Raw genomic sequence first — 144,179 nt, 5'->3', positions numbered from 1 at the left:
CAGTCCTACCAATGTCCCAACAGCCTCACCCCTTGCCAGGCCCACATACGGTGCCAGCTGCTGAACCCCGCTGCTTTGTGCCAGGAGCTCTGCAAATGCATCTCCTGCTGCCGGAGCTCTTGACACCCCCATCCCCCTCCCTCCAGCTCAGGGGCCTCTGGAGCTTTCTCCTTCCTCGCCAAACAGCTGTCGGTCCTCTCCTGCCACCTTCGACCAGCTGCATCCCATCGCACAGAGCTCCAGGGTCACTCCTGCCTCCCTGCCACCCGAGGAGGTCCTCCAGGGAGGACCCAGGCCTTGTCTTCTCTGGATGCCCAGAGCCTACCAGAGCATGGCATGGATTGATGCTCCAGGAATAGGAGTAAAATGGGTGATGTGTTGAGCCACTGTTCTTCTCCATACCCAGGTGGGTCATCCTTGCACTGGAAAGAAACAAAGCAGAAAAATCTATATCCAAGTGGAAAAGGAAAACAAGTCCTGCAGAGTTGTATAAGATGTAATCATGTCCTCACTTCACCTTCCAGTGAAGTGCTTGCCTTGCCTCATGCATCTCCCCTGCCCCCGTGCCTGCACCCCAGAGACTCTGATGCTCAGAGGTGCTACAGTGAGGTGTACCCAGGGTCTGTCCTGATGGATCACTCCCTAAAAGAAATCTAATGGCAGAAAAACTCAGAGGGAGAAATTCTCCATCAACTTTCTCAGTGCTTCAAAATTGAATATAAAAATGTGATTCCTAAGTTTCCAGTTTCAGGAAAAAAAAGAACAAAATAGAGTCAAATAATAGCTTCCAAGCAGGTGCCTTCTCATCTGCATGTGTGCCTTGTAATAGTGCAGGGGGTGGGGGTGGGGGCAAGCCGCACCACAGCCTGCAGAGCTCATCCCACCAGCCCTGCAGTGGCCATGCCCTGAGCCATGACCACGCCAGCCCTGGAGCTCCACTTGAGGGGCAGGGATCTAAGTGCATGCATGCAGCAAGGTCAGTGCTAACCAGGTCACAGGGTAGGACAAATGCCGCTGGCTCTTAACATCCTGGCAGTGATGATGGGTTTATTTTCTTTTTTCAGAACAAAAAGCCCTGAGCAGAAATTCAAAATCTTGTTTCTAGAACACACAATTTATTTTTACTATACCCAAAAGATAATAGAAATTCTCTCTTTTGAACAATTGCCACTGCTGCTTCTGAAGACCACCCCTGGAGACATGCTTATCCGAGAACCTACTCTTCCACTGCTGAGGGTGTGATTCATCCTGTCCAGGTGGTGGGTGGGCCTGGAGGGGAGCAGGAGGAGGCGCTGTGGGAGGGCCAGGTGCATCCCCTGCAGCAGCACCCTCCCGCCAGCTGAGCCTCCCTGTCTACCTGCTGATCAGCAACGAGCCTGGACTCAACTGTCCATGAGAACCATCCAGAGGCCACGCCACAAGGGTGCCACACAGAGCCCATGCCCCAAGAATGGGCTGATGGTACCTTGGCAAAAACCTATTTCAGATGTCAATGACAGGGGTAAGAGGGTAGCTCAGTGCTAGAATCTCTCCTGCCATGTGGAAGACATGTATTCAATTCCTGGTCCATGCACTCCCCTCCCCCCAAAAAACAAAGCAAGCAAGTAAAGCAAACAAAAAATGAAAAAACTTTCAACAAATGGTGTTGCAATAGGGGGATACTCACATGGAAAATAAATGAAATGTAACCCTGCCATCAGCATTAAAAAAAAAGTCAATAAATGTCTACTGTCCAGAATGGACTGTCCTCCCACAGTGGAGGAAGACTGTGGGTCTTCCCTGATTGGTCCCAGCAGCAGCACCCCAGCCCCAGGAGAGAACTAAACAGGTGAGTGAGCAGCAAACCAGCTTGGAGTGGTCAGGAGACCCTGCCCAGGCGCCCATCACAGCCCCATGCTGGGGCCGCTGCTGGTAAAGGGGAAAAGGGATCTTGGGTAGTGTCAGTGGTACCCCCAGCTCTATAGGCCCCCACCTCTTTCCCTCTTTCTCTGCCCCCCAAAACACTCAAGATAGGATGTGTGTGGCCCTCCTCAGGGCACCTCAGGCCAGGCTGGGGACCCAAACCCACTCAGGCACCATAGAGGGGAGCCAAGGGCAGAGCCCTGAGTGCACCCCACATATGCCCAAGTACTTGGAGAACAAACATTGTGCATGTGCAAGTCAGTGTGTGTATGTGTGCACAAGTGTGTGTGCAAGGGGTTATGAGTGTTCAGACATGGGAGTGTGTAGGCATTCATGAATGTGCAAGCATTGCAGTGCATATGAGTGTATGCATGCGTGCGCAAGTGTGTGTGTGTGCATGTGTGTGAGGGAGGTGGGGTGTGGCTGTCACCTTTCCTGCAGGCACCATCTCAGGCACATCTGGGCACCAGGCAGATCAGATTGAGATATGCGACTCGGCGGACGGCGTGGCCGCAGAACTCTCCAAACTGCGGGTGCTCCACTGAGTGGGAGGACAGCTCCTTGGCATTCCTTTAAGAGCAGAGGGGACAATGGGGACAGGGCCTGGGTAGCCGTGGCTGGGAGGCCCTTCCATGTCCTGGGAAACAGGGAACATCCAGGGTGGGGTTCATGGCTCTGTAATGGGCTCTCTGTGGACCTTATGCAAGGTCAGGGTTCTGTCTGCCCTCTCCCTCAGCCCAGGGGCAGTGGAGTCAGTCTCTGAGAGCCTGGGGGGGGCTCTTGTCATTCCCTAGTGCCCAGTGCAGGCACCACCAGCCACCCTGAGCATGGGGAGCCTACACGTCATGATGAGACCCCACCAGATGGCAGAGACCAAGCCCCCAGAGCTGCCCCGAACTGGGAGAGTGAGAGGCAAGAGGAGAGGCTGGGGCGCCAGGCCTGGGTTGTCCTGGGACAGATGAGGCACCACCCTTGGCAGACCCAGGTGGAAAAACGTCATGCAGGCCCCACCCCTGCACACCAGGCCTCCGCCCACCAGGGGGTCCGGGACTCAAGGGGTTGCCGGCAGGTGGCAGGTGAGGCGCGCTCAAGACCTGCACCAGGGCTGGCAGCAGGGCTGGTCAAGGTCATGTGATGGAGGCAACAGGCCCAGAAGGGCCTGTGGGGGACACCAGCCTTTGGGGTTGTGCTCAATAGCCTCCAGGTCCCTGTCTGGCCTGTGCTCAGGTGAGGCCCTCTGGGCACCATGGCTGGGACACACGTGTGCCTACCTGCTACACTCCCTGGGCCAAAGCAGTCCAGGAAGCAGCCACTGGCCAGCACCCACCTGCTCTTCCCTGCACCCCACTCGGCTCCACATGGCAGGACTTGAATGTCCCAGCCTCTGCTCTGTTGGTTTCTAGGATGGGCTTGGCAAACTGGGGCACTGGGCAGGGGGAGGGTGGGGCTGGGGGGAGAGGAAGGGAGGGTCTGGGTGCAGCCCCACTCTCTGCTAATCCTGGGTAGCAACTAAGGCCACTCTACTGTTCTCTGGGGCCCAGCAGATCTCTGGGAAATCACACCTCACCTCCCCATCCTTCAAGCTGCCCCAATCTAGCCCTGGGGGCTTCTGATGGAACCAGAGACCACCACACCCCAAGCCTGGCCCAGTCTCAGCCCCCATCCTGGGGTCCCTGGCAAGGCAGAAGCCACCAAATGGGCCCTTCATTCATCCCACTGTTTTCATTGTAAAGTGGCCAGATGAGAGGTGTTCCAGAGGAGGGCAGGTGAGAGGAGCCTGGGGGTCAGGCAGAGCACAGGTGTGCAGAACAGAAGTTGGGGCTCAGCGGGCAGGGGCAGCTGTGGAAAGCCAAGGTGATACTGAAGGAGGCTCTCTGGGGCTCCTTATTTTAGAAGACAGCACCCAGGAAAGGAAAGTTGGTGAACAAAATGAATTTAATTTTGTCCTAGCCTCTTTGCCACTAAGTCCCTAAAGCAATCCAAGAACCTGATATCAACATTGGTTAGTAAATGCTTGGCTTCCTTATTGCTAATAGGGTGCCATTTTAAGGTAAGGCATAAAGCCACAGGTCTAAAGTATGGTGATTATTAAAAGTTCTGCAGCTCCCTGGCATGTTAAGCTAACTTCATTTCAGGTAATTGCATCCATTCACATGAAAATATCCCTCCTGGATGCTTGTGCAGTGTCTCGAGTGTCTGAAGTGCTCTCCCACTTTACTGCAACACCCATGGCAGCAACATGCTAAGGAATTTGAAACACAGAGGTTAAGCAATGAAGCCACTGCCACCCAGCAAATGGCACATGGTAAACTTAGCCCCAATTGCCTTGTCCCCAGCCAGGTCAAGACGGTGAAGTCACATCCAGCTTCTCCTCCCACAGCCAGTCTCAGGGAGATATGAATTGCTCTGGATATGGAAGAGGCAATAAGTACTGCTCCTGCTTTTGAAACATCCATAACCTCATGGGTGAGACACATGCACATGTGGATATCTAAACACCATCAAGGGAGAGCCAAGATGGCAGTTTAGCAAGGAGTGGGATTTAGTTCGTCCTCCAGAGCAGCTACTAAATAATAAGGAACAGTACAGAAAAACTACTGGGTCCTCGTCAGTGACTGGACACCCAGCATACCCCAGTCTGGACCAGCTGGGCTGACTGCAAGACCCCCAGAGCCATGAGTACCCCAAGCCTTGGGAGCCAGTGCCCCTCCCTCACAGGCTGCTTCCCAGAGGGGAAAGCAAAAAGACTTTACCAGCAGCAGGGTCTGAGCACAACTCAGCTTCAAGTGCGGCATTAACTCCCAAATTCTGACTACTAAAAGTAGGCCCCCAGCTCAGCTGAACCTCAGTAAAAGTGGAGGTCACTGGTTTTTGCCCCAGCACAGAGGGGGCAGGGCTAACAGAAAAAGAAAAAAGAAAAAAGTTTTTTTGGATCTGAAAAGGTCTGGGCCCTGAAGGAAAAGAGCAGGTGCATAGGACCTGGAGATACACAGAGCAACCAACTTAAGCTCTTGATTGGCAAACCCTAGGAACAGCATCCTGCTCTGAAAAGGATTTTTCTTTTTCTCTTTTGTGGCTGTGCTTCTATGGATTGATGACTGTTTGGATACAGCTACAGGGCTTCTTGGGCTCCACTGCCCCAGGCATAGGCAGAAACAAGCTTGTTTGAGAGCTTGTCTGGAGCCTGTGCCTTCCCCAGGAGAGGGGTGAGGCCCATCTAAGGTGGAATCCCTCCTTCAAGGAATTCAGACCCCAGGGTCTAGAAAAGGGAAGCAATTAAAGCCAGACTACAACCTCTCCTCTGTCTCCACCACACCCCCAGCAGGAAGAGTCTGCTGAAGTTAAAGGTACCACATTACCTTGTGCTGCTGGGACCTGCAGCCAGCCAAGCACCACATACTGGGCAAGATAGGGAAAACACTGAATCCAGAGACTTCATAGTAAAGCCTTTTAATCTGCTGGGTCCCACCCTCAGGGAAAACTGACACAGGTGACTCTTTCCTCCTGAGAGGAGAACAGTTTTGTCTGGGAAAATATGACTGGGGTCTATAATACCTAAGTAGACCCTCCTAACGGCTGGGGGAAAGGCATCATACAGGCAGGGCAAGAAACAATAAAACAAGAACTGAAAAATTCTGATCTATTAAACAAAATGTAAGCTAGAGGACTAGAATAAGCTGAACTGAATGTCAAAGAACAGACAGACAACAAAATCATCAAGCAAGAAAATCCTAGGGAAAAAAAATTGAAACTCTCCAGAATAAACAAATTAAGATAATTAAATGCCTAGATGGCAGCAAAAAATAATGAATCATATTAGGATAATTGAAGAAATGGCCCAGTAAAAGGAGCCAACCAACAATTCAAATGAGATACAGGGGTTGAAACAATTAATTCAGAATGTTCAAACAGACATGGAAAACCACATCAAAAATCAAATCTATGAATTGAGGGAGGATATAAAGTAGGCAAGGAATGAACAAAAAGAAGTAATTGAAAGTCTGAGAAAACAAATCACAGAACTTATAGGAATGAAAGGCACAGTGGAAGAGATGAAAAAAACAATGGAAACCTACAATGTCAGATTTCAAGAGGCAGAAGATAGGATTAGTGAACTGGAGGATGGAACATCTGAAATCCAGCAAGCAAAACAGAATATGTGGAAAGGAATGGGAAAATATAAGCAGGGACTCAGGGAATTGCATGACAACATGAAGTGCATGAATATACATGCTGTGGGTGTCCCAGAAGGAGAAGAGAACATAAAAGGAGAGGAAAAACTAATGGAGGAAATGATCACTGAGAATTTCCCAACTCTTATGAAAGACTTAAAATTACAGATCCAAGAAGTGCAGCATACCCCAAAGAGAATAGGTCCAAACAGATGTAGTTAAAGACACCTACTAATCAAAATGTCAGAGGTCAGAAAGAAAGAGAGAATCTTGAAAGCAGCAAGAGAAAAACAATCCATCACATACAAGGGAAGCCCAATAAGCCTATGCATAGATTTCTCAGCAGAGAAATGGAGGCGAGAAGACACTGAGATGATATATTTAAGATACTAAAAGAGAAAAACTGCCAACCAAGAACTCTATATCCAGCAAAACTGTTCTTCAAAAAATGAGGGGGAAATTAAAATATTTGCAGACAAAAATTCACTGAGAGAATTTGTGACTAAGAGACTGGCTCTGCAAGAAATACTAAAGGGAGCACTAGAGACAGATAAGAAAAGACAGGAGAGACACATGTAGAAAAGAGTATGGAAATTAAGACTATCAGTAAAGGTAAAAAGAAGATAAATTAGGACTTCCAGAGAAGATGGCGGCTTAGTAAGACGCGCGGGTCTTAGTTCCTCCTCCAGAAAAGCAACTAAAGAAACAGAAACAATACAAAACAGCTCCCGGAGTCATGACAGAGACCAAAAAGACAGCGTACCCCATTCTGGAACAGCTGAACGGGCAGGGAGAATCTGCTGCGGTGAGATACCCGAGGGGCGCGCGTTTTCCTGGCCAGGGCGGCTGGCGACTGGGGTCCCCTCCACGCACGTGGCTCCCCGGTCTGACTGGGAACATTGGATAGCAGGGCCCTCCCATCACGCTTGGCGTTTCGGGCAAGCTGGGCAATTAAGACTGGCACTCTCCCAAGCCGCGGCGGCCAGCGACCCCCCTCCATGCGCGGTTTCCCGGGCCGACTGCCGTGCAGACAGACGAGCGCCACAAGCGCCACCTACTGGGCAGGAAAAGAAAAACAGAGCCCAGAGATTTCACAGAAAAAGCTTTCAACCAGCTGGGTCCCACACCCAGGGAAATCTGATCAAATGCCCAGACACCAGCAGAAAATAATGGATGACGCTCAGAAAACTGAAGATATGGCCCAGTCAAAGGAACAAACCAATAGTTCAAATGAGATACAGGAGCTGAGACAACTAATGCTGAATATACAAACAGAAATGGAAAAACTCTTCAAAAACCAAATCAATAAATTGAGGGAGGACATGAAGAAGACATGGGCTGAACAAAAAGAAGAAATAGAAAATCTGAAAAAACAAATCACAGAACTTATGGGAGTGAAGGACAAAGAAGAAAAAATGGAAAAAACAATGGATACCTACAATGGTAGATCTAAAGAGACAGAAGCTACAATTAGTGAACTGGAGGATGGAACATCTGAATTCCAAAAAGAAACAGAAACTATAGGGAAAAGAATGGAAAAACTTGAGCAGGGAATCAGGGAACTGAATGACAATATGAAGCGCACAAATATACGTGTTGTGGGTGTCCCAGAAGGAGAAGAGAAGGGAAAAGGAGGAGAAAAACTAATGGAAGAAATTATCATTGAAAATTTCCCAACTCTTATGAAAGACCTAAATATACAGATCCAAGAAGTGCAGCACACCCCAAAGAGAATAGACCCAAATAGGCCTTCTCCAAGACACTTACTAGTTAGAATGTCAGAGGTCAAAGAGAAAGAGAGGATCTTGAAAGCAGCAAGAGAAAAACAATCTGTCACATACAAGGGAAACCCAATAAGACTATGTGTAGATTTCTCAGCAGAAACCATGGAAGCTAGAAGACAGTGGGATGATATATTTAAATTACTAAAAGAGAAAAACTGCCAACCAAGACTTCTATATCCAGCAAAATTGTCCTTCAAAAATGAAGGAGAAATTAAAACATTTATAGACAAAAAGTCACTGAGAGAATTTGTGACCAAGAGACCAGCTCTGCAAGAAATACTAAAGGGAGCACTAGAGTCAGATACGAAAAGACAGAAGAGAGAGGTATGGAGTAAAGTGTAGAAAGAAGGAAAATCAGATATGATATATATAATACAAAGCCAAAATGGTAGAGGAAAATATTATCCAAACAGTAATAATACTAAAAGTTAATGGACTGAATTTCCCAATCAAAAGACATAGAATGGCAGAATGGATTACGACCCAGCAATACCACTGCTAGGTATCTACTCAAAGGGCTTAAGGGCAAAGACACAGACAGACATTTGCACACCAGTGTTTATAGCAGCATTATCTACAATTGCAAAGAGATGGAAACAGCCAAAATGTTCATCAACAGACGAGTGGCTAAACAAACTGTGGCATATACCTACGATGGAATATTATGCAGCTTTAAGACAGACTAAACTTATGAAGCATGTAGTAACATGGATGGACCTAGAGAACATTATGCTGAGTGAGTCTAGCCCAAAACTAAAGGACAAATACTGTATGGTCCCACTGATGTGAACCGACATTCGAGAATCAGCTTGGAATATATCATTGGTAACAGAGACCAGCAGGAGTTAGAAACAGGGTAAGATAATGGGTAATTGGAGCTGAAGGGATACAGACTGTGCAACAGGACTAGATACAAAAACTCAAAAATGGACAGCACAATAATACCTAAGTGTAATGTAACTAGGTTGGAACACTGAATGAAGCTGCACCTGAAATATGGTTTTTTGTTCATTTGTTTGTTTGTGTGTTTGTATCTTTTGTTTTTGTTTTTTTTCTTTTTCCTTTATATATATATATATATTTTTATTAGTATTATTATTTTAATTCTCTTCTCTATATTAGCATTCTATATCTTTTTCTGCTGTTTTGCTAGTTCTTTTCCTAAATCGATGCAAATGTACTAAGAAATGATGATCTTACATCTATGTGATGCTACTAAGAATTACTGAGTGCATTTGTAGAATGGAATGATTTCTAAATGTTGTGTTAATTTCTTTTCTTTTTTTTGATTAATAAAAAAAATTAAAAAAAAGAAGACCAGTTAGGAATCTATTTCAGGAATCCAGGAGAGAGATGTTGGTGACTTGATCTAAAGCCATGGCAGTGGAGTTAGGAAGAAGTGGATGTGTTGGGGAATATGCGGTTGTAAGATGGACAGGAGTTGGATGTGAGTGCTGAGGTAAAGAGTGTTGTCGAGGATGACTCCACTGATTCTGGCTTAGACAACAGGATGTGTGCTGCTCCTTCCCTTGGTTGGCATTGGGTGGGGCTGGCCTGTGTGGAGGTGTAAAGATCATGGGATAGGTTCCAGAGACACTGAGTTAAAAGTGCCATAGAACATTCAAGATGTTAAACTTCAGAAGAGAAGTTTGAACTGCAAATATAAATAAATTAGAACAAGATAAAACTGTTCTGTCAACTAACATGAATATTGATAGAATTAAAACTTTCCTCTCTACAGTTGTTTTTTATGTATTAACTATTCAACAAATATTAATTTATCAAATATTCTATCAAATACAATACTGGGTACTTTGAGGATCTTATTTTTTAAATGTAACAAGAAATGTGTAAAGTTATATGTGTGATAAATATGTACTTAATATTTAAATTTTTATTATAAAATATGATAATGAAAATTGCATAAGACACATGCACATGTATGCTTTTGATTAACAAGAACCTAGCAGTCACCAAGGTCTCCCCATGACCTGGTACATTTCTACCCCACATCCTACTGAAATCCACTCCTCCCTTCTCAGCTACACCCCTCTCTTCTTCATTTCTCTGATCTCATAGAAATCACTTCCTTGGTTCAAATTTTTTTAATTCCAGGTATACATAATGAAACTGTATAGTTTTGCTTGTTATGGGACTTTAAATAAATAAAATCATCTTGCACACATTATTCTGTTGCTAGCATATTTCAGTTGATATTTATAAAACATCTATTTTGTTGTATGCATCAGCAATTTATTCACTTTCATTGCTGAATAGAATTTGACCCTGTAAATCCACCATAATATAACAAATCACCTCTTTTTTAGAACAGTTTTATTTATACACCATATATTCTATGGCCTTGAGGGTCCCTCTGATGAGGCTGCTGTAGGCTCCAGGCCTGTTGCCTGCACATCTGTCCCCACCCCCTCTGCACACCTGCACTCTGCCCCTACCTATGTTTCTCCTGAGCCCCTCACATACCTGGAGGGTTCCTTCCCATTGCCCAGAGACTGCAGACAGCTCTGGCTTGTGCAATCCTGAGAACTTCCCTGCCATTCAGGGAATTGAAACTACACCTTCTCCAGTCTTGGGGAGGGACCCCCACATCTCTGTGCTTCTCTCAAGGACGCATCCTCAGCCTAGGGTGCCGTGTGAAGTTTTCTTACACCTTCTTCAATACTTTAATAATTCTTAACACTAAACTTCCATTTTTCCCATCTGTTGACTCTCTTCCAGAATCTATCAGGTTTTGTTCAGGATCCAGTACTTCCAGTATTTTGAAATTTGTGGTGAGTTTATTGTTATCTGTGGAACATTCTGCCTGGTAGGAGCTTACTTGTGCCTTTCAGAAGTGGAACATAGACAAGAAATTGCTATTTTAAAAATATATGGGTATTTTAAAACTATGTTTTATTATTAATCTCTAGCTTAATTGTGTGAAAGTCAGAAAATTTTTTTGCGGGTTTTCGGTGTTCTGAAATGTGCTCATGTGTGTTTGCTCTCTCTACCTATGGGCATTTTTTAAATGTGGTTCCATGTGTAGCTTAAAGTGAAAGTGTAAATCTGTTAATGTTTCCTTATTTTTTTCTGCTGGTTCTTCAGATTTTCTTATTTTTATCAAATTTTCTTTGTTGTTTTATAAAGCTGAATCTAGGGATTAATGATACCACCTTTACCATTGTAGATTTATGCTTTTTTATTTATAATTACTCATTTTTTGCTCTATGTATTTTGAGGTTTGGTTATTAGATGGGTAAAATTCAGTATTGTTATATCTTCAGGGTGAGTTGAAACAGCTGTCATCATGAAGTGTTTCACCTAGTAACAATTTTTGCTTTAAGGCATATGCATTTTGGATATTATTATAACTACTTTACACAGCTGTATTATTTTTGTTAATGTTGTAGTTTTATAAATATATGTATTTCATTTTCCATTCTTTTACTTTCAACCTTTTTATAGTTTTAGGATGCTTTCAATATTACTCCTTTTAAGGACTGTGATTCTGGGTGAGTGTGATTCATAAAATGTGAAGAACTTTATATTTTAATTGGAGAATATGATACATAAGATCCTATTATGCTTTTGTGTTGATGGGTAATTTTTATTATCCCTTCTTCTTCTTTCTTAGTGCCTTATATATAATGTGCTTTTAATTCTTTAAGTGGTTATTCAAGAAATTATAACACACATAACAATATTAATGTCTAAAATTAATTAAAATTTTTGTGGTTGTTTGAAAAAAAAAGAAGATAAATTAGATATGACATATAAACACCATCAAGAGTTTAATAACAGCTCAGCCACATGCTGGATGAAGCAGCTCAGCCCTGAATCATCACCTAGTGAGTGGCCCAGGCACTGATTTCTGCAGATGTGCCAGGTGCGGGAAGGTCGGGGCTCCTGTGGGGACCTGGGCTTTGGGAGGCTGAGTGAGCACGGGGAGCTGTGTGAGGCCCATAGGAAAGTTGAGGGCATGGGAAGGGACTGTGGGGACCATTTCATCACAGAAGGGGCTTTCTTGTCACTTTACATCCCTTCAGGTGTGACAGTAGGCCCCAGGACCTGGCCCAGCAGTGTCTGAAGGGAACAGGTGGGGCCTCACATGGCAGGGAGGCTGAGGGTGGGGTGGCAGCTGTGCAAGGGGAGGGGAGTCAGGGGAGATGCCCTGAGGAGAGCTGCAGCCTCCCTGGGTGATCACCCACCATCCCTGGGGCAGGGCACAGGTGGGTGGGTGACACCAGAGGGGATATCAAGGCCCCAGACAGAGACTCTGGGCACATCAAACAGAAATAGTCAAGGCTGATCCAGTCCCAGAGAGATTACAGAGAAGGGATGTGGATGGACAGTGCAGATATGGGATGGACAAGTGCAGTTCATGGAAGTCCAGGCATGAGGGAAAGGACAGGAATAGCCCCAGAAGAGAGAACAGAAGAGCTTTAAGGTGCTGAGAGGGGAGGGGTGGGAGCCCCAGGGAGGAGGGGTCCCCTAGGAGCAGCTGTGTTGAGGGTCAGGGAAAGAGCACGGGTGGCTAAAAGCAGCTGCTGAGGAGGGACAAGGCCATCCAGGAAGACTCAGAGCAGGACCAGCACTGCCCAAGGGATGTGTTCAACTCAGTGACTGAGCTAAGTTGTCCTCTCAGGCAGGGAGCAGGCGAGACATCCTCTCATCCATCACAGGCCAGGGGTCCCCCAGCTTGGGGAAGCACTACCCTGGATAACAGGTGCCCGAGTGCAGGGTGAGCACAGGTCACTCTGCAGGGATGCAGCTCAGCTGCTAAGTGGCACTGGGGAGAGCAGGCCCCTGGCCCTGGCCCTGCTCCCATCAGGCAGCAGAAGAAACAAAGCTGACCATGGAGTCCAGGGATGGGCAGTGTCCAGAACCAGCCCACCTGATGTGTCACATCTGTACTCTGTGAACAGGGACAGGTGGCTCAATCCCTGCTTCAGTTTCCCCAGATATAACCACACCTCATAGCCATAGGCTGGGCAATGCACCACACGGGACAACCATGGAACACACAACCAGTTCTGGTCCATAATTAGCATGCAGTTAGTATTTCTTCATGGTATGATTTTTAGGAGAAATGAGCTGCTGGTGCAACTGGGCAGGGAAGCTTTGGGAGTTGATCTGTAATCAGAAGAGATGACACCAAATCAACCCCACAAAGTCTGAACCCAAGGAGATACCCTCCTGAGCTGCCCAGACCTGCTGTCCTTGCAGAAGGGAAGAGCCAAAGGTGCTCAGAGCCTGAAAGAGAGACAATTGCCAGAGTCCAGGGAGCAGGAGACCTGCTTCTAAATATTAGTCTCAGATTATAAACTAAGCCATGCTACCTCCTATCCCTGCTAGACCACAGTATTGTCCAGCAGTGTATTCACTAAATCTAAATCCTGGCCCAAAGGGTATTCTGTCCTCAGAAAATATAGAAAACAAAAAGCATTATAACCAAAAGGCAAAGGAAAAGTATACGACTTCCCTAGAGGAATCTGCTAGAAGTATGAAAGTATTTAAATATTAAAACAACCTCCTTGCAAGAACCAAAGGAGACATAAAGAATGACATAAAATTAAAAAAAAAGAAAAAAGAACCTGGGAGAGCCCAAAGAAATGGAAGAGAAATGTTAGAATAGTACAGGAATAAAAGCCACAACAGAAGTACAGAAAAGAAGAGTAGACCTTGCTTTAAAAAAGAGTTAGAACTATGAAAAGTAGAGCTAAATGTAACAGAACAGAACATTTGAAATCATTAGAAAAACAGTAGACATGGAAAACAGATAGAGAGAAAGGCATAGCACACTCATAATGCATGCTCCTGAGGAGGGCACAGGACAAATAGAATTGAAAAATTTAAAATGCAAAGATATAATCAAAGAAAATGGAAAGACCTGAATCTGCTAAGCAAAGAGTCATACTATAACCCAAGAAAAATTTCTGTATAACAAGCACATTCAGATAAAACTACTGGATTTCAAGAATGAGTAAAGAATCCTATGAACATGCAGGAAATAAAATACGAAGATTAAATTGTCACCAGAGCGATAAACCAAACTACTCTCACATTTTTTCCACAGCAATCTTGACACTCAAAACTATCGAGGAATGTCTGCAGAGCTTCTTCCACTCAACTTGGTGTTCATACACAGGCGTTTTTAAATATCCAAGGGCTAGGAAGTGATGGAGTCAAATTAAATACAGAACTGTGGTAAAACTTCCATGTGAGTTTTATTTGCAAAGCAGAACAATTTTATAAATGTTGACAATGGAGAAATAATACCTTAATCACTAAAACTAGTAGTGGAGGGAAAAAGATAATCTAATAGGTAGTAAAATGATGCATGAAGTTATTGGTCTTTAAGTGTTTTGTATAACTCCATAAAGAGTGTCACTAGAAATTAAAAAGATAAGAGAACGTGTTCCACGGGGTCAGAAGAGAATAGATACTGCTTAACAATTTTGATCAAGAAATAGAGGTTTTACTATATTACCAGAAATTTAAGTGACCACTAGACCATAAACAGGCCATAATCACCCCAGCTAATAGAAGTAAAATACACATGCCTGTGCAAGTGCCCAGACACACTCAAGGGACAGATCATACAGCTTACTAGTAACCAAAGAAACATCTACCTCCTGCGTAGGTACAGTGATGGTTTCAGTTCCAGGGCCAGGAACTCTGCTGCTCATGGGGAAAAGCAGAGAAAGCTCTCTTCCTACCAAAGGCCAAAGCTTCTAGGTGTCTGAAGGCAAAGAGGATAATGTCTGCTCTGCCTGGGGGGTCTGCCTGAGAGTAAAGCGCACACCAAAGAGAACAAAAGCGGTGTGCTGGTTTGAACTGTTGTGTACCCCATCAGTCTTCCTTGAGTATCTTTCCTAGATGCCTTAGTTTGGACAGCTTGATGGCCTTAGAACTGTACATTTATGACTAAAATTCCCTTTATAAAGCTATTCCATTTCTGGTATATTGCATTTTGGCAGCTTTAGCAAATCAGTACAAGTGGTACATGGGGGCAGATTCCTGAAGAGCCAGTGAGACCTGGACTCAGTTACAGGAGAAGCTGGAGCTTCACCCAGCAGCTCCTTCCTTCCTTAGCTGGGGTTTGGGCCCGCTGGCCAGTGCCAGAGCACAGCCTCTCTGCTGTACTGTCCTCTCCATGGGAATTGCTAGAGCTGGGAGCTGCCACACCCTCCTCTGACACCTCACTTTAAACATGACTGTGACAAAATGAAGGCAGGCCATTTCACTCTCCATGTCCTGGAGGAAGGCACCAGTTTGGGGAGGTCGGTGGCCAGCTGCTGGGTTACTGACTAGTTTCCAGTCAATGGCCGAGTGATGGCACATGGGTTAGTCCTGATTTCTTCAGCTGTCTGTGACAGAGTTTGACCCACTGGGCTTAAATAGGAAGCGGAATCACTCACACCACACACAGCTCTCACCTAATATTGACCCCTTTCCTGCAAAAGGGGACCACCGCCAGAGGGTGACTGAGTCAGAGAAAGACAATAACACAAATTAACTTCCCTGATTTTTGGAAAGCTGGGAAATATTACTCACAGGTGAGAAAGGATGGACCCTAGCCTGGCACCCCCTAACCAGTGTAGGGTCCCTCCGCATCCCAAGCAGTCTAGGAGAGCAGTTGGTTAACAACCTGAAGAAAAATGCCTCCAAAGATGGTGAGGAGTGTGGGTTTTTTAGACTCTTTTTCCCTCCTCCCTTTCCTTGCCTGCCAGCTTTGCCATTAGAAATCATAAAATGGGAAAATTCATTCTCATCTTCAACTGTCAAGTGCCTTCCTGGGACATTCTGGTAGCTTCATGAAAGACCCACTTCTTTTCTGGATATATTCACTCCAGGGTGAAACATCTCTGTTTCTCAGACTCTAAAACTGTCCATACTCTTCTCTTTTATAAGCCCCAGAGTGCCACAGGGGACTGGAGGCAGGGAGAGACCTTCAAAGCCAAGGCCAGCAGGGCTCAGTGTACCCTGAGCTGGTAGGTGTGGAGTGAGGGACTAAGAAGCACCCAGCAGGGCGGGCCGCGGTGGCTCAGCGGGCAAGAGTGCTTGCCTGCCATGCCGGAGGACCCCGGTTCGATTCCCGGCCCCAGCCCATGTAAAAAACAAACAAACAAACAAAATATAATAAAACAAGAAAATGTTTAAAGATGTTTCCCTTTCTTCCTCCCTTCCTTCCTTCCATCCTTCCTTCCTTCTCTCTGTCTTTCCTTCCCTTCCTCCCTCTCTCTAAAAAAAAAAAAAAGAAGCACCCAGCAGCTCTGAAATGTCTGTGAAGAATGCTTGAAAAAGCAACCACTCCACTCTCTCCTCTTACCTTGGCGCTGAGCTCCTTTAGGCCTTCCCAGGGCTGCCTGGGGCTATTGCTCAAAGCTCAGTGAGGGGGGCAAAGAGCTTCAGATGTAAAGACTGCAAGAACCTGCTGACTGGGCCAGGTTGCTTCTGTTGCATGCTGCGGTGCACAAGGGAAGGCGGGGCCTGGTAGCTCCCCAAGGAAACAAGCCTGCTCTGAGCCCCAAACAGCTGGTTTGGGAGGGGTTTTATAGCAGTGAGAAAAGGACTTCACCAAATCAAGAATGGTTTTCACTTTGAAGTGGTTTCCCAGACAGATGGCAGAATGGAGTGGCTCTTTAAAGTAGCATATTGTACACTTCTTTTGGGCTGTACTTGGGTTTTCATCTACTAGTAGTCAGGTGTGTTGGGGGGAAGGGGCAGGGGTAGAGCTGTTTCCTCTATCGAGACACATGGAGGTGCTGCATATCAAACAACTTGAATCTAATTCTTCAGAGTAGCCTGCCTGGAAGCTGAACAGCACACAGCATCAGATTGTTCCAGGAACGTCTCTTCTAACCTCCCCTTGAGGACAGACCCGTCCCAGCACAGATGGTTGTTTCTTGCACACTGTCAGTGATTGTTGTTTCCTCTGCTGAGCCCAGATGAAGCTCTAGACATGAGTTTAGACTCCGTGTTGTTCAGCAGCTCAGCACACACAAGTGCACACAGACACACACACTGCATCCTGGCCCTGAAGACGGAAAAGATTATGAGGAGGAAAAAGTAATCAAGACCACCCAAGGGGACCAAAGGGTCCCACATCCTCACTGTGGCCACACACAAGGTGGGTGTTGGGCCCAAGCACCAGTGTCCTCTGAGTGGTTTGCTGTCATCCCTCACACTGTCTTTGGGATGCACCTGCATAGCTGACAGTGGAAGTGAAACATGCACTGCGTGGAGAAGTCCTAAGTCAAAATCAGTGACAGGGAGGTGAGCGGAGTTGCAAACATCTCTTTTTCTTGAGCCAAAACATTGTTAGAACGACCCACTTTGTTAGGACCTGATGTGTAAAATGTTCTACTCGTCAGGTGTGTCAAAATAAGATGTGGGACAGAAAGACCAAAACAATAACGATGGCAGTGTAATAATAATGACAATGATGAAGTTGCTGGCTGAGCACTTACGAGGCTCCAGGCTCTCCTGGTGTGCACGTGCTGAACATCTCCTACTTAGGTTAAATCCCCCAAGAACCCACTGCTGGGCTCCATGCCCACCCCCATTTTACAGAGGAAGACAATGAAACAGAGAGGTGAGGCAACCCACCACATGTCACACAGGTGAGCGGGCAGTTTGGCAGGCTCCCACCCAGGCCCTCGGCCTCCACGGAACCCATGTATTTAAGCACTACATTAAAATAAGCATTCTTATCCCCCTGCTCAAAGGAAACACATGCTTATAAGTACCCCAAAGGGGGGCCATAGCAGAGCATGGAATATGCGTGCAGTTGCTTTACACTGCATGCTGGTCTGGGGTCTTGCACGAGAAAACTTTATAAACCTTGCTCCCACATTGGCTGCAGGATTTATGGCTTGGAGATTCTGGCAACTCTATTAGCAGGGGCATCTGAAAAAAGAGGCTTAACATTTTGGAGGTTTTCACACTTTTGAAAATATAATTTATGGACTCTCTCTGGAGAAAACTGCCCATAAGCACATTTTGGAAAGAATTTTCCTGGATAATGGATTCTCTAGAGCTTCTGGGTGAACTGCAAATGTATCAACCCATAGGGCAATTATTTCTGCTCCAGTAAAACCCCTCGAGGAATTTTCCTTTCAGGTCTTGTGGCAGGAACACTTTCATTGCTGCTTTCATAGTGGGTGGGTTTTCTTCTCATCGGCAATGAGAAATGTGATGAATCTTGTCTTTCTTGTCAGGAAACCCTGAGGCAAATTTTTATCTGACTCTGAGTAACTATGAAAGTGATTCTGATCCACATACTGGGTTCTCTGCCTGATGCTCTCAGTGAGCAATTCCTGAGGCTCCAGGTTTCAAAGACAGAAAGAGTTTATTGCCAGGCTTAAATCAGGAGATCAGATGACCTAGCAGCCTAAAATCCAGCTCCCCAAACTGCAGTACCTCCAGTAGTTGATAGTCTCAAAAGATGGGCAGGGTTTAGGATAAGAAGCACAACTGGTCAAGATAAGGAGTTTGGAGAAGACCTAATTATTGATTACAGGCAGTTGGGTCACATGGTTTGCCATGGAACATATGGAAGAAACTGGCAGCCTTAGTGTGGTGATGGACGTGTTTTTTCGTGTTATAGTGCAGTCATTTACAGGCCAAGGTCTAAAGTACTGCACATGGCAGGTGGGCCCATTTTGGTTAGGTCCAGTTCCTTCTGGCCAAGTTAGTTTTGGGATAGGGATAAGTTAATTCTAGGCTCACACAAGGCCCTTCATTCATAAGTATTAGGGACTGTCTTTAGTGATCATAAGACTTTAAAGTTGAGAAAAAGGATAAGGGGGTATCATAAGGTTTTTACATCACAAGATAAAGGCTATATTGTTTTACAATCATTATCAGCAATGAGGTAGCCAGATTACAGATCAGAAATGTCAGGTATTTCCTTCTGGCTATTCTAATATACTAGAAAGTTAAAAGGAAATATCTCTATAATGATTTGGTGATCATAATCATTTGTTAAATCCTATCTGTCTTCTCAGTTACAAAGAGATCCTATGACTAGTCTCTCCTATTCAGAATAATCTCCCGTGGTTTCTATTTTCTGACCTTATTTGACAGTTATCACATGCATTTCTCTGCCTTTTGTGTATGCTATCAGATCTAACTCGGCCCCCACCCAGAGGTTGCCCAGATGTGGGAATTATCAGATAAAGCAAGGACTACAGTCATATGGAATAGCAAATATAAATACAGTACTGAAGAGGTTTTCCCTAAAATCTCTGTGAACAGTTTCTTATGAGGAATCCACTTTTTGCCCATATCTCAACACTTCACACCATTTCATTCCAGGTGTTCCCAGGGACAAATTAGCCAGTTGCCTCAGTTTCCTTAGCCCCAGTCATTCTTGTCATAAATAATTCCTGCTTCCTGAAGGATCCTGCATCTACAGTGCTCTTCAGTTAACTTCAAGTATGGGGAAAGTTATATCAGCAGTGGGAGCAACTAAAGGTCCTGTTCTAAGAAAATGTGAGATGTAAGCATCAAGTCTATGCCTCTAATAACTTAAAAATACACGACTCCTAAATGTTCCAGATGTGCCCACTTCTCACCACCTAAAGCCCGCTTGCCCTTGTCCACATGCCTTAAAGGGATCCGTTGCTGTCCTCTCCACCATGGCCATTAGTCCAAGCATCATCCTGGTAAACCTGACACCTGCCATGGCCCCGGCAACCCTCCTGCTCTTGCTCTCAGCCTCTTCTCACCCAGTCACTCCTTTGGTCAAAGCACCCCAATAGCTTCCAGGTGGGTAAGAATAACTGGCAAAGTCCTGACCATGGGATGTCAAACAGGTTTGGGTGTTTCTTTCCTCTCTTGCATTCATGAGGTCCAGAGGCTGTCGGGCTGGGGATGGCAGGGCACTTCAGTGGTACTGGAAATGGGCTCTTCCTTCAAAACTGGGGTGCTGGCAGGCTGGGGCCCCCAGGGTGGCACCAAGTGGGTGCAAGGGCCTGGGTGCCCCTCATCCTAACCCCAAAGGCCTGCAAGATGTTGGCTGGGGCAGCCATGGGCCCCACCCCTCTGTGGCCCCTTTCTTCACTCCAGAGAGGTTTCAGGGGGGATCAGGCACAGCGGGACCAGAGGTGCCTGAAGGACCTTCCTAATGCAGCAGGGGTGCTGGCTTTGGAACCCATAAGTTAGGATTTCACAGCTGATTATGATTCCTGAGTCATTACATTGATATTTTCTTTTCTGGTGTGTTCAAAACAGACAGGGAAATCCCTCACACCCGTGACTGCAATCTGGCTGCCTGGATCTCTGATCATGATTGTATAACTACGTAGCCATTACCTTGTGATGGTGAAACCCTGTGACTGACCCTCACTTGTCCCCCATTCCCCTGCTTTTCAACTTTAGAGTCACTAAAGACAGCCTGTAGTGTTTATTAATGAAGGGCCTCCAGTGAGCCCAGTAATAGCCATCACAATCCCAAAGCAATGGTGCTATAGCAAGCTGGAGCTTACTGAAACTGCCTGCCATGCACGGTCACTTAGACTTTAACCAATAAGAGAACTTAACTCATTATAACCATCATATTAAGGGTGCCATTCATATACATTCTGTGACTAAGCATACAGTCAGTCTCTGCATGCTCAGTAATGAAACCATCTCTGACTCTGTCATCCCGAGACATTGTGCTCATTACCCTGACCCTGCCTGTCATTTTAGATTATAAACTATCAGTGGTACCACAGTTCCAAGAGACAGATTTTAGCCAACAGGCCATCTGCTCTCCTGCCATGTACCTAGCGATAAACTCTTTCTTTCTTTGGAATGCCATGGTCTCAGGAATTGGTCATTTAAGGGCACTGGGCAGGAAACCCACCTCTTCTGATCAGCATCATCTCTTTCTCTCTCTCCTTCTTTTTCTGTCTCTGTTACAGACCAAAGAAATATTTTTATTCATTGATTTAAATGTTTCTAGCATCCTGAGTTGAGTGGGAAATATAACGGTCAGTTTTTCCTGGCTGAGACATTGGGACCAGTTTCCCTCTTCCCTCCTCCTATATGAGAATATGAGGGCCAAAGCTTATAGCCCTGAGTCCAGAGGTCTCCTGCCCTCCCCATTCTATACAAGTGCATAATTTGCTATCTCCCCAAAATTTATTTTCTTTCCACCCCGGAGTATCACCCCCTCCCAGGAATGGACCCTGGACCTCTGTGAGGAATATAATTAACCCTCCCCCAGCCCCTCTTTTATCAATAGATGGTGGAAGCATAATTTTCTTCTCTCCTCCCTTCATCTACCCCCACCCCAATAAAGAGTTTTTTTTGCCTTATGCTCCATCCAAAAAGAATACAACTACCACCTATTGAGCACTCATCATGGCCTGTTCACTGTTTTATTAACTTGTTTATTTATTTCTAGCCCTCTCCAGAGTCACCCTTCACTCCCCCCAGTGGGAGCTCCATGGATGGTGAACTACGTGAACCACCACTAAATTCCCAGCCCCTCAAGCAGGGCCCAGCACAGCATGTGACTCCTGATCATTTGATCGGTGAGTGAATACCGGGAGATTGTACAATATCAGCCCTGCTCTACCAGCAGAGACACCAAGACTCAGAAATGAAAGTTGTCACCCCTACATGAAAAAACATTTCTGAACACTTGTTTCAAGTCAAATGTTCTTCTAACCCTGAAAGTGTGTGCTCCTATTACATGCAGTTTTGCAGGCAAGGAAATGAATGGCTAAAGAAGTGCTTTGCTTGTTCAGGGTTGCACAGATGATGGTGGTGGAGCTCAGACCCCTGCCCTGGCCCACAGCTCCATTCAGTAGATGCCTGGGGGCTCAGGTGTTTCTAGAAACCTTGCCTTACCTGTACAGCTAAGTGCATTGATGGTCTGTGTTGGTTTTCTTTTGCTAACTCACCCCTCTGTGCCATGTCACTCTCACTAGAATCTTCTACCTCAAACAAAGAAGAATCATTCCCCTGTAACTTCCAGTTAATAGAGCACCCCACAACACACACCTGCCCTGGGGCCAGTGCCGACCATGAAGTCAGGCTCTACAGAGATGGAGCCTGCACAATCGGTACCAGGAGCCCAGCTTTTCCAGGTAAGATGGGTGAATTCTCTCTTGGGAAATCACCCTGTGATAGTTAGATTCAGTTGTCAGCTTGGTCAGGTGAAGTTGCCTAGGTCTATTGCTGTGGACATGAGCTAATGGTGTTTGAACCTCATCTGTTGCTGATTACATCTGCAGTCCTCTAGGGGGCGTGCCTACTGCAATGAATGATTTAATTGGCTGGTGCTTAAATGAGATACTCAGCATAGCACAGCCCAAGCAGCTCAGCATACCTCATCTCAGCACTCACAGTTCAGCTCAGGCATTTGGACATGCAGAAAGGAATCACCCCAGGGAAAGTTGTTGGAACCCAGAGACCTGGAGAGAAGGCCAGCAGAGATTACCCTGAGCCTTCCCACATAAGAAAGAACCTCAGTGGAAAGTTAGCTGCCTTTTCTCAGAAGAACTATACATTAACTAAATAAATTCCCTTTTATTGAAAGCCAGTCTGTCTCTGGTGTGTTGCATTCCAGCAGCTAGCAAACCAGAACACACCCCAACCATCCTGATCCTTCCAAGAAGCCCATACCTTGATACCGAGCATCAATTTGGGTCCATGACCCGTCACACAGTCACATGAGGTTTAAGTGCAGCAGATGGTCCTTCCAGGTTCAGAAATGGCTAAATGGCGGCCACAGGCATTATTCTTATACAGAATTGGCTTCATTAAGATTTATATTTGATTGCAAGTAGAATTAATTTGGGTTAGATTACAAATGGAATTAAGGCATCAAATTGATATTCCTTCACCCAATTTATATACCTACACACTCCCCCATAAAAAAGCTAACATTTCCAAATGATGGACCTTCTTTTAAGTGGTTTTTACATGTGTTAACTCATTTATTTTTCACAATAGCAGTATAAGGTTCCCATTTGCATTACTTCCTTTAAAGATAAGGAAATCGAGAGTCAGAGGAGCTAAAGAACTTAGCCAATATTATGAACATTAGTAAGTAGCAGAAGTGATATTCAAACCCAGGCAATTTGGCTATAGTGTCACATATCAAATCACTTCACTAATCTGCTTTCCCATGTACTTCCCTAATCCTCACTCATCCTGTCCTTCTTGCATCCAATCTGAAATTCTACATACCATAAAACCTTCCCTGTCTCTCAACACAAAGCATAATAACTGCCGTTGGTGTATTCCAATGTTCCTGGGAAGATCAGAAGACTTTACTGACATTGACCTGTTTGTCTTGTGGTCCATCGATGACCTTTCTTGAGCATATATCACATAAAGATCTCCCCAAAATCTTGAGGTAACATGGGGTTCCCATAGGAATGGAACTGTACAACTCCAAGTCACAACACAATGTATGTGCCATCAGGATAGGCTAGGGTGTACCTGGTAACAAACAGCCCCTAAAATGCAGCAGCTAAAACAATAAAGTTTTTTTTTTTCACTCCTGATACTGGGCACTCAGTTCTTGGCTCTATATCATTGCTGTCTTCTCTCTGGATCCCAGGAATCTATTCATTTCCTCATTTTGGGTGACCTGGTGAGATGCAATTATAATAAACTCAAATAAACATCAAACAGGAAGAGATCATTTACTAGTGTTCTCAAAACTGAGAAACTAAAAAATTTACACTTATTTATAATCACTAATCCTGTGTGCCTCTTTGCAGATTCTATCTTCTTAATTCATGACACATACCACTATTTAGTGCTGCACTGGGCACAAGTTACACCGTTTCCAACAACCAAAATCACTATTTATTTTCAAACTTTTTGACAAAATTGGAGATGGAAGCAGGAAAAGGAGAGGAGTCTAATTTGCATCAAATATGGTAATGGATGTGATGGTGTTCTGCAAGTGAGAAATCTAGGCTGCTGCTCAATATAATATGAATTAATGTTAAGCTAAATTTTTAAACTCTTTCATCTGTTAGCAGAGCTTTAGACTGCAAAAAACTGAAGATTCAATCCAAACTTGATTTAAACAAACAAAAAGGGGTTATTGGTCTATAAATAGAAATTTCAAAAGGTGAGGTCAATTTGGGATGTGTCTTTGTCTGCTAGGCTGCTATGACAAAAACCACCCAGTGCATTAGTTAGAACCATAGGAATTCATTGATTTACAGTGTTGAGGCTAGGAGAAGTTCAAAATTGAGGCTTCAAAAAGATGATGTTTCCCCCAAAGTATATACTACCCCAGTGCTGGCTGCCAGCCATCCCTAGGGTTCCTTGACTTGTATCCTGCCTCATGGCACATGCTGATGATCTCCTCTTCTTTCTCCTGTGGGCTCCAAGGACTTCTGGCTTCCAACTCCTTCCTGTGGCTTTGTTTTACCATTTATGAGTTCTAGTAATCCAGATTAAGTCCCAACTTCATTCAAGAGGCCCTGTCTATAATGGATTCACACCTATAAGATTAAAAGCATATCTAAATTAGGGGACATAATTCCATCTATCACAGGATGTGTATTAATTTAGTCACTCCAACTCCATTTCTTTGTGATTCTCTCTGTGTGTCTGAGTATTGGCTTTGTCTTCAGCCTGGAACACTTCTTGGTGACAAAACTGCAGTAAGATTTCTAAACTTCACACTCATGCATCACTCAGATACAGGGAAGAGAGGATCTCTTCAAGTGGCTCTCCTTTAAAAGTGAGGACCAGAGGTCCCCAGAAAAACTCCCCTGATATCTCATTTGTCTGGTGAAGGTAGAAGTGGATAATTAGCTGTCTCATGTTGGTCCTAAATTGGAAGCAAGGATAAAATTCAGGGAAGATGTCAGTTATTGTTCAAGTTCTGGCAATTTTGGGTTGATTGTTTCAGGGATTGTAGCTTGACTTTCTGGGATGTTTGCTGTAAATAATGGCAAGCTTCCTGGACCAGTTGTTGCAAGTTATGGGCCAGAATTTCCTGGTGATCATTCATTTGAAAATTTAGTTTCTTAATTATTGACTGAATATTTAAAATCTATTAGTCATCATAATTTTTTCTCAAAGATCATGAAGACATCCAAAGCCTCTGTACATCACCCCCACACAGTCAGAAGAACTCTGAAGCAGGCAACATTTGTGCATTAGAAATAGTTGCAGACCTTTCCCAAATTCTCCAATACCTCTTCCCCTTTGTTTTGCCCATAGTACTTCATAGAGTTATAACTTGTACTACTATGTCACAGAGTGCCTTAGAAGGATTCTTTATTATAGTAGCTCCAACCCCAGATCCCAACTGTGAAGGACATGAAAACTCGCACAACTAAAGCCACTTATCATGACACAAAGGCAGAGATAATGATGTCTGTAACAAATGGCCCCTGAACAGCCTACCTTAGGGTTAGATTATTTATTTACTTTCTTCTACATGATTTATGTCATTGTCATCACACTTTATCACAGGAGAAAACTTCCACAGCCTGATGGGACTTGAAGTTGACATTTCATGCAACAAAAAAATAAATCTTGCACTGCATATATTTCAACTGTTGATCTGTGATTCTCACCCTGGCTGCACATTTGAATCATCTCAGTTTTAGATGGCTGGGTCTCATTTCAGAAAACCCGAGTCAGGACTTCTGACGGTAGACCCTGAGCATCAATACTTTTTGAAGTACTATGATGATGCAAACAGGGTTAGATAGAATGCCAGTTTGAAAGTAGTATGCACCCCAGAAAAGCCATGTTTTAATCCTGATCCAATCTTGTTGAAGCAGCTGTTTCTTTTAATCTAATTCAATATTATAGGTTGAATATTTTGATAAGATTATATCTTCTGAGATGTTCTACACCCATTTGTGGATGTGACCTTTGAGTAACATCCCATTAATGTAATACTACCCATTCCAGGTGGGTCTTGATTAATTTACTGGAATCCTTTAAAGGAAGATACATTTTGGAGAAACCTTAGAGATGACAGAGCCAAAAGAAACTTCAGAGCAGAGCTGACAGGCAGAGAACAGAGACATGGATGTTTGGAGATGCTTGGAGCCCAGCAGACATCATCACCATGAGATGTTAAACAAGCCAGAACATGTAGAAAGCCAGTGGAAGCCAAAAGATGAAAGCCAGCCCTGGAGAGGCAAAGTGAGGAACTCCCACATGGGCAGAGGCTGATTATTGTTTTTCTTACCTCACATTTATGACAAGTAATGATTACTGTCTATTCATAGGATAATGTACATACATTTGAAAATAAATTAATTTCTATGTATTATTTTAAAAATTAAATTGCTGATAGGACAGATGCTTTCAAATATAGCAAAACTTATACCAGTGATTTGCACAGGTATAGGGTTATAGGCAAAATCATGAATGTAGACCAGGCATAAGTGAAGTTTGCAAAAAATGGAACCAACTTGTTTTCCTAACTCTTTGACACATTTCTCAGAACTATGAAGGTACCTGCCAAAGTTCAGGCTAAGGGTTTGGTAATGGGCAGTGGTAGCAGAAACCTTTGAAGTTTAGAGAATAATTACAAAGCCATGGAAAATGTGAGGGCAGCATTTGAACAGCTTCCAGTATCACTAACAGTCTCATTCTTTAAAACTTTTTAAATTGTATAATATAACATATATATGAAGCAAAAAAAAAAAAAAGTAATAATTTTCAAAGCATTCTTCACCAAAGCAGTTAAAGGGCTGATCCCAGAGTTTGTCAGGGGTTACCATTTCATCATCTCAGATTTTTCCTTCTACCTGTTCTAGAACATAGGAGGCTAGAAGGAATAAATATTTTTTTATCATCACAATTGACTTTTTTTTGGGAAAAATAGCATACATATAAAAAAGCAATAAATTTCAAAACACAGCACAACAATTAGTTGTTGAACAGATTTCAGTGTTTGATATGGGTTATAATTCCATAATTTTAGGTTTTTACTTCTAGCTGTTCTAAGATACTGGAGACTGAAATAAATATCAACTTAATGATTCAACAATCATATTCGTTTGTTAAACCCTATCATCTCTGTATAACTCCACCATCACCTTTGATCTTTCTATCCCACTCTTTAGGGGTATTTGGGCTATGGCTATTCTAACTTTTTCATGTTGGAATGTGCTGTCACTACTTTGGGGTAGGGAGATGGAACAAGCTGATGTTATGGATCAGTTTGGCCCTCTAGGTTTCAGGACTTACCTGATCCAAGGACTCATCTGGAGGTTGTAGGTTTCTGGAAAGTTACCCTAGTGTGTAGAACCTTTGTAGAATCTTATATAACACCCTAGATGTTCTTTAGGACTGGCTGGAATGGTTTTGGTTGAGGTTTGGCAAGTTATAATAGATAGCAATGTCTAACTGAAGCTTGCACAAGAATGACCTCCAGAGTAACCTCTTGACTCTATTGGAACTCTCTCTGCCACTGATAACTTTATTAGTTAACATTTCTTTTCCCTTTTGGTCAGGATGGAATTATTGATTCCATGGTGCCAGAGTCGGATTCATCCCTGGGAGTTATCTCTCATGCTGCCAGGTAGACTTTTACCCCTGGATGTCATGTGTCATACAGAGGGAGAGCAATGATTTCACTCGTGGAGTTGGGCTTAGAGAGAGAGAGAGCAGCCTCATTTTTTTTATCAAGTTGCACCTTAGTAGAATGGCTGTGTAATTTGTGGTTCAGGACAATATACTGTGAACAGAAGGAAGCACAGTCAGGAAAACAGGTAAAAAAAAATGAATCTTTTCCCTAATAAATTGGAATATATGGTTATCCTATGAAGTGATCTCAAATATTCACAGTATTTTTAAGCCATTACTCTTGACTTTCAAGAGTACTTATTCCCAAAAAAGTAAGGAAGACCTGTCACTAGGACAGGATGTTTCATATCTATGCCCATGGCAGTTGCTCTGTGAGGGCCAATTCCCTTTTTCTGGGAATCCCTCTCTCGAAAACTTTAGCCTTTTCCACCTGGAACCAGACACCAGACTGTGACCTGTGTTTGACCTGGGAACTAAGCCTGAAACTCAACACTCATGTCTACACTACCCTGAAGAAGTACAGCAGAAGTTTGAGAAAGCTTTTGCTGAAAATCCCTTCAGTGGACAGCAGTACCTGTTGCAACAGGCCCCATTTGGGAGAACAACCCTTGATCATTGAGTACACATGTCCAATTTCTGTTGCCCTCTTGCTTTGTCCAAAACCAGGACTGTTTCATGATCTGCAAAACAAAACCCAGATATTTTGAGCCTCACATTCCGTGTGCCCCAGTGACACCTGCTTGCCTCCCTTCCCTTCAGTGTCATTTGCAGGACTCGGCCTTACCAACACTAAGACATACTTAAAGAAAGAAAATCAACATAATATTCACAATGGATTAGAGAAAACAGAATTCCTGGTTAAGAGTCCTTTGTGAGTGCTCACTTTGTGTCTTCTCAACAACAGATGTTTGAAGAGGTAAGTTGGTGGTGCATGTGGTCTTCCATGGTGAGATTACAATGATTTAATACTCTGTGGTCACGGCATGGAGCATCCTTTGGGCTTCAGGGGAACTAAATGACAGCAGAGGTGATGCCCTGTGTGCCAATAGGGTTGCCCTCTGACACCTGACAAAATAGCAGTCTGCTTTAGTGCGGTCTGGTGAGGATGGTCTTCTTAAACCCAATCTTATTCCCTGGTGATTCAGGGCAGAAAATCAAGGTGGCAAATCTGTTTTCAAAGACTGCTGGTTTAGTAATTCTTTCAAGGTGCATACTTTCCCTAAATCTTTAACTCCTGAATTATTTTCTGTGGTTTCAAACAAAGGCAATCTCTGCCCCTCATTTGTTATCTTCTAGAAAGAAAGTGAGGTTTTTTTTTTCTTTGGCCCAATTAATTTAGCTTGGGGCTTTTACCTTTTAATTAAATTGGCAGTTTCATAAATATTCATCAACTACAAATAAGTTTCTAGGGTCAGCAGGACATGCACCAAGAAAAAAGAACATAGATATTTTCTCTTTCCTTGAGCAAGCGCCCACATGAATGTATAAGTAGTCCTTCCTGCCCAGGAGTCTAGTGTTCCTCTGCTTTTTCAATAAGAATTTACTGTGGGTTAATAGATTTGAGGCATGTGGATGGAGCCCTCAGGACACAGAAGCAAGCAAGTCATCTCTGTCTACTTATGTATCTTTCTATATATTTATACACCCCACCTGTGGTGCATCTAAACTGGCATTCACATCCACATAGCACAGATTTACAGACAGAGGTTGGATGGGCGGATGGACAGATAGATAGGATAGAAATAGATTTAGGTTGATAAGTAGCTAGATAAAGAGATGAGATAGATAAGATAGTGATAGATTATATATATATGTATACACACACACATATATAGATGGATGGAAAAATGGATTAGATAGATTACATAGAAAGATAGATACAAAATCATAGAAATATATAGGTATAGATATAACATCATAGTGATTGAATGCTCATAGTTGGGGGGGAGAGAGAAGGCTCCAGAAGTATATAAAACAGAATTCTAAAAATGGCAGAAATATGGTTATTTATTCTTCTTTATGTTTATCCTTTGTGTCAGTCAGGATAATATTGGTTATTCTGTGTAACAAATGTTCCCCCAAATCTTAATGGCTCACAACAAAAAAGTTAAATTCTAATTCACATCACATATTCATTGGGAGTCAGCTGTGGCTTCACTTCACAGAGTCCACTCTCTGGAACCTAGTGCAACAGTAGCCACTACCTGGAACATGGCTTATCATACCAGATAGAAAAAAAATTTGGTAAACACACTCTCTCTTAAAGATTCTTTATGGAAGTTACACATGTTACCTGCATCATATTCCACAGGCAAAGGTGATGCAAGAAGTGATACCAGATAAGGGTAAATCTTTGAAATCTGAAATGTCTACATTTTTTAAAAGAAACATTAATTTCTTATGTTTAAGAGAACAGCCAACAAAAGCCAATGTCAGAATGGAAGCACATTACTCAAGCCATGGTTTCTGAGGGAACAAATGTGTGCCAGGTTTATCTCCCTGACCCCATTGCCCAGCAGAGGTCTTGTTATGGAATAGGCATTATCAGGGCTTGTTGAATGAAGGACAGAAACAGGAAGAAAGAAATGACAAGCTCAGGTAGGTATGTACTACTCAAAGGAGTCCTTTTTGGGGGGAGGGGGGCATGGTACATAGTTTGGGAACTGAACCAGGCCTTCTGCATGGAAGGTGAGCATTCTGCATAATTACTTTTGACTAAAATAGTCTACTTCTTGGATGACCAAATTCCAAGTTGATAGCTTCACTTTCTGACCTTCATAGAACAAGGGGGGATTTATTATTTCTCCTTGACTGTCCCATATAATCAGCAGCCAATCCATCCACCTTGAGGGCCTCTGAGGCATCAGAGAGAAAAAAAATTAAAGTGAAATCAGAAAGTCTCTAGGAACTACTCATTTCAGTTCTTCAGCAAGAACAGAGGTGAGTAACAAGGGTCTATCCCTATGTTATTCCTGGATTTTCTAAGATGACTACATTGAAGTCATTCCAAGCTTCTTTCTTGAGCTTCAAAGATATTTCACAGATATCCAGATAATAACTCCATGCAGAATAAACTTGGGACAGCTGATCAAAGGGAACTGTACTTTAGGGGAGAGTTGGCCATCCATTATTAATAATCAAGAGAAGCTGAGTTTTCCTTTAATCCAGACAGAAACTGAAAAAGGAAAATAAATATGAGCAATAATTCAGAGAAAAAACTGAGTTTAACTGATGTCACTAGTTTGAAAGGTGCAGTGAAATGTAATAAAGAGAGAGGGTTTTTGCAGTCTGGATTAAGATTTTTCTCTGGTTGTGAACAACATTGCTTATTAATGAATTGCAGCCATTTAGTTTTACACAACTCGTGAAAAACAACATACAAGAATAGTGTTGGCTCATACTGAACCACTAGACAATTCCTTTAGAAATACCAGGAAAGAAAATAAGATAGTCATTTAAAGGTTAATGAAAATGAATGATTAAGAATTTAACTAAGGATAAAGGAGCAAAAACAGCCTAAATTATTCAATAGTTTTATAGGAAAAGTTATATTAATTTGAATCTATATACTATTATATTAATGGAGGATGCCTACAAGGTGGTTTGCTTTAATAAACAGACAAGGCTATTTGAAAGCCATGTGTTAACACTGTCTGCAATTTCTTCCACATCTGTTAAATATTTCCCTATAATATTGGTAACACTGTTGCTCTGGCCTTCCTTTTACTAGTTCAAACAGAATTATAGCTTCATAATATATTATAATCTCAACCTGTCAAATACTTAGTTATTTCAGCATTTGAATTTTTTGTCAGGGATTCATATTACAAATATGTTCTCCTATTGGTTAAGGAGTGAAAGGAAAGTTATGTAATAGGGACAGCAAGAAGGCAAGGGAGAAAGTTGAAAGAGGAAGAAATGGAGACAGAGAGATGGCTGCAGACTATAATGAATCACTTCTGTCAATCACCAAATTTTCAGTAAAGCTGATTAAAATCATGAAATGCTTTGTATGCATTGGCTGTTGTCATAATAATGCATAACAATCCCAAAATTCACAATAATGTGTAAATTCACAATAATGTGCAACATAATTCACAATAATGTGTAACAATAATTCACAATAATGCAAAACAAACAATCCCAAAATTGTTGTGTAACAAACAATCCCCAAAATGTTTGTGTAACAAATAATCCCAAAATTCAGTGATTGAAAAATACACATTTATTACTGTTCACAAGGCTGTGGGTCAATTTGGAAGTTCTGCTTGTCTTGGCTGGATTTAGATTAATGGTCTTTCCAATATTGTGTGGGGCTCACTCACATTATGACAGGAATTTCATGGTTGGCTTAGTATGATTTCAGCTGGGAAGACTGGTTCTGCTCCACATACTCTCTTATATTGAGCAGGTTAGTCCTGGCTTATTCTTATGTTGAAGGCTGAAGTCCAAGAAGGAAAGCAGAAGCATTCATGGCCTCTTGCATCCAGGGCTAACAAATGGCACACTGTTATGTCCACTACATTCTACAGACAAAAATGAGTCACAAGGACACCCCAGAGTCAAAGAGTCTAGGGCTTGAGAAACAGACTCATTGACTTATAGAGTCATTGATTGAGGGTTACTGGTGCACAGGAGTGTTAATTCTTCTGCCCCAGTAGCCTGCCTTTCAGCTTTGAGTAGCTGGAGAGGAGACAAGAGCTCTCAGGCACAGAGCTGCGGGCACTACCAGTTGGATGTTGCAAAGAGCAAACTGCAAGGTGAAAGGGTATTTGTTTCACAGCTGATAAAACAAACACCATACAATGGGTTGGCTTGAGCCATAAGAATTTACTGTCTCACAGTTTTGAGGCTAGGAGACATTCAAAATCAGGATGTTAGCAAGATGGCACTTCCTCCCCAAAGGCTGTGGTGTTTTGGGGCTGGCTGATTGTGATCTTTGGCCCTTGGTTCCTCTGTCACACAGCAGTGAACATTGTGGCATCTTTTGCTTTCTCCTATAGGTGATATTGACTTCCTACTCCTTCCTATAGTTTTCTCTCCCTATGTCTGCTTATAAATGACTTCTGTCTATTTGGGTTAAAGCTCAAGCTTTATGGAAATATCTTCAAGAGATCTTATTTACAATGGGTCCACATCCACCAGACCATGGACCAAAACTGGGGTACACAGTTCAGCCCACCACAAAAAGATATGGATAGAGAATGGACAGCATCTGCTACATCTACTTTTCTGCCTGAAGATCTATCTTTTCTTCCTTTGCCTGGCCTACTTCTAAATGACCTTAGGTTTTGCTTATAAATATTTCTAAGGAAAATCTTCCCTAACCATTGAGGGTTTGTTCTCCTAATACAAAGACCAAGGGTATCTTGTACCTACCATCATAGCCATGGTCACACTTTCATTTAATTTCCAGTGCTTTTGATAGTCTCACTGAACCAGGCTAGCCTGAAGGAAGGCTGGGATTTTGCCTATGCTGTTATACTGTGTCTGGCATACAGTAGGTACTCAACAAATATTTGATGTATTCCAAATAGTATTTTTTCATATATCTGAACATAGAGTTAAACCAAATTTTATAATATTCTTGAATTACCTTCCTCCCAGAGGCTGAACAAACAGTTGACATTTTCTTAGTGATAAGACATTTGACATATGTAAACTCTGAAAAGAGCATCATCTCTGTCTCATGCTAAAATCACCTTGCAGGACATTCAAATGGAAATCAAAGAGCAGTGGAAATGAAGCTGCAATAAGATATAACTTTTCAGCTAAATAATTTGATTTCTAAACATATATATATATTCTGTCTCTTTGTATTAAATCATGCATGGAGAATATATTACAGTTAGTAATATATAGTAAACGACAATGATCAATTAATACATAATTATGCTTTCTTTTAGACCTGGTTAGGTAAGAAGTTTGCTGTAACATGCTGCCAAAGATGGGTGGTTACTTTTCTTAGGAGAGAAAACATGCATACTAGGATATACTAAACAGCATCTGATGTCCACTACTGCTTTGTAATGGGCTTGGCATAGAATCCATAATTGGAATGAATAATGCAGAACCTGAACTAAAAGATAATTATTGATAGTCTTCACTACTGGTCCACTGTCAATTAATTAATTTATTGATTAAATTTTGCAGAAAAAATTTGATTTGATAGTCTTTTAAAAAAATGTTATAGAATATTTGTTATGAATGGTCAATGTTAAAAAATGCCAATGAAACATATGGAAGTCACCACTTGTGAAGTCATTTTACATAATATAGCTGCAGAGATGCAACATCTTGTTCACTGCTATGTATGGGAACAGATTTCCTTCCTGGGCTGTATTCACTGTTAACTTAGATGGATGGTCAACTGAAAGTTCAGGAGACTATTGTTCAGGGAATCCATTTCCTCCAACTACCTGGCCCAGTATTCTTCCTTATTTTACCTTTCACAACACAAAATACACATGCACTCTTCATTCCCAGTAGCTTACCCAGGCAAAGATGAAATCTTCCTGGACCAGGCAGGTAAACTCAATATGTTGTCTGTTCCTGAGCTCCAGGAAATTTTTACCATACTGGAATGTGGATTAAATGTAGCTAGACTTTCTCATTTTATTGGCGACTCCAGAAATAAAAAAAAGTCTACAATATCTAAATATCTTGACAAGTCTTTGCCCTAGAAAACTTTATTTCTTGTGAATTCTATTTGCCATTCATATAACTGCTCAGTTCTCCACACTTGCTCACATTTCCTCTGGCCATTTCACCCTTTCTCCATCTTCTGAACTATTCCACAGTCCCACAGTGTGAAATCAAACCCAGTTTCCCCGGAACACTTAGAGATAGTTTAACTACATCTGTCCTCTTTAAGAAACTCTTTTGAACATTTAAGCCATCTTTGGCATGACAGGTTATATTTCACAGTTTATGGTGATTTTAAAAATTTATAAAATGGTCTTGTTCAGAGTTTGAGTTAAAAAGAAGAATATTCGAGGAAAGTAATAATTGGAAGCTTATTATATGTTCTTAGTTAAATTTCACACCAGTCCTATGAGGAAGACACTGCTCTTATATCAATCAATTATATAGGGAAAAATTGTGCAATACTTTGAAATAGATTTTTAAAAGTCACTGGATGTCTTCGATAGGAAACTAAATGTTACCTGATTGTCTGATTCTTTCCTCATTTTCTTTTAGCTACTTTATAATTCTGTTAACTATAGAATATTAATAATAGTGAAAATAACACCTGCCCATAAAAACTATAACATGTCTTGTGGAAATTCAATTGATTACTACCCTGTAGATATTGACAAATTTTGCCAGTTTTGCATTTATTAAGCATAGTTATTTCATCATTTCTTACTTATGTGTCTGTTCTTTAGATTCTCTTTTGAAATGATTTAACATCTTACTGGTTCCATCTTTAATTAGTGAGTTAAATGAAATAGTTGATACATGTTTATTTTACAGTTGTATGAGAGTCATGATTATGTCTTCCTCTTTCTATCTCCCTTTTAACTTTTTTTACTTTTGTACTTTTATACATTATCATTTAGCATATAGATAAGGAAAGTCCCAGAGAGACATATCATATGGACACAGATAGTAGAAGAAAAAGCTTGGATTTAAATGTAGGTGTGTCTGTCTCTAATTAAGAAACACTGATATTAAACACTTTATCTTGCACTCTATAAATCTTACCAAGGAACAAGTTAGAGCAAGGATGCTAAAATGCTGCATGGTGAGATTCTTCCTGGTCTACAATGTCAAACCTTGACAGTCCTTTGAAAAAGGAAAGGTAAATTACTTTAAATGATGTTTCCTCTGGTTAATTCAGATTTCATCATATAAAGAATAGAAGAAAGGCATTTCTTAGCTTACTCACTCATTAATTCAATGCCATATGTGAATAATTGCAAATCATATTGTCCCAGGTACTGCACTAAGCTCCTCCCTGTTTGGGGAATGAGAGTCATTGTACAGGATCACCAGGCTGGGGGATCCTAATGCAGATGGGGTTCAGTTGTTTGGAGGAAAGGCACCAGGGTAGTCTTCATGCATTTCTGGGCAAGAAGCCTGTGCTGAAGCAGACACATGAATGGGCACAGAGCTACATGAAGAAGCCAGGGGTGTACCAAGATCAGACCTTTCATCTTTTATGCTTGCCTGCCCTCTTCTCCTGGCAGCATCCTGAATGGTGGGGCACCCAAAGCCCCCACATTCAGTTATCTGGATTCAGACCTCTAGAGAAAGACATAGAGTCAGGCTCAGCCAGTCTACAGTGCTCATCCACTTGATGGCAGGGGCCGTGACTTAGGTGGCATTTGACTCAATTTGCATGGAGAGATGCAAACCTGGGTTTTCATCCAAAACTGAGGAGAAAAAGGGGCTAAATCTCACTCTCTTTCTGTTTCTCTCAGTCTCTCTCTTTCACACACACACACACACACACACACAAGTGCATTTGAAGAAGTCAAATTTGTCTGTGATGAAACTTATTGAAAGCAAGTAAAATTACTTTAAACACCAGAACTTCAAGAAGTTTCATTTTCTCCTTCACTGTTTAATCCACACCGTCTGACACATAGTAGGAGCTCATAAATACTTCACATAAACAGATAAGTGAATGCTCTCCTGGGACACTGAGCCTGTTTCCAGGCTGAAATGATAGAGTGTCCCAAGAGGGTTTCTGGTGCCCCCTCCAGCTGTGCTGGTCTGTAGCACTGTGAGGTTCTAGGTGCACTCTCATGGAACTGCAGTCACTGTGTGTTCACAAGAGACTCACAGAGGAGCCACTTTTCCCCTGACACCGGTTATTTGTTTCTCGGCTTCACAGCCCACAGTGATGCCTCTCACCTCCTCTTCCAAGAGAAGTGAAATACTCAGACTGCTAGTCCTTAAGCATTTTCATTAATTTACCCTCTTGGCCTTTGATCTGTCAACCACACACTCACAATTACCTCAATTTGGCTTTTCCACTTACCAAATAAAGGGGTGGTAAGTGGAAGTAAACTTATGAAGCTAATAAATCCATTATCTAAGGTTTGTTTACTTCTCTTAAGGTTTTGAGAGACAAATTTTCTCTTTTAAAGATTAGCAAGGTGCTAGTTTATAGCCAGAGCACAGAATATGCATCATCCCAGGTCAGTTCTGAGGAGAGAGTTCTGGAATTTGGGGTTTGCTAACTCTTCAACTGTAAAAAAACTTTCTCAAAGCACAGGGATCAAGTGATTCCTGAAGTGAGGTGAACAATGATGTGTATCTCAGATCTGGAATACAATTAACCTCCCAGAAAGACACTGTAGATTACACTTCAAGCCCTTTGATGGGTTTGTCTCCATGATCCAGCAGATGCTTGACTCAGGCTTAACTAATTAATTAATTAACATCTTGGGCCTTAGACTTTTAGTCTATGAAAGGGAGAACAGAATACTACATTCAAGCATTGATGGAGCGGTGAGTACAATCACCAGTGTCTGGCGCCTTGCTGGCACTCAATTAATGTTAGCATATACCAGGATTCTCTGATGCACTCAAATAATGTTAGCACATACCAGGATTCTCTGGTGCACTCAAATAATGTTAGCATATACAGGATTCTCTGGTGCCATCACATCAATAATCTGTCACTGAGCTATTAACAGCTTTTCAGGGATAAAGAAACACTATCAATCAAAGGTTAATATTTTTCATTGTAGTAGTGTATTATTTTATCCCGGAAAAGATGCTACTAGGTTAATATGAAAATTAATATTTTACATCACTGTGGGTCTCTCAGGGATCAGCTTAGGCTGCTCTTTGCTGACATTAAAGAACTCGGGTAGATGGAATAGCCCCCAAGGGAACAATGCTGCTTCAGTGGCAGAAAAAAGATACAGACAAGACAAGCCCTGCTTTTCAAGCTTCCAACCAAAAGGGATGGTATGTCTGTTCTGCTCTGTTAAGCCAGAACCTACACTTGAATATACTATTGCCCCATCTTAGACAACAATGGCCCAGCACTGGCTTCTCTGTGGTAGTTTCATGTTGCAAAAACCAACACTTTTCCCTCTCCTCCTTTCATTTCACCTCCAAATAAATATTTTTCTATAAAAGGAGAACAAAGAACTCTGAGTTGATGTACATTTGGATTTGGTCTTTGAATGTCTGGCTTTCCTACAGCTCAGTTTGAAATAAATACTGGTAATGCTAATTCATAATGTAAAATTCTGTCTGAGCTTAAATGAGTGACAGTGCTTACCCCAGTTAAGATCCATTTTATTACCATATTATAATGATGAATGGAGTACTTTGGCTGCCTTGATGGAAGCAGCATCATAACAATAATAAAAATTCAGTTAAAGTGGCCTCACTGGGCTCTATCTCAGCATGGGTTTAACAAGGGGGTCCTCGGATTGGAACTTAAGTCCATCAACAAGACTCACTGAGTGGTCAACCGGAAGGACAGGAAGAAGACCAGGACCAGAAGAGTGCAGTTCTATGTAGAGCTTCTTTTCTATTTTGTGGAAAGCCACATATTTTATCTCCTGCTAATAACCATGTCTTTGCTTCGGGCACTCATGAAACAGCAACAAATAAGAACTTATATCAGATATTTGAGAAAACTGATATAAATTTTTATCAAAAACACAGTTGCCATTTCATTCCTAATATGGTAGATTTGGATCTCAGTTCACAAAATCAGATTAGGGAGAAATTTCCAAAAGAACAACTTTATTTACTGTTCCACATATCACATTATTTTCTTTTTTGAGCTCCCACCCATCACAGATGGGAGAAACTCCATCTCAGCCAGTTCAGGACCACCATTCTCCTATTAGCTCTGTGTTTAAGGACTGGATGTGTTATGCCAACACATCTGGTCCTTATACCAACAAACCAGCACTCTTTGGATGTCATAGCTGAGACTTAAATCCTGACCTTTCATTCTAAAACTAAATTCATTCCAAACTACTTTCTATTACTATTTTTTGCATATATGGGTGGCAGTTCTGATTTGAGATCAGCATAAGAAGCAAACTTTTACTAAGTAGAAACTGGCTCTGTTGCTTCTCCTGCAATTCAAGCACCAAATCCCTGTTTCTATAGTCTCATGAGCTCCTATATAAACCATTTTACATAGTCTCTGTGCATGTGCCCAACCATAATATAATTTTGCTATCCAACTTCATTTTCTTTCCTAAAAAATGGGCATGTCCATATTTACATTTTTATATTTCTCTGTGTGTATGCATGACCATAATATAATTTTGATATCCAACTTCAATTTTTCCTTAAAAATGGGCACGTCCATATTTCTTATCTTAGGTCCTGCTCTCCTAATAACATTGTGAATACTTTGAAAGGACCCAAACATAGGCAAACTATGAAAGTTACTGAAAGGAAGAAATCTTTGAGAAAGTTTTGACAGAACTACCATCTACCCTGCCCTATTGGGAAGCAATGTTAGGTAATAGTTAAGTGTGTCAGTTCTAGAATAAGGAAGAACTATATTTGAGTCTTACATCTCGTTGACCTTGAAGAATTATTAACCTTATGGTATTTTTATCCCCTCACCATAAAATAGGTAAACTGGAATAGCACATACAAATTGTTATGTGGAGGTTTAAGAAAATAATACTTGTGAAATGTACAAAAATAGTATCCAACATATAGAGACACTAGGAATTAATATCAGCTATTTTATCATCATCATCATTATCATCAACATTATCATCCTTTTGAACAATGGATACTTCTGGCATCAAACATGTCAGGTATGATTCTACATGATTCTTCCCATTTTAGGTAACACTTAAATTCTCATCTCTAGGCTTAAGTGATATTTTCCTACCTACAAGTAGGTCTACTGAAATTTGGCAGAAATGAAAGGCCATGATGTTTGCCTTTGGGATTTAATCTTGGTTCTCTTTTAATAACCAAAAACCTTTATACATTTAGGAAAGTATCTTAACTTTTCTGAAACTCAGTTTCCTTCTTTCTAAAATGAAAAAAAAAGTATTTTCAGAAGGTATGTAGAATAAATTAGACAAGCTATAGGGAAGTGCTAGATCATAAAAGGTCCTCCCAAAATGCCAGTTTCTCTTCTTTCTTTTCTTCACTTGGTGGAAAGTCCTTATGGGCCCAGGTGAATATGTTTCTAATGAATGCTGACAATTTGACTCAATTATTACTCTTTTGATAATTCATGGTTCCACTGAACCTAATAAACAGTTAGAAGGCAAGAGGGACTAGGCATTATAGTCAGAGAGGTCAGCCTCCTGGAGCACAGGGCAGGGTAGAGCCAGTGAGGAGTGGATCCAGAGCTGCAGACAGGTATTAGCCAGCTGACATGTGCAGTGAGGAGAAAGTATCCAGCACTGGGCTTCAAGTTGTAACACACAAGAGAGATGATGCCAGAAACACTGGGGGAAACCCCTCCCAATACATACCCAGATTGCTGTGTATACAATCTGGATATTTACTGAGAATTTAATATGTACTCAGAAGTCAGATAAGCTCCATGATATCCATTTTATCATTACCTGTAATATTATGCATATGATAGACTTATCCCCATTTTATAGATGAGAAATTCATTTCATCAAGACCCAAACACAAACACCTGATATGTAACCATGTAGATAAATTCCCAGAGGATGCCTAAAATAATGACTTACCTACAATTTAGTTCACTATGTCCCTGAAGTTGAATAAATTGAACTGACATAAAATATTAAATGCCATTGGCTCTGAAAGTAGTACTGTTACTTCCTATTCAATTAGATCTTAATTCTTTCATCAAATTATGGCAAAAGTTTCAAACAGTAGCTAATTGCTTTTTTACCAAAGAAAGTGGAGCCATTGGTGAGGATAGTTAGAATTTATAACATCAATGTGGTCATCATATTTTTATATGAACACCTTCCATATTTGGAAAAGGATACAAGTTTTCAAATTATGCTAGTGATAAAGTTTCCTTTCTAAATAAAGATGCTTTAATAAGTAAATTAAACATGACTAATTCAGTTGTTATTCCATTACAGGAAAAACTGGGGAAATTAATAAATCTTGAGAAACATGGATGTACCTAAAACAGCATAGGTGAGGAGTGCGCAACCAAAATTGGTTGAAAAACAGAAGGAAATGGAGTAAAGGAAAGATCTTTCCTCAGATGTCTACATCTCCAGCTTTTTTTTTTAGGTGCATTGTCCTAGAATCAAACCTTGGGGTCTCCCACATGGAAGGCAGGCATTCTATCAGTGAAGTACCCATACACCCTACATCACCAGCTTTTATAGCAATGATTCCTTGAGAATCATAGCTCTCTTCTTCTGCCTGCCTCTACCTATCTGCCTAACTCTATTTGTCTTGCCCTAGCTCTCTAAGTCTACCTGCCTTTACCTATCTCTTTGCTGCTACCTCTTCCTATTTCTCTACCTCTACCTATTTCTATCTTCCTGCATCTCTACCTATACCTATACCTACATCTTTATCTATGCCTATGTCTCTACTGAGTCAGTGTCAAACATGCCTGACAAAAGACTTGAAAGATAGCATTTTTAATGGTTTTTTTATTAATTAAAAAAAGAATTAACAAAACAATTAGAAATCATTCCATTCTACATGTACAATCAGTAATTCTTCATAACATCATATAGTTGCATATTCATCATTTCTTAGTACGTTTGCATCGATTTAGAAAAAGAAATAAAAAGACAACAGAATAAGAATCAAAACAATAATAGAAAGAAAAAAAAAACCTATACCTCACATGCAGCTTCATTCAGTGTTTTAACATAATTGCATTACAATTAGGTAGTATTGTGCTGTCCATTTCTGAGTTTTTATATCCAGTCCCGTTGTACAGTCTGTATCCCTTCAGCTCCAATTACCCCTTCTCTTTTTTTTTTTAATTAATGGAAAAAAAGAAATTAACCCAACATTTAGAAATCATACCATTCTACATATGCAATCAGTAATTCTTAACATCATCACATAGATGCATGATCATTTCTTAGTACATTTGCATCGGTTTAGAAGAACTAGCAACATAGCTGAAAAAGATATAGAATGTTGATATAGAGAAAAAAATAAAAGTAATAATAGTAAAATCAAAACAAAACAAAGCAAAACAAAACAAAACAAGAACCTATAGCTCAGATGCAGCTTCATTCAGTGTTTTAACATGATTACTTTACAATTAGGTATTATTGTGCTGTCCATTTTTGAGTTTTTGTATCTAGTCCTGTTACACCATCTGTATCCCTTCAACTCCAATTGGCCATTATCTTACCCTGTTTCTACCTCCTGCTGGACTCTGTTACCAATGACATATTCCAAATTTATTCTCGAATGTCTGTTCACATCAGTGGGACCATACAGTATTTGTCCTTTAGTTTTTGGCTAGACTCACTCAGCATAATGTTCTCTAGGTCCATCCACGTGATTACATGCTTCATAAGTTTATCCTGTCTTAAAGCTGTATAGTATTCCATCGTATGTATATACCACAGTTTGTTTAGCCACTCTTCTGTTGATGAAGATTTCGGCTGTTTCCATCTCTTTGCAATTGTAAATAACACTGCTATAAACATTGGTGTGCAAATGTCCGTTTGTGTCTTTGCCCTTAAGTCCTTTGAGTAGATTCCCAGCAATGGTATTGCTGGGTCGTATGGCAATTCTATATTCAGCTTTTTGAGGAACTGCCAAACTGCATTCCACAGTGGTTGCACCATTTGACATTCCCACCAACAGTGGATAAGTGTGCCTCTTTCTCCGCATCCTCTCCAGCACTTGTCATTTTCTGTTTTGTTGATAATGGCCATTCTGGTGGGTGTGAGATGATATCTCATTGTGGTTTTGATTTGCATTTCTCTAATGGCCAGGGACATTGAGCATCTCTTCATGTGCCTTTTCGCCATTTGTATTTCCTCTTCTGATAGGTGTCTGTTCAAGTCTTTTTCCCATTTTGTAATTGGGTTGGCTGTCTTTTTGTTGTTGAATTGAACAATCTCTTTATAAATTCTGGATACTAGACCTTTATCTGATATGTCATTTCCAAATATTGTCTCCCATTGTGTAGGCTGTCTTTCTACTTTCTTGATGAAGTTCTTTGATGCACAAAAGTGTTTAATTTTGAGGAGCTCCCATTTACTTATTTCCTTCTTCAGTGTTCTTGCTTTAGGCTTAAGGTCCATAAAACTGCCTCCAGTTGTAAGATCCATAAGATATCTCCCTACATTTTCCTCTAACTGTTTTATGGTCTTAGACCTAATGTTTAGATCTTTGATCCATTTTGAGTTAACTTTTGTATAGGGTGTGAGATATGGGTCTTCTTTCATTCTTTTGCATATGGATATCCAGTTCTCTAGGCACCATTTATTGAGGAGACTGTTCTGTCCCAGGTGAGTTGGCTTGAATGTCTTATCAAAGATCAAATGTCCATAGATGAGAGGGTCTATATCTGAGCACTCTATTCGATTCCATTGGTCGATATATCTATCTTTATGCCAATACCATGCTGTTTTGACCACTGTGGCTTCATAATATGCCTTAAAGTCTGGCAGCACAAGACCTCCAGCTTCGTTTTTTTTCTCAAGAGGTTTTTAGGAATTCGGGGCACCCTGCCCTTCCAGATAAATTTGCTTATTGGTTTTTCTATTTCTGCAAAATAAGTTGTAGGGATTTTGATTGGTATTGCATTGAATCTGTAAATAAATTTAGGTAGGATTGACATCTTAACTATATTTAGTCTTCCAATCCATGAACACGGTATGCCCTTCCATCTATTTAGGTCTTCTGGGATTTCTTTTAACAGTTTTTTGTAGTTTTCTTTATATAGGTTTTTTGTCTCTTTAGTTAAATTTATTCCTAGGTATTTTATTCTTTTAGTTGCAATTGTAAATGGGATTCGTTTCTTGATTTCCCCCTCAGCTTGTTCATTACTAGTGTATAGAAATGCTACAGATTTTTGAATGTTGATCTTGTAACCTGCTACTTTGCTGTACTCATTTATTAGCTCTAGTAGTTTTGTTGTGGATTTTTCTGGGTTTTTGACGTATAGTATCATATCATCTGCAAACAGTGATAGTTTTACTTCTTCCTTTCCAATTTTGATGCCTTGTATTTCTTTTTCTTGTCTAATTGCTCTGGCTAGAACCTCCAACACAATGTTGAATAATAGTGGTGATAGTGGACATCCTTGTCTTGTTCCTGATCTTAGGGGGAAAGTTTTCAATTTTTCCCCATTGAGGATGATATTAGCTGTGGGTTTTTCATGTATTCCCTCTATCATTTTAAGGAAGTTCCCTTGTATTCCTATCCTTTGAAGTGTTTTCAACAGGAAAGGATGTTGAATCTTGTCAAATGCCTTCTCTGCATCAATTGAGATGATCATGTGATTTTTCTGCTTTGATTTGTTGATATGGTGTATTACATTAATTGATTTTCTTATGTTGAACCATCCTTGCATACCTGGGATGAATCCTACTTGGTCATGATGTATAATTCTTTTAATGTGTTGTTGGATACGATTTGCTAGAATTTTATTGAGGATTTTTGCATCTATATTCATTACAGAGATTGGTCTGTAGTTTTCTTTTTTTGTAATATCTTTGCCTGGATTTGGTATGAGGGTGATGTTGGCTTCATAGAATGAATTAGGTAGTTTTCCCTCCACTTCGATTATGTTGAAGAGTTTGAGGAGAGTAGGTACTAATTCTTTCTGGAATGTTTGATAGAATTCACATATGAAGCTGTCTGGTCCTGGACTTTTCTTTTTAGGGAGCTTTTGAATAACTAATTCAATCTCTTTACTTGTGATTGGTTTGTTGAGGTTGTCTATTTCTTCTTGAGTCAAAGTTGGTTGTTCATGTCTTTCCAGGAACCTGTCCATTTCATCTAAATTGTTGTATTTATTAGCGTAAAGTTGTTCATAGTATCCTGTTATTACCTCCTTTATTTCTGTGAGGTCAGTAGTTATGTCTCCTCTTCCATTTCTGATCTTATTTATTTGCATCCTCTCTCTTCTTCTTTTTGTCAATCTTGCTAAGGGCCCATCAATCTTGTTGATTTTCTCATAGAACCAACTTCTGGTCTTATTGATTTTTTCTATTGTTTTCATGTTTTCAATTTCATTTATTTCTGCTCTGATCTTTGTTATTTCTTTCCTTTTGCTTGCTTTGGGATTAGTTTGCTGTTCTCTCTCCAGTTCTTCCAAGTGAACAGTTAATTCCTGCATTTTTGCCTTTTCTTCTTTTCTGATATAGGCATTTAGGGCAATAAATTTCCCTATTAGCACTGCCTTTGCTACATCCCATAAATTTTGATATATTGTATCTTCATTTTCATTTGCCTCGAGGTATTTACTAATTTCTCTTGCAATTTCTTCTTTGACTCACTCGTTGTTTAAGAGTGTGTTGTTGAGCCTCCACGTATTTGTGAATTTTCTGGCATTCCGCCTATTATTGATTTCCAACTTCATTCCTTTATGATCCGAGAAAGTGTTGTGTATGATTTCAATCTTTTTAAATTTGTTAAGACTTGCTTTGTGACCCAGCATATGGTCTATCTTTGAGAATGATCCATGAGCACTTGAGAAAAAGGTGTATCCTGCTGTTGTGGGATGTAATGTCCTATAAATGTCTGTTAAGTCTAGCTCCTTTATAGTAATATTCAGATTCCCTATTTCTTTATTGATCCTCTGTCTAGATGTTCTGTCCATTGATGAGAGTGGGGAATTGAAGTCTCCAACTATTATGGTATTTGTGTCTATTTCCCTTTTCAGTGTTTGCAGTGTATTCCTCACGTATTTTGGGGCATTCTGGTTCGGTGCGTAAATATTTATGATTGTTATGTCTTCTTGTTTAATTGTTCCTTTTATTAGTATATAGTGGCCTTCTTTGTCTCTTTTAACTGTTTTACATTTGAAGTCTAACTTGTTGGATATTAGTATAGCCACTCCTGCTCTTTTCTGGTTGTTATTTGCATGAAATATCTTTTCCCAACCTTTCACTTTCAACCTATGTTTATCTTTGGGTCTAAGATGTGTTTCCTGTAGACAGCATATAGAAGGGTCCTGTTTTTTAATCCATTCTGCCATTCTATGTCTTTTGATTGGGGAATTCAGTCCATTAACATTTAGTGTTATTACTGTTTGGATAATATTTTCCTCTACCATTTTGCCTTTTGTATTATATATATCATATCTGACTTTCCTTCTTTCTACACTCTTCTCCATACCTCTCTCTTCTGTCTTTTCGGTTCTGACTCTAGTGTTCCCTTTAGTATTTCTTGCAGAGCTGGTCTCTTGGTCACAAATTCTCTCAATGGCTTTTTGTCTGAGAATGTTTTAATTTCTCCCTCATTTTTGAAGGACAATTTTGCTGGATATAGGAGTCTTGGTTGGCAGTTTTTCTCTTTTAGTAATTTAAATATATCATCCCACTGTCTTCTAGCTTCCATGGTTTCTGCTGAGAAATCTACACATAGTCTTATTGGGTTTCCCTTGTATGTGATGGATTGTTTTTCTCTTGCTGCTTTCAGGATCCTCTCTTTCTCTTTGACCTCTGACATTCTAACTAGTAAGTGTCTTGGAGAACACCTATTTGTGTCTATTCTCTTTGGGGTGCACTGCACTTCTTGGATCTGTAATTTTAGGTCTTTCATAAGAGTTGGGAAATTTTCAGTGAAAATTTCTTCCATTAGTTTTTCTCCTCCTTTTCCCTTCTCTTCTCATTCTGGGACACCCACAACATTTATATTTGTGCGCTTCATATTGTCCTTGAGTTCCCTGATACCCTGTTCAAATTTTTCCATTCTTTTCCCGATAGTTTCTGTTTGTTTTTGGAATTCAGATGTTCCATCCTCCAAATCACTAATTCTATCTTCTGTCTCTTTGAATCTATCATTGTAGGTATCCATTGTTTTTTCTATCTTTTCTACTTTGTCCTTCACTTCCATAAGTTCCGTGATTTGTTTTTTCAGTTTTTCTATTTCTTCTTTATGTTCAGCCCATGTCTTCTTCATGTCCCCCCTCAATTTATCAATTTCGTTTTTGAAAAGGTTTTCCATTTCTGTTTGTATATTCAGCATTAGTTGTCTCAGCTCCTGTATCTCATTTGAACTATTGGTCTGTTCCTTTGACTGGGCCATATTTTCAATTATTTGAGCATGATCCATTATCTTCTGTTCGCATCTGTGCATTTAGACAGATTTCCCTGGGTATTGGATCCAAAAGTTTGGAAGATTTTTCTGTGAAATCTCTGGGTTCTGTTTTTTTTTATCCTGCCCAGTAGGTGGCGCTTGTGGCACACGTTTGTCTGCGGGTCCCACCAGTAAAAGGTGCTGTGGGACATTTAACTTTGGAAAACTCTCACCATCTGGGAGGTTCGCTAACCAAAGCGGCTTGAGCCGGCCTGGGGTCCTAAGGCGGGGAGGGTCGCTGGCCGCCGCAGCCCGGGAAAGCTCCCGTCCGAATTTCCTAGTCAGCCCGGGATGACAAGTGTGGCGGGAGGGTGCCAGCGGCAGTGGCGCACCCGGGAGAGTGCACATTCCCGGGGAGTCACGGGTTTGGAAGGGGCCTCCCCCACCTGTCACCATTCTCTGCGGCCTGGGGATTTCCGATCCAATTCTCTTCAGTTGCTACGGGGGGCTGCATGTGGTGTGGGTGCCAGCCACCGCGGTTTCAGGGGACTGCCTCTCCAATTCTCCCAGCCGGCCCAGGAAGGGGGAAGGGAGTGACTCCGGCCGCTTGCCACCCCGCCCAGTGAAGCCCGCACGCCTCAGCGATCTCACCCGAGCGGCTTCTCTCAGCCAGCCAGCCATTCCAGGATGGGGTACACTGTCTTTTTTATCTCTGTTGTGGCTTTGGGAGCTGTTCTGTGTCGTTTCCACTCCCCTAGTAGCTGTCCTGGAGAAGAAACTAAGATCCACGTGTCTTACTAAGCCGCCATCTTCTCTGGAAGTCGAAAGATAGCATTTTTAAGGCATGTCAGTTATAGGCTGGGGATGTAGCCCTTGACAAAAAGCCACAGAGTCACTTGGCTGGATGAAAACACAAGGATGGTTCAATCTGGGCTTTGACAGCAAGCATGAAAAGGCCCAAACTAGCAGAGCACTTGGCATCAAGGACACTGGAGCTCAACTCCTGCCTAAGCCACTTCTATGTCTGGGACCTGTGAAAGTCTTGTAAGCTCTCTGAGGTCTAGTTTTCCCATAATCTGTGGTTCACCGATAGGATTAAGTGAGATGACAAATGTAACATGCTGCCATGGGGTTTTGCATACAGTAACTCTCAATAATTGGGGACTATTGTCATCATTTGGATCCCAGCAGCTGCATTTATTGGTTGTCTGACTCTGGGCTCATCACAACACCTCTGACACTCAAGTTTATGTATACTTTGGAGTCAGTCCACATTACTGGAAGCGTTGTGTGGAATAATGTATGCTGTGTCCCCATCACTTTGTAAGTGAACAATAATTAGCAGTTATTATAATTTTCCAAAAGTCAAAAAGAAAAATTAACCATCAAAATACTTGCAATTTCATTTTATGGCATTTTAGGTTGCTAAGAGCTTCCAAATATATCAATTGAATTTCATAAGGATGTTATGAGAACATGTCCAATATTATTGTCTCTAGTGAATGAATGAGAAAACCATACCAGAGAGGTTACATGTTATTCTGAAGGATGCAGAATCCCATGGAAAAAGAGCAGAACTTTTTCTACCATATGCCCAAGAAGAAAATAGGCATTTGAAGTGACTGTCATGTCCCTACATATATGAACCAAATTAACAATTCATGCAACAAACATTTATTGATTGCTCATCATGAACTTGGCATAGTTCCAAGAATTTTACATGACATCTTTCCTTATATACTCCCAACTACTCTATGAATTTGGCACTTTTCTTAGGATTGCCATCTTATAGATGAACAAACAGAAGAGCAAAGATTAAATCATATATCTGATAGGATGGATTTGGGACTTTAAGTCAGGAATCTGATTCCAGAGCTAAGGTTTTTACTTTTTGTGTTATACTGAACCCATCAATTACCCAGATAGAAATATCTCAAATAAGGAAATTTCCCATTTTTCTAAGATGACTACCAAGATGTTTTAAAGAAACTTTAAAAAATAGATCTAGATGTAGGTATAGATATAGATATAGGTGTAGATGTGGATATAGAGACAGAGATGTATATGTAGGCATAGGAACAGATAGAGATAAGGATATACATCTAGATGTAGGACAAGGATGAAGATGTGGATGACAGACATACAGATATGGATATAGGTATGGATGGAGATATAGACATATATGTAAATGATATAGATATTTAGAATGGAGATAGAGTTGAAACATATACATAGCTATAGACGTAGGTTTAGGTATAGGTGCAAATGGTAGAAATACAGGGAGATAGAGATAGGTACAGGTAGAGAAATAGGTAGAGGGAGGTAGAGGTAGAGAGATTGGTAAAGGTAGGAGACACAGAGAGCTGGGCAGAGAAAGGCAGACATAGGCAGAGAAAGAGAGTCACCTCTCCCTCTTAGGATGGGTGGTTCAGGCTACCTTTCAATAAAACCAAAACTGATACGTCTCTCTTAAAACAATCTGGGTTATTTTTCACACATTCATTAAGTAGCTTCTGTTATTCATTTTCCTGAAAAAAACTGTGGTAAAATTGACTTTTGATGAAGAAATTATTGTTTATATCTTTTAAATTTTTAACTTCCTCAATATCACCAACCCCAAAAGAATTGCAGGCAGATGTTCATACTTGCAGCTGACTTAGTAATCATAATTCATTGGTTTTACTAAAAAGGAAGTTACCTAGATGCTACAATCCAGGTCTACAGTTTTAAGTCTAAGTTCAATTCCTCATAAAGAAAAGAGCCATCCATAAGGACACCTAATAATTAAAAAATTGACTATCTAATTTGTGAACATACTTTTGGTGCAAGCCTCACTTTTACAATGCAGAACAGGGTACCTTCACTCCACTTTGACACAGGCCCCACTCCTCCAAATGCTTACATATTTACTCATTCATGTTACCTACAGACATTTCAAATGGAGATAGGTGGAGTTTTTGTAATAGTTCCAGAAATTCTGTCTTTATAAATGCATACAGCTAAAGGCTGGCTATTAATTATAATGGTTCATTTCAATATGGAATAAAATAAATCTCTGAAAAGTGTCAACAAGGTATTAGTATGATTCTAGCATCTTTGTAAAACTAATCTGTTCATAGCTGAGCACACTCTGTGGCTGTATTTTAATAACACTGTCCTATTTATCTTTGAATTTACTGATATCTTTGATTTATGCTATTTTATAATGGTTTCCATATGTAGGTGTGAGGTATCTTCTCCCTTTAATGTAAAAATATCTTTAAAAAGAGAGTCATATTAAATGAAATAAGTAAATAGCAATGGCAGTGGTACATAAGAAAGCAAAAATTATGAAGTTGTTATTCAAATGACAAGTTTGAGATACAGATGATAGGGCATGGCACAAGTCATTGAAAAGTCATTTCTCTCCTTTTCAGCCCCAGTCTTGATATTCTGACTGCTGAGATTTTTCCCAGGCACTTCTCTAGCATCTTTGAGAGCTACTCTCAGCAACTGCCATCAGCTGTGCAACCCTGCCACATAGGCTCTCTCAACTAGAATGACTCTATAGTCTTTTTTCCTACCCTGGAAGGCCATGGAGTTGTGCGCATATCACAAGGGATGACAACCCAGCTGAATCTGGTTAAAACAAAATGATTTTTGTTCTATTTCCTGTTTCAGCTTGCAAAGTCAAAGAGCAGCTATTCATCAAGAAGTATTTGTAAAGAAAGAAACAATTTACTTCACAGGCATCTGAAATGGACCAAGAGGTACACATGCTCCTTTATAGAAGGGTCATGAATGGACATGACAACAGCATGAAATACATGTAAAATATGTATTTAAATAAAAAAAGAATTTCCCATAAATACCCATCTCTTTAGAAGTTACATCACGCTTTAAGCTGTGTTTCTGTGCCCACTGAGAGTTTAAAAGAAGGCTGGTGAGATCCAGCAGCACTGAGGGAAACTGGATGAGGCCCCTGCACTTGGCATGATGTGAGCTCCAGCTGCTCCCATCCCTCAGAGCCACAGTCCACCCTGCTCATTGGAACGGGACCTTTCAGTGCCCCTGGGTGTGTCTTGCCCTGTAGGGCACTCAGCAAAGAGGAATCCACAAAATCATGCTGTCTGTTGTGGGGCATGCAGTTAAAGTTCAATATCAACTGCTGTCTCAACATCTGGGGAAACCAGGAGGGCCTCAAATAGCCTGAGATCTTCTTCCTACTCAGCTCCCATAGACAAGGTCCTCTTGCCACACAAGCCCCTTATTAAGGAGACGAAGCACAGGACTTGTTTATTCTCTGAGTACCAGGCTTTAGTTTCCTGCCAGCCTAAATAATTATTTAAAAAACACCAGTCACATCCTCCCACAGAAACCAGGGGGTAACACATCCATTTCTTCTTAGAGAGTTCAACTCCCTCAGTCCCTGCTTTTTCCCTCCATCCTCAGTGCAGCCCTGGGTGACCTGGAATGGTGAAGGGCATCCTCCTCTTTTGGGCTGTGAGTATAAGGGACCAATAAACTACTGCCCGTTTCATCTGTCCAGTGTCAGATGCCATGTGTTTAGCTATCTCCATATCCTAGAGTAGGAAACATTTCCTTGCCAAGGGGCTAAAGAGAAGGTGATGAAAAAAGCTGCCACCACCCCCACTCCCACCCCTACACATTGCTGTTCTAACTAAAGAAAGGTCTTTCATCTAAACCCTGAATGTAGGGAAGAAAACACAAATAGACTGGAAGATTCAGACTCAAACAAATGGATAAAAATCCATTTTGCAATGCGATGGTAGACAGGTTGGGATGGTCAAGTTCATGTGTTGACTTTGGTTGGCTGTGGTGTTCATCTGCTTAGTCAAGCAAGCACTGCCCTGATGTTACTGTGAGGATATTCTGTGGATTCAAATAACCAGTCAACTAATTGCATCTATGGCTGATTGTATCTACAATCAACAGGAAAGTTTGCCTTCAGCAAAAAGAGAAGTCTCCTCTAATAATCTGAGGGCCATAAAAGGAGAACTGATGATTTCAGCAGACAGAAAGAAACATTTCTATCTCAACTTCAGCCACCCAGCTTCTGGAGAATTAATTGAACACTGAAACTTTTATTAGAATTTCCAGCTTGGGCTTTCCAGTCCCCATGGTCATGTGATCAAATTCCTAAAATAAAACTCAATATTTACATTATATCTGATTCTCTGGAGAACTGTTCTGATATACAGGCATCACTCAGACTAGGTAAAGCCAAAGCTCAGACCCCAGTTTCCAGAATCAGTAATTGTAATTACCCTCTTGGTTTGTGTATTAATTAGGGTTTGCTAGAAAAACAGAATCAACAGGGAACACTCACAAATATAAAATTTATAAAAGCATCTCAAGTGACTGTGGGAACACAGGGCAGGCTGTGAAGCCAACGATTCTGATGGAGGGTCTGGATGAACTTCACAGGAGAGGCTCACCAGCTGAATCAGGAAGAGAGCCTGTCTCTTCTGAATCCTCCTTAAAAGGCTTCCAGTGATTAGATTAAGCATCATTCATTGCAGGTGACACTCCCCTTTGGCTGATTACAAATGGAATGATCATGATTTAGTTCTATGAAATGTCCTCATCAAACAGACAAGCCAGCACTTGCCCAACCAAACAAACAGGTACCACCACTTGGCCAAGTTGACACATGAACCTGACCATGACAGTTGGGTACAGGGGCTAAGAGCAGGTTTGAGAGGTGGTTTAAACAGATTGACTGTGAAATCCAGACAATATCTGCTGCAGAAGTTTTGTTTTTCACTGGCTCCAGAAAATGCATGAGGCTAAATTACACCATTAGTATATTTACCACTGAGAAAATTCAATACATACAACTTTATAGATCTCTCATCTCATGGCCCTGTTGTCACTCTCACTAGATCCAGCTGCTGTGAAGGAATTCTAACATTAGCTCTGACAAATAGCATGAGATCTCAGAAAGGTTACTGACCTTCCCAACAGCTCTGAACAATGAGGTCTGTTTCAAACAAGGGCTTCATTACTGTTGGATTTGAAATATTCACCATTATTTCTGTCAGAATCTCAGGAGGCTGTCTGCCTTCCCTTATCTAGCTTTTATAGTACCAGCTAGGATAATTATAAAGAATGATTATCTGTATGCCAAAAATACCTTATCTGTCAGTGTCCTTGTACATTGTCATGTAATTAGCAGAAAGGAAAAAGAATTGGCCTGCAATGTCAAGGTGGAAATGGTTTTTCCTGTCTTCTGAAGGAAATATGAAGAGCAAGATTGAGAGAAAGCAGGAAGGGAGATCTAAATGTGCTGATACGGAACCATCTTTATGATTTATAATTGAAAAAATAGTGAGGATCAGAAGTAAGGGTATGATGTGCTACCTACTGTATTTTTTATGAGGTCATATATGCTTAGATGTGCATTAGGTAACTGGAAGGACAGCACACACACACACAACTTCATTATGACTATTTCTGGACTTGAGAACTGAGAGGCTGTATGCTGTATGTAAAGTTAAAAAAATCATATTTGACCCCCTGCATGCTCCACTGTGTTGTTTGAATTATTTTAATTGTGAGCATTATATGTTTAAACACATGTAACCATACATTTATTTCACTGCTTCCTGCTTATATAACAACAATAAAAAACACTTGTGCTACTTAACATTTTTTCCTACTATCTCTCAGGCATTATACTATGGATCCTAATTATGTTATTTCATTTATTCTTTATGACCACCCCCCAAGGAAGGTCCTTATTAAATAGTTCCATTTTACAAAGTTGGAAATGGAGACAGAAGTTTTAAATTATCACCCAAAGACATTAACTAGTTACTCTTCAAATATGTTCTATCTGTCCCCAGAGTCTGCCTGCTTATTCACTGCCCTCTATTCTCTTTTAATTTTTGTACAGGTTATAGACTTGAGTCTCATATTCACATTTTTATGACTCATTTGCTTAAACCTAGAGTGTTTTAAAGGTTGTATCAAGAAAAACTGGGTTATGGGTTTAGGATAACTTCCAGGAGTAAGGTTTGATTGGAACTCAAGTACGTTAGGTTCATTTCATATTTTAACTCCTTCTCTATCAACCATCAAAAGAGGGCTATTTATTAATTTTTCCAAACTGCTGACATTATTGTAAAATAGTGATTTATTTTTCACATTAGCCAATATCTGGAATTCTAATATTGCCACTCTGTCTCCAATCTCCCTTCTGAGTTGCCTGATGACAATTTGCATATCATTTAAAATAATTACTTGCAAATTTTTCTAGTAGAGCTCATCTTGGAACTGTAACACTTTCCCCCAAAAAGTGGTAAATGAAGTCAAATTGCATTCACTGATCTAAAGTTATATAAATATTTGTTGAAATCCACTCTATATCAGCTTTTGGGAAACAAAGGAACTCAGTCTTTGGAGCTTGGTGTCAAGCTGCCCAGAGATATTGTGTTTGACTTGCTAATTCTTATTATAAATGGTTAGAGGTCATAGCAATTGGGATTTTTGCCTTGAAAATGTATGATGACATACAAAATCTGTTTGCCCTCTTTCCCCTTCTCTTTTAGGATCATTAACTATGAAAAAGGAAAATGGCAGTCTTTGTAAGTAAAAAGCATATTAAATTAATATAGTATTCTTAGAGAAATACAAAATGTTCTACTTATATCTGGCCTGTGAATCAGAGACAGAGTGGGGAGAATAATGAGCAAAGTAAACACATGAGGAACCTGGGAGTGTACCACATGTGTGGAAAATAACACCCTTTTTTTGACCTTTCACACTGAATTTGCGCAAAGTCTTTTTTTTATTTTCAAATTTTTTGGACTAAGGTCCTTTTCTTTTTAATTCACTTTTTTATTGAGATAATTTTAGATTTACATGTAGTTGTAACCAATAATACAGAGAGATCCCATGAAACACTTATCATCTCCCTGCAGGTAACATTTTGCAGAACTATAATACAATATCACAACAGAGATACCAATCTTAATACACACCATCAATTATACTTAGATATTCCAACTTGTACTCATTTGTGTGTGTGCCAGTGTGTGTGTGTGTGTGTTTAGCTCTAAAGATGTAATCACATGTGTGATTACAAAAAAATTTTGAACATTCATGTATGGGATTTTGTATGAATATTTGTTTCCATTTCTCTGGGATAACTGCCCTGAGAGATGCATATGAGATATCAGAGGCCAACAAGAGACCAGCAATAACAAATGTGTCCTGGGGACTGCCAATGAGAGCTCTGACAACAACACACATTATACAAAAAAGTGAATGCATGAATGACTCTGCATGTGCATGTGACATACACATCAACATACATATCTACAGTTCTGGTACTGTACTGTCAGGAAATGGTGTGCTATAATTAGATCTGAATCACTGGGCACAGTCTTTCTATTTGTGATCATCTATATCCTATATTCTTCTCTCATAACTTTAACATACAGCTATGATTCTAATCAATGCTTACTGTTTATTAATATCTATGACTCAAAACTTTACTTTTTAAATAAATTTTTTCCAGCTTCTAGAGTTGCATTAAATCCCATTAGTCTTTCCTGGCGTTCTGGAAATGTATTATAATTTTATGATTCCCATATTCTAAAGAGTTTGAGAAACACAGTTATAGATAATAATTCATTAGGTGTTAAGATTAGAGAAATAAGGTACCTGCAACAAAATATCATTATAAAATCAGTAAGATAACAAGGGAGATGTCTATGGATTTAAAGAAACATATAAATGTATATTAACATAATCCAATATGCAGACAATTTGTGCTGCAGTTAAACATTAATGATTAAAGTTACAGAATGAAAACTGCATGTTCTCCCACAAAACATTCCTTAATAATAGAGCAAGAGCCCAAAAAAAAGTTTGGTATTTTGATTTTCCCAAGATAGCATTATTGCAATAAGAATAAATGTTTTATAAATTTTATGCAAGTCTGAAGTTGAGTGAGCCCATTTCTATCTGTGTTTGTATTAATACCTCAGTCATTAGTATGAAAAAGTGAACATAATGTGATAAAATATAGCTGTTCCATTTTTCTAAAGATCAGTGGATTTCAAACTGTGCTGCAAGAAGCCCCAAGTCCCACAGTGCAATGGGTATGGAGGAAATTGGGGGACAAGGTGATTTGGTGTATGGTTCAAGAGTTCCAAATGGAGAAGCATGGTTTTTGTTTAGGTCCCACATTAAAGGGAAATACTGTTAGCAACAACAAGAAAAAAATAAAAAGAAAAAAATAACCTGACACAGATGAGAAAAGAAGTCTCTCTGCCAGGTTGTTCAGCAGTGGCTAGCAGGGTAACTTAAAACATAAAGGCACTGGTTTTAACAAGGTATCCTGAGCCATGTAATTAACTTCAGGTTGGGTCAGTGGTTCCATGCGGTTATCAAAAATCTGTCTCTTTTCTTCCTTTCATTCTGCCTTCCACATCAAGTTGCCTTTTCCTAAGACTTTTTATCTCACAGCCCTTAGGTTTGCCTCAGATCCAGGTCACATCCTGATAAACAGCATGTAAACCAGGAAGAAATATGTGATGGACTGAATGTGTTAAGGGAAAATATTTCCTCCCAAGAGTTCCCCAAATAAGCCTGTAGACTTCCTCTTATGTTTTGCTGGTCAGAAATGTGCCCCAGACCCACCCTTAGACCACTCTCTGGAAGCGAGAACAAGGCTTGCCACATCCGCTTCTATGGGCTTGACTTCCCTGGGGCTGAGAGCATGGGCAGCCTCTCAAAAGTAGGGCTCTGTTAGCAGGGCGAAGGTGGAGATAGCAGTCAAGGTAATGATAATCTTAGTAGCATGAAGCTATTCACTTTGATTCCATTTCCTAGCAGCAGAGGAGAAGGTGGGGGGGGTGGGAGGTGGGGGTGAGGATAAAACATCTTGTTGGGAAGTGATAATTGCCTAAATAAATTCATGGTAATGAACATTAGTTTAAGTTCACAAGTAGAAAACACATCATAGGTGGGAATCGTCCTCAAGGAGAAAATGCATTTTGGGCGGTGTTCTAGTTTGCTAGTTGCTGGAATGCAATATACAAGAAACGGGATGGTTTTTTAAAGGGGGAATTTAATAAGTTACAAGTTTACAGTTCTAAGGTCATGAAAATGTCTCAATTAAAGCAAAGTCTATAAAAATGTCCAAATTAAGGCACCAACAAGAGGTTACTTTCACTCAAGAAAGGCCAATGAAATTCAGGTTTTCTCTCTCAACTGGAAAGGCACGTGATGAACACGACGACCTCTGCTAACTTTCTCTCCAGGCCTCTTGTGTCATAAAGCTTCCCTTGGGGATGTATTCCTTCTTTATCTCCAAAGTTCTCTGGCATTGTGGGTTCTCTGCTTCATGGATCTCTCATCTCATGGCCCTGCTGTCATTCTCAAACTTTCTCCAAAATGCTTCTTCTTTTAAAGGATTCCAACAAAGTAATCAAGATCCACCTAGAATGGGTAGAGTTACATCTCCCTCTATTAGAAAGTTAATACCCACAACTGGGTGAGTCACTTCTCTGTGAAGAAAATCTAATCAAGTTTCCAACCTATAGTACTGAATAGGGATTAGAAGAAACGGCTGCTCCCACAAGACTGATTAGGATTAAAACTTGGCTTTTCTAAGGCACATAAATCCTTTCAAACCAGCACAGGTGGTGATAACTTCCTTTTAAATTTAAGCTCTAGTTTTCCTAAATATTGCTCTTCCAAGATATATCATTACTGCAAGAATTGAGCTTTTGGTACCACACATGGTCAATTCATTAGAACAGTGTCAGTAACATGTGGTCTATGGGAAAACCTAATTGGCCGCTTATGTTTATCAAGTTTTATTGGAACACAGCCATGACCATTTGTATGTACACTGTCTATGGCTGCCTTTGTGCTCCAACAGCAGAGCTGAATAGTTGCAGCAGAGACCTTCTGACCTATAATGACTAAAATATTTGATACTTGGTCCTTTGCAAAGAAGGTTTGTTGAAATCTGCATAGGAAAACATAAAAGCAATTCTAGGACTGAAATATTAGAATTGTTTTTTAAAATAATCTTGAGTCAGTAATATAGACTTGCATAATTCTTTCACGGTCACTGGGAAATCTTTACCCTGCAAAATAATTTAAGCAGAGAGAAAATTGCTTTGCTTTACAACTGTGTATTCACTGTCAGCTCTGTGGACCCTTCTGAGCCTTACTAAACCTGGTCATTTCATGAAAGGTCATGTTGCACAGCCATTAGGAGATGTTTGATGTTCATTTCAAGCTGAAAACACAGTTGCAATTATGACTTTGAAAAATAAATTGCTTAGGGTGCAATCAGGAGACAGAAATAATATCATTTCTTTGAACTGGAAAATTCACATTAAAATATTTTAGCTGCTAAAAGGTGGTAAACATCAAAAAGAGGTAGAAGAGAACCCTAGAGGTCCAGAAGTGGCAGATATAAATGGCAGTTACTATCCCTGAACTGAGGATGGGTACGCAGTAAAGAACTAAGGCCTGTGCAGAGACCTTTCTGCCCCAAAGACTGAGATTCAGAACTCTTTGGTGAGGGCACGGCTACCATAGGAATATGCAGAAGGCTACTGGTGGACACAGGCAGGCTCTGCTCTAAAGAAAGTACCCACCATTACTAGGGCACGGTGGGTGGGGTGGCAAAGATGTTCAGAAGAAGCTGCAGGTGGGAGGGCAACCCCAGTGTGCAGGGAGGGTCATATGTACAGCCCCCTGGCATCCCACACTATCTTTCTGCCAGTATCACCATACAATGTTGCTACAGCACCCTTGATTGATGTAATCTAACATTTTCCAAGTTGACAAAGGACAAATGTTAATGCAGTCCAACCCCAATATCATGATATAAGGCAAAGAAGGATGAATTTGGAGTTGAAAAACAATAAATTGATAACTGACAAAAAATTCAAATATAGCCTTTAAAAACCATGTTTGACAAAGCTCATATTTGTGTGGTACTAAGTTTATAGGACCCACATCTATGTGTTTCAGGTGTCTCAGAGAGACAAGCCAAGAGGAAGTTAGGGCTAAACTGAATGCATAGCTGAAGAAGTGACTATGGGTCATGAGAAAGAGGTCATCACATGCCCACCTACATTTCTGTGATGAATATGCCCTCAATTCCAGAGTTGTTCAGAAGTTGCTGCTGTTTTCAAGACTTCTCAGGGTATAAAGAAGTGTGATGCCAAGTGAGTTATGAGTCCCAATTAGAGGAAGATAAACCAACCTGAATCAATCACTGCAGTGGAAGCCATCGTTTTTCTATCAGACCTGATATTCAGAGATAAGAATGAAGCCAAACAGGTTGGGGTTAAAGTAATTCATAACATAGGGGTTAGGAAGATGGTGTCTATACTTTAGAACCACACATACTCTTGTGTGGTTTATTTCATCTGGAACTGAAATTTTCTGTAGTGTATAATCTAATTCAACCTATCTATATAGCCCATTTGAACAACTGAAACACAGAGAGCACAACATGAGAACGAGGTCCTTTAATCCTTAATAGATTATTGTAATACCTGGAAACACCCTAGAGCATATTAAGGAGATAAAAAGTATTGATAAAGTCCCCTGAGGAAGGGGAGGAAGACTATGGAACTATCAAACCATAGCATCAGGGAATCCCTTGACACTGTGTCAAACTTTAGGGACACCCAAATCAATAGGCCATGCCCTCTATCAGGAGGCTTACTCTTGTGAAGATTATGTAGGTAGCAGAGAAGCTTAGTCTACCTATAGGCATGCCTAAGAGTTACTTCTGGAGGACCTCTGTTGTTGCTCAGATGTGGCCTCAGTCTCTCTAAGCCCAACTACAAGTGAAACCATTGCCCTCCCCACTACATGAGACATGACATCCAGGGGTGAAAGTCTCCCTGGTGATGTGGGAGAGGATTCCCAGGGATGAATCCAGACCTGGCCTTGTGGGACCCACAATTCCATCCTGACCAAGTGGGGGAAAAGAAGTGTAATTAATAAAGTATCAATGGCAGAGAGAGTTCAAATACAGCCAAGAGGCTACTCTGGATGTTGCTCTTAAGCAAGTTTCAGGTAGACCTTGCTACAAACCCCCAATCAGGACCATTCCAGCCAATCCTAAAGAATACCTAGGCCAACTTATAAGATTCTATAAGGGGTTCAGGCACTAGAGTAACTTTCCAGAAATGTAAAACCTCCAGATGGGTCCCTGGTCCAGATATGTCCTGAAACTTAGCCCAGCTTCTCTTGAACATCAGATAGTTCCATCTCCCTACCCCATATTAGTGACAAACCCCTCCAATATGAAAATGTTAGAATGGCCATAGCCCAAACACCCCTAAGGAGAGGGATGGAAAGATCAAAGGTGATGGTGGAATTATACATAGAAGACAGGACTTAACAAATGAATATGAATGCTGAATCATCAAATTGATATCTCTTTTAGTCTCTAGTATTTTAGAGCAGCTAGAAGGAAAAACCTAAAATTGTGATATTGTAACCCATGTCAAAGTCTGAAATATGTTCTACAACTAATTGCGGTGCTGTGCTTGAAAATGTATAGTTTTTTCGTGTATATGTTTTTGTTCACCAAAAAGAACGGATAAAAGTCAATTGTGATGATAAAGTATTTAAGCCCACTAGTCTCCTATATTCTGGAACAGCTAGAAGGAAAAATATGAGAAGATCATATGGTCACTCATGACAAACTCTGGGATCTATCCTGTAACCACTTTTTGAAGAGTGCTTTGAAAACTATTGTTTGTTCATTTCTTTGTTTTGTATATATGTTACACTATATGATTTTAAAAGTGGGAAAAAAAAGGTTACCATCAAGCAAACTCCAGAAAGTTTCACTGGAGAATTTTACCAAGTACTTTTAAAAAATAATTTCAATTCTGTGCAAAGTCTATCATAAAATTGAATAGGAAGGAACATTTGACATCTCATTTTATGAGGCCAGCCCTACTCTGACAGCAAAACCAGAAAGATATAAAGGAATTACAAACCACACTAATTGTTGGCGAGGACACAGAAAGACTGGAATGCTCCTACACTGCTGCTGAAAATGTAAAATAGTACAAACACTTAGGAAAAATGCTTGGCAGTTTCTTAAAAACTGAAGACCCACAAAAGGTTTTAAATACTTAGGATGAAAAAAAAAAGAATGTTAAATACCTCACTAATAATTTTTACACTGATTGCAAATTAAAATGTAGATATTTTGTTATATAATATTTTCATATATAATTTATTTTTAAGAGCATCAATTATTAAAATTAAAAAGTAAACTTATGACCCAACAGTTATTATCTAAGAAAAATGAAAATATATATTCATACAGAAATTTGCACATGAAGGTACATGACAGCTTTATTTTTACTATCCCAAAACTGAAGCACCCTTAACACCCGTCATTTGATGAACAAATTGTATAGCCATACAACAAAATAATAATAGCAATACCCACAACATGTGAATGAATTGCAATATAATTATGTTGATTTTTAAAAAGCCAGACCTTTCCAAAAGAGTACATACCATATGATTTCATTCATGTAAAATTGTAGAAAATGGAAACCAATCTGTAGTGAGAGAAAGCATGCCAGCAGTTGTCTGAGATGAGGTTGGGAGGAGCCGAGGATGAAAGCCTACAAACAGGCATGAGAACCTACCCAAGGTACTTGATAGGCTCCTTATATTGGATGGGATGCTGGTTTCCCAGGGCTCTACATACATCAAACTTACCAAATTGCACACTTTAAAAATATGGAGTCTCCCATATGTGAATCATACCTCGATAAAAGTGTAAGAAGAAATCTATATGCTTCCCCCCAGGAAGCTAGGCAGGCATGTAGTGATCTGCCACTTCTCACTTCTCAGCACTGAACAGCATCATGCTGTTTTCAAACATGTCCTATCAAGAACAAGTCATTTGGACACTTAGGGACTATGATGCCCCACCCTGGGGTAATTTATTACCCCCTTCACATTTCTCCCATTTTTATTTTTGCTAAACATGCATTGATGTAGAATTGGAGAACTGCATTTGTTTTCATTTCAGAGTCCTGACTATTGTTATGGAACTGAGAGCAGGAATGAAAGAGTCTCATGGGCTTAAAAGCACAGTCTCTGGAGTGAACATGTTCTAGCTTTATGTGCCATCTCTGTTTGCTGTCTGGGTGAACATAGGCTTGTCATTCAACCTCTCTTTGCCTCAATTTCCTCATCTGTCAAATGAATGTAATAACTGCACCTAGTTTATCATGTGGTTGTGCAAATGATATGAGTTCATGCATTTAAAGCCCTAAAAGCAATGGTGATCAGCCCAAAAACATTGGATATAATTCATATTAACTGGCAAGGTTTCCAAAATATCCCAGTGATGTTTGGCCAGCCTTATGGGCTGTGACTCTGGAAGATGTCCATACAGCCTGCTGTTTGCATTTTAGGAGCAAATCTGGCTTGCGTTTTAGGAGCAAACCTGGCTTGGGTTTTAGGAGCAAAGCCTTTTCAACTAGGAAACCTCACACTCCTTAGAAATGGGTGATGGGCATGGAGACCCTGTGGAGAGGGTATATGTTGTCACTGTCCACAGGAAAGCACCTCATTCCTACTGACCTGCTAAATAGATAGACTCCAACTCATGGTTTAGATCCCTCACAAATAGACTAGAGGTGTTTTCAAGGGGGAGACATTCTCCTCAGCTAGTAAATGTGGGATATTGTCACAAAACCCCAGCTGCAATGACGTCCTTTAGATGGCTGCAGATCTACATTTCTTTCATTGGCAGGATAACAGAAAGCATTATGCAGCTGCAACATTTGATATTCTGCAACTTCTCTGAGCATTTGTCTTTGGTCACCGTATTCACATTTCAGCAGACTGCCATCCCCTAGCCTGTGATGTATCACCAACTGTGACACCATCCACAGACCTATGCCATTTGCCTTTGGGGATAGGAAGAATACATAAGGCTTTCCCTTTCTGGGCAGAACCATAAAACCCCATGTCAGGAATGGCAGTGGGCAGTTTGGGGCACCATCACTGTAGGCTTATAAAGCCTTTCTAAACCAATAAGCATATGCACATTGCTATCAGCAGAGGGAACCATCTTGCATTGCAGAAGCACTCCATTTTCCCCCAAACTGTCTTTCTCCACTTACACAGGGAGCTGGTATTTTTTTAAGACATGGTTTTATTCACACACCATACAATCCATCCAAAGTATAAGATCAGGGCTCTCAGTAAAATCAGTGTTGTATGTTCATCACCACAATCAAATTAAGAACATTCTCATTGTTAAAAAAGAAAAAAAGGTATTGCCTTACACCCCCATGAGAACCCTGGATCCTGTCTACAACTTGACTAGCTCAGTGCTTCCTGCCAGTACAACATGTATTTCCCTTGTAACTGGTTCTTCCTTCACATGATTTCTGTCTTTTTCAGCAAAGTTTATTACTTCAGTCATTTACAAGTTCTAAGTCACCACTGAGTTTAGAAGAAATCTGTACTTTTCAAGAACACAAATATTGCTCAGTATAATATTATTATGCTCTACCATCTGAAGTCCAGAACATAACAAAAGTTCATTACCATTATGTGTGTATTAAAAAAATAGAATAAAATCACTGCAAGACGTAAATGTGTTTGATCCTGGTGGTGGGATAAAGTGCAATTATTAGGGATTTTTTTCCTGTAATTTTTTTTTGTATCTTCCAAAGTTTCTCCAGTGAGCATGTAGTACAGTTGTAGTAAAAAAAGGAATTTATATGGAAGGAAATCTTTTGCTATTGCTATTCATAACTAGTCTCTTAATTAGCTGGGAAATATTACACATTTCACATGAAGCTGCACATGAGCAGAATAGTCAATCTCTGCAGAATTTTCTAGAGGGGGTATGGCAAATCAGGCTCAGCCCCTGTGCAAGCTCTCATCAGAGGTAGCAGTTGCATGAGATGATGTAATGACAGCCTGGCCTCTGAGAATGCATGATTGTTTGGCAATGTCTGCTACAGACACAAGATGGGCAAGCAAGGGTGTACTTACCATGTACCTTATCACACCTCCAATTCCTATACCATGATAAGACAATTAGTGAGCAACCATTTTACTGAAACTGTAACAGTATTCTTAAATCTTTTTTCCCCATAGAAAATTTTCATATTAAATGTAATATACACAAAGCCAATATTCAGCCTCTCCTTCTACCATAAAATTCTCATCATCCTGAGTCTAAAATGCAATGCTTATATCACCAATATCACCAGATACTAGAACTGTTACTGATCAGAGACTGAAGGGTGAATTTTGAAGAAGTGAATAATGCATCTCTTATTATCTCTGTACAAATAACAAGGCAATATTAAAACTGTAATTGCACATTTATTCATATATGCATGTTTCCAAAAAATAAATTGAGAAATTAAACACATCAACTCAACCCTAAACTAAGTATTACATGATTAATCCTTACTGTGTTTTCCTTTAGGGAATATACAAGTTATTGAAAATTTGAATTGGATAACTTATTAAGTGTATTTGATTGAACTAAGCAATTCTTCAATTTTAGATTTTTTTGTCACTTTTGTATGTCAGAATAGCAACTCAGCTAGTTACAAATTCTTTATCATCTCTGAAATTGTCTCTTTATGCATTATTGATGTATAGTTGACAAAGAAAAAACTGTACATGTTTAAAGTGTACAATTTGATAAATTTTGACATACACTGAATGCATGAAATCATTACCACAAGCAGTATAAGGAACATAACACATCACCCCAAAAGTTCCTTTTTGCCCTTGTGTAACCCCTTCATCCTGCACCAGGCAACCACTGATTAGCTTTCTATTGCTATAAATTAATTTACATGCTCCAGGGTTTTACATAAAGGGAATCATATAGTATGTAGTCTTTCCTGACTGTTTTCTTTCACACAGCATGTGTTGGTATATCCATATTGCTGGGTGCATCAATGTTTCATCCTTTTATATCACTGAGTAGTCCCATACTACATGGTTATACCACAGTTCAGCTGTTCACCCAACGATGGACATTTTGCACATTACAGTTTTCTGGCTATTGCAAATAAAACTGCCATGAACATTCACAAAGAAGCTGTTGTGTGGACATATGCTTTCATTGTTCTTGGGTTCTACCTTGGAGTGTAAAAGTTGAGTCATACAGGTCTGTATTTAACTTTTTAAGAAACAGCAAAACTGTTCTTCAAGTTGTTGTACAATTTCACACACCCACAGCAATAATAAGAATTCCAGTTGCTCCACCTCCTTACCAATTTGCATTTCCTTGGAGGAGAAGACATTTAGCATCTTTACAGATGATTATTTTCCATTCGTTTTCTTCTTTGGCAATGTATTTGTGCAAGTGGTTGGTTCATTTTTATTAGGTTGTTTCCTTTCATATTATTGTATTTTGGTGAGCGTACTCTGGACCCAAGTTGTTGACTGGAGTCACAAAGATTTACTTCCATGTGTGCATTGTCTTCATTCTTTTAACAACCTCTTTTGAACAGCAGGTCTTAAATTTTATGAAATCAAATTTATCTTTTCTGGTTCTCTCATGAATCATGATTCTGGTGATGTATTGAAGAAAATCTTGCCTATTCTAAGGCCACAAAATTTTCTCTTAAATTTTCTTCAAGGAAATTTACAGTGTTAAGTTTATTTTTAAGTCTGTGACCCATTTGTCATAATTTTTGTATATGGTAGAGAATATGAATAGAGGTTTCTATTTATGTATCCATTTGGGTGGTTGCTGGCTTGTTTTTGCATATGGGTATTGAACAGTTCAGCCTTCTCTTCTCACCTCCTCTGCCCTTGGAATTTTAGTTGCTTTTGCCATCCTGGACACTCATCTCTGTCTCCTTATCCAAGGAGGATGTTGCTCTACCTGGTCTGGCCTTGTTCTAAGGCCTGGAAACTCTCTCCAGGCAATAGGCTGAAGCAATCGTAGTTCTCCCCTCACTTGCTTTTCCTCTCTCAGTGATCCCTGACTGAACTACCTAATGTCCAACATCTGAAACACTTGTTTCATATATTTTTCCATATGTTCAAGTTGTCAAAACCAGTAAGGGAAATATGGACCCAATTCTTCATCTTGGTCAGAACAGAAGTTCTTTTTAAGTCTAAATCTATTTTTACAATAAATTCCCTAAATCAAGTTCCCCAAATCAAAGAAGATTTAAAAATCACTGGGTCACATGCTATCAAATGGCTAGCAGTACCTAAGGAAAATTACTTAACATTTATATACATAACTAGTGTGATGAATTGCTATCATATATAGTCCTGGTTAACTTTCCTGGTAAAAAATGCATTTCTCGATATCAGTATGCACATGAAAAGTAAAATTATTTTTACTATAGAAGGCATCTGTGGTTCCACTTGAAGTTTAAATTTCCCTGAATGGGCTTCACAAGTGGTTGCATGCATTTTTTTTCTGAGGAGTGATCTCAAATAGGGTGATTATAAACATTTGCAATCACTTTAATATATGCACATGTTAATCCTACTAAGGGTATCTGTAAGCCCATATGCAAAGCATTTGCATAGCACTTTAAGCATATTTATCTTTCAAACATTCTGCTTCTGTGATCCTGTTGTATGTCATGTTATAGTCAGAGACTCTGGCAAAGCTTTTATTATGGGCAGCAGCATGTATCTAATTTGTAGCTACTTTCTTTCTTATAAAAAAAGCCAAGTGTGTTGTTCCAAATGAGCTAGCTATCTTTCCTCCTAAAGCTTTACTCAGTGATCTGGAATTTTTGAAGCTCTAAAATAAGAGTATCAGTTACAGACAGAAATGAGGATATTAAAAAAATACCAATGTGTTGCTATCTTTGGCATTTTTGGTTTTTATTTTTTGTAAAGTTGATTTGAACTAGCTGCTGTATTTAGAGAACAGATACTAATCCTTTTAAGTTTATAAGAAAGAAAAAGCAAGAAAGATCACTCAAGAGTGCTCACATTTTTTTCCTCCTTCTTTCCTGAGTAGTTATGTTTTTATTTGTGTTTTTTTTCTATTAGGAAAATGCACAATCCCAATTCATCCTAAACATCCACATAAAACATTTTGTTTACTGTCGGTACTTTTATTGAGAAAATTCCCCCAAGAATTTGATTGATGAAACTTCTGGAAAGATCACTGCCACACAAAACATGTATTTACAGTTTTTACTTCAATAGTAGAAAATTTCATTTCACTCCCTAAATTCCAACTTATTATATGATATGGGTATCCAAAGAAAGAGAAACAGAAAATAAATGAGGAAAAGGAAAAGGAGTTAGGTAAATAATTAACTTAGGTAAATAATTATCCAAAGAAAGAGAAACAGAAAATAAATGAGGAAAAGGAAAAAGAGTTAGGTAAATAATTAACTTGAATTTGTCATCTAGTGTTCATGTTTGCCAGGCATTACATCATAAGGGGTCTTTACTTCTATTAGCTTTTTAAACACTAATTAGTACCCTATGTAGTACTATTAAACTTACCATTATGTTATACCTATCACTTATTAAACAGTTCTATGCTTCAAGTAGTAAACTATACACTTCAGCATATATTACCTTATCCTCATAAGTAACATGAGGCTGGTGCCTTGTTGTGCTGATTTTCCCATGTCCAGCATCCACCCAGCCAAGGAGGTGGAGGGTTGGGATTGTGTCAGAGCCCTGCCTCTTACCACCTGTATGACAACCAGCTCTGTGCTGAGGAGACAGTCAGAAGCTTAGCAGAGCTCATAACACTCAATGAAAATTAGCTTAAAATATTCTCGTCTTGGAATCCAGACTGAGCAGTGACATCTACTCTGTCAAGCCCAGAAAAGGAAGACAATTATTAAAATGAAAACAAGAAGGGGTGATGTTCTACTAATTAGCAAAACATATTATTTATCTGTAGGAAGTAGGGTTGTAGCATGGGAAAACATACTCAGAGAGACCAATCTAGACATCTGAGTGTTCAGAATCTCACACATCCTTTCTTGGACTTTGATATTTGATAGAGTTGACAATGTCATTTAGTGGGAAAATAATGGCAATGTAATAAATAAGTAGACTTTCTATATGTAAAAATTTCTACATGTAGATCTCTACCTCATTCCACATACAAACTGTAAGTGAAAGTCACTTTGGAGAAATGAATGCTTGGAATTGAGACTTTGAAGGATAATATTAAAGACCTAATGCAGGAGGTGGGGCTAAAATAATAAGGAAAACAGAAGGATGATTCAAGGTCTACTGGGGACTGCTACTAGAAATGGTGGTAGGTGGGCTAAGCTTTCAACACAGAGACAGAGAGACAGAGAAATCACCTACATGCTGGTCCAGACTGAAGGCTTAGAGGCAAAACATGTCTTGAAAGAGTCACAGGCTTAGTAAAGGCAGCACCTATAAGATCCAAACCAATGACTGGATCTTGTTCTCAAGACTACCCTTGATGCCTGCTTTAAAACCTTTATTTTAAACTATTGTCAGTAATCCTGAAATGACTTCCTTTATATTTGGAATAAACCCGACATAGAAATTGGGTTTTGACATGTAACTTGCTTCAGCTAATAAAATGCTAGCATAAGTGAAGGAAGCAGAGACTCCAAACATGTTGCTAGGCTTCACCTGTACACTTGTGCTCCTGACCATGTGGACACTGCCACTTGAGACCACTGATATTTAAAAAGGAGCCATCCTTGGGAAAGAGAGCTTAAAACAAATTCCTCTCACAACCCACAGGCAATTCACCTAGGAACATAAAGACAGAGAGTTTCCCATTTTTACATGGCTAAGGGGATATAACTCATTGCAAACAATCTCTCAAGATATTTTGAAGGCACTTTTACTATTTGGAGCCCTGAACCTCCTGGAAGTTATGCTAATCTCTTTCTAGAAACTGGGACATTGTGGTGCGGAGGTGGGGGACGTGGGGAGAGTAGCTTCCTTGATTACATTTGAAAAGGACAAAGAGAATTTACACTTGCAGGTTTTTTAAAGTAAATACTAATTTATGGGAGGAAGAAGGAAGTCTCTTCACTTCTGTACAACAGGGAGAATTAGCCTTTTATTATTTTTAATATATTTTTTGGTTCTTATGCCTGTCAAATGGTACAATCTCATCCCCAGCCCAATCTGAAATGTCACCTTCTCTATTTTGCCAGGCCCTCTAGCTTAGGGTCACTTCTGCTCCTTTTTACTCTGATTATCTCTTCCATGTGTAAGCCCTGCCTTTGGAACCACCTTTCCTTCCATATCCATTAGTGACCTGCCCTTTCCAGACCATTTTCTAAAGAGCAGATTAAAATACTATCAAGCAGGGCATGGACAGGTGGAAATGCTTCAAGATACTGGAAATATCAGGGATATAGAAAAGGGTCATCGCAGAACCCGATTTCAGCACAAAACCTGTAAGGAGTAGGAAGAGCCATCCAGGAGGATCTTCTGTGGAGTCACTTTCCCACTAACCTCCGGGCTTGCCTCTGCTGTTAGTATCTCTGTTGGTATTGCAAGGGGTATGCAAACCCAAGGCCAGAGCAAAAGGACTCAGAAGGACTAAAGTAAGCCAGAGCCATGTGATCCTTGCTCACTCCTCTTCCCACAGAGCACTCTGACTATCCTTGAGAAAGTGCTGTTCTATTTTTAAATATTGACTTAAAGAATTGACAAATTGCTAGCCAGGTCAGAGCCCCTATTTATCTGGTCATAGATCTTTTGTGGGATACAGAGTTGTCACTTTATTTCCACAAAAATCACCAAATAAAGTTGACATAATATCTAAAGGGTTGGTCCAAAGATAAGGAAATATATTAGAAAACTTTAGAAAATCTGATGGAGTTTATTTTTGGCTTAAGACAGTTTCTCTATAATGAGCACAAGAATAATATTCTCTCCTCTAGTTCTATGTTGAGAGCCCTGTAGAAGCAATGCTTTAATTACCTCTTAAGTTTATTTAACTCCTAGATAGCAGTGCCTCAGAACATTTCTCATATTAAACAGATTAAAAGACACCATGCCAGAATTGAAAACTGGCACTAATGTAAAGGTTTTAATTATGTATAATTTAAAGCAAAAAAGGAAAACTGATTTCCCCCCATTTAGCAATAATTCTTGACATTATACAAAATCTCTCAAATGCAGAAATGTTTTCCAAGTTCCAAGGTATAACTGGGGCACAGATTGCCTGCTCCTTAGAGGATGTCCTATTCCAGTTGCTGAATGTACTCTATGACTCTATAACCTATATTTTCTTTTTCCCCACACCCTCGCTGCCACAGGTGGTTTGATAAAGAGAACTTGCAGGCTGTTCAGAAGCCTGCTTGCTCTCAGATCCATGCCTACTTCCTGCTCTGCCTGCCATCATAGGGAACTGAATTTCCTGGGCTCCCTGACTTCTGGCAAGTTGTGGCCAAAGAGGGACAGCAGGAAGAGACCAGAGGCCAGGAGAAAGGCCAGGGTTCTTCTTTATTTCAGTGATGGCCTTAGGTGGCATCTCTGACAGTAGCAGTCTGTCTTGTGGTCCCATCTCCAAGTGGGCAGCTGCTACAGTTCAGGACTCAACTCTAAGACCCAGGTTGCCAGCTGTGATAAGGTCACCCCTCCCATGTCCCTCCAGTCTAGGATAGTAGCAACCTATGCTGGACTCAAATTTCCACAGAGTCTTGGGGTTCTTCCAGCACCTCTGCAACAATTACCTGAATTAAATTCCCTCTGTTGAAAGATCTGTGCCTTTGGATTTTCTGACTAGTACAACATGAAAAGACAAATTTACCACTATGAATGTTTATTAAGCACCTATTATTTTCCTGAATTGGTCAAGATTCTTCACCAAAACAGAATCAATCACCTATCTATCTGTCTATTTATCTTTCATCTGCCTATCTACTTCCATATCTAGTTACCTACCTACCTACCCACCAACCAGCCTATCTACTGAGAGAGATTTTTATCAAGGAATTGAGTGACATAATTGGGGGGCAAATTTCAAATGAGTAGAGCTTATAGTGCATGCAGGCAGGTTGGAAACTCAGGCAAGGGTTGACATTGCAGTTTTAAGGCAGAATTTCTTCTTCCTGAGAAACCTCAGTTTTGTTCTTAAGGCCTTCAACTGACAGGTGAAGCCCACCCCCATTAAAAAGGTAATCTCATTTACTTAAAGTCAACTGGTTGTAGATGTGTCCCATATCTGCCAAATACTTTCACTGCAACACTCAGATTAGCATTTGCCAAGATCATAGCTGTGCCAATTTAAAACTGTTGTGCACCCCAGAAAGCCATGTTCTTTAATCCTCATTCAATATTGCTGGGTAGGATCTTTTTTATTGTTTCCATGGAGATATGACACACCCAATTGTGGTGGTAACTTTTGATTAGGTGGTTTCCATGGAGATATATCTCCACCCATTCAAGGTGGGATCAGCTTTAGTGCCACCAGAGCCCACACAGTCAGAGATTTTTGGAGATGAATAAAGAAAATGCCCCCAGGGAAAGAATTTTGAAGAAACCAAACTGGTAGAGAAAACTAGCAGATGTCTCCATGTGCCTTCCTAGCTGACAGAAGTGTTCCAGACCTACTGGACTTCCTTGAATCAAGGTATCTTTCTCTGGATGCCTTAGTTTGGACATTTTAATGGACTTAAACTTGCAATGTAATAAATTCCCCTTTCAAAAGCTATTCTGTTTCTGGTATATTGCAGTCCCAAACTTAAAACAATAGCCTAATCTTCCTTTCTCATGTCCCAACTCCTAGATTCAACAACTTCAACCCTAAATCCCCAGTATTCAGAATGATAATTTATTAACTTACTTTGCAGTACAGGATTATTGTTTCTTACCAGTTTGTTGAGGGAGCAAGCATCCCTTTACAACATCCTATTACAGATACACAGAATAAATAGCAATACCCAGTGACTTGATCGAGGTGCCTGTGCAAATGCGCCTCTCAAATTATGCAGGAGTGTGGTTGATGGAAGGCCTTAGCTGCTTGTCCTTGAAATCATCACCATGCTTTTTCAATATATTGAGATATAATTCACATACTATACATTTCACTATTTAAATAAGTCAGTGGTTCTCAGTATAGTCACAGAATTGTGACTATATAACATTTTCCTCACTCCAAAAAGACTTTCTTGTATATTAGCAGTTGCTTCCCATTTCTCCTAATCCCACCAAGCCCAAGAAACAACTAACCTACTTTCAATCTCTATAGATTTCCTTATTCTGGACATTTCACATGAGTGAAATTCTACATTGTGTGATCTTTTGTGATTGAATTTTTTCACTTAGTATAATGTTTTCAAGGTCCATGCATGTTGTAGAATGCATTAACTCAATTAATTTTTAATTATTTTTAATTTTCATTTTGAGACCATGCTTCCCTGGACAGCTGCCTGCCAATGCTGTGTGTGGCAGAGCCTCCAGGGAAGTCCATTCCCAAGGCACAGAGAGTCCTCTGAAGGTGAGCCAAACCATAGAACTGCACAGCAGTCAAAGCCTCTTCCACTCAGCCTTCCTTCTTACTCTTCTTCCCATCAAAAGACAGAACTCTAATATTGTCTAAACATTCTCCCAGCTCTTTCCTCATTCTCATGCACAGGAATTTAGACAAAAGATATCTTAAATGACTGGTCCTATGTGGACATTTGCTTCTTGGAGGACCCAGACTAACATAAGCGGCACCAGGAGGGGGTTGGAGAAAACAGAAAGTAAGATGGTGGGATGACATTGGCTCACCACTTCCCGTGGGTATGCACCTGGCTGATAGAGAGTGGAGAGTCCCTAGGACAGTCTAGTCACTTAAATACAAATAGTTCATTTGGTAACCTGGAAAAATGTCATTGAGGCAGGGAACACTTGGGAGATGTGTTGACCCAAGCATTTGAAAGATATGATGGGAACAGTGCTTCCAAGACATGGACGTTATTTGATTAACACCATATTATATTTATGTCCTGCAGAGGAGTGATGTAAAACTGAAGACCATTAACATATGCAGTCAAGGACTTGAGTATGAGCTTCAAAGGGCCTCTACAGCAGCAGACTTAGCTGAGTGACAGATTAAAGACTGAATTGTCAGAGCAGCAGAGTTCCAGACACATTAGAATGCTCAGCCAAGTCAAGTCTGTTATTCTAAGATTAGGATGCTGCTTAGGAAATCCTAGGACCCAAAAGCATGGGATGGAAACCTCTGCATGGGTGTCCCTGAGAATGCTGACTTTGCAGTACACCCCATACACCTCTAAGAGCTCCACTTTTGGCAATATGCTAGAAAGTGCTTCAGAGACATCTATCAGGTAAGGTAACAGATACACATCAGGATGTGCCCCTACCGCATCTCCTGTCTGACAGACTAAAAACTAGGATTAGATTCCAGCAAAGCCCAGCTGGGGATGTGTTGAGACTGATAAGGAAATACAGAAACTCTATGCTGAAAAAATATTCAATAGTTAGCAGGCATGAATTAGTGTGAGATAGGGGAGAAACCCTTGGATTGGATTTTAAGGATGCTTGATCAAGGGGGATGGAATGTTAAGACTGGATAAGCAAAAATTATTTGCCTTGGGGAGGCTTTTCCTTGTAGGATTTATGCTGGAGAGGTTTTTCTAAGCTTAGAAAAAACTGGCAAAAGTAGAAAAAGGAGGCTTAAGGAGATGAACATGCTGGATGTATCATATAAGTCTAGAAGATGCAGCAGAGAACGATATTTCTCGGGAGGGCCCAGAGGATACAACATTCATCAAGGCCATTAGGAACTTGCTGGTGTGGTGCTACCAGCACAGCTGACCTCAGTGCTTGTTCTCCTTTCCAAACTGAGGCTGTCAATAGAAGTGATCATTAATAACCACAGGGAAGTGGAGACTCTGAAGCAATGTAGGTGGGTGCACTTTACCCCAGCCATGAGAGGCTGTGATTACCATAACCACCAGTGAGGCTGGAGGAATGTCTCAGGGAGTTTGACACACAGGGCCTCATGGGGATGAATGCAGAGCACCATTGAATTCCATGGGCAATCAGCGAGGGTGTTGCTTAGCATCAAGACCCAACAACCGGCAAGAAGAATGGAGTCAGTGTTTCAGGATGGTTGCTGTGATAAAAAAATCATGATCCCTTTCTCAGTTTCCAAACTTGAACCAATTTCCAGATAAGACACCACTGACTGAAGAGTTTGGCAGCTCCCTAGGAGTAAAGAGCTTGCAATACTGTGGCAAGCATACGCTGTGATAATTTCTCCAGTTCTCTCCAGAGGGACCATTTCCACATGTGACTACTACAATGGAGAAATGAGGATAACTATACATTTTAAAAATCACTGGGCACAGGGTCTGAAATGGCACTTATACTCAAAGACCTGAAGTGGAATCATGGTCAAAATTTTAGAGTAGGGGGCTAGGGGTGCCAGGTAATAAATGGAATTGGGGATAAAGTCTGGTTCACAGTGGACCTGTTGTATCCATGGACCCACCCAATGGTCATTTTTTTTGTCCCTGAGTATATAATTAGAATTGATCTAATTGTCATTTGAGTTCCTCCCACGATGGGCCCCTGTCCTGTGTGGCAACAGCTATCATTATGGGGAAGGCCAAATGGAAATCTCTGAAAGTGCTTACAGGCATTATAGCAAATTAAAATATTATCTCACCCTGGCAGAAGGAGAAAGCAAAACTGAATGCCGCATTAAAAGCTTAAAGGACAGACCAGTGGTGGTCTCTTTAGTATTTCCATTTACTTCAACTGTATGGTCCCTGTAGAAGCGAAATGAATCATGGAGAATGAGACTAGATTACCACTGACTTAACCAAACAGTGTTTACAATTATAGCTGCTGTGCTGGACAGTTGTCATTGCCAGAGCAGATGGATGAGACCTCAGATACATAGTGTGTGGCTATCAACATGGCAGATGCATTATTTCCATTCCATCTTTAAAAAGATTATCAGAAACAGTTTTCAACCACATGATATGGACAGAAATACTCACTTGCCCCAGGTCTAGGCTAATGGTCCCATCTTAATCCATAATATAGCTGAAGAGGTTGGGAGTCCTGGGCATCCCACAGAACACTGCACTGATCAATTATATTGATGCTATCATGCTAATTGGACATGGCAAGTACAAGATGGCCTTGAAAAGATACACGTGCTCTAGAAAGTGTGAAAAAACAAAAACTCTGCAAGGATGAAGGGACATGTCTATGGCCAAAGGTATGTGGTCAACTCTTCCAAAGTAAAAGATACATCACTACATCTTGCATCCCAAACATAAAGAAGAAACCGTAGTACCTGGAAAGTCTTTTGGGTTCTGGCAGCAACACAGCCTATGCCTGGCAGTACTGCACAGGCTCATGCACTGGGTAAGTGATGGACTGATAGCCCTGAGTGGGACCTGGAAGGGCCTTGCTGTATATCCAGTCTGGGCAAGCAGTAGTGTACTTCTGTCATGCACTATAGAAGGCTCTCCCTTGTTGGTGATGTCATGATAGGAAAAGAGGCAGCATGGAATTTATGGTAAGCTTTAGTGAGGGAATCGCAACTTAGTTTCCTGAAGTTGATGGGCAAGGTCATGCCTTTCACAGCATGGAGAAGTGGACCTGTGTGGTACAAATGTTTGCAGCATGATGGCCATAGAATGCAACTGGGTCTCCTAACATTGGCCAATCTCTCCCTACCCTGCACTCTGATCTCCATCAATACATTCCTGCTGAGGCCACGCTCCTCAGAGGGGCTCCCTGCCAGTGAGGCTAGGGCAGCTGCTCTTGGAGACTAGGGTTTGTCAGATGAGGACATTGGCTTGGGGCACCCCCACTGGCTTTTCCAAACATTTATCACATTCTAGGGCTCTTCCACTCATCTTCTTTCCTTCTTTACTTCCCACATGATTGGACTTACCATGGTTTGACACCTCTTTCTGTCTCCCTGCCTATTTTCCCTCAAAAGTATCTACCCTAATAAATCTTGTGTGTGGAATTGCACTTCGATTTCTGCTCTCAGGAGACCCACATGAACACAATGATGATGGCTTTAGGTATAGAACATTATAAAACAGTTGAAACCACCTGTTTTATACTGTTTTATACTGCTGCATACTGCAGCATGCAAACTTAAACACACCAGTCACATCTCCAGATGAGACTATCCATAATGATGATAATGCACATCTAGACTGAGTTACCAGATCTAAGTGGATACCATTATTTCATAACACAACCCACTTTAATATTATTGGTCTAATAAATTCTTTGAAACTGACACATGTAAACCAAAATAATATATAATCAGTAAATATTAAATTGTTCATATATTTATTCTAACTTTGGAAACAGGCCTCACAGCTACTTTGATATTGCCTCCTTGCAAATAATCCATCATTTATACTCAGCATTGATTTCAATGTGACAAGGCATTTAATTTTATCAAGAGGCAAGGTTTGCCCAAAGCATACAAATGAGTTTACCTCTAATTACAGATTCTGATAATTCTAACTTCAGTAGCTATTCTCCAGTGGCATTGACAGCAACAACTATAATCTGATGAGCAAACTGAAGGTATTATAAAGAAAAAAAGCAGAATTTAGAGAAAAAAACTAAAACAGATATCAGTCACAGAAAGCTGCAAGAATTTCTGTTGCTTAATTCAGCAATGAGACACAAATTCTTTAATTTCTGGTGACAAGACTCAAACACAACATTTTTAATTTATTTCAGTATGAAAGCAGGTGAATTGGAAACTCTGGGGCCTTATTTTACTCTAACTTGGGGGGTTAAGGACCTATGCCTGCTTCTGGTCCCTCTCTCCACCTGGAGGAGTTGTTCTCCAGCATTCCCTGCAGGCTGCAACACAGGGATACCCTCCACTGGCACAGGCTGCACACCTCCCCCACTAGGGGGCACTGGGCGTCTTTGAAGTTAGGTGAAAGTTGCTGATTTATTTGGCTGTCATGTCAACTCAGAGGAAAATATTCTCTTCCTCCTCAGAGAACATTAGAAGCATTTCCTTTGGAAAATATTTGAATCCAAAGCCTATATACCCCTTTAGCAGGCAGAATGTGAATTGTCAGGATATTTTCTTCAGAGAAACTTTTTCAGTAATTGAAAGCTATACAGTACCAGATAGAAAATGTTATATCTTGGCAATATCTGAATCAAACAACATTAAAGTTTTATAATGCTTTTCAGACGCTATTGGATACTTTACCAGAGTCTTCAGACCTATGGAACAATATCTTTTAAAAAAACATAAAAGCAATACCATTACTTAGCCATTTTTTAAACATTTCTCCCTGCACCACACTAAAAGCTGACTTGGATTCCAGGTTGCCGTGGTCAGTGATAGACTTTAAAATGGTTGTTACCACTACAGAAACAGGCTTCTCTGTCATTAAAATGAGCTCATAATAACTATTAATTTCTGATTGGCAGATAGTATAGGAGTCAATAAAAAATGTAGGTCACAGTCAAGGGTGAGGTATTCAGGAGCTGTGCAGGAACACCTGTGAGGGCAGGTGCCCAGCAGGTGTTCTGACTCTGACAGTCACAAGGACAGGATAGATTTTTCAACTGGCCATTGGAAGGTTCAGGTCCTCAGCTGAGGGCAGCAGGGTCCAAGAGTAAAAGTCAGGTTCACTCTGCCAGCTAGTCCTATGCCACTCAAACCAGGGCAGACTGGTGGGACACCCTCCTGTCCCCCTGCTCTCCCTGACCAAGAAGAGTGAGGCTTCCTATCTCATCTGAAATCAGCCCTGCTCAGGGTGGAGAGAGAAGCACATATTCAAGAGGATGCAGCTGCCTTGGCTCCAGGATCTGTTCCTTGGAGTGTGTTTGTGGTGTTTGGACGGACACATACCAAGCATGGTCAGGTATACTGCTCACACCTGGAGGAACTTCTCTTCTCACTAACATCCCTCATCATTTACACACACAGTTTCCCTGCCATAACAACCACTTATTTATAGGGTAAAGACCTATCAAAATTCTAAAGAGGTCCATCTACTTCCATTTTTGGACATGTATGCATGCATGTGACTGTGTGTGCATATGTGCATGCATACATGTGTGTGCATGAGAAATGCCAGCATAGGTTGTAGAAACTGTATATTTTAAATGTTACATCTTCCAAATAAATGATCATCTTAAAATGCTCTGGTATATAAATTACATAATGTGTTATTATCGTAAGATAATTATAGCATTTGTAAAAATATTTAGTCACAGAACACTACATAATTTTCAGCCCACTAATAGAACCTGGGTTTTGAGTAGTCTTATGGAGACCACTTGATACTGCAAAGTCTAAAACATATGCTATGTGCTCCTTTACAGAAGAAAATCTGCCAACCACTGTGCTACATCATCCATTCAAGACATGTCAACAGAAGTGAGAGGGGAACTGCTGGCATGAGCCATCACATGTATCCAACCCAAAAAAGTAATTTGAGATTGGAAAGAGAACAGCTAAGATGATTCCTTTGGGTAAGTTTGCCACTGGGATCTCAGTTGCCCTGCCTTCAAAGGTAGGTGTGGTGCAACCAAGAAATTAAGAATTAACAAATGATTATGATTACTGAATCATTATATAGATGGTTTTTTTTCTTTATATATTGTAGAATAGACAACTTAATACCTGAAATTGCTGAAACTCAACTAGTCTTGTGTAGACTTACTACTGTAATGGTTATTGTAGCCTGGTCTCACCCCTGTGTAGACTTACTATTGTAATGGTTCTTCTAGCTTGGTTTTAGCCCTGTGTAGACTTACTATTATAATGGTCATGCTAGCCTGATCTCAGCCCTGTGCAGACTTACTGTTGTGATGGTTACTCTAGTCTGGTCTTAGCCATGTGTAGACTTACTATTGGGATGGTAACAACTCCATCCCCTCCTGTATGAATCCATTAAAAACCTGAATTCCATAGACTCTGGAGACAGATTTTTGAGCTGATAGGCCATCTGAGTTCCTGCTTTGCACATAACAACAAACTCTTTCTCTCTTTGAAACACATGATTTCTTTTATTGGAAGAAACAACCAGGGCTGTTAGTGAAAGGTTCACTGCACTCATACTCTTCTGAGCTTGATGGGTGGCTCATGGCCCACTGAGCCATCTCTTCAGAAGCTGAAGTAGTTCCATCCATTCCATGTCCTAGGTTCTTCCTTTTCTAGATGGTGCTTGGCATGGGGCCTCTATTAATGTTCAGTTTCCAGGGCTGTCATGATCTGCCAATGCCTCAGGCCATGGACCCAGCCTCCTTCCAATTCTGTGAACCCCTTGCATCTACCCAATATAACTAACATTCCCAATGAATACTGAAATTTTATCCAATATTTTTATACATCAAAAATGTTTGCATTTTAATTTAATAAACATAATTCTTGGTAACAGTCAGTTGTGTGGAATTTGACTAGGCATTTTTTTTTTTTTTGCATAGGCAGGCACTGGGAATCAAACCTGGGTCTCTGGCATGGAGAAGCAAGAACTCTGCCACTGAGCCACCATTGCCCATCCTTGACTAGGCATTTTTAAGGAAAAATTCCCATCAAAATTTTCAAGAATTTCTCTTTCCATATATGATTCACATTGAAGAATGACTATATCATTTTAATTTTAAAAAGACAGTCATTATAACAAGTATCAAAATGTTACAAATCAGAACACAACTCGTTAATGTGAGTGTTCTGTATATTCAAAGACTGGAGAGCTAGTTATGGATTATGAAAGTTTCAGTGACTAAGAAAAGGAAACATTAGTGATTTTGTACCATAAAAAGGAAACTACTTAGGCTAATTATATGCCTTTAAACTTGGAAAAATAGTGACTTTAATGTATTATATGCATATACATAAATAATAAGTATATTGTATAAATAGTACAGTATCTAAAAAGAATTGAACCTGAACCAAGGCTCATTAAACAGACAGCTGTCTGTCCACCAAATACTGTGCTCAGCCTTCAACTGTAGAGTGCTCTGACTGGAAGGATACACTGGCCTGGGACTGTACTTCCTGGGGCCCTTTTCCTGAGGTGGGAGCCCATGTCCAGTTCTCAGTAACACAATGCAATGACTCAAAGGCCTTTGCCTGGTGGTGTCCCTGGTGCATTTGGTGAAGCTCCACTTGATGGCCAGGAACAATGGTGTTGGGTTTTACAGGAGTGATAAAGAGACTCCTGTCACTTTAGGGACATTGTATAATCCTGGGTTCGCTTGTTACAACAGTTGGCATTCCTTCACCTAATGCATACATGCACATACAAACACACACACACAAACGCAATGGACCCTGCAGTATTCCACACAACTATGTGTCTGATTATACAGGCATGCCTATACATACACATACTTCATTTATTCAACAAATTTTCATTGAACATACTAAGCACGTTGCTAGGAGCTATGCAAGGACAGGCAGCCATGGGAAAAGTCCCTTCCATGGATAACTCACTTAACCATTTACCTCAATTTTACACCCATTAATTCATTGGCATCCCAGAGCATTCCTGTGAAGTTCTCAAGGTCAGGATCATAACTCCCATTCCCAACACCTTGCCTGTGGTCACACAATTCAAACTGGCTAAAGGAGAACAAGTATCCAGAACCTCCATGTTCTTTCTCCCTTATCTGCTGCCTCCCAGAGTTTATCAAGTCCAAGACAGGCACCTATGGGACCAGAGGTGATCTTGGGACCTTTAAAAACCGATGTGTCAGGGAAGACTCAAAACAAAAGGAAATTAATAACAAAACATAGGCTACAAACAGTTATATTATTGTTCTTCTTTTTTCCACTGCCCTAAACAAAAAACATTTCCCTTTCCAATTTGTCACAAGCCTTGTTTGTAGTCCTTGAAATATCTGCTGGTTTCCTGTAGTTGTCCAATATTTCAAGCCAGCCTTTCCTTTCCTACACTCCCAACACCCTTCCTAATCACACCTTTTTCCCTGCTTCTTAGTCCATGGAGTGTGTATATGGCAGTTGAATAATCATCCCCTTCTCATTTTCTGCTTTTCTGAGTTCTTAGAGATGTCAATCTACTGTGAATGAGCTGCAAAGGTGAGATATTTTAAATAATGCTTTCTCATAACTGTCATTTTTCATCTCTGATCTCAAAGAAAAAACAAATCAAACAGGAAGCTTATGCATAATCCAAACTGCAATGTAAAATCATATTTAATGTTTTTAATAGATAGCATTTTTGAAAAGTAGAATTTATAAGGAGGTAATACAAAAAGCTCATTATTGCTATGAAGGGTTTATAATTTAAACATCTCAAGAAAATTTCATATTGGATAAAAAAGTGGCCTTCTTTTGGGAAACTAAATTATCAAAAAATGTATTAATTGAGCTCTTTTTCAAATAATAACTATTAAGATGCTCACTATACATTTCCAAAAGCAATGAATTTGTGCTGGCCATGGGGCCCTTTGGGAATTTTCACTCTAACTTAAAGGAGATTTTTAAAGATGGAAAAAACAAACTGAAGAAAATAGATAATTCAAATTTCATTAGGCAAAAATATTTGAAAAAAGCACCCTTCCTTTCAGCCATGTGAACTGCTGCTCTGCATTGCTATCTCTGCAACTGGGCTGTCAACTACTTGGATCTATTTTCTGTAATAGGATTAATCACAAGAAAGAGGCATTTCCCAGTTAAATGAAAAGGTGGGCAAAACAACCTTTCAATTACCTCTTCATCATGTGAGTCCCTTCCTACTGTAAGAAATAAATGGTGCTCAGGGACAGAACAAAAAGTCCTGCACTTGACCTTCAAATGCACAAGTCTTCATACCTGTGTCAGTCCCTTGTCAGGGAAATAGCCATTAGGAGAGATTGAGCTGAATGAACAGCTGCAAATTCAACTATGCTCACTCAAAGAATTTCAGGAAGAGAGAGATAGCCATGGGCATGTCAAAGGACAAAGTATGTGAAAGGTTATGGTGGTCAAAATGCTTGTGGACACACAGCAAACTCCAAATAACATACTTGACTGGGAATTTCTGGAAGTACACAGATGGAGAGGGCAAGAGAACTTCCCAGAAAAAAATGGACAAGAATTCCCAGGCAAACAAAATAGATGTCCATGGTATACATTAATACACTTACCAATCACAGAATTAATTAGGAAAGGAATGTTTTAAAGCCTCCCTGAAGGCAATTTAAACCCACAGAGGCTATGCATTTATGTTTGTGGTCTTTAGGAAAAGAAGGCTCTTTGGATTCCAGTAACAATTTCCTTTTACTTTACCCTAATATCTCATGCTATCTTTAGTTATTTATGCCATAAACATTCAATGGAGACATGACATGGTCTAGTTGAAGTGCTAGGCATGGACTGACCAAAATTAACAAGCTCCTTTTCCAACTTAAATAAGAAGTTATATGTTTTCCTACATGAGAACTGCAAAAGAAGCAAATACGATAGCATTGGGCCCATGAAAGCATGCCTAGAGGCATGAGAAGTGACAGTACACAGGAGATTGTGAAAAATAACTCCAAAGACCACCATTGCATCAGACACTCTGCACAAAAATATAAAGTAAATAACCAGTGATTCCCATGCTATTTCTCAATCACACAAACACCAAGAGAGAGACACACAGAGGGATATATAGTCACTGTCCTGTTTTGGATGTCAATGATGCTGAACTCACTTTGTGTTTATAAAAGAACTGTTCATTTTCCACAGTGAAGGAGGCATGAACTTTCCTAACATTATCTGACCACTCTTTTGAGTGTTAGTTGTCTTGGCGCTCTACAGATGGCTGTTTGTTGTTCTTTTGTTTTGTTCTCACTCAGATTTGACTTCCTTCTCTATCCGACTTGGTCCATGGTTCTGGTGTGCAAATACAGCTGGACTAACCAGCTCATTTAAAGCTTAGTCAGAAAATTAGAAAGAAGGTACAGCAAGAGAGCTAACACAGAAACACTACTTGGCTCCTAAGGGTGAGGCTGACGAAGAAAGGTCCAAATTTCAGGCCCTCATACAAACCAAATATTACAAGAAGCAAACCGTACATGAAGGGGGGTAGATGGGAATTCTATACTTTCTGCATGACTTTTCTGTAAACCCACAACTTCTCTATAAAATTATAGAAAATCTCTAATAAAAAGTATATATTTTAAAAAATAACAACAAAATAGTGGTTCTAACTGTGAAATTAAGTGGGTCATTCCAAATCCCATCACCCAAGGCCTCAATACCCGTGTCTCCTGCAGCTCTTCTCTCCTGAGACCAGAGGAAGATTTATTTGAAGGGTCCCCTTCCTTGGGTGCAAGTGACATAATATGCAGTATCTTATGGTATTTCAAAGAACTTCTATGATGGGAAACATTTTCCAGGAAAAACTGTTTCTAGGTACACATTTCCAATGGGAAAAAAATTAGAATGCTACTAAAAGAGTATGATATAAAGAGACCCCATCCAGAACTTAAAGGCACTTGCTACATTTCTAAAAATAGAGAAAATTGTACAGCATGGGAACTTAAAAAAAAACTTTTGAACAGAAGTTGAGATTTAGAAGAGAGTTCTGGAATTCTAAGCCACAGGCAGCTGCACTGTAAAAAAAGAAAACAAAAAGACCCACAGGGAGTTTAGGAAATACTGTCTTATTTTCCACATAATTTCTAACCACCAGAAAACTGAGCAGGCCTAGAGACTGTCTCTGTGACACTCTTAAAATTCCATATGAATAGCACAAATGTCATCCAAAGCAGAGGCATATTCAAGCAGAGGGTTGAATATGCCTAAATCCCACATGAGCATGCTTCAAGGCACCCAGAGTTTTGGCCTGGCCAACGTGGCCAGCAGGCGGCTGCTGTATTCCCATGACTGCTCTTGTCCCACTTTGCATCCTCCAGATTGGTGGTGATTAGCCTCTTTGCCTATGATTTCATCAGCTCAGCCTCTTAGTCATCCAGTATTTCTCTTAACTCAGAAGGAGCCAGCACTCTTTTATTAAGAAAAAACCTTGACTTTCCAAATAAAGTACAAAATGTAATTCATATAAAAATAAAGTGAATGTTATGACATTAGAGAAAGCTTAAAGTCGATAGAGTGACACAACCTGTGACTTTAGGAAATTCAAAACTCAAGCAAAATTAAAAATGATGGCTGTTTTATGATCCACAAGGCTGAGTGATCCACAGCTAACAGCAAACTGTCCCTGCTTCTTTGATTCTCTTTGTCTTTTCCTCCTAACCTTTCTCTAAAAAGACACCAACTAATGACCATGTGAAAAAATGAAACAAAGAAACCTTTCCTATAATGCTTTCTTGTGAAGTCCTGTCAATGAAAGGAATATTATTCCTAATGCTAAATTTATTTAGCAATGAACCTTCAAATTACATCAAATATCTACCATCTTGCAGGAAATGTGTCATTTTCTGTCTATTGAGAGACAGCAAAAGGATGATAGTAAGTAACAATAGAAAAAGTAAGAAACAGAAAGAAAGCAAAGGGAATTTCAGTATGAAGTCATTTGAAATACCAAGGTAAAAAGATTATTCTTTTCATTTTCCAAACTATACATGCCAAGCCCTCCCTTATTTTCCTGCTGAGTTGATTCTGTAAAAAAAATGCAAATTTTACCTATTTCCCAGTCAAGGTCATTAATCATCACAAAATGCTAGTATGTTGAAACCCAGGGATAAATTCCATTAGACTGGCCCAGAATCACACCCACTCAATGCAGATTCAGAAGGGAACACAAACATTTCCAATGAGCTCTAACCTGTGGACCACAGGGAGCAAAGTTATGGAGGTGCCATGATTGAGATGGAGTTCATGTGCTTGCAGATTGAAGAACAGAAGGAAAACTACCTGTGGCAAGTCTGGGCAGGGAGAGAAAATAACAGGTCTTTATTTTCTTGCTTGCTCTCCCTTTGTTTTTGGACCATTTAATATGAAAACATTTAACTTTCATTCAAACTGTGGTGAATTAGGTGTGACTTTTTTTTATCATGAATACACACTGCTGACTTTTTATTTCCTTTATTTTATTAAATAGAAGGCACTAAAAATGAGAGAATTTAATACTGGATTAACCCGGGCTTTCAAATAAATTTAGGAGGCTGAAGACAATTCTGAAGTGAATTAATTTATGTGAAAAGTTTATTTTATTTTTGTAAACAATAATGCTGCTTATAGAAATTAAATTGTCCAGACTATTATTTTTTTGAATTCAGTGATCCACGTAAAGAGCAGCATGAAAACCAGCAGTTATTTTCACAATAAGATGGTTTTATTGTTAAGGTAAAAACACTCAAGAATAAAGAGATAAGAGAGAAGGAAAAAGCAACCCAATTTAGGAATCTGTTTTTAAAAAAAGGAGAGATGAAGGAGACAAGACCACATGATCAGAGTATGTCTCCTAAATCCCTCCGTAAAACCTCTCCTAAATCAATGGCACCTCTACAAGTAGAGAGTACAGGTAGCCTGATTTAGGAAGTTTGATTCCCAGGAAAGGAGCTATCTTAAAGATCTGTACAAACATCCCATTTTGATTTTTTCTTTCACTTCGTTAAAAGTCATACCTTGCAGTTAGGATTAAAGAAAACAACTCCACACAGGTTTGTTCAAATGCTTTTTAAGGCCCAAAATCCCAGATGCTGATGTTGAAGGACATTTGCTGGCTCAGTGGTTCTCAAAGTATGGTCCTAGGAACACCAGGAACCACCATGGACCTTATTAGGAAGGCAAAGCCCAGACCAAGTGAATGAGAAACTTCAGGCAGGCAGCCTGCCCAGCAGTGGAGCTTCCAGGGCAGTTCTAATCCTGCTAACATTTGAGAATATCTGCTCTAGATGATTTCTCAGCCTTGTAGAAAGGTGTAGAGCTTTGCCCAGCCAGGTGTTATCAAGAAACACACTGAAATGAATATGAAGGAAGAAAGAAGAGACAGGGGCTTCAGAAAAGAGGAAATGAATGTTGGCTGATCCAGGTGGAAAGGCCTCAACAGTCCTTAATATTTTTAGAGATGAATGTTACCATCCACATCAGTTCATATATTAAATATCACAACCAAATAAAAGAAAAGGAGAAAGAAATTAATCAATATTCATGCACTTAACAAAATCCATATCTATTTTTGGCCTTGCTTTGGGAGACTGTTTAGCCCATTCCTTGGTTTCCACAAAAGTTCATTACAGAAATAATGTGAGGTCAGTAGAGTGTCTTGAAGTTGGAACATGGTTGGCGAGTGGAAGAAAAAGGTGTTGACCTTGGATAATGTAAACAACTTCAGATGGAACATTAGACAAATCTATACCTAAACCTGCTCTAAAATGGGCTTTGTCACTTCAGTAATATGGGGTTTCCTTAGGCCCCCTACCTCCTGGAAAACAAAGGAAATTTCCTTACTTGGAGGAGTTTTGCTGCCAGCTGTTAAGGTGATACAAATTTCACTTTGCTATCTTGCCCATTTGATGCTTATTTTTCTCCCTTCCTATCTTCTTCAAACTTGACTTTTTAAAATCCCACACTCTCCATCCCTTTTATCTGTTTGGAAGTTTTACACTCTTTTTATTTTATTGTTGATATTTCACTGTTAGGTCAAATTATTAATGGATTTCCTGAATATGATTTGTGGATTATCATTATCACAGAAAAGGACTACAGCTTTCTCAAGGAAGCATGGAGAACACACAGAGGCCTTTCACCTGGATCAATGTTTGCTTCCTCTTTTCTCGAAGCCCCTGCCTCTTCTTCTCCCTCCATACTCATTCCAGTATGGGTCTTCATTATACCTGGCTGGGCAAAGCTCTGCACCTTTGTACAACGTTGAGATGTCATCTAGAGCAGACATTCCCAAATGTTAGCAGGATTAGAACTGCCCTGGGGGCTTGTGAAACCTCCGCTGCTGGGCTACCTGCCTGAAATTTCTCCAGAACATCAGCTAGTTCCATCTCCCTACCCATATGATTGACAGCCATTTCCAACATGAAAAAGTATTTCCAAATACCCCTAAAGAGTAGGAGAAAGAACAAAGGTTCTGATGGTTGAGTTATACAGAGAAGAAAGAGTATAACAAATGAGCATGACTGCTGAATCATCATATTGATATTTCTTTTAGTTTTCAGTATCTTAGAGCAGCTAGAAGTAACAATCTAAAATTATAGAATTGTAACCCATACCAAACTCTGAAATCTGTTCTACAACTAATTGTTGCACTGTGCTTCGAAATTTATTGCTTTTTTATATATATGTTATTTTTCACAAAAAAGAAAAAGAAGGTTGATTGTAATGATAAAAATATATATATATTTCTTCTAGCTCCTGATGTTCTTGGGCAGCTAGAAGAAAAAATCTGAGATGATGGAAGGGTAGCTCATGACAAATTCTGGAATCTGTCCTGTAACTACTTTTTGAAGAGTACTTTGAAAATTATTGTTTTTTTCTTTCTTTGCTTGGTACATATATTGTATAATAAAAAAGTTAAAAAAATATTACAGATTATTGATTTTGAACTGAACTACTGATAAACTGTAATTATTAAGGGGATATTTAAAAATATCATGGCAAGAATCTTTTTTGTTTTTGTTTTTCATTCTGTATCATTCTTTTTTTAATTCAATGATTTTTTTACTGAGACATAATCATCTAAAGTGTACAATCAGTGGTTCACAGTATCATTATAAAGCTTTGCATTCATCATTAATGCAAATGATGTATTAATACAAAATTATGTATTACTCCAAAAACAATAAAAATAAAAGTAAAAAAGCATACCCAAAAACATTCCATTCTCCCCTGTCATTTATTTATTTAGTTAATTTTATTTTGTCTTTTTTTTTTTCCTTACTCATCATTTCATATACTGGATAAAGGAAGTATCAATCATAAGGTTTTCTCATTCACACATTCATCCTTAAAAGCTCTATAGTTATTCAATCATCTTTAAGTCTACTGGATTACAGTTCAACAGTTTCAGGTACTTTTTCAATACACCAAAAATTGAGAAGGGATATCTAAATACTGCATAAGAATAACCTCCAAAAAGACTTCTTGACTCTCTTAGGAATCTCTCAGCCACTGAAACTTCATTTTATTTCATTATCTTCCCATTTTGGTCAAGAAGTTGCTCCTTTTCCCACAATGCCAGGGCCAGGCTCTTCTCTAGGAATCATGCCCCACGTTTCCAGGGAGATCTTCACCCCTGGGAGTCATGTCCCAAATAGTGGGTGAGGGCAATGAGTTCACCTGCAGAGTTGGCTTAGAGACAGAGGCCACATTTGAGCAATAAAAAAGGTTCTCAGGGGGTGACTTTCAGGCATAATCATTGATAGGCTTAGTTTCTCCTTTGCAGGAATAATTTTCATGAGGACAAGCCCCAAGATCGAGGGTCCCATCAATTTAGCAGTTTCCAGTGCTTGTGAAAATATCAGGTCTTTCCCAGAGAGGGAAGGTTAATATTTCCATCTTTTTCTCCAGTCCCTTAAGGGGACATTGCAAATACTTTTTAATCTTCTGCCCAACTTACTCTGGAATTTATCAGAGCACCACACTAACCTGAACAACCAACAAGATTTCACTTCCTATTCGCGGTTCCATGAAACTGTGATGTTCAAAAAACCTGACCATACAAGTTAAATTAGACAATGTGCTACCAAAAATATAAATTTCACACAAAATAAATATCCCCTCCTTTGGTTTCACACAGAAGTTGCAGTTTTAAAATGCAGTCAATATCATCCTTTACCCTTTAGTCTGATTTACCTTAGTCCTAATCAGTTCAGCTTTATTCATATCTCTAATTTAAGTTTGATCACTTTTTCAATGCTTTTTAAAAGTTGCTGTATGGGGTAAAGCTGACTTTCATAGCTACAGAACTCTAGGTCTGAGCGTTAGGTGCTACACAAATATCCAAAGTTCCATGGAATGGCCAGGTTTTCATGGCAAGATTCTAATCCCTACTATTGAGAAATCATATTTCTCAATGTGATTTTACTTTTAGTAATTGTTTTGGTTTGCTAAAGCTGCTGGAATGCAACATACCAGAAATGGATTTGCTTTTAACAATGGGGATTTATTAACTTACAATTTACAGTTCTTAGGCCTGTCCTAATTAAAGCATCAGTAGGATGATTTCTGAACTCTGAACATTTAGGACACCTGTGACACATGGGAAGACACATGACTGACATCTGCTTGTCCTTCACTCCCAGGTTTGGTCATTTTCAGCTACTGCCTCCAGTGGCTTTCTCTCTGAGTGTCTGTGGCTTCTCTCTTGGCATCCCCAGGGCTATTCTCCCTCTGTGAGCTCTCTCTCCAGGTGTTTCTCTCTGGGCTCTCTCTCTGTGTTTTATCCTCAGAAAGGACACCAGTGAAGGATTAAGACCCACTGAATTGGGTAGGTCACATCTCAATTGACACAAGCTCTGTACCACAGGAATGGATTAAAAGAACATGGCCTTTTCTGGGTACATAACAGCTTCAAACCAGCACAGAAATCAAAGAATTCAGATTAGAAGATTAGAATAGAAGGATCCTCAATATATAAATCTACATATTTGGGTGTCTGTGGAGACAGGAGGGAAAGATTGCCAGGCAAGTTAGCTAAGTCACTAGAGTTAACACATTTGAAGACAATGTCCATAAAACCAGGGTTAACCAGAAGGTACATCTCAGATACAATCATGGATACATCTGAACTTAAATGTAAAAGTCTCTTTTTCACAAACACATATGTACTCATACACATGGACATATGCACAAGCCAAGTTCAGCACACAGAGCCACGGGCAACTATCTATATTATAGTAACTATCATGTCACCCCCTTAATTTCTCTTTCCTAGAAAATTAAATACATACTCCCCACCTTGACATTTATGACATTCCATAATCAGGCTACCTACTCCCCTGTCTTTCCTTAGGGGCTTCATGCTATACCAAACTGGATTAGCCATCATTCAATAAACAACATGGGTAATTTCCCTACCTCTCTCCTCCCTTATCACCAGCCAAAACTTTGCTATCCTACAAGACTTATCCAATGCCCCTCCTGCATGAACTCTTTCCCACAGAGACAGTGTGTACCCGTTGAGCATCCTGTTATGCTGACCAGGCTTGTGAATTATCCCAGACACCCAGCAGGCTGTCCTTGAGGGGACTCCCAGCTGTCATCAGATCACCTGTGTCTCCCACAGTACACAAGAAGGGCTCAAACATGGCTGGTACCATGTAAATATTTGAATTAATGAAAGGGACTCTTTTCTGACTGAGATTTTATAATAACATTGAGAAGGTCCAGAACAAAAATGAAAACTGCCAAATATAAAACACAGGGAGGACTTTTCCATGGCCTTCCTTCTCTCTCCTTTTGAATTGGGGTGCTCCACACTGTTACCAACCACTGTATTCTTTGTGCGCTGAGCCTGCCTCCCTTTCCCTCTCCTGTTGAGGCCAATGGTGAACAACTGCCTCTGTCCTGGCCAGTGAGATACAAGTATATTTGTGGGCCAGCCTCAGGAAACATTTTCCTACTTGGGATGCATTAGAACTCCCCTCTCCTACTTCTTGTTTGGGGGCACAAGCAGTTCGGGTCTGCAGCAGTGTGACTGTGGGGAGACAAGTCTGATGCTGGGGCCTACACACTGAGGGAGGCAGCAGGAAAAGATTCAAAGAGTTTTGTCCTCATTTACATTGTTTTTTCAATGAACTGTCCTAGAAGTCCTCATACTCACCTTAAACTTACAAGAAAATAGATACCTTGTTTAAGTCATGTATAGCCATGTTTTCTATTACTGTGACCTATTACAAACTCACAGTTAGAATCACCCTTTCTCCCAGATCTTTCTAACCCTCTCTTCCTGCCCATGCCCAGTTGTCAACTCCAGGCTCATTTCAATCACATATCCTCTGAGAATCCCTGGCGCTTCCAGCCAATGCCAGTTGCTTCCACTCTCCTGATCCTTTATTACATTTCTGTTGTTGAATTACAACTGTCTGTTTATTGTTTTATGTTTTGGATACCCAGAATCTACACTTCCTCCTTAAAATCAGAGGCCACTGATTATATTTAGGGAATCCAGACTTGCCCTACTTCTTAGTCCACATGCTTCAGCTGTGGAATTATCCCAGGGTCCAGGGAGCATAACATAACTCTGATGGAGCTGATCAGGACACAGAATCCCCTTGAAGATTTCACATCCTCTGGCCACAGGGATCAACTTAGAATAAACATGAGACTATATAAGCCCCACAGACAAAAGGCTTAGTGGCTTGGAGGAAATAAGCTCTCTAACACATAAACCTTAAAGAATTTACAAGTTTCTGCCTATGTTTTCTAACCCCCCTCATCTACCTATGTACCTAGCTAGCTAGCTATTTATCTCTCTATCATTATCATCATCTGTAGTAGGAGGCACTTCTGGGTGGCTCCTTGACTCTTCCCTTTTCTTAGAGTTGGTGATAACTGCTTTCTGATTAGTTAGAATGAGGTCTCTTGGTACTAAAGAAACTGTGAGTGAGGGGTATAAAGTCATTGATCTCATCATCCATAACACTAAAATTCCAACATAATGATCAGATCCATTTTGCAAAAATTTTTAGCCAGCCTCTTGTACTCACTGCTATGCTTTTCTGGTTCTTATAAAAATTGAGGAGACATAATGGAAGGAAGGAGAGAAGGGAAGGAGGGAGGGAGGAAGGAACTTGAGTTTTAGCTCAATAAACTAGAAAACAGGGAGAATATAAACTGGCAGCCAGGAGATCTTCATAAAATTCTTGTTTTTCTGCCTCATGGGATGCTACCCATGAAATAAAGTAGATTGTCTATGAACCTGATCTTTCTGAAACAACACCCCTACCACCGTTAGTATCTTATAATTATGAAAGAAAATAATTTTAGTTGGATCATGAATTTTACAGATCAGTGGGCTTTGATAAAGAAGTTTGTTCTAAGATGATAGAGTAAGAAAGGTTTCTAAAACAATAATGAATTAGATTTCAGACTTCAAGAGATTTGTGGGTGCTTTATATTGGATTTATGGGAGGGGATATTTATAACCTCAATATAGATAAACTACTTGTAAGACACAGATCACAGAATTTCAGTTCCTTCTGACCACACATGGCAGAAAGAAATGAAAAGATCTGGGTCAATACACTGGTAAACTTTTATAAGAAAAATGCAAAATGTTTAGGCATTCCCTGCTTTTGAAATTACCAATGTGCAGCAATAAAAAGATATAAAAAATAAATCATGTTTCCCAAAGTTAAGAAATATCTGAATGCCTTTTTAAGGGTAAAATGTTATTTTGAAACCCTAAAAACATTCCTCAAGTTGGTAGTTTGGAAAACACTGAATTACTCAGTGTTCACTGTCTGCAAGTCAAAAAGTTCCATGACTGAGTGAGCTTGTCTTGCTGGTGGTAAAGTAGAGGCATCAGATAGTAGAGGGCCTAGCTGCAATCTGACTCATCAAGGCTTGTCAACTGGCAATGTATGGTGAGAGTTGTCTTTTTTTTTTTCCCAAGAGAGAGGAAACAATGTTTTATGTGAAATTTCTATTTTTAAATTTGGTAATTATATATTACATTTTGATTTTGGGTATAGCTGAATATCACCAGATTGAAAAATATCCTCTAAAATATGCTTGGCACCCATGGGGCCCTTAAAGAAAATGCTTCCAAGGCACTGGGGTCACATAGGAATGCTCTGGTGCAGGTGCTACCTTGTCTCACTGGCTTAATACAACAGTTTGGTTTCTTGCTCATGTCATAGCCCAGGGTGGGGTCCAAAGGGGTTTTGCTCCATTCAGTCACTGTGGAACTCAGTCTCCTTATGCTTTGTGCTCCTCTGAAATCATCTGATGAATGGGAAAGAGAATATGGAGTTGGCTCTCAACTCCCTAAGTCCAAAAGTGAAATGCATCAATTCTATTCAAATTCCATGGGTGAGAAAAAGTCACATGGCCTAAATGGGTTGCAGAAAAAATGGACAAATCCTGCACAAAAATGCTTCATCTCAGAGAAAAGAGCAGAATATTGCTAAGTACTATAGATTCTGCTGCAGATGATCAAAAATGTGCCCCTTTTTAAAAATTAAAATCATAACAGAAACATGTATTGTACTGTTGAAAGTGGGTAAAATGGGAAATTTTGAGTTGCATGTATGTTGTTCCAATAAAAAGTTAAGGAAGAAAAACATCATCAAGCCAATGAACTAGATAATATTTCTGTGAGTCTCGGGAACCCAGTTTGAGAAATTTTGAGATATTTAGCCAATGATTCCCATCCATCTAGAGCAGCTTAAAAAACCACCCCACCCCTTCGTGGCTAAAGAAAATAAACAACCATGATTTATTCTGTTGTGAAATCTGGAACTGAGCAATGCCTATGACACTGACTTTAGGACTTAATCTCCTCTCAAGGGACCTCTTGACCCTGAAGCTCTTCCCTTCTCCATCCCTACTGTGTAGTTTCCTAGGATAGCCAAGTTGAGCTGCTGGCCCCCTGCTGGTGACTTGTGCCCTTCAAGATAGTCCTGCCATGAGCTGCCATCCAGAGGTGAACATGGTGGCCCCTCGGGGTCCCATCTCTGCCTCTGCCCAGGACCACCAAAGACAAAGGAAAACTGTTAGGATCCCAAGGGATTGAGTGAAGGGGTGAAGGACAACGCAGTGGTAACAACTAATGGCAGGCCTCTCACAACTCAGAAGTTCAAGAAAACACAATTCACCAAACTGCATGATAAAAGGAAAACCTGTTTCAAAGCAGAAATGCTGAATGTTAACGGAGGTTTGGATGGAGGTTGCAGCGGAGGTGCAGAGTAAGCAAGGATGAAAACTTCAGTTTCACAAAAGAAGGTGATTTGGATCACTTGAAAACCCAGGCAATGTATCCTATGAAGGATAAAGCAACAACTCCTTTGAAAAGCCCTGAAATTCTCTGTAGCCTCAGGACTGTCAGATTTCCTGACCGTCTCTCCTACCACTGTCCTAAATCTACCTCATGTTCTAGCCACACAGGACTCCCTGGACTTTCCCAAAGTGAAAGGCTCAGTTGTGATCCCATGTCTTCTCTTGAGCTTCTCCTTATGCTTATAAAGATCTTTCCTGGATTTTGGAATCCATCAAAATTCTTGGTTGCTTGTAACAAAAATTCAACCCATTTCAGACTAGTTTAAATGAAGTGGAAAATTTATTAACTCACACAACCAAGAAGGCTATTTCAGCAGGATCAGGTACTCAAATGAAGCCCTCAGGTATCAAACTCAGTCCTTCTCTTGGTTATGTTTCATTCTCTAGTAGGCACCAAAGGTGGTCAGCAGCTCCAAATTAATGCTCTAATAGCTTGTTAATTACCACAAAAACATGGCATCTCTTTGGAGGCTATTTCAGAATATTGTGGCTAACTCCATTTGTTAAAACTGATCACTGATTCCTGAATGGTAGCTGTGTGGATGCTAGGCTCTGAGAGCCAGGACTAGGTCATGGGCTGTCTCACGAAGGGAGACTGAGGTCTGCCATAGGAAGTTGTTCTCACATGTCATCTGGTTAGCGGCAAAGTTTGAAGACTAAGTTATATGTATGGTCACCTATGTTTGCCCCATCAGAAGCACATGGGCTAAAAGCTGAGGTGAGCTGATTCCCCAAATAAATTCATTTGATGTTAATAGCAGAAGCATCACTTAAAGATTTTGGCTAGGCAAACAGACTACCTATGGACTACAATACTCATTCATTTGCCTGTGATGAGTTCAAATGGAACAGCCCCTAGGAAGTCTGTTCTCACAATCTGCTGTTTCCCACAGTCATCACATTTCTTTCTTACACCTTTGTACTTTGGACACATATTGATCAACACACACATTATTGAAATTGCCTATGTATTTGTCTCTTTGAGGGGAACAATTACATCTTATTTATGTTTTTATCTCTAGAACTGAGCACAGAATCTGGGTCCTTCATTAACTCATCCATTCCACAAATGTTTGTTGAGCCCCTAATGTCTCTGATGGCACCTGCAAGAATTTCCTTCAGTGACCAGTCATGTTCTGCCCATGCCAAGGTCAATGTTCATCTAATTTCTCTCCTTTTTTGTGCTGTAATAACAGACAGTAATCAAAATATTAAAATGTTGTCTTGTTCATGAGCTAAAAGAAGCTCGTAAGACCTAGGAACACTAATTAGAATTTTGTACATAAAGACTCATTGCAGAAGCACTATAGGAGGGAAGGGAAAGAAGTAAATCATACAATAAAATAAATGGAGAATGCAACAAGAAAGGTTTCTGTTATTTATTATCTTTATAATAGATGCCTTCATTTTAAGAGCTTTAATATAATTATGTGCAATGGCAAATGGTGAGGAAAAGCTGAGGACAATGGCCCTCATGACTGATATTCTACTATAACTTGAGAAAAGGCTATCACATCAAGATTGGCTAATTTATTAGATATTCAGTTTTATCTCAGTGAGCCTCCAAACAGAAATTACTAGAAATATAGAATATTTCAGGGAATTTTATCTTATTAAAGTGAAAAGTTAGTGTCAATTCCAGTAAGTGTGCATTTTGCAAGTCTGAGGCCCTCTCCTGCCTACATGAGGCCCTCTCCTGCCTACATGTCCATCCTGCTCATCCCCTGGACTGTGGGCACACAGGAACTGAGATGGGGTATAACCTATCATTGTGCCCACAGCAAAAAGTACAATGACAGGCATAGGGCAGGTGCTCATCCACTATTATTAAGTAATAATGAATGATATATAACTACCATAGAAAAAAGAATAAGATCATTAAATCCTAAGTGGAAAGAAACTGCCCAGAGGGTGATTCTGTTACTTAATGGCAAGTCCACTGCCATGAGGGAAGCAACATGTCCTGTAATGTTAACTGCAGGGCCAGGTTTCCTGGAGATTGGCAGGTGACCTCAGTGACCCATGTGGCCAACTAGGGAATGTGGTGAACTGGAGGGCATCAGCCACTCAGTTTCAACATGCTGTTAACCTGTGCGGCAGGAGGACACAACCTGTGATGGCAGATTTCCAAGGAAATGGCAATGCTAAGAAAGGTAATTAATTAAAAAGCATAATAAACTGCTGATGCAAATGCCAAACAACTTCTAACTCCACTCAGAGCTAGCTTGGTAAAAAGCTGCATACCTGGAGGCATTCTGTGTATGTGGTGAACACAAGCCAAAGATGCACACACAACATATGCACAATTATAGCTACACAAATGAAAGTGTCCAGTAGGAATAAGGAGTGATTTACCTCAAACCATGATCAGAGGTTCCTCTCCTGCAAAGTCATTGTTGAGGAGAAAATGGAGAGGGATAAGGTTAAGGTTAGGATCTCAAGAAGATTTAGTCATATCTGAAATGTTCTAATTTTACATTAAATCATTCATGTATTTCTGATGTAATTAAACATTCATTTAAACACATGTACATGAATATTCATAGAACTATTTCTCCTGAGGAACAGTGAAATATTTTTAAATGTTTTGCCTGATCATTTTCAGGTGCTAGAGATGACTAATATGTCTCTATGTCAAGCTTCAGGTCAACAATTTTCCCTAATTACTTTGCAACTCTAATAACGGTGAATTAATTTAAGATCAATTACTTATGCAAAACTGGTGATCACAATCTAATTTGGGATCAGCTACACCTCTGCTATGTCTAAAATGAAAGGGTTTTCTGAGTCAGGAAATAAAGAAGATGGTGGATATTTAAAGTTAGTTAAGGCAAAATCATTTTTCTAACCATTTTAATTGTATATAAATTTTTTAACCATATTATTTGTATATAAATAGGGATAATAATCACAATACCAACCTCAAAAGCAACTGTTTCTGCTAAACTTTCTCTCAAAAAAGCATCATAAAGCCTTCTCCATGAAGATCATTTGCTATGTTTTGGTGTAAGCTAAAAGCCCTTGTCCTAGTTTGCCAGGCTGCATGACAAATACCACAAAATGGGTTGGCCTAACTAATGGGAATTTATTGGCTCAGAGTTTCAGAACTCCCAAGTCAAGGTGCCAGCAAAGCTTGCTTTCTCCTGGAATCTTTAGCACTCTGTTGCTGAACTGTACTGGTCCCTGAGGTTCATTCCGTGGCCTCCAGCTCTGCCTCTGACACACGTGATCTCTTATTGTATCTGTTATTCAGCTTCTCCCTGAGGCCTTCTCTGACTTTTGGTTTCTTCTCTTTATAAGGCCTTCAGTAATATGGATTAGACATGCCTTCATTCAGTTGGCCACACAATAACTAAAAAATAACATCTTTAAAGGTCCTCTTCATAAATGGTTCATACCCACATTAATTCAGAATAAGAGTAACGTGGTTTTGCTGGAACATAGAACTAAATCTACTACAGTTCTAAAGTGCATTTAATTGTACAACTCTCCTTAGGCATATTTATCACCCATACAAATTGGTGTTTTGACTCTACTAGTCTAAATTTTCTAGTCAAAGCCCAATCTCTTGGAGGAGGCAGTTTGAGCAGCAGGTGAAGATCATGGAGTTGGCAGCCAGGCAGCCTGGGTTAGATGCTGCACCCCATCTATCTACATATATGTAAGGCACTGAAATCATCCCTGGCACATAAGAAGCAGCTGGCAAAGCTTAGCTTTATTGTTCTTATCCTTCTCCATAAAAAAGGCACTTAATTGCATTACACTTGATCCTTGGCCAGTGAAATGGCTAATACTGAATTTCTGCCCTGACATTCAGGGAACAATGTGCTTAGGACTGTATTCATTTCCTAGTGCTGCTGTAACAAATTGTCTCACTTAAAACCTCACACATTTACAACCTTAGAGCTCAGGAGGTCAAAGGTACTATAAAATCAAAGTGTGGACAGGGCTGTTCCCTTCTGGAGGCTTTAAAGAGGAACCCATGTCTTACCTTTTTCATTGTCTCCATGGCCCCACATTACTCCAAATTCTGGTCCCACTGCCAAACCTCCTTCCCTGACTCCACCATTCCTACCTTCCTCTTATAAGGACCCCTGTCATTACATTGGACCTGCCCACATAGTTCAGGAAAATCTCTGCAACTCAAGATGTTTATTTTAATTCCATCTACAAAGTCCTTTTTACCTGATAAAATGACATATTCACAGGTTCCAGGGATCAGGTGGGCACAGCCATCTTTAAGGGAAAACCATTCAAACTACCACAGGGACCCACCTTTCCAAACCCTGGATTTCACATCCCATTCTGAATTTGCCCTTTCCCCATCTTCCACCTCCCTGTAACTGGCACCTGTTTTATGAAACATATCTCCAATGACCAAAAAAATGGCCAAGATAAATTTCTCAAAGTCATAGCAGTCTTGTGTGGGCATTCTTTTTAACATTTTGCCTATTAAACAAATTTACATTGACAAAAAAGTTAATAATCAGATGTCTCTTATCAGAATAAGATGGGCATTCATCTTTCCCCATCTTTACTTTTACTTTCCTGCTTAATATTTGACAATAAATGCAATAAAAGTTTGAAACAAATCATCTAATCTTGCAAGTTTCCAGATACTGTGAACTCTGCAGAGTTAAGGCAAGGGGTGTATCAGCTGGGCCACACCCTGAACAAGGTAGAGCATGACCATTTTCATTTGTTCTGGGACCATATGAGCTTCCAGCATTTCATTCAAATAGAATTATTTCCAAAAAGGAGACTTCACTGGTTAATCCAGGGTTAGAAGAGCAGCAAATTCAGCAAAGACAGAGCATGACCTTGCCTTGGCCTAGTGACTGCCACAATGTCTGTGCCTGACCCCTGACACCTCTCTGGACTGGAGACTGTATCCAGATTCATTCATTGTTCTTAGAAAACCAGGACCAAGAATCATGAGAGCTGACAGGGGCCAGTCAGGTGATATGAAAGAATGAAGCATGTTGTGGAATTTCCTTAGCACCACCCCATTTTTTTCTAGCTACTTTGTTTTATTTGTGCATCACATTTTGGATTCAAATATTAAACACTGTCCAGAACAAATATGGGCTCTCTCACTTCTCTAGAAATAACTGGACTTCTCAGTCTCTTTCATTTACCACTTTGGAAAAAGTTATGGCTCCCAAAACAGTTTGACTTTTTTCTACTACAAAAAATAATACAGCATAAATGTTGTAGGGAACATAGTTCCCACATCCTCAGCATTAGGGATGAAGCAGTAAGACATGAGAGTTGTGGTCACAGGAGAGCAGGTTCCCCTTGCAAAGGGAACTTGGTTGCTTACCACCTGCTGGCAGTGGCCAGGAAGGAATTACAGTCCTGTGTCACCAGAGCCCCCATCTTATCAAGAGAAGATGGGAAATGTCCATTTTTGCACATAAATTTCCAAGCCTTATATGTTGTCAAAGAATACATTTTCTAAATGCCCTGAAGAGCTTGGGATCTCCAATTATAGATGGGAAGGGGCACTGTGTTAGCTTGGTTCTCTGGGAAGTGCATGCTGAGGTGGAGAGAGTTAAAGGAACACATGGTTTATTGGGGAGATCCCTGGGAAAGATGAAGGAAGGAGGAAGCAGGACTGGCAAGAACAATCTGTGGAATGGACACAACAGAGGTTCAGCCAACAAGGTGGTCAGCTCCAATGCAAATATCACTAGAGAGGAGCTCTGTGTTGGACAGAACTGGACCTGCTGTACTCAGTCACTGACTGGGGCCACCTAGGAGAGTGTGGCCTTGACTTAAGGCCAGGCAGAGTTGAAAGGCATGAACCTCTGGAGGCTGGCAGCCAACCAGCAACACGCAAACCCAGATAGCATGACTGTACTGTAAGCTACCAGAATATAGCTCTGATGGAACTTCCCCAATTCTGAGCATGGCTGGTTGACTTGATGAGTTTGTCTCAGAGAAGCAGTTTCATTCACCTGTGGGTCCACTCTGATTCTGCATTCATTCACTGGATACTTACAAGGCTATGATTCTCACCAGGCCCTGCACCAGGCAGAATACATTATTTAATGAGTGAGACAAACCACCACCTTCCAAAAGCTCATCCCTGCTGGGCACCAAGCAACCAGCTAGGCTCAACACTGTGGGACAGGGGCTATGCAGTAGTCATAGATCACTGGGGGTGCAAAGTGGGGAAGGGGTGCTTGATAGTCTCTTGAGGTCAAGATTGGCCATCCAGGCACTGTCAACACCGATCAGTCCATCTGATGTCCCCATAAACATTTTATCTAAAATGCATGACTGATTACAAAGAGGAATCTCATTTCAGTTTCAGGTTCAGGTTCAGGCACAGTAAGGAGAAGGAAAAGACTGGGTGTGTGTCACAGGCTGACCCACGAAGAGTTTCACATTTAAATCTATTGTGGCCTTTTGAGCAAGTGAAGGAGAAAGACAATTAGAAATCCCCTGCTGAGAGAGAAAAGATAAGCTGTCAGTCTATTCACGATTTATCAGACCACGATGTGAGTCCTACACCTAAGTCTGGCCACGCAAATTCCCTCTCCTTTGGAAATAGGAAAGAATGTCTGGTTTGGGATGCTGGAGGGAGTTAAGGCCCACAATCAGATTTGGGAAGGTCTTGCATCTTGCTCTTGGGAGCAAATGCATGACCACTGTTTTCAAGGCCATGCCCACATATCATCTCCTCTATAAAGAACTTTCCTTACTTTCTTCTTTAACACTCCACTTTCTCTGTTCTCCTAGAATCCTCATTCTAATCGCTATTGTCAAATAACACACTTTATTGATTTGTTATGCTTATTATTGCATTTGCAATTAAAAGGAAAGTGCCTTCAGAACAGGGACAGAGTCTTCCTCATCCTGTCTTCCCAGAGCTGAAAAGAAAGTGAATGATCAAAAAGAGGGCATCCATTAATTGGTACAAAGTTGCTGACTGGGGCAATGGGAAAGTTTAGGTAATGGATGGTGGTGATGATAGCACAACAGTATGAATGGAATTAACACCACTGAATTGCATATTTTAAAATGTCTTAACTGGAAAATTTTAGATTGCTTATATATTAACAGTAATTTAAAAAATAAACTCATACAACACAAAGTGTGAACCCTAATGTAAAATAAAGACAGTCATTAATGTATAATTATACCATTATATCACTTGTAACAAAGGTACCACACTGACATAAATTGTTAACAGGAAAAACTGTGTGTGTAGTGGGGAGTAATATAGGAATTTTGCTTTCTACCTGATTTTTCTGCAAACTTACAAATGCTGTAATAAAAAAGAAAGAAGTATGGAATTTATCAGCAGTGAATTTATTCTGCAAGATGCTGTATTTGATTAATTTCACTTGACAAATGATATTACACATTTGTCAAAACCATTGAAGCCAAACAATACAGAGAAGGAACCTGACTGTAAAGTATGGACTTTAGTTAATATCAGTTCATCATTTACAACAAATGTACCACAGTAATGCAAGATGTTAATAATAGGGGAAACTGCATGTGAGGCAGAGGTGGGGGGGGGAGTGTGAAGGAGAAGGTATATTGGAATTTTCTGTACTCTGCTCAGTGAGAACCTCACACACTAGTTGGTTGGTGTTAACAGTCAGGGTCCCATCAGGAGATCATTAAAGAACATTCTGTATGGGAAATTAGTTACAAGGATGTTAAAAGCCTTGAAAGGAAGAGAAAGGGAGGCAAACTATAGATTAGTAACTGTGGGAAACTGCCAGAATCCTCAGGATGGAAGGGGCAACGTCAAGGAGCCAGGGCCACAGCAGAGTGACTGGAAACCTGAAAGCAGAGCCACAGACCTGAGCTGACCCAATCCTTATGCACAACTGGACCCAAGGGGACAGTCCGCCTGGAGGGATCTGAAACCACAGAGAGAATAAAACCACTGCCAAAAATAACATCCAAAGCAGAAAGCAGAGGTAGGAATAAGCACTTGGGCTTCTTCCTTCCTCCAGTGTTCCACTATCACCTCCACTGGTCAAATCTACTCAGAAGCCAGAGGATGTTTGAAGCCTGGGAAATAGTCTTCAGATATCATCACCTCACACATACTAGATCCAGAAGCAAGCAACAGCTAGCATGTGGGGAAAACCAAAGGCAGGTCAATGTTTTGTTCCTTCCACAGGCTGGTAATGTTAAGAGCTCCCAAAATGTGAGACACCTGCAGTGTGTACCTCCTATGCCACAGAGCGGTGCATGCAAGCATCCCCTGCTCCACAAAAGTGAATGTCCCATCCCTCCATCCCTCATGTTACTAGGTCATGTTAAATGCCTCCGGGGTTTTGTCAGAACTGATTGGTTTCAGTGTAGAACAGGTTGGAATAGACAGGTGACTCTGGTGATTTGGACAGTACTGCAGTCATATAGTGCCTTGGCTGGAATCCTGCCTCCCCTCCAGTGGGAAGGTAGAGCTGGGATCCAGAGCACTCATGTGAGAGCCTCTGAAGCCCTCATCTGCAGTCTCTAGGTTCTCAGAAAACCTCAAGAGCAGAATTCAGTTATTGGGCTTAGAGAAGTGTGAGTTTACACCAAATGAGTGTTTGTCTCCATTTTTAATTCTGAGTCTTAAGAAATAAAAAAAACATCAGATGCTCAACGGGAAACAGCACCTTTCCTGAGTCATCACCCTACGGGAGGTGGCAACCAGAGAGGGTGCTCATAAATTCTTTGGCTTCAAATTTTACAGTCTCTATTCCCTCCAGCTTGCATTTGGAATAATTTGATAAGTGTGAGAAGGAATCAGTCACCTAAAATGGGGCCAGCTAGAAAGAGGAAGCTAGAAAACTGTTACTGTTCTTTATCACTAAAGGACTATGAGACCATTTATTTTGTTACCTAGGAAAACAGTCTTTATTTCAATTCCCAATATACTCTGAGTAGCTCTTGCTTATGTTAGCAGCAGGCAAGAGAAAAACAAACTACCACCACAAACTCCAGTCCTCTCAAGGACACATACGAGACAATGTGAAGCATCTGGTATGGTGGGAAGTGAGTCCAGCTGCAATGAGTGATGGGGCAGAAGAACACAACTTCTCTGAAGCACGAATGCATTCCTATGACTTGTTCTCTATTTTTCTTCAATTTAAAAGTTGCAATTTCTACTCTTTGGGCCTACTAGATATAGAATATGTTATCTGAGTTAAGTTCCTGTGTACATTTTCCTCTTTATCTCTCTCTTAGACAAAATGCTGACTTAAATTCAAGTGGAGCTACACAATCTTGTTTGAAGGCTGTGGACCCATCACATCTGTGTTTAGACACCTATGAGTTGGTGCAATCCCAGATGTCCCCCTTATATGCTAGTGTGGATGTGAAGAGAAACATTATTCAAGTATTTATAATGCTCTGCAAAGGTCCACAAAACCCCACCCCACCTCCAGGAACTCTTACGGATTCACTAGCTGTCTTTCCAAACCATTCCGAGTAAGTGACTGAAATTCTATCTTCAGTTATAAATTAACTTGGGGAGTTAGGATATATCCACAATATATGTGAGCTGGAGATGTCTATTTATTTCAATCTGTCAATATCCACAAATAATTCTAAGGCATTTAAAATACACAGAGCCAGGACCTGGGGACATCTGGTTTACCAGTCCCTCTCCCTCCAGCTCAGCTGTTATGCTTGCTCCCATTTAGCGATGGGGCCATAGGGATCTCACTCAGGGGGAAAGTCTTTCTGCCGGAGTCAAACACATTTACCTCAATCAATGGAGTTATTGTTCTGAGGCCAAAATGTCTCTATCTCATATTCTCACACTATATGAGTTGCTCCCTGACATCTCTTTTCATTTCACCAGTCAGACTATAGTGCCAAAATAAATAATACAGGCTTCAGTAAAGTTCTATATCTAATCCAATAAATGACAAGAGCTTCCCATTCTTAGCAATTCTCATTTAGGATGTTTCTTATCAATTATGTTTTTCCCCAATTTTCTGTGTCGTGAATTCACTAGCATTAAAAACCTTTAAGACTCTGAAATTCATTAGGATCAGCAGCCCCATGTATAGCACAGGGTCTCTCCTCTAGCATTTCACTCTGAACAAGAACCCAGGTATTACCAAAAGAGGCACTAATGTGAAACTGCAACACCGCAGAAGTGACTTTCCCCTCTCCTGTAGTACTTAGAGGAATTCCTGAGTCTTGTTGCTTACCCTATCTCTGGAAAAGAATGGGAAAAATCATCAGATTCTGTGACCAGATGATCTAGAGCTAAACTTCAGAGCATTTTCTGGTGGCTAAAATCCATTCAAGCCTGGAACCTAGGGTTTCTGTACTTGGCTAACTTGTGGGTCACTGTGACCACTGGCAATGGACACCAGGAAAGTAGAAGAAAATTTCAAATGTTAGTGCATATCTCCAATCCAACATGCTTATTAACCCACAAACATTGAAGTTGAAACTGATGTGACAAAAATCTAATTTCTAGGAAAGAATAAAACAAGGATGAAAAAAGAAACAAAAATGTAAGTCCTTTTCTTTTCTTTTACTTTATTGTCAGTTTCTTTTTAAAAGTATTCATTAGCAGCCCTGGAACCCTTCCAAGCCCCACTTAGTTTGAGATCATACAGAAATTTCCATTTCGGTAGTCCAAATTAGCTTTTATGAATGGCTAATGCCCATCAAAAGGGATGTGATTTATTCCACAAGGAAATCAAAGGTATCTGCAAGCCTTCCCAAAGTACAAAAACAGCAGTGAGATATAATAATAATAACCATTATTATTTACAGTAAAAACTATAATAAAGGAGGACCAGGGCTCTTACACAAGCACAGTGATGGGCATGTAGTAAATGATCAATTAATATTTCAAATGCTTGTATATCAGTAGCTCCTCCCTGATTCTCCCCAATCCCCCTTTCTGACATACAGAAATGGGCCTAAGGTGCAAAGCATTAAGCAGGAGCAAGCATCATCCAGGTAATATTTTGCAATCATTGTATTTATTTTTAAAATTATGTCCTGTTTTTTGTTAAGTAAAAGTGGCTTTCCATTCACACTGTTGATGCAGTTTCCATTTTAAATACATTTAAAGTAAAATAAGATCTTTAAGTAAACATTAAGTAGATAATAGTATAAATATTATACTAATATTATGGTACATAAGGCAAAAATGATAACATTTCAAAAAAGACTAAAAAGTGGAAAATGCTGTAAAGAACAGTAGAAAGAAAGGTTTAGGTCTCTACTGCAACTCAGCCTGGATGGGGCACCTAAAAGCTTCCTGCAGATTGATTTCTAAGGCAAAATAAATAAAAAATGTAATCTCCATGCCAGGCTTGCTCCAAACTATGGCATTTTGCCACTCCATAGTAAATCCACAAACACAATCCAAACTTGTGAAATGACTCATCGAACTATGGAGCCATCTCAAAATTCATTCAAACCCAACAGGGTGTTTCTCATTAATTGCTGCACAATTACTGTTATTTCTGAAAACACCATGATATGTTCCCAGTAATTATTAACTTTATATTGGTTTCTCATTTCCAGATTTGGAAATAAAATGAGAGGTATCCATGAGCTGATGTTAGACATGCACATGTACACACACATACACATGGGGTGTTAAAAGTATCTCTTAAATTCTAATGTTTACTAAATGAACATTACTTTAAAAATCATGGTGGGGGTACAACATAAATATTTCTGACAGAAAAATCTTCAGCTTCAGCGCATATATGTAAAATGAGCTCAGGGGCATAATAATATTGACTCTGAAATGGACATATGTTAACAATGTTTTCCAAAGAGCAGACAGCTTTACTAGTAAGGGGTAATATGGTTTAGGTGGTATCCAAAGAGCCTTAAACAACAATCGCATACTGTGGCATTTGATTGTATTCTCCTTCAATCTGTCCCATTTTGCATTGAGAGGAAAGTCTCATTTTGGAAATGGGATATCTGCAACATCTCTAACAGCTACCAATTTCCCCTTTAAAGATAGAGAACATGAGTGTCAAGCCCAGTACCTGTGGCATACATCAGGCTCTAACTAGAAACTGACTTTTTTGGTACCAGTTAGAATGTCTGACTACAATCAACAGCTAAACTATGCAGATGATGTATCAGTTCATACAACAAGCATCTGGACTAAAGCAGTTTCAGGGACCCAAATGGCTGCCAGACTGCAAATATCAAATCTCAACACACAGCCTCCCAAGCAGGGAAGGGGTGAGCAAGAAATCCTTAAACACCTTTCTTCTTGAGAGGTTCTTTTCTTTCTTGAGATTTTTTTCCCCCTTCTTTGGTTATTCTGGTTTGTTTCTTTGCTTTTGTTTATTTGTTTTTCCTAGAAGTGCGACCACTGGCTTCCCTTCCTTCTCATTGGCCTCTAGCAGGTCTCAAGACCATCTTGAGCTGATTCCAGGCAATAGGTGTGGGATTATGTCTGGTTCAGATCAATCAAGGATCATTTCTTGAGACTGGGATGGGATCTCTAGCCACTTTCTGGGAGAGAGGGAATGATAGATTTTGGTTGAGACAGCCATGACTGTTAACTTGCAGTATATATATATTTTCAATTTCCATTGATGGCAATGATATGAAACAGAGAATCTGTCAATGACTAGACAAAAACTACTGAACAAAAGTGGCACACAGTGCTGCGTGGTGCTGAATAGATGTGGCCAGCATTTTGACTATGGGTCTGGAAGACCTGACATTTGGGCAATAAAGCATAGAGCCCCTGGGTGATTTGTGTAGGGATACAGAACTTGTTAAAGCATGATCCCAGGGCCTAGGAAAGTTGGTAAAGTCAAACTTTATATCAAAATCACTTGATATTGATTTTGGCTTTTCTTCTGTCTTCAGTAGAGACACAATCCATCCCAGATGCCCAGGAGTCTCTGAACCTTGGGCTTGGCAGTCAGTATTAGAAGGCACTTAACATGCAAAGTGCATGGAGAGGTCAGCTTTCCCAGAGCAAAACACAATGCAGGCACTCCCTTGTTACAGTTGTGAGAGGCTGGCACATAACCTCTCATCTCTTCACTCTTGTTTTTGTTTTATTTTCCCCCTCATTATTGGCCTGAGATTTTATGGAAGACTGAAGATATTTCATTCTAGAAGAATTGAGAAGCACTGGGCAAGACAGAACATGACCAACTGATAACTGGTGAAAAACAGCCCAGATTTCCTTTTTGAAGGACTTTATTTTTCTCCTTTTCAAAGAAAACTCTGTTGAGAACTCAGATTTGAACTACAGCAAAATTTCATGTCATTCTGAATAATTGAAGAAACATTAATTCCCCATTAGTTACAATTTGAATTATTAAAGAATTGAAATCAAATACAATTTTATTACTGTCAAAAACAGTATCTAAAGTATTTCAAATAAGATTTAAAGATATTAAACCACAAACTTTTTTTATAATCACAAGCTTTATCACAAGATAGGAAGCCTAAATTGTTACTACTGTATCTGGTTGATATCAGTGTGGGTCTATTTGTTTTGCCCATGGAAAAGGTTATTGTATCCTCAAAATTCATTCATTCTATACTATTAATCCTAAAAACTTTTCTTTGTTTACAGATATATGTTTTTTTAATTTCTAAACTGCTCTTGTCTCAATTATCATGGCTTTTAAATTAAGGGTATTTGAATTAATGAAGTGTATGGACTGTAAAGTGTTTTCTGTTTTTCTCTGTTTTGTTTTTTTAGAGAAAGTAATTCCTTAGCCAAGTCTAGAGATCTATGATGGGCTCTCAATCGCCTACCCCAGTTACTCTACTTTGCCATTTCTGGCACTAGAACACATGTCAAAGAGTGTTTCTGACATCCTTTGACAACCCTGCCACAGGTATGAGGGCAAGTGGATGAATTTGACTGGGGACTTCTATAAAGGTATTCTTACATAATTAATGAGACACAAGAGAGAAGCCTGACTTCATCCTGTTGTTGAATATGGTTGCATGAGGATGTGATGCCAATAGCTTAGCAGCCATCTTGAGGCATGAGGTAACAAACGTTAAGCACCAAGTAAATATGCTAGTAAAACTGGAACAGAAAGATGGAACAAGCCTGGGTACCTGATAAGAGATCTTCTGAACCAATCATAAGATTTCTCAGCTTCAGATTCTTCATGGTATGAAATAACAAAACCCTATTTGTAAACTTGTCTACTTATGCATTTGTTAGTTGGCACTGATACAAGGTAAATTGGAGAATTGCATATGAAACTGAATTTCTAATGGTGAAATTCTAAGAACTATATGACATGGGTGAAGAATATATTGTGAAGCAGCCTTCTCAGAGACTTCTAAAAATCCAAAATGTAGACTGTTTCCTAATGCTTAAGCATGAAACTGACCTTAGTCCAAGTGTCCTGTCTTCACCAGTACCAATTTCAAACACTTTTTCATTCATATATGAGCATTATTGAGTTTCCTCAGATCACAAAACAACAAAGTAGACAGACCCCTTCCCAGCTTCTATTCAGCATTTCAGAGAACTGACCTGGATTCATAAGGAAAACAGTTTCAATAAAGAAAGACTGCTAAATGTGGTCAGAGCCATAGGAATGCGGGATTGAATTATGGGGATAAAGGAGCCTGGCTTATTATTATTTTTTATTTCCTATGAAAGGCATAACTTCCCTGTTGGGGACAGGAGGCTAGCCTAAGATGGCGACTGGGCTAACATGGCCACCCTGGCTGATGCAACAGCACCTACTTAGTACAACAAGGTTCTTCACGGAAATAGGTTCCCACCGGGATCTTCCCACCGGCGCGATTTCCCAACCAATTATCTAATCAGTCTTTCCCGCCGGCGTGAACTCCCTCCTATCATAATGCTCCACATACCCTACTCCCTCCCCAAGCCGGTATATATACACCCGGCTTGCTTAATAAAATTTGCAGCTTGATCAGAATCCTGTCTTGCTGTCCTTCTTGCGTCTCTCTGTCCCATCGCCATTCTTCCCTCAGCAGGTGGCGGACCCCGTTGACTGTCCTGCGGGTCAGGACATCTGGCGCCCAACGTGGGGCTCGACCACTGGCTGAGAGGTGGAAGCGTCGCGCACCGAAAAATGAGGAGGGCCCTCCCATAACCCCGGACTGCCACAGAAGTAACTCGCCTGTGAACGCAGCCCCGGCGACACTGCCTCGCGCCGACGAACGAACGAAGAAAAGAACAAAGGATCACGCAGTGAGTCACTTTCATTTTCATTTAAAAAATTCACCATGGGACAGGAATCTAGTACACATGAGCTTTACGTGAGACAATTAAAAGAAACCCTCAAGACGCAAGGAGTGAGAGTTAAGAAAAAGGACCTTAGAAATTTCTTTCAGTTTGTCTATCAAACCTGTCCATGGTTCCCTGCTGACGGGACCATAGACCAAAAATGCTGATCGAGAGTAGGAGATTGTTTAAAGGACTACTATAAAACTTTCGGGCCGGAAAAGGTACCAGTTACAGACTTCAATTATTGGAACTTAATCAATGAGGCCATAAAAACTTCCCCTTCAGACCCTGAAATACTACAGCTTTGTAGAGAGGGAGAAAATGCCTTAAAAGATGCATGTCCCCTCTCCAGACCCCACTCAGAATGTAATTCTGTAGTTACAAAATAATCCCCTCCTTAACTCCCTGCAAACCGCCAGTCAGGTGCTCTCCTCTCTCTCTCTAACGACTAACCAAAATAAGCCCTCTAACCCCCGCTGTTCTCGCTACGTTTTTCCGGTCCTCCGTAGCCAGCAAAAGGCAAAGTCAAAAACTTCCAAGCCTCAGTCTGAACAGGAAAGCAGTGAGGGGGAAGGGAGTGAGAAAGCTAATGATGAGGACGAAATAAAATCCAAATATAGCCACGAGCGGGAGGAAACACCCCGAACCAATAAATACAAAAGGATTAATCTAAAATATTTAAAAGAACTAAAAAAAGCTGTGCATAATTATGGAGCAACTGCCCTTTTACTCTGGCTTTGCTAGACAATATTAGCAAAACGGAGCTTACTCCAAATGATTGGTCACAGCTCGCCAGAGCCACCCTATCAGGTGGCGATTTCTTGTTATGGAAAGTGGACTCTGAGGAGCAGTGTAAAAAGTATGCTGAAAGCAACGTCTTAAAAGATAGCACAAAATCCTGGTCATTAAAAATGCTTCTAGGGTCAAGTCCTTATCATCTTAATTCTACCCAAGCAAAATACCCCCGAGGACTTGGTCTCCAGGTGCAGTCCGCCGCCATTAAAGCATGGAGGCTACTCCCCCAAAAAGGGGGCTCTCACCTCCTCTTTATCGAAAATAGTTCAGGGCCCCAATAAGCCGTATACTGACTTCCTCAGTCGGCTACAGACCGCAACCCAGTGCATTCTTGGTGATCAGGAAAGCGAAAGGGATTTTATCAAGCATCTCGCTTATGAAAATGCTAACACCGCCTGTCAGGCGGCAATCTGCCCTTTTTGTAATACTGACCTCTCCAATTATATTAAACTTTGTAACGGAATAAATCCTAATACTCTAGCAATATTAACTGTCTTACAAACTAGCCCTTAAAACAACGGCCCCATCTGTTTTAATTGTAACAAATCCGGTCATTATTCAAAAAATTGCCCCCTACGCATTATTTTTGAATAATGGAATATGAAATAAAACCTAAACTAATATAATAAGTGCTGAGGGTTTGTAAAAACAGAAATTATGGTTAAAATCAAGAAAGATTTAACGAGTCTAAAATGACAATGTTTTCTTGAACTTTTAGCCTGTTATAATGAAAAGATATAAAAAGGTTCTAAATAATTAGTTAGAAAGCAAAGAGTCTGTGTTTTATCAAAATAACTTATGTTAACTTTTGTCATGTTGTTATCTGTATAAAAAATACTGATTTTCTCCTGGGTATCATTATACTGGCAAAAAGTGCCTCTTTTCTTGCCCTAAACCAGGTGGCTTAATCTATTAATCTAAGTACTATTACTATAAATAAGTCTATTACTGGCTAAATCATATTCAAATCATATAAATACCTATATTCCTTTAAGCCAAAATATCTTAAGACTTTGTCCAATCTTTATATAAACTACATATGTATAAGCTAAATTTATCCCAAGATAACCATGGCTTATATTGGAAGCAGATCAGATTTGAGGGTTGAATGCAAGGAAAAAATATACTTGTGGAGTCTTTTTTGTTCACCTGATGTTGCCATTACATGCAACTGATATTGCTATCACATGACCTTGATAAAAAATAGTTAAAATGTACACTCTAGCCGGGAGGACTGGCTATCCCCCCAGAAAGTGGTGTACTTTAATAAAGATATCTAGGTCCCAGGAAGCTCCTCTTGGTCCCTAGCCAGTTCCCAGAGGACCCAACTGGGCCCCGTCATGTAAGAAAACCGAAATTTGGCCACTATTGTGAGAAAATACCATAAAAACTGCATGCAATAAATTTAAAATTAGCAAAAATGCACAACCAATTATAAAGAATCCACATTCCTGCATTCCTTTTAAATCAATCCAATGAATTCAATTAAAAAAAATCTGGTCATTTGCTATGGGTACATGTCACTATTGACACTGCATTCATTTTTGCTACCTGCCACTTTAGGGATTCCTAATTATATATTACAAAACTTGCTTGATATTTTACAAGGAAATTCTGATTTATTAAGCAAAAGGCAGTTAACAGCTGCAGCTGAACAAGAGTTACAATTAATTGAACAATGCATTCAAAAAAGACAGCTTGTTCAAATAAATCTAAAAAATCCTGTTGATTTTATTATTTTCTTTACCTTGCAATCTCCCACAGGCCTATTTTAGATCTATTTGAACACAATTCGCCAAGGTCCTCTGGAAAGATCCATTGGATAACACTTGGTGAGGACCAGATCCGGTCCTGATATGGGGCAGAGAATCAGTGTATATATATTCTAGGGAATTAATTCAGACAAATGGTTACCAGAGCAATTAACAAAACAAATAAACAATAACAATCTGTCCAGGGCAAAAAGTTTGCCCTGAGAAAAGGCATTTTTCTCTCTTTCTTTCTCCAGCACAGCTGAAGCTACTAATAAACCAGCAAGCCCTGCTATAACCTATTCAACGACGGCTAAGCTGACAGACAACTGACGTCTAAGAATCCATCTACTGGTGTTGCTGGTCTAGGCACCGGTATCGCCTCAATCACCTTCCAACAACAAAGCCTCTCAGCCTAAGAGCTGTAATAGACGAGGACTTAACCCGTATTGAAACTTCCATCACCCACCTCGAAAAGTCCCTTACGTCCCTATCAGAAATAGTTCTCCAAAATAGAAGAGGGGTAGACCTGCTCTTCCTTAAACAAGGAGGGCTTTGTGCAGCATTAGGCGAGGAATGTTGCTTTTATGCTGATCATTCTGGCTTAATCAGAAATTCAATGACCAAACTTAGGGAAGGAATTGCAAACCGCGAACATGAGCGGGAAGCCCAAGGAGGCTCCTCCTGGGGACTCAATGGAATCCTCCCTTACCTTCTCCCTATATTAGGCCCCTTAATAACCCTACTCCTTATAATATCTATTGCACCTGCTATTATAAGGAAAATACTCCAGCTTGTAAAGGATCAAGTTAACTCAGCCCTAGGGAGGCCCATTCAGGTGCATTACCAAAGGCTCCATCTCCAGGACCAGGGCGTAACCCTGGAAGGCCAGGAAGCCGTCTACCCTCTGTAAGTTCCCCCTCCTACGGGAGCAGCATACCACTCAAAAGTATGCTTCTAGCTTATGCTATGATTGGTACCGCTGGGTGCAAGGCGAAGCACTGCAAAGGAGGGCCAGAACAATCAAAGGCCGCTTTCGAGCTCCTTGAGAAGTATGCCTCATTTGCATAGGGGTTTGCTCTGCGAAAATTCCCCTCCCCAGAAAAACAGAGCCACAAACAACTTGGGGAATGAGGCCTCTACTTCCCCCAGTAAAGGTTAATGCCAAAATGCTTAATCAGCATCCTTCCTCCATCCTTTTGAAAAACAAAGGGAGGAGATGTTGGGGACAGGAGGCTAGCCTAAGATGGCGACTGGGCTAACATGGCCACCCTGGCTGATGCAACAGCACCTACTTAGTACAACAAGGTTCTTCACGGAAATAGGTTCCCGCCGGGATCTTCCTGCCGGCGCGAATTCCCCACCAATTATCTAACCAGTCTTTCCCGCCGGCGCGAACTCCCTCCTATCATAATGCTCCACATACCCTACTCCCTCCCCAAGCCGGTATATATACACCCGGCTTGCTTAATAAAATTTGCAGCTTGATCAGAATCCTGTCTTGCTGTCCTTCTTGCGTCTCTCTGTCCCATCGCCATTCTTCCCTCAGCAGGTGGCGGACCCCGTTGACTGTCCTGCGGGTCAGGACACTTCCCAATACCACAATCTTTTGGAATATTTCATAGGAAGAAAAGAAAAGTACTTCTCTTTTGTCAGGTCGGTAAGCAGTCTTGTAAAAATTCTCAAACTCTCTTAGAAGACCGTAAATATTAAAAATTAGTTTCCAGTCCAGATATGTATATCCTTCTTTAAAAACCCAAGCTGAAACTGAGCTCCCCTGATATTTTCTGTGATTTTATTGGGCTCATAAAATAGCACAGATTTTATTAAACTTTAATACTATAGCAGATGGACAGGGTATAGTTTAGTCTGATTAAATTAGCTGGATTTTTTATATGTTTCTGTTTTTTTAAGGCATTGAAAAATATTAAAATAATTAGAAAATAATGCATTGTAGACACCAGCTCATTTTCCAGCCAAACAACTCATAATCACTCCACACAGATGTGTACATTTCCTCTAATATTGGGGAGTTAAAAATAACACTCCTTGATGCAAATGTTTTAAAAAATGACCATGGTGATGAATATACAACTATGTGATGATACTGTGAGCCATTGATTGTATACCATGTATGGAATGTTTGTATGTTAATGTGTGCTAGTACATTGTTGTATCAATAAAAATTTAAACAGAAAAAAATAACACTCTTAATTCTTAATGATGAGTGGTAGGCCTGCTGCCACCAGACATTCTGTAGGAGGCAGCCTCCTTTGGTATCTTGAAGAAATTTGATAATAAATGCAGTCTCAGTTATTTCAGAACTTGTTCTAAAGCAAGGTCTTGTATGAACTACTTCAAAGGTTTGATCTTGTATGAAGAATCAATAATAGAGGTGTATAGGCAGAAAATTAAAATCTCCTATGGCCAATAGTTAACAGGAAGATATCAACAGTACCACTGTAATACAAAGGGTAAATAATTGGGTGGGGGGGACAAGAGATTAGAGGTAGTCTTGATGTGATGTTTGTTGAGGTTTTGTTTATCAGTTCTTTGTCTCTATAGATCAATGAAAACTGTCTCAAATTGAGAGTGCTAGTCATTGTACACGTAAATGAGACACTGCAAGACATGGTTTGTTGATTTTGGACATTATCCATGATGCCCAATGGAGGGAGGGCGCCAAAGGGCACAATGACTGAGAAAACAAAAAATAAATTGTAATAAATATGCATATATATATGTAGAAGCCAAGGGTTTAAAGCAAGACCTACAGAATTTGTTGCAAGCTGCTGGCCTCGGGATGGCAGTGGTAAACTGTGGAGATTGTTATGTAGAGCAGTCTGGGAGGAAGAGAATGTTTACCCCAAACAGTTATGTTAAGTATGAAGAACACTGTGAGATAAGAATCTTGCTCCCTCAGGAAATGCCTGCATATCTATTGACATCCTGTGGTATATAACTAGGATCTAGTTGAGAATAAAATTGTCTGAAGTCTGTCTGAAGTAAACTCAAGCTTCAGACCCCCTGAGCCCGTCTGTGTCTTTCTTTCTTTCTTCCTTTCTTTTTTTCTCATCATTCCTTAATATCCTTCGAGCTCCATTTCAACAGGAAGCAACATTTGGTGCCCAACATGGGGCTCGAAGAAGAAGACTCCAAATCAATACTAAGGAACAAAGGAAAAGTCTCATTAGAGGCACGTGTGTCCAGCCGATAGAAGAGGACTCGAGTCATATTGGTAAAGTAAGCATTTTCCTTGGATCATCAGGGTAACGGGTAATCATAATAGGCGGCTGGAAGAGTATGTGTATGTGTTAAAGCTACTGGGGTGCCTGTTAAAACATCTGAATTAGTAAGCTTATTTGATCTCATTCAAAAGCATTGTTGTTGGTTTCAGCCTTAAGGCCATAATGTTTTAAATCTTAAGTAATGGAAATTCATTATGAAGGCTTTGCAGTGAATATAAGATGGGGAAAATATTCCTGTTTCTATTTGGTTATTGTGTTCAGTCAGGCAATGAACTACCTGGCTCATGCTTTGTCTTAAACTCTAAGTTGTGTTTCTTCTCAATCTCCCACTACCACTTCTTACCCTGTTTCGACAGTTGCTTGAGCCAGACTCGGCAATTGGTGCCCAAACAGGGACCTAATAAGGGAACTCTTAAAGCATAAAGTGAGGAGATGCTCCAGGGACATCCACTACAAATACTACAGGTGGGCCTTTTTGGGTTGAGCAGTGGCCCTTATCTGTAGAGAGGTTTGAGGCTCTGACTCGGTTGATTTGGGAACAGTTTGGAGCAGGATATTTAGAGGAGTCTCATGGTTCTTGGAATTCTCCAATATTTATTGCAGGAGGGAGGTCAGGAAAATGGAGAATATTGACTGATTTGATAAAAGTTGATACTGTGGTTCAGCCTAAGGAGTCATTGCAGCCTGGCTTGCCCACACCAGTTGTAATTTCTAAGAACTGATTTATTATGATAGATTTTTAAAATTGCTTCTTTGCTGTGCCTTTGGCAGAGCAGGATAAAGAAAGATTGTTTTCTAGGCTTATTCTTGATGGGCTGCCTTTATATAGGGATTCATGTACACCTGAGTCAGAAAGTATTCAGTGAGAAAGGTGCCATACCAAACGGGGGTCAGTGCTCATTGATGGTTCCTGTGGCATGTTGGTCCCCAACGGGGTGTGCAGTTTGGGATTGTAGTTCTGACTCAAGGTATTCTGTTAGGTTACCTTTGTTTAGTCTGAATGATTATTTTATGAGATTTATACCAATACTACAGGTAAAGTCCTATGACTCAGAATGGGAGCAGCAACCCCATCTCCTTTTGTTAACTTAAATCCTCAATAAACAGCAATTTGGAAACTGGCCATGAGTTTAGCTCCTATTCATGTTTGAAAAGAGAAATATATTTTAAGAACTTTAAAACTAAAAATTCTTGTTAAAAACTATATATTGATAGTTAATGCATATTTGAAACATTAAAGTATTTTAAATATTTAACATTAGTCTAACAAATTTAATTTTGATGGTAATTACATATGTGGTAAAATATTTGTTCAAAGTAATGATTTAAGTATGAAAAATATGAAAGATATATTTTTATTAATAGGAAAACAGAATAGTTTTATCCTAAAATGAATAACTGTTACTAAGTGAGAAAAATATAGGACAAAGCCTAAACTAATATAATAAGTGCTGAGGGTTTATAAAAATAGAAATTATGGTTAAAATCAAGAAAGATTTAATGAGTCTAAAATGACAATGTTTTCTTGGACTTTTAGCCTGTTCTAATGAAAGGATATAAAAAAAAATTCTAAATAATTAGTTAGAAAGCAAAGAGTCTGTGTTTTATCAAAATAACTTATGTTAACTTTTATCATGTTATTATCTGTATAAAAAATACTGATATTCTCCTGGGTATCATTATACTGGCAAAAAGTGCTTCTTTTCTTGCCCTAAACCAGGTGGCTTAATCTATTAATCTAAGTACTATTATTATAAATGAATCTATTACTGACTAAATAATATTCAAATCATTTAAATACCTAAATTCCTTTAAGCCAAAATACTTTAATGCTTTGTCCAGTGTTTATATAAACTATATATGTATAAACTAAATTTATCCCAAGATAACCATGGCTTATATTGGAAGCAGATCAGATTTGAGGGTTGAGTGCAAGGAAAAAATATACTTGTGGAGTCTTTTTTGTTCACCTGATGTTGCCATTACATGCAACTGATATTGCTATCACATGACCTTGGTAAGAAATAGTTAAAATGTACACTCTAGCTGGGAGGACTGGCTATCCCCCCAGAAGGAGGTGTACTTTAATAAAGATATCGAGGTCCCAGGAAGCTCCTCTTGGTCCCTAGCCAGTTCCCAGAGGACCCAACTGGGCCCGGTCATGTAAGCAAATCTGACTTTGGCCACTATTGTGAGAAAATATCATAAAAACTGCATGAAATAAATTTAAAATTAGCAAAAATGCACAACCAATTATAAAGAATCCACATTCTTACATTCCTTTTCAATCAATCCAATGAATTCAATTTAAAAAAAATCTGGTCATTTACTATGGGTACACGTCACTATTGACATTCTGCTTTCATTTTTGCTACCTGCCACCTTAGGGATTCCTAATTATATGTTACAAAACTTGTTTGATATTTTACAAGGAGATTCTGATTTATTAAGCAAAAGGCAGTTAACAGCTGCAGCTGAATGAGAGTTACAATTAATTGAACAATGCATTCAAAAAGGACAGCTTTGTTCAAATAGATCTAAAAAAGCCTGTTGATTTTATTATTTTCTTTACCTTGCAATCTCCCACAGGCCTATTTTAACAAGATGGTGTTTTAAAATGGATTTTTTTACCAAACAATTGACAAAAATGTTTAAATACATATTTGCAAAAGATTATTTCTTTAATAGCCAAGTCACCAAAAATATTATCAATTAAGAGGTCATGATCTTAATCGCATAGTGTATAATCTCATGAAGGAAGAGGTTCAAAGTCTATATATTTTCAATACATTTTGGCAAATAGCATTAAGTGACTTTAAAGGACAAATGAATAATCATTTGCTACATCAAAACTTTAACAATTTTTAAAAATGAATGCAATGGATTTTGCCTAAAATAGTTCTGGCTTCCCCGCTAGCTATTACGTCTTTACTGATGATAATATTAATGGAAAGCCTGCATATGTCACCCCAGTGGAAAACAAGTTAGAAAATACCTTACACCTCAGCCCAGCGTACTGAATTAGCAGCTGTAATTCAAGTATTGCAAAGTTTTCCACAATCTCTTGATATTGTTTCTGATTTTGAATATGTTTACCAAACAGTTACTCACATTGAGATGGCTTCTTTGTTTAAAAGAAATGAATTGTCCTGAATGTTTTTACATTCACAAACATTAGTCAAAAGCTGAATTACTCCCCTTTTTATCATGCATATAAAGAGCTCAAACCAATCTTCCAGGTCCTTTATCATTACAAAATCAGCAAGCAGATACTCTTATGGGGGTAATGCAAAATCCCACATTTCACAAATTGACTCATCAATAGCAAAGGGCTGTGAAAGAAATTTCCATCTTTTTTAAACAGCAAGCTCAGGACATTGTTAGGACTTGTCAAACCTGTAGGCCTTTAAATGCACTCCCATTTGCATCAGGGATTAATCCTAGAGGTCAAAAAGCAAATGAATTATAGCAAAAGGATGTTACTCGTATTTCACATTTTAGTAAAATGAAATATGTACATGTTATCATAGACACTTGTTCTCATTTCATCTGGGCTACTGCACAATCTGGAGATCGTTTTTGCCATGTTCAATCACATTTACTAAATGCTTTTGCTGTTGTGGGATGCCCTCAATCTATTAAAATGGACAATGGTCCTGTTTACACAGGAAAACAATTTCATAAATTTTGTACTACTTTTAATATTACTCATATTACAGGAATTCCACACAATCCCTCAGGGCAAGGAATTATTGAACAAGCAAACCGGATGCTAAAGTCTATGCTTTTAAAACAAAAAGGGGGAGACGATGATCAAGAGGATGATGTTATGAAAATAAGTACTCCTAAAGATCAATTAGCAAAGGCATTGTTTACTCTAAATTTTTAAAACATTTATGATAATTCATCACAGACTCCTGCAGAACAACATTTTAGTAATTTGGGAAAGAAAAATGATACAACCCAAACAGAACTGCAGCTGCAGCCAATCTATTGGAAAGATGTTAAAGACGATTTATGGAAACCAGGAATGGTAAAGGTGTGGGGTAGGGGATTTGCTCTTGTCATTGCAGATGACGGAACTTCAGTTTGGATTCCCTCGAAGAGAATAAAATCCAGACATATCGACCTGGACAAAAAATAACTAAATGGGTAATGTATACTATAGGACATACAATTTTGATTGCTGAAGGACAGGGACATATTTATACTTACTGGGATTATCTGTGAGCCCTAACATGGGCCAATCCAACTTTACCAAAATAACCTAAATACAAGTTTAGAATTCCCAGGTCCAGTAAGAAGAAAACTGGTGTCAAATTTAATTCCAATTTTAGAAAGACCTATATGCTTAACTCTATGGATACAAAGGATACTTGCCTGTTAGGTGGGAAAGAAAGTTGGAATGGACGGCAGTCATGTCATATGGATTGAGCAGTTATCATAATTAATGATTCCTATGGAATTGTAAGATTCCCCTGTGGGGTTGAAGATAACTGAGACTATATGGATAGGCAAGCTAAACCAGAGTTATTACATAGAGGATGATTTGTGCCATGATTTGGGATGATAAATACATTATTCAGAGAAATTTATGGGGAATTTTCCTAAGACTGGGAACAATTTTTATAGCCAATTCTAGTAACTATAACTTCTTTTTAAATAGCAGCCATAAGCACTATATACAAATATGTATTAGAGATCCATATATACTTGATAAAGTTCATATGCATATAAGAAATCAAACTTCTAATTGTGAAAATTATTCTCTATTCACTTGTCCCCAAGCATTTATGTTGCAGGAAAATGAGATGATTATAGCAGCAAGGAGAAGAGGTATTTGGCTGCGGTGCAGATGTCAAGATCTTTGCAATCCTCTCCAGAAACACATATACTGATCCATTTGGCAAAAGAATATCTAAAAAGGACTAATAGACTAATTGAATTCATTATTGCATCTGTCATTGGAATCATTGGAAGCATCACAGTGGCTGCAGTTGTTGGAACCGCATTGCAACAAACTATACAGATGCAGCATTGTTAGAAAAACACCAATGAACTGTGGCATAGACAATCTCATTGATGAGCAAACTAATAATGGACTAAATGATATAGAAATGACATTGGTTCATACTGGAGATCAAATGTATAATTTAAATTTTTTACAAAGTTTAAAGTGTAAAATGAATAAGAGCAGTTTTTGTATTACCCTCTTTTAACATATGGCTTGTTTGAAATAGAATGGGAAAAGGGAATAGGCATCTTTTAAGGCTTTCAGATAGTTTAAGTCCTGATATCTTAGAATTACAAAAAAAGGGGTATTAGAATGTAAATTAGAATAATCTACATATAGCCTATGGAAGTAATGTTACACAATCACTTACCCAAGAGCTAAAAATCTTAGGTTTGGGGCTGTTTATACTTTGCTTCCTCCTCAGCTGTGTTTAAGAACAAAGAAAAAGGTGATTCTTGCAAAAACTCGTTGGCTCCCTCCTGAATCAAGTCAGAGAGCTTGACTGGCAGCCAATGATGGGTAAGACCCTTCAGAGCCTAAGGGCAACCTAAGACAGGCGCTGGCCACCTCTGCTTATAACAATGTGATTCTTGTGAATCAAAGTCAGAGAGCTTGACTGGCAGCCAATGACGGGTAAGACCCTTCAGAGCCTAAGGGCAACCTAAGACAGGTGCGGTCACCTCTGTTTATAGTCACCGTAAAAAGGTGATTCTTGTTTTCCTCGGCTTATAAAATAAAAAGGGGGAAATGTAGAAGCCAAGAGTTTAAAGCAAGACCTACAGAATTTGTTGCAAGCTGCTGGCCTCGGGATGGCAGTGGTAAACTGTGGAGATTGTTATGTAAAGCAGTCTGGGAGGAAGAGAATGTTTACCCCAAACAGTTATGTTAAGTATGAAGAACACTGTGAGATAAGAATCTTGCTCCCTCAGGAAATGCCTGCATATCTATTGACATCCTGTGGTATATAACTAGGATCTGGTTGAGAATAAAGTTGTCTGAAGTCTGTCTGAAATAAACTCAAGCTTCAGACCCCCTGAGCCCATCTGTGTCTTTCTTTCTTTCTTCCTTTCTTTTTTTCTCATCATTCCTTAATATCCTTCGAGCTCCATTTCAACAGGAAGCAACATATATATATATATATATATATATATATATATATATATATATATGATGGAATATTGTGCAGCTGCAAAAGGGAAGGACATCGTGAAGCACACAATGAACTGAATGAAACTTGGAGACAACACGTTGTGAAAAATAAGCCAAAAGAAAAGAAAAACTATGCTATGGTTTCTTTCAGAAAATATTTTTAAGATAACTGGAGCCTAGATTATAAGCTCTTATAGCAGCCACACTTAGTCCGAAGTTGTAAGTGTATGTCTAGATTCTGAGACACCGAGCTATATGTGTATCAGTTGGTATTTCCCTGGAACTTTGAGTACCTCTGTGACACCTAGGACTCAGAAGTGGAGTTTTACAGCCCTGAAAGTTAGCACTGTTACATACAATAACAGTTAAAGTAACTGAAAAAGAGATCAGCCTTCCATTAGAGATAAAAATGAACTGAATCTGGTTGGGATCCAAGATTATCAACTAATTGCATCCCCCCACAACTTATTATCAACACCCTAATCAACATGATAAAGTTAGAATGGGCATGGCCCAAAGATAGTTATAGCCTGAGAGAGGGATTAAGGGAGAGGGAGGAGTTGTAACAGAGAAAATAGGATTTAACAAATGAGTATGACTGCTGAATCACTATATTGATACTACTTTTAGTCTCCAGTGTTTAGGAGCAGCTACAAAAAAAAATCTGACATAGTAGAATCGTAACCCATACCAAACTTTTAAATCTGTTCTGCAATTACTTGTTAAAATATACTCTGAAAATTATTGCTCCTTTTTATTACTGTTATTTTTAGCTTTTTGTATATAACAGATTTCACAATAAAAACCGTTTTAAAAAATGTACTTACATTTGAATAGTGCATTCAAGTTCAAAGTTTACTTAAAAAATATTGTTGGTTCTGCTTCTCCAGAGCACCCTAAATTTAATATAATATTATATCCAAGAGACAGATCAGGTTCTCCCCTCCATTACATGAGCTGGAAGACTGGTGGGAGTTTTGCTTCCTCTCTTCCCCTTTTGCCACTCCCTAGACTTTCAGTCATTTTGGGCTCCTGAGGATCACTGGAGGTTATGGAGGAGAGACAGTGTATGGGGAAGTTTCTTTAACTGTTACCTGAGTAAAATAACTTCATGCTCTCTGCACCCAGCATATGGTGATGCCCCTGCTTTGCTCTTTTAGAAGTTCTCTACTGGGCTCACTTGCAGTTTGAGCGACCACGGTGATTCTACCCCTGTTCCTCTAGTAATCTCTCACTCATTCTTCACCAGTTTCTTGCTGCATTGATACCCCTCACAGAATAGTCCCCTACAGGACCTGGCCCCAACTCTCTCAAACCCAGGTATGGTCCTTGGAGCCCATAACTATTGTACTGCTTTAAGACAATAGCTTGGGGCTGGAGTCTAATGGCTGGCATAAGATGAAGTTGCAAGAGACCAGCATGTTGTTTAAACACACATTATATATAAGCAATGTTAATTTGCCATGGTGTACTATAAGTGCCTTTTTGTCCAAGGACACATCTCTTCTGTAAACATGTAAGTGGAACTATGTATCTCACACAGTGGTTTGTTTCTAAACTGTTCCACCTGAGTCTGATCATTTCTGTATTATTTAACTTTTTTATTATTTATTATTTAGCCCATTTTGTCTTGAAATCTGCCTAAAATTCCAACTGTGTGGTGGAATTGCTGGGAGAATCACCCCTGATAGACTGGTGTTGGACCTTTAATTTTTTCTTGCATTCATGATTCCATTTAAAGCAATGCTTGCTCCAGAAGCCCAATATAAGGCTCACTGAGAGGAAACCTATTAAGGATGTGGGGGGTCCAAGAGACCCACAGAAGTCAGGCTGTGATTCCATGCTCTGTTCTAAGGACAAAGATTTACGTCCTTGTAACTGCTGGCCCCAATATCTTTGAGAGCATCCACGGGCTGTGGGGATCTGGGATGATCCAGCACTTGAGTGTGACTGTGTGGTGGGAGGCCCATGCCACACTACAGTTGAGCATATGAGGTTCTTAAAGGCACAGCAGAGTGAAAGGCAAGGGCTGGGCAGAGGGATATGGGTGCTTCACAGACCAGCACCTGCTTTCCCCATATCCTCTTGGAATGTTCACACAAATGGGAAGCACATGCACTATACAAGAGTTTGCATTAAATCCAGAACAAAAGGGCCATTCTAAACTGGACCTTAAAAGGGAAAAAATACTTCCTCAAAAGAAAGCAAGAAAAGGGCAAATTAGGTACATTTTATAGGCAATGGCTACACTGGTGAGTTATTTCACTCGGTGGTTCAGATTTTGTCATAGAAGTATTGGGTTGTTTAATTCTAAACTTGCAATAAAATATAAGGTGTGCAAATGACCCCCTATATTTGTACCTGCTCTCAGGCCGAAGGAATAAGGGAAGTGGGGTCAGGTCAATAGTGATCTGTGCCATGCTGCCAAAGTGAAATATTTGTCAATGGATAGCAAAGTCAGCCTCACAAAGACCCAAAATTTCAAAACTACATCCTTCTCTTTGTAAAGAGTTTTATCCCATATGTAAAAACATGTTCCACTTTCTGCCTCTCCAGTCTCTAAAGAGACAATTCCACAATTTGAAATAAATTAAAATATTTCATCAAAACTTCTAAGCAAATGGCCCAAAGCAACAGAGTCTGAGACATATTGAAGGCATCTCATAAACACAAAGATGGGCTTGTTTTATCTACTGATAATAGCACTGACATTTTAGAATGAGAGGAAAATTTCCCTAAAGGGGCTTAAAGCCCTTGGGTTATTATTTCCACATAGAAATAATGGTATTCCACTTGTCTCCAGCCAGGGAAGAGTTTAACCTAAAGAGATCTTAAAATGCATGTTTATTTCATATTATCTTAATATAGGTTACATGAAGCTCTTCCCTGCACTTGTGTGTATCTTAAAAATTTTATAAAAACAACACAGCCACCACTTCATAACTCATGTAAATGTATAAATCCAGGAAGAAAGCTTCAGCAAGCACTGGGAATTTCAATATCAAGAAATCTTCAATGCAGTTTTTGCACTATGCACATCAACACATCAACTTCCAAACAAAGGATGTTTGTTCTTTCCCGATCTCATTTCAAACTTTGTTCCTTCTATTTTTGAAACCAATTATACTGAAGGTTATATAAACACACAGAGATCTGGAAAGAACTCTCAGAGGCACCCGATTGATGCTCCTGTTTTCCATTAGAAAATGAACTAGATGAGGTTATTAATGAAAAATATTTTTTTTACATTTGGGAGAAATATTGCTGATGGGGAGGAATGGACTTGTAAATATGGGAGAGCACTTGTACTCATTCTCTGACAATTCTCTTGAATCATGAAAGCAAATTCCTTCTCAGACTCAATTTCACAAAGACCTTCTTTGTGAAGGTCTGTTTACTTAGTGGTTTCCTGTGAGGCTTGGGGAGAGTACAGGTTTGCTTTAAGGGGATTATTAAGACATGCCAAGGCTCTTTAAACTCTGGATTGTCAAGGAGACTTTCCTTTTCAACCTGGAAGCAAAGGATGGCATTTGCCAAATCGCAAAGGTCACACTGAGAGTTTCATGAAGTGCCCGCATGCTAGCAGAGAGCTGGAATGATTCTGGGTAAATGCACACACCAGTCTTCCAGCTGAGAGATCTACAGCAACCTCCTAAGACTCAGGCAGACTTCCTGATTGCCTTGCATTCTCCTTATATATCTATAGAACTCTGTCTGATCCATGACATCAGCATTTTGGAGACCTTAGATCCATACAACCCTTCCCTCCCCAATACAAACACGCCTAAAATCCCAGGTATTTTCTCACCTGCCATGTCAGAGACCTGGGTTCAATTCCTAGAGCCTGCCCATGCCAAAAAAACAGAAAATCCCAGGGGATGTCTTGACATCTTTGAGCCCCACAGGGTCCCAAAATCTTATCTGCAAGTTTCCCTGTTCTCACCAGATATGCTCCCATGCAATAGGAAGGAATCTCTACTGGGCTAGTCTCCTAAGAGCTGTGCCAGCTGAACCTACCACATCTTCAATTTCCCTGCTAACCTGCAGAATTATTCAAAGAAGCCAACCATATCCTACAGGAGCCAGAGGGCACCCACCTCTGTTTCTTTAAAGCCCATCTCCCACAGGACTTGCTGGTTCACTCTGCTCCCCAAGGGCATCCCAGTGGTCCTACATGGTGAGCAGTGTCCTCATCATTGGGCTATGTGTTTACACAACTAATAAACTGCTATCCATGTCATCTGTCCAGTGTCAGTGCTGTGTATTTGGCCATCTCCTACCATTTAGGGTGGAAGATCCCTTCTTCACCAAGTACACACACACACACACACACACACACACATATCCAAGCCATTAACAAATACAGCCCAAAAGGGAAACAGAGACAGCCATCAAATAGACACTGAACATTTACATCAGAATTGAGGTGCAGGTTGGTTTGACCCATGAGCCAGGATGTGAGAAATATCTGACCTCTTCTTGTTTTTACCAAACTGGAACATCTATTTGCAAGAAACTTTTACCTGGGCTGCTAGAAGAATACATAAAATATTTCTGTAAGGTGAGATGTCCTGGTGCTTTTACAAGCTTTCTTTTAAGTTCACATTTATAGTTTCAGCTTTGCTAATAAGCATTAGACACTTTGGAGGAAAATATTACCAAATCACAGTGATGCTAATACATACGGGCTACATCATATACATATATTTCTACAGTAGATATTTTAGCATAATGTTTCCACCATTCATTTAAATTAGTACTTTTCAAAGGCAGAAAGTAAATGTTACACTATATAAGTAAGATTTTAATTGAGGAAATGTTTGCTCCATTTAGAAACCACTTCAACTATATTTATACAGAGTGAAGAGTGGCCACTGAGTGGAGAAAAAATAAATTAGCTTCAGTGCTATGTGGAGTTCAGATGGGAATGCCCATGTGCTGCAGTGGCCTGGGTCATTCTGCCAGACACAGCCTCCTTTCATGAAATGTGTTACTGGATTTAAACAAAAATTCTGATCAAAGTGCACAAAGGATACACTTTCAAATCACCTAAAATGGTCAACAGCAGTGAAACAAATAATCTACTTTCTGCCTGCCTTGATTTCTTCTATTCCTCACTTTATGGCTACATTTTAAGGATTATTACAATCTAGAGACATAATCTGGACTGTTGCAAAATAAGGGAAGTTAATTTTTCCATCTCTCAGACAGGTGCTGTTTATTTCCAAGGAAAACACTCAGTATCTTCTTTTCTAACTTAATGCACCTATGGATATGAACTCAATTTCCTCAATGTCTCTGTTACTTTCCAACCCAGTGTTCTGGCCTCAGAAGTAGCATATGGGGACATCAGGCAGTGACATCTCACCACCTTCAACAGTTTGGCCTTATTGCAGCCTCTGTACCTTCTGTACCTGAAGCAATCCACGAGCCTTCTGTCCTCTCAAGAAGAATTCTAGGATCTGCTGCAGGATCAGTTTAAACCCCTCCACATTGGAGGAAAGGAAGGGACTTAATCTATGCTAGATTTTGTATGAAATTGCTTATTCGGACCCCCAGATTTGGCCATTAAGTCACTAAGATTCTGCTTAATTCAGGCAAATGTTCTATGTCCCCAAGGAGCTTTGGTTTGCCTATCAGGATATAGATGGAAAACTGGGTACATACAACCCATGGTTTCTAATTAGTGAGAAACATTTAGAGCAGGTAAAGAGCCAGCTGCATACTGTTAAACTGGGAAACATCATTCTATATATTTATTTTTCTTCAGACAAAATGGCATGCACCATTTGTTGTAGATGCTTCCCAGGCAATTTGCTTACTTTGCATATCAACACTAATTTAAGATTTCAGATTGGATACTAAAATATAAGGCTTACAAAATGCTTGCCTAACAATAAATAAAAATAGCTTGAGGGTTTTCACCACCCAGAAATGTACAGCATGACTTCCCCCATGATGTTCCAGCTCCCAGAAGAAAAAAAAGACATGTTATGGTTCACAGGTTTCCCCAAACTCTACAAACTTTATTTCTTTTCTTTTTAAATGACATTCCTTTAATGCACATTAACATATTAAATAAAATCCTCTGACCAAATCAGAAGAAGAGACTTCAGCATGATGGAAAATTAGGATGATAAAGTAGGGATAAGAATTCATGTGCTGCCTTTAAACAGGGAAGTGAGAAAAGAGGAGAAAAATGACATCTGTTGTATTGTCCAACAGATGACACAACACAGCAAACCCAAGGAGTAAACCTACATTAAATTTGCATGTAAATCAAGCAAATCTTGGGAAAAAGGCTGATTTTCCTGTTCAGGTTTCTAAGAGAATTCCAGAGGTCAAAGGAACTAGCTGTTGCTACAAATGCAGGGTGAGGCAGGACAGGGGGAGTTGAGAGGGTGCCTTGGGCACAACCTTTAACAGGGAGCTCACTCTCAGGGCTGCAGTGGGTCCTAGGCAATGTCTGTAGGGACTCTTAGCCCAGATGTTTGCACACATGTATACAAACAACAAGTGGTGTTTAATCCAAATAAGGGCAACTACATTCACTTACCTTTTGACTGTACCTACTCTCAGGTCAATGACAAATAATGTCAACAGTGGACAGTAGACAAAGGACTAGGAATATAAAAAAATCAATTTCCAAATGTTTTTAAATTGCAAGTGGCTGTTTACTCTGAGATGACAAATGGCATCCATGAGGCCTAGGTTAATTGTATTGACACTGAGTTGGTGCCAGGCAGTGCATAAAAATGTCCTACAATATTCCCAATAACCCATTGTAGCTGTCCAGGGGCACATCCTGGCTTATAATCTATCTACTTTAGCTCTCCAGGTCTTCAATATCTGCTCAGAAAGGATCAAGCCAGACCTCTGCAAATGAAGCTTTGTTAAAACATCCCCTATTGCTGATCAAACTCACTGCTTCACCATTCAAAAGACAGAAGGCATGAAGGTGAATATGAACATAGGAAAGTAGTTTACATCAGGTCCTGCAGTCTTTCCACATAGTCTCTAAAGTTCTGAGAGTCCCCCAGTCTCATATCTTGTTAGATCTTAAAGATTAAAGACACCATATCTTGCCTTCGACTTGTTTTCATTCAAGTGGAAGATACAGTCTCCAAATAGAAAATGACAGGTTTATGAGCCAGTAGTTCCCAAACTGTGCTACATATTAGGATCACCTGGGGAACAGTTGAACATCCCTGTGCCCAGTTTCACCTTGCAGCAATTACATCAGAATGCCTGGGGGTTGGGACCAACTATCAGTAAATCTTAAAGATCTCCTGATGATTCCAAAGTGCAGCAAAGTTTGAGAACCAGTTGCTTGAGCTCTAGACTCAAACATACCTGGTCCTATTGTCCTGCTGCACCCTAAGGTGGATTTGAGCACTCTGATCTGTTTCCCACCTGTAAAATGGACTGATAATTGCCTTTCAGATGTCATTGTGAATACTGAGTGACATAACCCAAGCACTGTGTTCAGCATGATGACAGCATAGAGTAAGAGCCCAACAGAGTTTAGTGGTGATTGTGATGATGTGAGAGGTTTTTCACAGAGGTCAGCATATGCTTTCTGGACAACAGAGGAAGGGTGGCTCGCTAGTCCCCAGGGAACAGGGAAGTCTTCCCAGTGCTGAGTCTGAGAAGACAGTATCTCATGTAAAGCTTCCACAGCAGTTACTCCACCAGACCATGTATTCAACAGGTACTATCTTATTCAATGCTCAACAAAACCAGGGAATGGAGTTTTGATTCAGGAAAAGGTATCCTTTCAGGGATTTTAAGCAAAAATTTAACATTTGTATTTTGGAATATTTAACTCTGGAGGAATTGAGAAAGAGTTTTTTTTTGGCAAAAATGGAAACTAAGAGGAGGACCAGTTAGAAGAATCTTAGCAACTGAGGGCCAGATTCCATGTGCTGAAGCAGGAAAGATAGTGCAGTCTAGCCCCCAAAGCCTATAGACAGTGGGTATATGAACATGTGTGAAACAGCTATGAATCAGGAGCCTTCTGATCTGTAGCCACATGGTCCTGCACTCAGCAATATGCCTAGAAATCCGGTAAAACCAAGGCAAAAGAGGAGGGGGACTCTGAGCATGGCTGTGGCAATGGAGATGAGAAGATAATCCATGGATTCAGAAGATAATTAGGTGACAGAGAATTCACAAGGACTTGTAGGCAGCTAAATGTGATTAAGTGAATAAAACTGCCTTTATTGTGTCTGGGACACAAACTGGATATATCCACATTAGGACAAAATAAAAAACTTTCACAAGACTATTTTATATATATTTATGAAGAGAGATTGTATCAGCTAGGGTTCTCTAGAGAAACAGAATCAACAGGAGATATCTGTAGATGTAAAATTTAAAAGTGTGTCACATAACCATGGGAATGTAGAGCCCTAGGTCTGTAGGGCAGACCACAAACTGATAATTCCAATGAAGGTCCGCAATGAACTGTCAGGAGAGGCTGGCTGGGCAACCATGGGAATGTAAGAGTCCGAGGTCTGTAGGACAGGCCACAAGCTGATAACTTAGATGAAGTTCCTCAGTGAACTCTCAGGAGAGGCTGGGCTGGACAATGGTAGGAATGGAAGAGAATAAAACCCATAAAGCAGGCTGTGAAAGTGGCGACTCTGATGAAGAGTCTGGACAAGCTCTATAGAAGAGGCTCACCAGCTGAAGCAAGAAGAGTGACTGTCTCTTCTGAATTCTCCTTAAAAGCCTTCCGGTGATTAGATTAAGCATCACTCATTGCATAAGACACTTCCCTTAGCTGATTACAAATGCAATCAGCTGTGCATGCAGCTGACACCATAATCAGGATTTAAGTCCATGAAACATTCTCATAGCAACAGACAGGCCAGTGCTTGTCAGACCAGACAACCAGGTACCACCACCTGGCCAAGTTGACACATGAACCTGACCATGACAGAGGACAATGAAGTATTTTTTTAAACTCTAGATTTCAACTCATTGTGGGTCATTAAATCAATTTAGTAGGTAATAGCCCATAATTAAAAAATGAACAGATAATAATACTGTATTCTAACATTAGTAAAATTATTGTATAATTAACTTTATATATGATTTACAAAAACTATTGCATGCATTAAAAAGGTAAGCATTGTTCCATAAAATGTCAATGATTGATTTACTCTGTGGTAAGTGTTTGCTATGCCACAATATGAAATGTACTTCTGTACTATGAACTGTGGTCAAACACATTTGGGGGGAAAATGCTGATACATTAGAAAGAGGACTCAACTATGCAACACATAAAAAGTAATCAGAATTTCACCATATACAGCTCCAAAAAAGTACTTGAACCCACTGGACTGCCAATTCTTCATCTGTAAGATGAAACATTTTATTTTTTAATTTTGAATAACTATTTACTGAACAAGGACGAGATAGGCCATGGCCTATTCCAAGCAATGGCATACACCTCCCTTTCTCCCATATCTGACACTTTATGAGGGAGAGAAAATAAACAAGTAAAGAAACAAATCAATAAGATAATACTTTGAGAAAAATAAAACAGAACAATGAATAAGACCAGAAGTTGGCAAACAGGTTTTCTGTAAAGGGCCAGATAGCAAATATTTTCAGCTTTGCAGGCCATGTGGTCTCTGTTGCAACTACCCTACTCTGCTATTTTAGCATGTATGCAACAAAAGACAATTTGTAAATGAATGAGTGTGGCTGTGTACCATAAAACTTTACTTTCAAAAATAGGGTGAGGGCCAGATTCAGCTTGCCCCTGTGTAAGAGTATTTTAAGAGTGTGTACTGCTTTAAAGAGGGATGCCAAAAAAGGCCTGGCTGAGGAGGTGAGAAGCAACCAGTTCTGAGTAGATTTTGAGTGAGGTTTAGGAGCATTCAAGGTGAGGTAGTGTGAGCTCTGCCTGTTTGAGGAGCAGAAAGCAGAATCTCTCCTGGCTGGCTCTCTGAGTAAAGGGGTATTTGAGAAGTGATGAGGAGAGAGGGAAGGAAGAGCCAAATCCCCCAAAGTCTTGTAGGCCCTGGTGAGGCATGGTTTTCATGGGATTATTCCTAATATTCTTTCAGCTCTAAAAAGTAAATAACTGATATTTGCATTAAATACTTATTCTCAAAATACTTATTATACTACTTCATACCACTAATGACAAAATGAAGGCTCAGAAAGACTAAAGGCTGACCCAAGTGACCCAGCCAAGAAGCAGCTGCAGTGGGTCTTCAACCCAGGTTACCTAAATTTAAATTTCAGTTTTTCTCTGTGTTATTACACTGGCTCATTTTGAATTGTTTTTCCTTAAAGTTTTCTTTCTTCATGAAGCCACCAGATTCCCTTCAATATATGATGAGACTGCATTTTGAAGGTGTGTCTGAATCTAACAGCCCACCTTTCATTAGTAGTCAGGGTCATACAACAGATTATTGACAACTGTAGTTTGTGTGCTGTGTCCATCTTCCTCAAACAAATGATGCCCCTGACCAAAGAGGCCCAATGCCCATCTCCTTCTTTCTTTCCATTGAGCCCTGGCGGAGCAGCCCTAGTAGTCTATTCTCCAGGAAGTGATTGTCCTGAGAATGTGCACACAGCCCACACAAGCTGGGCCAGTCAGAGACCTTGTGTTTTAGTTTGCTAAAGCTGCCAGAATGCAACACCCCAGAGATGGATCAGCCTTTAATAAGGGGATTTATTTAGTAACAAACTTATAGTTCTTTAGAGGAAAGGCAGCTAGCTTTCATCTGGGTTTTTCTGTCACATGGAAGGCACATGGCAATGACTGCTGGCCTTCTCTCCTGGCTTCTAGGTTCCAATGGCCTTCCCTGGGGTGATTCCTTTTTGCATCTCCAAATGTCTGGGTTTAAGCTCTGAGGGTTGAGATTAGGTATGCTGAGACACTGAGCTCTTTTCTGACCTCTTTCTTTTAGGCCTCCAGCTACAAAAATTAAATGTCACTCATTGTGGAAGTCACTTGCTTAGCCAACTGCAGATGTAATCAGCCATAGGTGAAATTCACATGCTGATGACTTAAGTCCACAGCAATAGAACAATGGGGCATCATCACCTGGCCAAACTGACACCAGAATCTATCACACTTGTCTGGGATTTTTCTTGCTGGGGTTTATGAAAAAGGCCCCCTTTTCCTCAGTCTGACAGCTGGAGATATGGGCATGAGTCTAGAGCCACTGGCAGCATGTTTCTTACAGCTGGCAGCAAGTGTAGTTGAGGTGAGGAGATTGAAGCCAAACTGTACAAAGGAGGAGAAGGAAGAAGAAGTGGGAAGATTTGTTATATGAGTCCCAGAATCCAGTCCTGCTTCTTTTTTTTTAAGTCCAGTTATATGAAGCAACAGATTACCTTTGTTTTGCCTAAGTTTATTTGAGTTGGGTTTCCTTCCTTGGTAACCACCTTCCTGAGTCATACAGACAGAATTTCACAACCTATGTTATATGGAACACAAGTGTTATTCTTAAGGAACACTGAGCATGTTCTGGAAATGCACATCTGGGGCACGACAACAAAGTGTCAATGTAAGGTTCTGCCTTTTCCTGAGAGGGAGAAGTTTATGCACAGATCTCTCCTCACTCAAAATCTGGAGGAAAAGACAACTTCACAGAAAGCTAAGAAAAAAGTGGAGCATCCTCTCTTCTGCCTATGATGGGAATTAAGAGCATGTACAAAGCAGGAGACAATGGGACCTAGGAATGGAGACAGGTAGCCCTGCCAAAGTTTTTGCCCTCCTGGAACAGTGTTGTCCTGTTTAGAGACTAAACAGGGTCATTTAGAATAGTGGTCAGCAAAGGCCAAATTATGGCCCTCACCAGCTTTTGGAATTAAAGTTTTATTGCCACACAACTACACCCATTACTTCTGCCATTATCCTTGCTGCTTACATGCTGCAATTACTGTGGGAGAATCATTCTGGCCAGGAAAGCCTAAAATAGTTACTACCTGGTCCTTTACAGAAGAAGTTTGCCAATCCCCAGTTTAGAGCATCAGCTTTGATGCTGAACTATTTGGGCTGAAGTCCTTCATTGTTCATGGAATAAATTCTCAGTGTCTCAGATCTGTTTTCCAGAGAATTGGATTATAACATAATTTGCCTGGTAGGATTATTCTAAGGATTAAGTTATTTCATCCATGCAAGATGCTGCTTACCATGGGCTCTGGCCTGCCCCCAGTTCTGGAGCGAGTATTTGCTACTTTCATCATTGTTTTTTTTCCTGCAAGAGCCCAATTTCAGACAATTTGGCTACTCCCCATTGTCCACTGCCTCCTAAAAAGCATCAGCGTCACCCTTGAGCCTCAGAGCTGTGGCCACCAAGGAATGATGAGCAGGACCCCCTTCTTTTCTGCTTCTATGATGGCAAATGAGGGAGCAGCCACTAGCAGCAAACCCTGTCTTCTCACATAACACTATCCTCTTAAATGGCTGTTCCAATTTATGCCACATAAATGCCTTTCTATCTAATTCAGTTTATGTCTACACAACATGATAGGCCCTTTATCCACTCATTCTAGCTTTTCTTCTGCCTCAAAAATCAAACATTCAGCCCCACACAGTCACTGGGTCTCTCATTATGCCCCCATGCTGTGGAATTCATTGCCTCAAAAGGCTTGATTTCTTGAGCTGATAACCATTTCTAAAGTCAAAGCAAAATGATAATAATCATCTACCCCTGTGATTGTAAAAACCTTGTGACTAACCTTCATTCATACACAATTATCCAGTTTTCCAACTTGATAGTCTTATAATCACTAAAGACAGCCCCTAATGCTTATTAATGAGGGGTCTCAAGTCAGCCCAGAACTAATCCACTGGAAGCCAAAAGTTATCTTGATAAGGGAGACTGAATATAACCAAAATGGGCCTGACATGCACAGTAGTTTAGACTTTAATTCACACGTCACTTACTTATACTGCCATTTTCTTACACACACTCTGTGACCAAGCATGTAATCAATCTGCACATGATCAATAATCAGATCACCTCTAATTACCTCACCTCGGACCACTGTGTTCATTATCTTAAACCTGGCCCATTTTTTTCTCTAATCAAACTATCAAAATTACTGCAGTTTGGGGAGAAACTTTGGGCTGATTGGGCTTCTGCTCCCCTACTCCTCACCTAATAATAAACTCTTTCTCTCTTTGAAACTCTGGTGTCTCAGGAATTTGTTATTGAGTGCACTGGGCAAAAGAGTCCATAGCAGGTGGGGTAATGGTGGCTCAGTGGCAAAGTTCTCACCTGTCATGCCTGAGACCTGTTTTGGTTCTGGGTGCCTGCCCATGTTTAAAAAAAAGATCCATGGCCTTTGGCAACACTGACAGAAAATGACAACCTCAAGGAAAACAATTTGGTAGCAGATTCCTTATTTATTTTCTAAGATGCTTATATGGCATTCCATATTTCAGATGAAACTGCATTTCCTCTCTCTGAAATTCAGCTGGAATAAAGTTATTGTATTAGTCAGGGTTCTCTAGGGGAAACAGAACTAAGAGGAGATATCTGTAAATATGAAATTTTATAAAAGTGTCTCACACAACTGTGGGGATGCATGGGTCCAAATTCTATACGGCAGGCCATGAGCTGGTACCAATGACAAAGGTCTTTAGTGAATTCCCAGGAGAGGCTGCTTGGCTGAAATAGAGATGAAAATTCTCTCTTCTGATTGCTGAAGTCATCACCTCTCCCTTAAAAGTCTTCAACTGATTGGATTCTCTCATTGCAGAAGACACTCTCATTAGTTGAATGTAAATGCAATCAATCATAGAGGCAATCAGCTGACTGATAATTTAAGTCCATGAAGTGTCCTTGCAATAAAGCTTAGGCCAGTGCTTGTTTGACTAGACAACTGGGCACCAACATCTGGCCAAGTTGGCACATGAACCCAACCATCACAGTTATGAACTAATTTGATAAATGTTACATATTGGGTCCTATCAGGTTTATTAGAAGAGTTTCCTAAAAAGTTTTCTTAATGGCTCACTTAACTTATGAAATAAAGATAATAATGACTACCATTTTCCTGCTTCACAGATATATCATCAAGATGAAAGAAGTTAGGATGTGAGATACTTTAAGAACTGGAAACATAGATTATTATCCATTGGTTTGGGATGGATTCAAAATCCAAGCTCTTGACAGCTTGGGACCTTTATTTTTCTTTGGAAATCATGGTTCCCTCTGGTATTTCTGATTCTCAAGACTGCCAAAATATTCATCTCATCCCACTCTCATGTTCCAACCTAAAAATTATTGCTGAAGGAATACGAGTTATTGCTAATCTAACTAAAAATACTAATTTCTTAAAAATACATCTTTGGAACTTGTCCACATTCCCCTCCTCTTCCCCTGTCCTGATCTCCCCCTTCCTTCCTTGAAATTTCATCTCTTTTAGCATTCTCCTGTAAGCACTGACTGTCACAGCTCTGCAAAACCCCACCTGCTGCTGCCACTCCAGATTCTAGGGCCCTTTACCTTTCTTTTAAAAACTTTCCTCTTTCAGAACTATTATGATAACTCCAGGTTTGGTGAGTAGCTGACTAATCCAATAAAATTCAGAATATATGGATTGGGGTCCAGAGAGAATTGAATAGTAATCTCTGTTCAGTGCTTTCTATGAGCCAGATTCTGTTCTTTAAGTAATAATGAAAGCTGACATTAATTAGGCACATGCAAAGGGCTAACTACATGTTTATATTTCATTTAATCTCCCCCATAAATCCAAGCGAAGTCAGTAGGAGACCACATAAAGGGTAAACTGCAGCATGAGGTGTAAGGTCAGGTACTCTGAATCTGGAGCCCAGGACCCTAACTTCTTTTCTATACTGACTGTCTTTACATTGACCCCCTTTCCTATAGTTGATCTGTAGTAATTGTCTCAATAACTCCAAAGTAATATTAACCTACTTTGTGAATGAAGAAACTGAAGTTCAGTGATTAAAACTACTTAGGAAGTTTCTTTAAGGCAAAAAAACAAAAAGTAAGCAAGCTCTGCATCATGAACTCAAAGCATGAGACTTTAGTGGCTAAGAGTTTATTTCTGTGATTCCAGGGAAGAGAAAATATAAATTCAAATGATGGCTTCCCAGCCACCTGATTCAGAAACAGAGAGTAGAAAAGAGAGACTTGAAAGTACCCAAAAGAACAAGACCTAGCAGTGGCAAGATATGTTTCCTTCTGCCAAGACAAGGTTGGACTCAAATCTCACAGGCTCAGTGAATATTTCCAAAGAGAGACCCAGGGATGCAGAACCCAGCCAAGCTGCATGCATTGGAAGGAAGGTTGGTGCAGGGGAACAGCCTCAGCATTACTAAATGAATTTTCCTGGTTGGGCTTCAAGTGTTTCCTACCATGGGTAGAGGGGGATGGAATCTTTGGCTATAAAAGCACTTTTTCTGCTCTGAGCCCATTCAATGGGAATAATGCTTCTGTAGGGGTCAAGGACAATATGTTGGATCTACAAACCCACTTCCATCATGTACTGTGACCAGGTGAAATTAGAGCAGCTTCTTCCTCTGAACAACTCTGATACTGACAACCTACATTTATAGTAAACAAATAATAATAATAAATGAATCATAATCTTATCTAGTACATCCAGAACAATCTTCACAAAGGTAATATACCCATAATGTCTTGGGTTCCTGAACAGGAAGTCATTTCATGAGGAACAAAGTAAGCAAGAATGAATATATATATATATATATATATATATATATATATATATATATATATATATATATATATATATATATATATATATATATATATATATATATATATATATATATATATATCCTCCATGAACCAGAGTAGTAATATAAATCCTGTCATCAGGCCTGTTTTAGCGTTATTTGACAATATTGGGAAAGAGTCGAGCTGGAATAAGCATATTTCACACAAAGGAGGCAGCCTCCACTCAGCTAAAACCAATTGTTTCCATGTGGGAATGCTCACAAAAATGCTAGAGTATATGATTTTTCAAGAGAAGCAGAAAATCCATATTTTGGGTGAAATTACCCATTTTTCAATAGTGACCACCAATAGGAAAAAACTAAAGCATGGTGATGGCCAAACAAAGGAAGTATCAGGACTATATTTGCCTCAAGGGCTGTCTTTTCATGGTATCTGGCATAAAGCCTTTTCTTAACTGTGCATCTGATGCCAGATGAAAAAAAACTGAGGTGGGCCTATTTTTATTTTTTCAAAGTAACAAGTCATTTGGAACAAATTTATGCCTCAGTGACATCATACTTCAGTCCTTATTACATACTTCTGCTGGCTCTCCACAGACTCTAACATAAACAGGAAGTAGGTTTCATCACCTTTGCCAATGCAGACATCCAGCTGCAACTATTCAGGGGAACTCTATCTTATGAAGTAATCTGGGCTCTGACATGAGGTGTACAAGGATTGATGAGCAATGTCCTCACTGCATGGGCTAGAAGCAATCATATGCATGCCATACCTCTGCCATGCTGGGCTAGACATTTAAGTCCAAATTGCTTAGTAATGTTTTGAAGTCCCTCAAATACCAATCTACACATCTATACTCCATTTTACAACTACCAGTAATAAATGTACCATGTTTGGGAATCACTGATTTTGGAAAATAGCTTCTTGAAATCACACAGTCCACCCAGAATGGCTCTACTGAAACCCTAGGAGGATGTTTAATAAGTGTATTTGAAGATGCTGTTAAAAATGCCCTTGTTCTAGGTACCATGACTAAACAGTATCTCTAGAAAGTCAGCATTGCTACTCACCAAATACCACCACAATAGTCTGACAAACAGATGAGCACACAATTATATTTTAAATGCCAGCAGATACTCTCTCTGAGTAGCAGGTTTATACTGGCCTTCTTAGCTGCAGAAGCTTTCTTTTGTCTTTCATAAATGGAATTTGTGTCCTGACTTACCCCTCTCAAAGTGAGGTACAATGAATAATTACAATAATCATTTTTTTAATATATGGGCACCTATTCCCAATTATTACTAGTGTTCTAGTTTGCTAGATGCTGGAATGCAACACACCAGAGATGGATTGGCTTTTAATAAAAGGGGATTTATTTTGTTGGTTCTTCAGAGGAAAGGCAGTTAACTTTCCACTGAGGCTCTTTCTTACATGGAAGGCACAGGATGGTCTCTGCTGGTCTTCTCTCCAGGCCCCTGGGTTCCAACAACTTTCCCCGGGGTGACTGCTTTCTGCATTTCCAAAGGCCTGGGCTGAGCTGTGAGTGCTGAGATGAGGAATGTCGAGCTGCTAGGCTGTGCTACCTTGCAGTCTCTCATTTAAGCACCAGCCAATTAAGTCAAATGTCACTCATTGCAGCAGACACACCTCCTAGCTGACTGCAGATGTAATTAGCAACAAATGAGGTTCATATACCGTTGGCTTATGTCTGCAGCAACAAGATTAGGTATGCTCACCTGGCCAACTTGACAAATGAACCTGACTAACACACTAGGTAAGCTGAACATAATAGACTGTAAATAATCCCTGCCACAGAACAGGCCCATGCCCAGTTAAATGCCCTAGTAGGTGGGTGGGATGGTTCCTGTTGAAGGGCCCAGACCAGCCTGCAGAATACAACAAGCTTAGAAATTTTGGGGGAAACTGGACTGGAGTCTTTTGTCTGTATCTACATGCAGTCTGCTTGCCACCTGGTGCTGAAGACACAGCTGCTCTGCTTCCTTATGTATCTCCTTCCCACAGTAATGATTATAATACAAATAAAAAGGACCACATGGGTGTTTGGCATTTTCATATACATTTTGTGGGTGGTTAACAAAGTTCAGGCATTAATGTTCTACTTCCTAGATATTTGCCAGGCAGGCATAACATCCATATTACTGAGTTAAGATTTCATAAACCAACTATAAATTGACTTCCTTATTTTAATTAGGTTCATATTAAAAAGCTCTTATTAATGAATATGTATGTTTTATGTGCAGGTTATATAGGTTTAAGTATATGTTTTAAAATATACACATTAACAGATGAACTTTCTTGGTTTACTTTCACACATATGTATGCCACTTTGGGATCCACTGCCATATCTCATTTGTCTCAGATAACATCTTGAGGAATACCAGGGGGAGTACCTGGAGGTCCACTGGCAGTCCTGACTCTGAAATAAAAGGGGTAGACAGTGGTATTTGGGGGGCTCCATCCCCTTCTCCTTGGTAACATGACCCTGTCTTGTATTAAGGTACCCAAATTCTCCCCTTGAAGTAAGTCCACAGACCCCTAGGAGGGCTAACTCCAAGGGGGGCCTGGGCTGGTCAATCAGGACTAGACAGGTGATCTAAGTCAGTCAATGAGGAGATATTTGCAAAGGCTTCTGGGAAGGCAGCTTCCTCCCTTGCCCACCCTCCCTTTGCACCTGGGTGTGGGGTCACATGTGCAGGCTTGGTCCTGCCCGGGGCTACTGCCTCCTTGGGCTGGTGGGCAGGGAGGGAGGGGGTGGGGGTGGGTGTTATTGGCCAGGGAAGGAGGCAGGAACCAGTGAGAAGCACATTTTTGGAAATAAACATACTTAGATTAAACTGTAATCTTGTACTAACAATACCAGAAGATTAACCTACTTCTGGCCATCTCAGTTATGTAATTTATATCTGTTGTCTATTGTTTAAACAAGTGTGAGTTGATTATTTCATAATTTGCACGTAAAAGCACTCAAACAAATCTAAGATGGTGTCAAACATGAAGCATCTATATGTCAACTACTGTCTTATACTTGGTGAAACCTAAACATTCTGAAAATAGATGTGGATGAAGGAATTAAAGAGCAACAGCTTAAGTGTTGCTTTAAACAGCTCTTCACTAGTTAGTAAGATAAGCTTGGGGACAGTGGAAATATCTCAAATAAACTGAGAATGTCCCAGTGATGTATATTGTATTCTGTCTGATAAAAAGACTCAAATCAACCTTGCCAGAAAATTCAGGCCTCTTTGTAAAGTCAATGATCATGAAGAATTTATAACTACTCAATAAGAGTAGTATCAAAAAGGATGGAAGCACGGTCACTTTCAAGCTTTAAGTATTATTTCTCCAAATATATTTTTATCAATAAAATTCAAGGCATCTTTCACTGGTTTTCTATTCCCAGGCAGATCTATTCTTTCCAGTATTTGCTGACCTTTACTTCCTCTGTGGGAAATATTTCATCCCACTCCATTCTTGTGACTCCAGCTGAGCTGCCATCTTCATTGCCAGGCCCACTTCTCTGTCTTAGCCCTTCATCATGCCCCATTTACCTGTCCAGTGTTTTCAGTCATGGATAAAACTATAAACCAAGCAGACCCAATCAAATTCCTGCCATGGCTTTTGTACGTGAGCCCTGGGAGAGAAGGCTCTCTCTTTTTCCTGGATCATGGCTCTGACAGTGCAGCCTGGTGCTCCTAGAGACAATGATCCCTACCACTTGAAGGAGTCACAACTGCAGTGGAAGAGGCTCATAGTCAAAGAGAAGCAAAAATGAGAGATGGGGATAGTAGGCAATGGGGAGAGGAAGACATCAAGGGTTACTAATGTCCCTAGACCCAATCTCGCCAACAGCAGCTATAAACAAACATCTCTCTCTCTCTCTCTCTCTCTCTCTCTGTCCCTCCCTTCCTCCTTCCTCCTCTCTCTCTCTTTCACACACACAACACACATACACACTCCAAGTTGCATGAGGGGAAAAATAATTTCTTACTGGAAATTTTAGCTGATTCCTGCCACTTATAACATTCCTGCCAGCAATGTATGAGGGTCTCCATTTTTTTATCCTTTTAATACCCAAATACCAAGTATGAATGTTTTTTTAATGCACTAATTAGAGAAGGCATTCATGGAATGCTGCATTGAACATATGAATGCATAAATGACTGACTAAATGAATGACTGGGTGACTGGATCAAAGCTCAGTGAGAATCTACTGAGTACCCTGTAGGTACCAGACCCTGTGCTAGCTGCTGTAAGCACAGAAGTGGACACGAGAGCCATGTGAGAGCCCACAGAGATGACATTCTGCTGGGAGAAACAAATACACAACAAGCAAAAAAAGTAAAAGAAGATCCCAGCCAGTGGTAAATGCCATAAAGTAAACTAAAGAAGGTAATGGGGTGGAGGACAACTGAGAGGTGGTGGTCAGAGATGTAGGTAAGATCTAGGTCTGAAGGTCTTGTAGTCAGTCAGGGTGTGGGAGACAGGAAGGACTTTTTCATGGTGTTAATGTTATGGTTCTTTTTATTGTATATTTAACTTTCAGCTAAAACTGTCACACATAAATTGTATTGGTCTCCTCTTAAGTACACCAATGGATTATTTTGTTCCACAGAAGAGAATATTACTAACATCCTTTCTCTCTCTTCAATCTACCTCCTACATTGGTACTCAAATTTCATTACTTTCAAAGCAAATTTTCTAAAATTTTTACTCAATGAACATTGCTCAGTGATTCTTCACTGACCATAAGGTGAAGTCCAATCTTCTTTGCCTGGCTATATGATTTTTATGACCTCGCCCCACCTGTCCTCCAGTCTCATCTGTGAACACTCCCCCTACAATCCGTATGTCAGGAAAACTGAACTGCTCCTCCCTTACCCTCCTGCCCCCACCACAATTTTTCCAAGCACACCGGTCATTTTTAAAATAATCATAATTTTTTCAATTATTCAGACTGTTTCTCAGTATGAGAATGCCGTGTTTCACATTATCTTCCAAACTGAGCTCTCTTCCAACTCCTATATATCCTTCAAGACCTTGATCAATCTTCTCCAAAATCACTAATATAGAGTTCAATGTCTCCCTCAGCTGAGCTGACATAGCACTTGGTACCATATTTACCTGTACACTTAATAAATTACATTTTAAATTCTGCAGAGGCAGAGCAAAAGGGAAGTATTCATCTTTATATTCTCATCACCCAGCACAGTGGATGGCAGTTAGTGCTTGATTGATTGAATGAATGTTTGAATAAATAAATGAGAAAAGTAAAGTGTCTTCCCTTCTGCTTAGTTCTCTCTGAAAATACAGACTGATCAAATTTCACCCTTGATAGAGCCATTCACTATGCTGGTCTTGATATTTTCAAGTTCCATGCAGAATCCAAGATTTGATGACAGCAGAAAAAATAATGACTTCTTTTCACTAAACTCTTAAAGAACTTAAAATGAGTCAAAGATGGGCAGACTTTCAAGATATAGTGTTTAGGTCTGAAATCAACTTAGATCTTCCATAACCTTCTGTAATAAACATTTTGCAGAGGAGATCTCGTATTAGTTCTTGGTGAGTTACTCACCCCTCCATTCTATTTCTGGTGATGGAACCCCTGCCAAATCTGGAGATCATGTGACCTAACCAGTACCTCTTAGCTACCTCCCAATACAACCAGTGCCAGTTGTGATTTGCAGTAAGGTCTGTGACTTAGGGTGGACCAGAACCCTTCCTCAAGAAATTCTGAACTGAACATGGTGGGGAAGACTCTTTTCCTCCCTGAATACAGAGTTGCACAGATGTGAACTGGAACCTACTTTTGGTCATGGTCCCTACTTTGAAGAGGTACTTGGCTGGAAGAATGAAACTGATACACAGAAATAAAAAACAAAAAGAACATGTCCAGTCTCAGTTTCATCTCTTATGGCTACCATCCTTAAGACCATTTGCTTTTGAGACCCACAATATTCCCCTACTTTCCAAATTTCTTTTGGAATTTGAGTTCAGTAATTCTCTACTGGGCATGATTTTGTCCTCCATGGAGCACTGGGTAGTGTCTGGAGACCTTGGCACTCTCAACCCAGCCAGGTGCTCCTAGCAACAAATGGGTACAGGCTGGGGTTGCTACCACATGTCCTATACTGCACAGTGTGGCCCACAGCACTGGAGAAATCTCTGACTGCAGGGGCCAACAGTGCCCGGGCTGAGAAATGCTGAGTTAGTTCAACCTCAACTCTTGTAACCAGGGGCCTAACAAATGCCCTTGTACCGCAAATAGCTCAAGAACATGTCCTGAGGCAGAATGCCATAGTACATCCTGTGGGAAAAACCCACCATTTTAATTTCCCAAGTCAGTTTCACAAAGTATTCATCTTATGGGGGATATTTTCAAGATAAAGTAACTGCTTTTCATTTGCACATTGTGTATGCTACAATGGATATGAAAAACACCTTCCTCCACTTCCTGGTTTTTCTCCCTTTTTCTCAACGCTCCAGAACACGTCTCTGAAGTTAAATCAAGTAACAACAAAGCTCATTAGCCCTGGATTTCTGAAATGACTCTATCAATGTTTCATGGTTTATGTGGGCTGTAGATGTGGGCCTATTGATTTCACATAAAAGAACTCCTTCCTGGAGAAGAAATGTCTTTGCTTCTGCAGTTTGCAGCCTCAGTGCTAATGCCTTGTTCCCTGAAGTCCTATTGATTGGTATAGGTCACCAGTTTCTTAATGAACTCATGTACAATGCAGAATGCAAGTGGCCTCACTTGGACTGATTCAACCTGAAGAGATACCTTCCTCTCAGGGAAAGATCTCCATGCCTCCATGCTTCCCAGTTAGTTGTTTTGCCATACATTTCATCTTCAGTGAAACAGGGAAATGATACACTTCTCTATGTGAATGACTATTTGAAATGTGCTATCAGCAAACTGAGGTAGAAAAGAAAGGGTTATTTTATTTCAATTTTATGATAAAAATATGGGTTAACAATAAAGATAAAACAAGAGCCTGAAACGTGGTGGACAGATGATGGGAATGGAATCTGAATGTTTACACAAATCTAATTTAAGAGTCAAAAATGTTTGGATAGTGGTAGGGAGCAAATACAAAAGCATGCAGGATTCAGGGTGAGTCAGTTGTGATGGAGGGGTACAGTCCCCTACTGGACCTTGGAAAGGGAGCAAATGTGCCCCACTGCTCCCAGGCTAACATCTGACCACCTGCCAGGAGCAGTCTGATCCAGGGTTAAAGGTCTGTATAGAACTAGGGTGCATACAGCAAAGGGCTAGGCCACTTACTGCTTTGTTGAATATCAGCAAGAATAGATTCTTCCATTGGAAAACATCAGCATCCTATACACATCTTTAAATGTACCTTGTTCTCTCTTCTGCAAAGGAAACCACTTTATCATAAAGCCCTTCATAGAAAGATCGACTTTCTGTAATAAGCCAAATAAGGGAACCGGATTTCACAAAGCAGCTGTCCTAAAAGGTAGCCAGCTTTATCTGCTGCCCTGGGACCACTGCTAGCCAGTCTTGCTCAGAACATCCAAGGTCACTTTATATGAAGGGAAGGTTCAGCTGCCTCTATGGCTGGGTTTAATAGCACCTTATAAGTTTAGTAAAAGAAGCTCAGTGAATACTAAACAGCTAAGTGATGTTCCCTGGGGAAATGCTCTCCATTTTGTCCTCAGCATACTTTGAAAAACTTCTCTAGCTCAAGAAAAGAAAGTAGGGTCAATCACTGGAAGAAATCAGCACTATGGGCACACTGCTTGTGAACCAAGACCTGTGCCTTATAACATGATTATGTGGTGACATGTGCCAATACTCCATCTCTTTCCTTAAACCCATTTGAGTTGAGTTTCTGTCCCCTGAAATTGATAGTCTAGTTAATACTTATGCTATATTCTGCAGGAACCCAAAGGAATAGGAGATGAAGCG

Source organism: Tamandua tetradactyla, chromosome Y (genome assembly GCF_023851605.1).
Source record: "Tamandua tetradactyla isolate mTamTet1 chromosome Y, mTamTet1.pri, whole genome shotgun sequence".
Taxonomy (NCBI): domain Eukaryota; kingdom Metazoa; phylum Chordata; class Mammalia; order Pilosa; family Myrmecophagidae; genus Tamandua; species Tamandua tetradactyla.
Note: the sequence above shows the minus strand (reverse complement) of the source record.